Genomic DNA, 144179 nt, shown 5'->3' with positions numbered 1-144179 from the left:
AGGGAGAGTAGGCGAGCAGGCAGCTTGTCCAGCACTGGCAAGGGTACGCTTTACAAGGCTTTTGCCAGCTTTATGTCACCCCAGCAAGACACTGTCATCTGTCCCCAGTCTCGGCAGAGTAGGGCTGATCTTTACAGAAAGATGGTGAGGGAGTACGTAGCTGACCATACCATCGTCCTAAATGATCACACAGCTCCCTACAACTACTGGGTTTCAAAGCTGGACATGTGGCACGAACTGGCGCTGTACGCCTTGGAGGTTCTTGCCTGCCCTGCCGCTAGCGTCTTGTCCGAGCTGGTTTTCAGTGCAGCTGGTGGCATCATCCCCGATAAGCGTACACGCCTGTCGACTGACAGCGCTGACAGGCTGACGCTTATTAAGATGAATAAAGCCTGGATTTCTCATAATTTCCAATCTCCACCAGGTGAAGGAAGCTCAACCTGAATAATTGATCCACTCCTCCTCCTCCTCATTTTCCTCCTTCTCCTCCTCTTTGTACAGTAAAGCAGAGGAAACTGGCTATTTTTTGACAGGGCCCACTGGCTCTAGCTATAGTACTTTATGCATTTAATTTTTCTGGAGGGCCACCTACCCGGTCCTCTGTTTTAAACAATTTTTGGGAGTGCCACATACAGGCACTCAATCTATTCAATTTTTCTGGAGGGCCACCTACCCGGTCCTCTGTTTTAAACAATTTTTGGGAGTGCCACATACAGGCACTCAATCTATTCAATTTTTCTGGAGGGCCACCTACCCGCTCCTCTGGTTTGAAAACTTTTTTGGACTGCCACATACAGGCACTCAATCTATTTCATTTTTCTGGAGGGCCACCTACCCGCTCCTCTGGTTTGAAAACTTTTTTGGACTGCCACATACAGGCACTCAATCTATTTCATTTTTCTGGAGGGCCACCTACCTGCTCCTCTGGTTTGAAAACTTTTCTGGACTGCCACATACAGGCACTATTCAAATTAAATTGTCTCCATAGCAGCCTCCACACGTTGTCTCCATTGCTACCTCCAAAAGTCGTCCATATAGCTGCCTCCATACATCGTCCCCTTATCAAACGAGGTGTGTCAGGCAGAAATTTGGGTTGTTTTCATGGATTCCACATCAAAGTTGTTAACTTTGTCGCCACCCTGCTGTGTTATCCACAAAATATACTGGCAAACTTTTATCATTTACCAATATTATTTCAGCGCTTCTTGCGCATCTGTTTACATTCCCCTCACCCGGCATATCCTAAACTTATAAGAACGCTACTACACTTGATCTTATACAAAAGGTTCTTAGAAGTGCTGTTTGGGGAGTAGCCTAGAGACAGGGGCTTGGATTGGCGAAAGCTCGCCTGGCAGCGGAGCGCCAGCTCCATGCGCATCATGCGCTTCTTGCGCATCTGTTTACATTCCCCTCACCCGCCATATCCCAAACTTATAAGAACGCTACTACACTTAACTTGGTGCAGGCTGGGACCGAGTCTGACCCTGGGGCTGGTCATATACTGCCGACGCAGAGAATTGCGGGGCCTACCTCGGTCCAGGTCTCAAAGGTCTAGTATACCTCCTCCTCCTCCCACCCCTCCTCCACCTCCTCCTCCTCCGAATTACCATCCGTGGCCATGGCGCCATCAGTCGGTAGCTCTAGGCACAGCAGCAGTGCCGTCGCTAAGCGACAGCAGGCGGTGCTCAAACTGCTGAGCCTAGGCGATGAAAGGCACACCACCCAAGAGCTATTACAGGGCATTCCACATCAAACTTGTTAACTTTGTCGCCACCCTGCTGTGTAATCCACAAAATATACTTGCAAACTTTTATCATTTACCGATATTATTTCAGCGCTTCTTGCGCATCTGTTTACATTCCCCTCACCCGCCATATCCTAAACTTATAAGAACGCTACTACACTTGATCTTATACAAAAGGTTCTTAGAAGTGCTGTTTGGGGAGTAGCCTAGAGACAGGGGCTTGGATTGGCGAAAGCTCACCTGGCAGCGGAGCGCCAGCTCCATGCGCATCATGCGCTTCTTGCGCATCTGTTTACATTCCCCTCACCCGCCATATCCCAAACTTATAAGAACGCTACTACACTTGATCTTATACAAAAGGTTCTTAGAAGTGCTGTTTGGGGAGTAGCCTAGAGACAGGGGCTTGGATTGGCGAAAGCTCGCCTGGCAGCGGAGCGCCAGCTCCATGCCAAGATCCAACTAACATAGTTTTAACTGCAGCACCTTTAATCTACTACTAGTTCACTGCCTCCATACATGGTCCCCTTATCAAACGAGCTGTGTCAGGCAGAATTTTGGGTTGTTTTCATGGCTTCCATGTTAACTTTGTCGCCACCCTGCTGTGTAATCCACAAAATATACTGGCAAACTTTTATCATGTACCGATATTATTTGAGCGCTTCTTGCTCACCTCCTTTGGTTCCTCTCTGCCACCCATTGGTTTGAAGCCTGAGTCCATTTAGGGTATGTCGCCATGACACTCTCTAGCCTGCTGCCGCTGCCTCTGCATGCCGTCCCCTATAGTGTCAGGGTCAATTATTGGATGTTTTACATGCTATCTAGCTTCATTCTGTCACTCTGTCATGGCCATGCTGTTGCCCATAATTTTGGCATAATGGTGCGATTAAGCAGCCTCAGAGGCATCCATGCATGCTGCCCCTGCTGTTTCCTGTCCATTTCCGTGGTGTTTCCATCCTTTTCTGAGGTTCCCAGGTGTTTGGCCAAGCTTCCCTGTGCAGAGCCTTGGTCCTCTTGAAAAATGCTCGAGTCTCCCATTGACTTCAATGGGGCTCGTTATTCGAGACGAGCACTCGAGCATCGGGAAAAGTTCGTCTCGAATAACGAGTACCCGAGCATTTTAGTGCTCGCTCATCTCTAATTAAAACCTTATTAAAAACCATACACAGAAATAAAAAAAAAAACGTAGGCCTCTTACTTAAGAGCGAGTGTGATGCATCCAAACTGCATTACAATCACAATGGGGCAGATTTACTTACCCGTTCCATGCGCGATCCAGCGGCGCGTTCTCTGCGCTGGATTCGGGTCCGGCCGGGATTCATTAAGGTAGCTCCTCCGCCGTCCACCAGGTGGCGCTGCTGCGCTGAAAAGCATCGGAACGCGCTGGAGTTCACCGGCTCGGGCTGAGTGAAGGTAAGTGCAAGCTCCGCGACAGATTTTTTGTTTTAAATGCAGCGTTTTTTCCGAATCCGTCGGGTTTTCTTTCGGCCACGCCCCCCGATTTCCGTCGCGTGCATGCCAGCGCCGATGCGCCACAATCCGATCGCGTGCGCCAAAATCCCGGGGCAATTCAGGGAGAATCAGCGCAAATCGGAAATATTCGGGTAACACGCCGGGAAAACGTGAATCGGGCCCTTACTAAATGACCCCCAATGTGTCCTTTCCTGGTACGTCCGGCTTGAAGTCTGAACAACCAAAACTGAACTCAGCATGTCGGTTCAGTTCCGGTTGTCAGCACTTGGGCCGGACGTTCTAGCACAGTGGTGGCGAACCTATGGCACGGGTGCCAGAGACGGCACTCGGGGCTCTTTCTGTGGGCACCCGGGCCATCGCCCCAGCACACCAGACAGGACTCAAAGAATTTTCCTGTAGTTCCAAGCAACTTAAAATATGCTTCTTTTAGCGATATTTTAAAGTGATACTTACTTGGCTACTTGGGACTGTAGGAAGAGGGAGAATGAGTAGACAGGGCCGAATAATCTCTGAAGGACCTCCTGCTGGCCCCACGATTCTCTGTGTACAGAGGGGCACTGGACAGAAGCTACAATGATGCAAATTTTCCCTCCTTTTTTCTACTGTGTTGCTGTTCTCAGGAGGCCAGTATGATTGAACGTTGTTGAAGAACAGGGAGCAATAAGATACTGCTCTAATTTTTGGTTGGCACCTCGCAATGGATTTGGGTTTGCAGTTTGGGCTTTCGGTCGCTAAAGGGTTCGCCATCACTGTTCTAGCGGATGGTGCGAGTTTCCGCATCACACACGCTCCTGTGTATTACCCGTGTATTGTGACATAACTGTGTGTAGTATCCCTGTACTGTGACATTACTGTGTGTATTATCCCTGTACTGTGACATCACTGTGTGTATTATCCATGTACTGTGACATCACTGTGTATTATCCCTGTACTGTGACATCACTGTGTGTATTATCCCTGTACTGTAATGTCAAAATGTGTATTATCCTTGTACTGTGACATCACTGTGTGTAATATCCCTGTAATGTGCCATCACTGTGTGTATTGTCCCTGTACTGTGATATCTCTGTGTGTATTGTCATCACTGTACTTTGACATCACTGTGTGTAATATCCCTGTAATGTGACATCACTGTGTGTATTATCCCTGTACTGTGACATCACTGTGTGTATTATCCCTGTACTTTGACATCACTGTGTGTAATATCCCTGTAATGTGACATCACTGTGTGTATTATCCCTGTACTGTGACATCACTGTTTATATTATCCCTGTACTGTGACATCTCTGTGTGTATTATCCCTGTACTGTGACATCACTGTGTGTATTATCCCTGTACTGTGACATCTCTCTGTGTTTTATCCCTGTACTGTGACATCACTGTGTGTATTATCCCTATACTGTAATGTCAATATGTGTATTATCCTTGTACTGTAACATTACTGTGTGTATTATCCCTGTACTGTAACATTACTTTGTGTAATATCCCTGTACTGTGACATCACTGTGTGTAATATCCCTGTAATGTGCCATCACTGTGTGTATTATCCCTGTACTGTGACATCACTGTGTGTATTATACCTGTACTGTGACATCACTGAGTGTATTATCCCTGTACTGTGACATCACTGTGTGTATAATCCCTGTACTGTGACATCACTATGTGTAATATCCCTGTAATGTGACATCACTGTGTGTATTATCCCTGTACTGTGACATCACTGTGTGTAATATCCCTGTAATGTGACATCACTGTGTGTATTATCCCTGTACTGTGACATCACTGTGTGTATTATCCCTGTACTGTGACATCACTGTGTGTAATATCCCTGTAATGTTACATCACTGTGTGTATTATCCCTGTACTGTGACATCACTGTGTGTATTATCCCTGTACTGTGACATCACTGTGTGTATTATACCTGTGCTGTGACATCACTGTGTGTATTATACCTGTGCTGTGACATCACTGTGTGTATTATACCTGTGCTGTGACATCACTGCGTGTATTATCCTGTACTGTGACATCACTGTGTGTAGTATCCCTGTACTGTGACATCACTGTTTATATTATCCCTGTACTGTGACATAACTCTGTGTATAATCCCTGCACATTTTTGGCGAGTTGTTCGGGTTTTTTTTTTACGGCATTCATCGAGCGGGTCCAATAATGTTTCTGACAGATTGTTACGGACGCGGCTATACCAAATATGTGGGTTTTTTTGGCGATTTTGTGGGTTTTTTACTTTATTACATGCGTATAGTGAATGTTTGTGTTTAGGGGACTTTAACTTTATTTAATTAATTCTTTTTATTAAAATGTGTTTTTATTTAATGTTTTTAACTTTTTTTTTTACTTTTACAGGTTGGCTTGAGCAAGCGATCCACTGATCGCTTGTTCAAGCTCGTCTTCACCTTACATAGTGTAATACAGATGTATTACACTGTGTAATGTAACACACTGAGCATGCTGTGCTGCCCTGGGGCTGCGATCGGAACAGCGGACCCCCCTGGTAAGCGGCTCGGGGGGAGTCCGATTCACGTTAAATGCCCCTTACACGCCGTGGTCAGCGCGACTGCAGTGTGTTTTGGGTTAACACCCGCGATCGGAGAAATCTCCGATCGCGGGTGTTAGAGGTGGATGTCGGCTATAATATACAGCTGACACCCGCAGCTTCTGGCACCGGCACCTCCTGCCATGCAGTACTATTACGTCAAATGTCGGTAAGGGGTTAAGATAAGGTACTGGGTTAATCAGAAAAAAATATATGCACAGTGATGTCACAGTACAGAGATATAACACAGAGTGATATTACAGGACAGGTATGTGGTGATAGGGAAATGTATAAAGGTGGAAAGCTAGGGCAACATCAAAATTATGAGGGGACGTAGGGACCCCCTCCCTTGTAATTCCTCTACTTGTCTGTAAACCAGGCCAGGATGCTTTTGTCATAAACCAGCATCCACAGGAACCAGACACGATTCTAAAACCAATGGTCCGGTGGGGGGATTCTATCCACATCCATTACAGAGGTGACCAATGGGGATGTCCTGTATAGAGGTCACATCTAGAAATCTCCATCTTGCTAAAAAAAAATGAAAGAAATATGTGGAACAATTCTTATTTCGGCCAAAAGTTTCTCCCTAAAAACTCCATCAAAGTCTATGCTGTTACTGTATGAAAGGTAAATAAATGCCACCTCATCAGCAGGAAGCAATGAAGTAATTCCCAGATTATTACTACTGTTAGTAATACTACTGTGGGTATATGTGTGTGTGACATAATGAGGGAAAAGATGAGTGTAAGACTACATTCACACTGCCGTTGCCCGCCCATACCGTACCGTAGCGGGCAACGGCAGTGCACGAGGAGAGGAGGAGGAGGTGAGCGCAGCTCACCCCCGCCCCTCTCCATAGGAAGTAATGGCGCACGGCTCCGTACTACGGAGGAAGATAGGACAGGTCCTATCTTTTTCCCGGGTGCGGAGCGGTACGGTGCCGTGCGTGTGCCGTACCATACCGCTCCCGTAGGGCGCTGTTCGCCCATTGCCGTCTATGGAGGACGTATATCGGCCATATATACGTCGGCCGTATATACGTCCTCCATACGTTAGTGTGAATGTAGCCTAAGACCAAGTTTTTAGAACGCCCACATGCCAAGAAATACCTCATTATATACAGAGGCATAATGGTGTAATAAAAGACTTGGTCGTAAAAAACCATTAACATACACCTTCATGTCATCACAGGCAGGGGGGATAGGGGTGGATTTTGGAATTCTCCTTAAGTTCCCAATAGAAAATGGTCATTCTTTGTGGATACCCACGGATAGATTGATCGCTTATTTCTCCTTCCCAGACTTTTGACTTCACATAATCTATAAGGTTCTGCTTTTTATCCCTTTTATTTTATGAAACCGTTTAGTTTGCATTGTATGTATATGTCTGTTCATTTTGTGTTACCTTTTTGTATGATAACCCTGTCCTTTTTGATATGAAACCTTTTTGTGCTCTAACAATTCCATGAACTCAGGAGAGACATTGGGGGTCATTTACTAAGGGCCCGATTCGCGTTTTCCCGACGTGTTACCCGAATATTTCCGATTTGTGCCGATTGTACCTGAATTGCCCCGGGATTGTGGCGCACGCGATGGGATTGTGGCGCATCGGCGCCGGCATGCGCGCGACGGAAATCGGGGGGCGTGGCCGAACAAAAACCCGACGGATTCGGAAAAGCCGCCACATTTAAAAACCGAAAAAGTGTCGCTTGGGGAGCGCTTACCTTCACCTGGTCCGAGGTGGTGCATTCCGGCGCGATGAGATGACTTTCAGCGCAGCAGCGCCACCTGGTGGACGGCGGAGGAACTGCCTTCATAAATCCCGGACGGACCCGAATCCAGAGCAGAGAACGCGCCGCTGGATCGCGAATGGGCCGGGTAAGTAAATCTGCCCCAATATCTAAATTGATTGCTTAAAGGAAAACTACCACCAGGATCAAGGATTGTAAACCAAGCACACTTACATGTGGGTGTGTGCCCACCCTAGCATGCTCTGCTCTTTTTTAGCTTCTAATACACTAGTTTTGACTAAAACAGGTTTTCAAAATCATGCAAAGGAGCCTGAGGGGCTCCAGGCTCAATTTACAGCTAGCAGAGCCCCTCAGGCTCATCTGCATAACTTTTAAAGCCTTTTTGGCAAAAACAAGGGCACAAAAAGCTAAAGGAAGAACAGATCCTGCCAGGGGCACACACCAGTATGTCAGTGCTTGGTTTGCAATCCTTCATCCTGGTGGTAGATTTCCTTTACCTAGCTGATATAGTGTATTTGGGCATTGTCTAATGTAAGGTGTCTTGCCAGCCTCATGTGACAAGTAGTGGTAGCTAGAATCAATTAGGTTTTGGATGGCGGAGAGCTGTCAGAGCAAGGTCCAGTGTGACCCGGCAGGCTCGCTTCCTGAACCTAAGTCCATGATCCTGACAGAATTGGGGGTCAGCAGTGGGATAGGTTTATTTCTCTTTATAACATTAAGTGTTTGGTGTAATACATTTTTCCTCACACTAAGGCTACACTAAGGCTACATTCACACTACTGTGAATTCACCATAGACAGCAATGGGCGCACTGCGCCCTACGGGAGTGGTACGGTGCAGCACACGTGCGGCACCGTACCGCTCTGTACCCGGGAAAAAGATAGGACCTGTCCTATCTTTTACCGTAATACAGCGCCGTGCGCCATGTATCTCTATGGAGAGGGGCAGGGGTGAGCTGCGCTCACCTCCTCCTCCTCTCTCCGTGCACTGCCGTTGCCCGCTACGGGCAACGGCAGTGTGAATATAGCCTAAGGGTCAGGTGCTCTTTTAGAAGAGTATCTCAGTCTACAGGAAGGCTTTCAGCGCAGATAATTGGTTATCCAGACATATACGAGGCGGTTTAATAAGTACCTGTGTTTGACGACAGAGGGCGTTCCTGAGGGAAGTTAGTGTTATAATCGTGTGCTGCCATCTATCAAACAACGGCAAAACAAATTGCAGACAGATTGATAGGTTAGTTTGGATTTGGCAGCCATTTGAGTAAGACGTGTTTCATGATTTTCGCTAAGATGGAAAAAAAGCATTATTTTTCGGTTATTCGCTTTTTGTTTTTGGATGGGAAAAAATGTGAGGAGATAAAAGCAGAGCTGGATGCTGTTTATGGGGACACTTTGCCATCTATGACCACAGTTAGATATTGGTTCAACGATTTTAAACGTGGTCGAACATCCGTTTTTGATGAGGAGCGACCAAGACGCCCAGCAGGCATTGTTACCGAAGAAATCACTCAAAAAGTCCACGACATGATTGGCTAACGAAAGTGCGCGAAGTAGCAGATGGCGTAGGTTTGTCGAACGGAACGGAAAATAATATTTTACATTATAAGTTGCCGATGAAAAAATTGTCGGCCTGATGGGTGCCGCGATTGCTCACAGTGGACAACAAGCGGATGCGGCTGATAACTTCAAAGCAGTGTTTGGACCATTTTCAGCGAGATCCGAAGGAGTTTTTGCGTCGAGTTGTCACCGTTGATGAAACCTGGATTCATCATTACACACCAGAAACTAAGCAACAATCAAAACAATGGATTTCTCCTGGTGAATCTGCTCCAAAGAAGGCAAAGGCGGTTCCATCGGCCCGAAAGGTCATGGCAATGATTTTTTGGGATACGAACAGCGTCATCCTCATGGATGGATTTTTAGAAAAATGAAGAACGATCACTGGACAATACTACAGTGAGTTATTGGACCACTTCGACAAATAATTGAAGGAGACATGGCCCCATTTGGCAAAAATAAGGTACTGCACGATAACGCACCAGCAACTTGTGAGTTTCCATTTAGCCCTACGCGCACCAGGACATACTATAAGGTGCTGCGGGAGGTGTATGGAGAGAGCTCACGGGCTGAGCTAGCACATACAGCAAAAAATGACATCTTACATGCGTACACCAAAGTGTGAAAACGTTATTGTCCCCAGAATTTGGCAAAATGCTAAATATTTTTTGGGTACAAAAGATTTACATTTTTTAAAATCTACTAAAACCTAATAAAACCAAATATTACCAAAAATATCAATTTGGTATCTCTGTGATCGTAGCGACCCAAAGAATAAAGAGAAAGTGTTATTTGGAGCGCAGAATAAAACCCGTAAACACAGAGTCCACAAAAAAATGCAGCAAATGTGTTTTTTTGTCAATTTCACTGCACTTGGAATTATCCAGTTGCATGGAATTGATTCCTGTAGGGTTTCGACACCCGTGTAGAAAAACGTATTAAAAAATTACAATAGAAAAGTTTTTCTGAGTGAGAATTTGCTCAGCGACAGGCTGATAGAGAGTGTGCAAAGCAAAATTCAGAGGGGCAGAATGACAGAGAGTACCAGCAGGAGATGGCACAAATCCAGATGTCCAGTTCCTTAACTCCCCCCCCCCCACTTCCCCATCCGGCTATACACGGAAGTATGCGGCAATAATCATAATTCGGACACATGCTTATCCCTAACACGCCTATGCTCTTTGTGTACCAAAGCAAATAAATGGAAGCCCTGCAATTGGGATGAATAAAATAATTCAAAAATTATTACTACTGTTAGCATTATGTTTAGTACGTTGTTGTGCGGGAATGTTTCACGGCGTTAGCAGGTTGAGAATAAATGGAGCTGCTCATCCGAGCAAAGACGATGACGAAGCATCATGTAATGTTTCTGCGTGTGACCCATTCTTTAGACAAACGTCACATGATGTGTTTGTCATCATCTCTGCTCAGATGAGCCGCTCCATTGGTTTATTCTCAACCCGCTAATTTCCTGAGACGGATGGGCTATAAATTTGAGAAGACCACACATTAATGGGTGAATATGCTCTATAATAAGTGCTTGACATGTGCACTGCCATAGTGCTGAAGAATACAAAATATTTTTGCATCAAGAGGTCTGTGTGAATAGCGTCTGTTTTCTGGGATACTGGGTTGGGTTGGCCATACATATAGGTGAGTTGTTGTATGAATGCCTGCGCCGCTAAAAGGTCCCCTGAAACTTCAAAGATATGGATACCGATGGATAGGTAAGAAATATTAAAATCCCAGCATACCCCTTTAATCACTACTGTCCTATAGGGTGTCCATTACTGTTCTATGGCTCATCCATTACCTTTAAATGGGTTCTCCAGCCCCAGACTATTACTGACCTGTCCATTGACTGGGAAATAAACAGGTGATGAGTTTGGGCTTCTCCTGGCCTTCAGTTATATCACACTACAGACAGAACATCTTTGTCAAGTCCCTCACCAATTTCTTCTTTAGATGCAGTGCCTACAGTGAGCTAGGGCAGAAGACTATACTATTTTTTTGGCCATAGTCTTCATCAGTTGATTGGTAATGGTGTTGACTACCGTAACTCCTCTCATCACCTATTTATGACTTATATTATGTACTGGGCCGCAAAATACATGTTATTCTAGTTTATCTTAATGCCATGCTAAAAAAAAGAAGGAAAAGAAACCCTAAATATATGGAATATTAATAATAGGAGAGACCACTCGAAGCAGCAGCAGCCACTTAACCGCAGGTAGAATTAGGCTGAGATGCTGCTATACCTTTAAGTATATAGGAAGGAGGATACGCGGTGCGTTAATTACATTACGAAATGATGGTTGTTACTAAGAATTCTCTCCGAAATAACCACCTCCTAGTAAAACACGTACCCGGTGAGTGATTACATCTGACTTTGTACAAGCATTTATTCCGTGTAAGAGACCAAGTAAAATTGTTTTTGTTCTATTGTATTTGCCCTACTAATTACCCAGGGGGAAATTAACGTACGGTTACCCAGAGCCTGCGGTGCATTTATTTCTGAAAAATTATAAGGTGTTTAATTCAGCTCTGTGTGTTTACATTGTGCCCGGCGCTTAGGAAGCCATTGTTTATTAGCATCTAAACAGGATCTTTGTGTATTAATATAACCTTTTCACATAAACACACTTCACTAAACAAATACAACATTAAAATTGATGAAGCAAATCTTAATGAAGGAAGAAAATTCTGTTCTGCATCAGGAGTCATCAATAAATCCAGCTTGGTGTTTTCATGTTTTCTGTTCATTTGGCCCCCCTCCACTACCCTATAGCTGCCCCAAGCCATTTATCCACCGTTAATTCTTCCCCCACACTCCTTATAGTCTGGTTACACCACTGGTTCCCACTTTGTTGCGTTCAGTACCTTCTCATGGTTTGCAATATATACTGTCAAGAATTGTAGTTTGAACTCAAAGGGGTTTAGCTATTAAAGAAAGCTCTCAAATTTTAACCCCCTATTTATTTTTACACAAGATAAATATTACTTACTTTACAGTTTTATTGCTGTTTTAGCTCCTATCACTCAGTGATGGTCAGTGTAAGATTCCAGAGTGTGAGTGTGGACTCTCTAAGCAGACACTTCATGATCCCTTTGTGCTATGAGATGCTGTGGGCTGGCAATGTACTTGGATTATCAGAATACAGGGTTCATATGCAGTTTTATTTAGCTTCTGAACATTGTACTAGTATCTGACACATAGAAAATAGAGATACGACAGATCCGAGATGATGAGATCCGTAAGATGGATATACAAAACAATGACACTCTCAGCCCTGCTAACTCACCTATAACACACACAGTCAGTGCTGCTATGCACCTGCCTCCCGGATAAAGACCTAATCTGTCTGTAGCTTGTAGAATAAGTCTCTTCACACTGCTGCTTGCTGGCAGCAAGTGCCTGTGCCTGAGCTGGTCTTGTATCTATGAAGAGATGAAAGAATGGCACTCACCATAGGCACAGCTTCACATAGTTTGCCTTATTCCAGCTTACTGAACAATACAGGGTGATGGAGTGATTCACCACTACATCACTTCCTTACCCAAGTTTCTGTTCAGTAAGCTGGAATAAAGCCTTGTGCTTTATTATGTGAAGCTGTGCCTACGGTGAGTGCCATTCTTGTATCTCTTCATACGTGTTTGATGTATTGGAAGTCTTTTTGTTGAATAGAGCACCCCCATAGCAGCCTGTATATGAAGTATATCTTCTGCATAGCTTAAAGAAGTTGGCTTTCCCTAGTATCATATTAAGGACTAACAGCAGTTACCATCTCACTACCATTTTCTGAGCTGGTCTTGTGATGCAGGGGGAGGGGCAGGAGGCAGAGAGCACCGCAGTGTGCAGACAAGAGAAGCTATTCATGAGAAGAATCCGACCATAGTCAGAAGGGCAACCTAAATTGTAAACATTAGGAGATAGGTTGGAATTATATCTGTGAAATGCTGTATTTTTGTTAATAATGATGAATTAAAGAATGTGTTATTTTGTTATTCTTAGTATATTTAAAAATGTTGTCTTCGTCGGAATACCCCTTTAAAGGGCAATTCCCTCATGATCCATGTCTAAGGTATGGACTTGCCTAAATTTCCTTTCAACCATCCAGTCAGTGATGATTGTGTAAAGAATTATTTGGGTACTGTTTAGTATTGTAATATGGATGCACGAATGCGCTAATGATTTGTACAAAGTTTGTTATTGAGCGTTAATGGCTCTATCATTCGACACTGTGTGGCAGTATTATTTTACTTGTAGGCAGTTATTTTGCTACCAGTCCCACACATATGTGCACCAATGGCAGATTACCGCAATCATAGGCCCTAAACTGTTAAGAACTTGGCCCCATATATTATGCTATGTGCTTTTTCTATAAACTGCCTGGACCAGCATTAGGTAAGATGTGCAAAGTGGAAAGTAATAATGTGTAATCCAATATATGTAGTAATACACGTCACTCCATTGTACTTGCCGTGCACAAGTAGGATACCACTCCCTTACATTCAGTGTTCTTCAGGAATAGTTTATTGCAACGAGTTTAACAATCTACAATAGTCAGAGACATTTCAGTTCACACAGATGCGGATTGTGACGGCCGTTGTAGCAGCGCAGCAATAAAGGAAGGCAGCTGAGTGTCCCACTGTAGTGAAAAGCCGCTTTTTCATTATGACAAATATCCTTAGGGTCAGACTGGCCCACCAGTGGACCTGTGAAAACACTGGTGGGCCCCAACACCTTTTGACTCCGCCCCTCTCCTGTATAGGGACTTCTACTCCTCCAGACACAGATAGAGTTGAATGAGTGTATTATCACTCTTCCTAGGCTGCAGCATGTAGAGGCCGACTGGCCTGATATATGGCCTCAGAATGTACAATAGGTAATATTTTCATGTGGTATACTGGTGGGGCCTGAGACTACAAGTCCAACACTGTCTGTGATTGGACCATGCTTAGTCACAAGCTACATTATATGGTTAACCATTTTATTAAAATCTTTATGCGTGGCAATTCCTACGTTTCTGAGTTTCTTTGTTTTAGCGTTCACCGTGTGAGATAATTAGTTCAATATATTCAATATTTGAAAAAGAAAATATGATATGGGTTTTTTTTTTATATATACATGTATTTTAAGGAAGAGGGTGTTATTTTCTTTTTAGGGGGTATCTGATATGACTTTGTGAATATACTCCTTCACTACTCCTTGCCTCAGCTGTATATATGATTTTCTATATATAAATCAGGGAGGGCACTCATTCATGGGGGCCGTATCTAAACTTATGTGGGGCACTGTATCTAAATCTCCGAGGAGGCACTGTATCTTAATTCATACTATGACCCCTTGATTTCTATGTACACCCCTGAATTAAAGGTATTTTATTTTCTTAGGACAGGTCAACCTGATCAGATTTAAATATTTTTTAATAGGAAAGGATTTTACTTCTCATAGTTTGCCCTAGTTCCTGTGTTATCCTCTACCACAGGTTAAATTACAAGCCTTGTTTGGCATCCATTTTAGAGTGGGGAACCTTTTTGGCATCCATTATAACTGGGCAAGGTGTTTGGGGTCCATTTAAGAGTGGGTGAGGTGTTTGGCATCTGTTGCAGAGATGGCTATAATGTTTAGTATCCATTGCAGCGATGGTCGAGGTGTTTGGCATCTGTTTCATACATGGGCGATGTGTTTGGCATCTGTTTCAGACATGGGTGATGTGTTTGCCGCACGTTGCAGAGTGGACAAGATGTTTGGCATCCATTTCAACTGGGGGTGGTGTTTGGCATCCATTTTAGAGTGGGCGAGTTGTTTGGCGTCTGTTGCAGAGATAGGTGAAATGTTTAGTAACCATTGCAGAGATGGGCGAGTTGTTTGGCAAGCATTTTGGCACGAGCTGTTTGGTGCCCATTTCAGAATAGTTTGGGTGTTTGGCATCTGTTGCAGAGATCGGTTCGATGTTTAGCATCCGTTGCAGAGATGGGCGATGTGTTTAGCATCCATTTCAAGCAGGTGTGGTGTTTGGCATCTGTTTATAGTGGGCGGGGTGTTTGGTGTTTGTTGTAGAGATGGGCGAGGTGTTTGGTGTCTGTTGCAGAGATGGGTGAGGTATTTGGCATCTGTTGTAGAGATGGGCGAGGTGTTTGGCGTCTGTTGTAGAGATGGGCGAGGTTTTTGGCGTCTGTTGTAGAGATGGACAAGGTGTTTGGTGTCTGTTGTAGAGATGGGCGAGGTGTTTGGTGTCTGTTGTAGAGATGGGCAAGGTTCTTGGCGTCTGTTGTAGAGATGGCCGAGGTGCTTGGCGTCTGTTGAGAGATGGTTGAGGTGTTTGGTGTCTGTTGTAGAGATGGGCGAGGTGCTTGGCGTCTGTTGTAGAGATGGGCGAGTTGTTTGGCGTCTGTTGTAGAGATGGGCGAGGTGCTTGGCATCTGTTGTAGAGATGGGCGAGGTGTTTGGCGTCTGTTGTAGAGATGGGCGAGGTTTTTGGCGTCTGTTGTAGAGATGGACAAGGTGTTTGGTGTCTGTTGTAGAGATGGCCGAGGTGTTTGGTGTCTGTTGTAGAGATGGGCAAGGTTCTTGGCGTCTGTTGTAGAGATGGCCGAGGTGCTTGGCGTCTGTTGAGAGATGGTTGAGGTGTTTGGTGTCTGTTGTAGAGATGGGCGAGGTGCTTGGCGTCTGTTGTAGAGATGGGCGAGGTGTTTGGCGTCTGTTGTAGAGATGGGCGAGGTGCTTGGCGTCTGTTGTAGAGATGGGCAAGGTGTTTGGCGTCTGTTGTAGAGATGGGCAAGGTGTTTGGTATCTGCTGTAGAGATGGGCGAGGTGTTTGGCGTCTGTTGTAGAGATGGGCGAGTTGTTTGGCGACCATTTCAGAGTGGGTGAAGTGTTTGATGTCGGATACAAAGATTTGTTTTATGTATTTAAATAAAACAATATTTTATCCCGTTTTACTGGTGTGATCTGTGCTATGTGCCCTCCCAATGTTATTAAGTAATGAACACTGGATTCCCTGGATATCTTCTATTCCCTCCTACAAAAGTGTGGAAAGACGTAATGGAGGATATCTCTATTTATTGACTGTTATTGACATTGTAAGAAATGAGAGATAACATTTGAACAAGTTTTCAGGATCAGCAGCGGAGGTCAGTTTCCTGTTTTCTATATTTTGCCAGATGTAGGTGAAATGTATGATGCTCTTTAGAGAACGTAAATAAATGGACATCATTGATTTCCAGGAATATGTAATGGATGTTTCTTTCATATTGAATCCGTTAAAATTTGCTGAGTGGATGTAAATTTATTTTCCATTTTTGTCTATTTCTAGGTTAGTTATTGCTTACATCAGAAGGAAGTATTAGACATTTATTTCGAAACTTTAACTAAAATCACATCTTACTATGAATTAAACTTCTTTGGAGCTGAAATCCTCTGATTATCTGGGAAAAACAAAAAAATTAGCAAACAGAAGGAATGCAATCAAATACAAGGGGCACATTTACTTACCCCTCCACTCAAGTTACCCGAAAGTGTATTGTCTGACGATAATGCACTCTGCCGCGATTTCCGATATAGTGCATGTGTCACTTCCCTGCTCAGGTCCTCTGGAGTTCACCTTCTTCTTCATGGTGCATGTAAGTGCATTGTCTTGAGACACAATTTGAAAGTTAAGTCCTGCGCTCAGTCCGAATCAGTTGGATCATCCAACTGCATGCCCCATGCTGCGCAAAACCTGAAAATGGCGCACAGTTCATGTCACTTGGCCACAGGGGGCAATTCTTATCCTTCACAAACAAATATTGTTGTTAGGAACTTCAATGATGCAACTTTGGGTGTCTCTGTTCGAATGGTATCCCTGGTGTGACTACTAGAGTGAACAAATCCTCCAAAAGATGCCTCAACAAATTTTTATAAAGATTTGGTTAAGGTCCAAATCTATCCTTTCTGAACTGGTGCTCCAATTGTCCTGAAATCGGTATATAAGCACTTCTGTCTCCTAAAACAAAATTTTCATGTAAAGCTCCTATGTCCTATGTTTCCTTAATATTTTCTTTTCCCTTCCCTAAGATCTGGGATTAATGATAGCAGTAACTCTTATAGTAAAAAAAAAGCAATTTAGATATTTTTGCTAATTTATTAAACAAGAAAAACTGAAATATCACATGGTCATAAGTATTCAGACCCCACGCTCTGATATTTAACTCACACAATGTCCATTTCCTTCTGATCCTCCTTGAGATGGTTCTATTCTTTCATTGGAGTCTGTCTGTGTTGAATTAAACTGATTAGAGCTGATAAGGAAAGGCACACACCTGTTTGTATAAGACCTCACAGCTCACAGTGCATGTCAGAGCACATGAGAATCATGGAAAGGAATTGCCCAAGAGGCTGGGGCATTGTGGCAAGGCATAGATCTGGCCAGAGTTGCAAAAAAAAATTTCTGCAGCATTCATGGTTCCTAAGTGTACAGTGGCCACCTCTTCCAGAGTGCTCTGGACCTCAGACGGGGCCAAACGTTCACCTTATTGCATCATTCCCAAAAAGCCTCCTGGCTTTACTAGCTCCAAAGCTGCTTCTACTCAATACTGAACAAAATTGCTGAATACTTATGACTGTGTAATTTTAGTTTTTCGTGTTAAATAGCCAAAATATCTACATAACTGTTTTTCTGTCAAGAAGTGGTGCACAGTGTACATTAATGAACACAAAAGAGAACTTTTTTGATCTTACCGATTGGCAGCAATGAAACAAAGAGTAAAACATTTTAAGGGTTCTGACTACTTTCTGTACCCTCTGTATGTATACTATCAAGACCTGCATGACATCCCCCATATAGCCATTGATGTGATTGCTGAGCATTAGAAGCAGAAACTGGAGATTTGCATACGAGCCACATCACTGCAATTGTAAGGGAGGAAGAGTTGGGTCATTATTTTACCACACTCCCTTCGAAAACTATCCTCACAAATATACAGCTGATTGATAGTTGTGACAGCCAGCCTACTGTAGCCATCACCATGATCTTAGATATTTCTTATCTAAGATGGTTAACCCCCATATCCATCAATTACTGACCATGACATCTTAGTGATCAAACTTCTCTTGATATCTTGTAAGGTCCATGACAAAAACAGTGAACCCTAATCTGAGCCCCCCACACTATCACCTGCCTACTTACTGGGTCTACCCAAAGTGAGGGCCGATTGCTGAGCATCGTTCCCTTCCTGCACCACGGTGTCAACATGTAAAAAGACAAACAAACACAAAGAGGTGATCAACCATCAGAGTCACAACTTGATGACAAGTAAAGTACAGAATTGAATAGAAGGGAGAATAGTCAAGGATGTAGCCAATATCAAAATAACCAGAATAGCACAGAATAGGAAGACCACTGGATGGAAGCTAGAGGACTGGCTGTTTGACCAGGAAGGAAAGATGGGGCACATGAAACAAACATAAGAGTGTTTCAGATGAGAGCGGCAGACCTCTGAAAGTGTTTGGGCCTTAACTGGTCCACAGCAAGGGTTGCAAATTTACAGCAGCCCAGACATAGAGTGCTGTGGCAGAAAACCAAGACACAGATGTAAAAGTCCATTGTTTAAAGTTAGTTCTAGAAGTTCCCGCTCATTTCGGATCCTAGACTTATAATTTGGCAATTGCCAAAAAGTGGTTCCCATTCGGGTAGTTAAGTTTCTCATTATAGTAACTTTAAGATGTTTTGAAGACTCATCTTTTTGCCTTATTTGTAGACTTTCTTGGGGAAATGCGGTTATCGGCTTCTGCTTATCGAGATGGGGGGGTCGAAAGCAAAGACATCCATAGTAGATGACAAAGATTGCCGCCATCCTTTCATCCTGTCCTGATTCATTACGGCTAAGAGTATGTAGCGTAGGTGCAGTCAGTTTCAATTACATGACGGGGAATAATTGGCAATTAGAAGGTGCGGCTATTTACAAATCATGTAAAATATTAACGGCAATGGTTGATACATTGAATAATTTACACATCAGCAGTAAACAGGGGAAGCAGAGGTGCGTGCGTCATTCTAATTATAGTCATACACTCGGGTCTCTTGGTGACTTTTAAGATGCTCGGCCTCGGAGATTTACGCCAGAAATTGGGCCTTGGCGGGTTCGTTTCTGAACATGTATGGCCTGGGGAGAAAAAACTGCTGTTTGAAGACTGGCAAAGGCAACTACTGTACTCTCCGTCAAAGCTTTGAATGTGGATGTGAGATTTAATGGAACAGATGTTGTGTCTTAGAGCTCCAGAGTTGCCTTAGACTTTGTCTGGTGTCAGCTTTTCACGGAGTGAGGATTTTTTTTTTTTTTTTCCCCTATAATGAATTCAGTCATTAATAAAAGCAATTAAACCTAACGGTTTCTCTGTGGCTTTACAGCGCAGCCATCCTGTTCTCTTCCTAGGGATGGCAGAAAAAGCTTTTTGTGTATCTTTTTTCTTTTTTTTTACAAAGCTAATCATTTTCTTTTGAAAAATGTAGAATTAAAAAAAAAAGCTCCGCGCGGAGAGATGGAAGTCAATATCCTCGTCTTGTTGTCAGATGTACGATTTTAATCGGCGTAGTCTCTTTGCAGATGGTAGATATTTACGAGATACAATCCTGGAGGAGTTTTACATCCTGATAATTAATAATTATTCTAGGCGGAAAATGGAAATGAAAGGTTCAACGGAGTCATCTGTAATTGTTGGAATACTGAGCGGGATCCATTGTGTTGAATGGCGTGAAGAATAGACTCATAGCATGATACATGTTGAGAACTGACACGTGTAGACGCCATATAATTAGAATATTTCTATGTTATTTGTTTACGGCTCATGCATGTGTCTGTAAATCGTGCAGAGACCTTATATGGATGGCTAAGAATTTTAAAAGCTGCATTCAAAAAATTCCATACAAATAAAAAAAGCTGCAGATGTTTTACTCCAGCAACGAGAAGAGCGACTTAATTCATTGGTTCGCAGATTCGAGTGAATCTTCTATTTTTCAGGCACTGAATTCAATTCAAAATTGTATGATTCATTTCGGATAAATTTTTCAAAGCGTGGCATTTATTCATCCTATTGCTAAGTGAGGCGGGAAGGGTGAGGGGAAAATGAAAGTAAATTGGTAAAAGAATCCTAAAAAGTGAATGAGTTTTTTATTTTTTTAAAAAATCTGTGCTTTAGAGCAGCAGTCCCTATCCTTCAACGCTGGTCAGTGGAACACCCGGAATTACAAACCTGATATTTACCTCTTCCAGGGCCCCCGAAACAGCAGCAATCTTCTCTCTGGAGTGGCTGTACGCTGGGCTGAAACCAGCAGACGTGATGATGTCATCACAACGCGCCTGCCTGCTACAGAGCCACGTACAGCCTGTAGAGAGGAGAGAAGACTGATGCTGCTTTAGGGCACAGGGGAAGTTGTGTGTGTGTGTTTGGGTGACTGGGTAGGGGTGTGGCTAGAGAAAATTGGGTATTATACTGCAACCTTTTCTGGTCCCTTAAAAGACAAACCACAGAAAAGGGGAACATTCTAAGAAAGGGGATCAAAGAAAAGGGGACATTCTATGGAGGAGGACAAAGAAAAGGGGGCATTTTTAGTAGGAGGCAAAAGAAAAGGGAGCATTCTAAAGAGTGGACCACAGGAAAGGAGGTATTCTAAGGAAGGAGGCAAAGAAAAGGGGGCAGTATAAGGCAGGCATCAAAGAAAAGGGGACATTTTAAAGAGTGGACCTCAGGAAAGGGGACATTATAAGAAAGGGGATCAAAGAAAAGGGGGCATTCTAAGCAGGAGGAAAAGAAAAGGGGGCATTCTAAGGAGGAGGTCAAAGAAAATGGGTCATTCTAAGGAGGAGGCAAAAGAAAAGGGGACATTCTAAAGAGTGGACCACAGGAAAGGGGACACTCTAGTGAGTGGACCACAGGAAAGAGGAACATACTAAGAAAGGGGATCAAAGAAAAAAGGGCATTCTAAGCAGGAGGAAAAGAAAAGGGGGCATTCTAAGGAGGAGGCCAAAGAAAATGGGGCATTCTAGGGAGGAGGCAAAAGAAAAGGGGGCATTTTGAGGACTAGGCAAAAGAAAAGGGGACATTCTAAAGAGTAGACAACAGGATAGGGGGCATTCTAAGGAAGGAGACAAAGAAAAGTTGGCAGTATAAGGCGAGCATCAAAGAAAAGGAGACATTCTAAAGAGGGGTAAAAGAAAAGGGGACATTCTAAAGAGGGGCAAAAGAAAAGGGGACATTCTAAGGAGATGGTCAAAGAAAAGGGGGCATGCAAAGTAGGTGATCAAAAAAGGGGGCTTTCTAAGGAAGTGGACCACAGAAAAAGGGGCATCCTAAAAAGGGGGCAAGGAAAAGGGGGTATTTTGAGGAAGGGGGCTGCAGACATGGGAACACTGTTAGGGACCACTGCTTTATAGGATTAGTGAGCATTACATACCAATTTCCACGACAAGTGGAGCAGCGTCGGTTTAGAGCAATTAGATTCAGACCGAAATTGAATCTTTTAAAAAATGAATTGAAACTTCAGCAAAGCAAAGTTTGCAAAATGTGTTCATCTATAATCCAGAACATGCTCTATATGTTTTCCAAATGAGTACATTTTCATCTTGGATGTTATTTGTCCATCTTATCCAATTTTTAGGCCTCTTTCACATGAACGTATGAAAATGGCCTTATACTAGCCATACTATAACATTTTCATTTTTGGGTAGCACACGGCCACATTCATTTCAATGGGCAATACAGCCATCCGTTTACAGGGCGTATTCTCCACTGTATCTTGAGGGAATTTTTAAAAAATATAAAGCATGTTTTATTTTCTCCAAATATTTCCGATCCGTATGCCCCATAGAAGTGCTGAATAAAGTTGTGTGCTGCCGTACATATGTGCAGTATCCAGGGAGACCAGGACCAGTGGGAGGGGCATTCTATGAGCCAGCCAATAGTCAGCCAGCCATCATTTGCCAGCCCACTGTGTTTCATCCGAATACAGTACGGATACAGTGACATACGTGCACATGCAGATAAAAAATATCACATATATTTATTTGTCAAGTCCTGAATTTCTGTGACGCATGAATCCGTATATATACGTGACATTTCTCATCCATATGTGCGTGTTTGTTGCTGTATCCGCACCATATCCGTATGAAACCCAGTGGGCTGGCAAATGATGACTGACTGACTATTGGCTGACTGACAGAATGCCCCTCCCACTGGTTCTGGTCTCTCTGGATACTGCACATATATACAGCAGCATACGGTGCACAACCGTATGCAACCCGAATTTTATACCTGCCCATAGACTTCTATGGCACAAATGGAATGGCAATAATGGAGAAAATAGGACATCCTCCATATTTTTTTACGTCTTACTCACGGTACGGTACTTGTAAACTGATGGCTGTATTTCCATTGTAATGAATGGGGCCGTGTGCTTCACGTAAATACGTTTGTGTACTTGAGCCCTAATACTGATAACTAATTCTCAATTAAGCTTCCTCTTGAATGACAGCAAGCAGAGATCTAGAAACCATGAGGCGTAAAGTATATCAGAAAATTGTCGAAATTTTCATTACACAAACAATTTCAATCATTTGCTGATAGTGGACAACCCCTTTAACTTCCTCCAGTCCTTACACATTATTACATCCGGTAGCGGAAATAAGTTGAAATAAACGAATAAATATCAGTAGATGCCCCCAACATCCAGAATAACACAAATCAATGCCATTATTATATGTAACGTGAGACACAATACAAAGCTTTATTTGGGGGGGGGGTGAATATTTTATTTTCACATCCGCCTCTGATTTCCTAATCCATATTGCTTCATAAGAGACATATGGTAATTACACGAAAAAACACAAATGGCTTTGAGAATCATTGCGGCGATGTGCGGAGATCTTTTGTAGGCCGTATCCCACTGAGGGCAGCTCCGTAATTTTTTTTTTTTTGTTATTTATGTCTCATTTTCGATGTTTTGTTAGCGCACATTTGCCATACTAGTAACCATATGGACGTGCAAACATTAATGTGGTAATTTTCTGATGATAACCAAATTATTTATTGAGCTAAAACGAGGATATACAGAGGGAGACGGGAACAACATAAGGTGTATCCTTCTGGACAACTAATTGTGAATCTGAGCACATTTGCGCGGCCTCCCGGGAGAGGCTTGTGTCAGGATATGTACAAATCACAAATATTTGCTTGGGGGCATATTATGAACAAAACACGGGACAAAGACAAAACATACACCTAAATAGCCGTCCTCCCAAGGCAGCTCCGCAATTACAAAGCGCGGTCCTCCACGCTCCAGCCCTCTGCTAACGCCATTGTTTCCCCGCACGCTGCAAGGGGGGTTTTTTAGCTTTTCTTCTCTGGAAGAATTTAATGAAATAAGAATTATGGGAAATTACATCAAGCTGAGCACAAAGAAGAAGAGAGTATCACGGTTCACATCTTATTCTAGTCATTTATAATGTGTATCAGGCAAATTATTTTGTTTATCGTTTTTAAGCAATTCAATATAATATAATGCTTTGGGTTTTAGATTTGAGATAAGATTTGAGATTTTTTTTTTTTTTTTTACTTTTCTTTAACTTTATGGTTTCTAAATGGTATTTAGGATTCTATATATGATTAACATACTATATAAAATCTTTCCCTCAACTTTTAGCCTGCAAGATAGACAATGGGGGTACTTTACTAATTCCGGTCAGCGGAGTTCACAGAAAGTACATTGGGGGTCATTTACTAAGGGCCCGATTCGTGTTTTCCCGAAGTGTTACCCGAAGATTTGCGACGATTTCCCCTGAATTGCCCCGGGATTTTGCTGCACGCGATCGGATTGTGGCGCATCGGCGCTGGCATGCACGCAACGGAAACCGAACAAAAACCTGATGGAAAAAAAAAATGTGTCGCGGAGCTTGCACTTACCTTCACTCAGCCCGGCTCGGTGTATTATAGTGCGTTCCGGGGAACTTCAGCGTGGGAGGAACTGCCTTAATAAATCCCGGCCGGACCCGAATCCAGCGCAGAGAACGCGCCGCTGGATCGCGAATGGACCGGGTAAGTAAATCTGCCCCATTGTCTTTCATTAATGCACTGTGCCACGATTCAGATAGATCGTGCGCCCGATATCCTGCATGTGTCGCTTCCCCGGTCAGGTCCGACAGAGTTTACCATCTTTTTAGTGGTGCATGTAAGGCCCCTTCCACACTTGCGTTGCAGATCACGTCAGAGTCTGATCAGGGGGCGATCAGGGTTTGGTCAGTGAAAAACAGACATTTTGCATCAGAGTGCAATCAGTTTTCAGTCAGTGTTTGTTCAGTGTCTCAGTTTTTCACACGCGTTTTCAAAGCAATTTCAATGCGTTTTTCATGTGCAGGTAATGCGCGTGAAAAGGACTCAGGACTGAGCTCTATCTTTTCTATGGCAATTGATGCGTGAAAAACGCATTGGATTGGACTTGCATGTGTCTCAGAGTGCAATGCGTTTTTGATGCATCTCCATAGACTTGTATGGTGCGTTTTTCACACGCGTGACTTGCAAAAGTAGAGCATGCTGAGATTTAAACACGCATTTAAAAAAATGCACGTCTGAAAAAGCCCATTGATTACAATGGGTCAGAGTGCAATGCAAGTTCTGCACGTCAAAAGCAAGTGTAGAAGGGGCCTTAGGGTTGCTGAATGAAGGTATATGTGTATGTGCCTTTGGTTTGGAGGAAGAAGGAAAGGATATAAGGTTCACTAGATGAGCATGAACCCCAAAACTACACCTGCAGTATATGATAAATGTGTTAATAATAAAGTACAGGAGGTCATAGTAAGACTTCTATAGTAACTACAGATTGTAACAACTCATGAAATGCTTCATACAAAACTGACATAAAAAGTCAAGTTGTAAGAAAATATTTAGATTCTACGATCCTTCTAAAAGAAAGAGGCGCAAGAGCGACATCTTCTGGCAATAAGTATGTACTACACTGAGCATCTACTATTGTCATGTTTGTTGCCTTTTTTATTCTTTTCTATGAAGTATACGCTGCAGGAATAGAACCTGTGCAGGGCTGAATCACAAGTTTTATTTATGATTACTGACAAGATTATCATTATTTAACTTGTTCAAAGGTAAGGCATCCGACCCGATGTAGCAGGCCAGAATAACTCCGGACCAGTTTATACTCAGGTATAGTTTGCCCTAGGCCAATGTACACCCCAGGGTATAAAGTAGCCTAGGCTAGAGTACACCCCGGGTATAAAGTAGCCTAGGCCAGAGTACACCCTGGGGTATAAAGTAGCCTAGGCCAGTGTACACCCCAGGGTATAAAGTAGCCTAGGCCAGTGTACACCCTGGGGTATAAAGTAGCCTAGGCCAGAGTACACCCTGGGGTATAAAGTAGCCTAGGCCAGTGTACACCCTGAGGTATAAAGTAGCCTAGGCCAGAGTACACCCTGGGGTATAAAGTAGCCTAGGTCAGAGTACACCCTGGGGTATAAAGTAGCCTAGGCCAGTGTACACCCTGGGGTATAAAGTAGCCTAGGCCAGAGTACACCCTGGGGTATAAAGTAGCCTAGGTCAGAGTACACCCCGGGGTATAAAGTAGCCTAGGCCAGTGTACACCCTGGGGTATAAAGTAGCCTAGGCCAGAGTACACCCCGGGGTATAAAGTAGCCTAGGCCAGTGTACACCCTGGGGTATAAAGTAGCCTAGGCCAGAGTACACCCCGGGGTATAAAGTAGCCTAGGTCAGAGTACACCCTGGGGTATAAAGTAGCCTAGGCCAGTGTACACCCTGGGGTATAAAGTAGCCTAGGCCAGAGTACACCCTGGGGTATAGAGTAGCCTAGGCCAGAGTACTCCCCGGGGTATAAAGTAGCCTAGGCCAGAGTACACCCTGGGGTATAAAGTAGCCTAGGCCAGAGTACACCCTGGGGTATAAAGTAGCCTAGGCCAGAGTACTCCCCGGGGTATAAAGTAGCCTAGGCCAGTGTACACCCTGGGGTATAAAGTAGCCTAGGCCAGAGTACACCCCGGGGTATAAAGTAGCCTAGGTCAGAGTACACCCTGGGGTATAAAGTAGCCTAGGCCAGAGTACACCCCGGGGTATAGAGTAGCCTAGGCCAGAGTACACCCCGGGGTATAAAGTAGCCTAGGCCAGAGTACACCCTGGGGTATAAAGTAGCCTAGGCCAGTGTACACCCTGGGATATAAAGTAGCCTAGGCCAGAGTACACCCTGGGGTATAAAGTAGCCTAGGCCAGAGTACACCCTGGGGTATAAAGTAGCCTAGGCCAGAGTACACCCTGGGGTATAAAGTAGCCTAGGTCAGAGTACACCCCGGGGTATAAAGTAGCCTAGGCCAGAGTACACCCTGGGGTATAAAGTAGCCTAGGCCAGAGTACACCCTGGGGTATAAAGTAGCCTAGGCCAGAGTACTCCCCGGGGTATAAAGTAGCCTAGGCCAGTGTACACCCTGGGGTATAAAGTAGCCTAGGCCAGAGTACACCCCGGGGTATAAAGTAGCCTAGGTCAGAGTACACCCTGGGGTATAAAGTAGCCTAGGCCAGAGTACACCCCGGGGTATAGAGTAGCCTAGGCCAGAGTACACCCCGGGGTATAAAGTAGCCTAGGCCAGAGTACACCCTGGGGTATAAAGTAGCCTAGGCCAGTGTACACCCTGGGATATAAAGTAGCCTAGGCCAGAGTACACCCTGGGGTATAAAGTAGCCTAGGCCAGAGTACACCCTGGGGTATAAAGTAGCCTAGGCCAGAGTACACCCTGGGGTATAAAGTAGCCTAGGTCAGAGTACACCCCGGGGTATAAAGTAGCCTAGGCCAGTGTACACCCCGGGGTATAAAGTAGCCTAGGCCAGTGTACACCCCGGGGTATAAAGTAGCCTAGGCCAGAGTACACCCCGGGGTATAAAGTAGCCTAGGCCAGTGTACACCCCGAGGTATAAAGTAGCCTAGGCCAGAGTACACCCTGGGGTATAAAGTAACCTAGGCCAGTGTACACCCCAGGGTATAAAGTAGCCTAGGCCAGAGTACACCCTGGGGTATAAAGTAGCCTAGGCCAGAGTATACCCCGGGGTATAAAGTAGCCTAGGCCAGAGTACACCCTGGGGTATAAAGTAGCCTAGGCCAGAGTACACCCTGGGTTATAAAGTAGCCTAGGCCAGAGTACACCCTGGGGTATAAAGTAGCCTAGGCCAGAGTACACCCCGGGGTATAAAGTAGCCTAGGCCAGTGTACACCCCGGGGTATAAAGTAGCCTAGGCCAGAGTACACCCTGGGGTATAAAGTAGCCTAGGCCAGTGTACACCCCGGGGTATAAAGTAGCCTAGGCCAGAGTACACCCTCCTGATAAATTGCGCTGCGAAAATGTAGCGGCGGGGCGCACAAGCGCGGCATATGATAAATATCCCCCATAGAGAGGGCACTTAAAATCCAAAATGCAAACCATAGAAAGGTCAGAACCAGATGGTGATACAATAATTGGGAAGCAAGGAATGTCAGGAAACCTACTACAGGTCAAGCAAATCCAGATCCGGCAGTATAAATAAACTTGTGTCGGTTAATACAATCACTGGCAGAGAAATCCAGCCCAAAAGAAAAGCTTTTTAGCTGGCTAATGAGATCATTGCGAGGCAGCTGAGAAAACAACTCAAAATTTTCAACCTCCTCTACCTGTGAGACCTGCAATGCAAACTGGAAATAATAATACCATTAGAAGAATGTACTCTATACTTAAATATAGAACAACTCTTCTTATGCTAATTTTTTTCTTTTCTTTTTTGACACTTCTTATACACATTATTATAGGTACAAGTCCTGTGCTTGGTGTCTTGACTGGTATCCACCACCAGGATGATAAACTGTATGCATTTTAGCCTGAGGGGCTCCAGGCTCCATTAACACCTATGGAGCCTGGAGCCCCTCAGGCTCATTTACATACAATCCTTCATCCTGGTGGTAGATACCATTTAACAAGTGTAAACAGTCAAGACATATGTGGTTCTTGCCTTTAAATTATTAGTCATCTACTTATATCATCACATTTTATTGTCTCTTTAAACATACCAGAATTGAGGCCTGAATAATCTGGGAGGTACCTGAAAGCTATTCAGCAGCATGCCCTGCATAACCCTGCAGAGATGGAGCTACCCTAATCAGCTGTATGTGCAATGTCCACCCTCCTTGGGACCGCGGTGGGGGCAGCTGGATCCCCTGGGATCTGAGTGGCCTAGCGCTAGAGTTATCACTGGTGTCTTGGACCAATAGAACAGGCCTCGCCCTCGCCCCCACCAGGGCCAGAAGGGAGATGCAAGAAGAAGGGGAGACTGCAGTATAGTGAAGGGATTCCCCCTGGGACACTCCCGGTGTGTGTGGTATTACATCCCTGGGCAGATGGTGAAGTTGCGGCAGCCGGGGATCCCACTTGAACATGTATAATATAAACATCACATACATTATCCCTCTAGTGCACAGGCAAAGGATCTTGTAGGCGTAATACCAATTGGTGACATTAGATGGCAGCAATGAATAGCAGAAACGGGGCATTTCCAGTATAAATAGCTAAAACATCTCGGAGTAACACAATAGAGATGGACACACTCCATTAGCCAACCTGAACTCATTTATTAGTAACCTGTCCAGCAAAGCATTATACATTATTATACATTATACAGTCTCCATGAATGCCCCTGCTGTTTGTTTTTTCTTGTTTTAATCCTCTTTCCTTCCGGGTTGTAAGGATTAAGCAATGGGACATGGGGTTGTCAGGTTGAATTTAGGAACTCGTGTTTGTAGTGGCTGGGGACTCCGAGGTGGAGGTGGTAAATGAGAGAGATCCACTTGCTTAAGATTTCGGTCCAGTTGGAAGAGCAGGCACTTTGGCAGTGGGACTACTTTTCTTGTAAAAAGTGCAACACCGACTCTTCTTAAGACAGAAGAGAAGATTTCCAGAGGATTTTGTTCCTTTTTAATGCCTTGAAGTTCACTACTAGATTCCCCTGGTAACTGTCTAGGCAACATATTTGGAGACCCGGATGCTTGGATCTTCTGCCAGGCCTGCTGCTTCATCTACTCCGTTACGTTTGGGGCACAGCAGCAGAAGAGGAATCTTAGGAACCTGCAGGACACAAGAGACTGCTGAGTCCTATACTAAATCTTATAGGGTAGAAGGAAAGAGGATTTTAAAAAGCCATGTACTTACCTTGAGGGTCTTCTGTCACCTCCAGAGTTTCTGCTGCAGAAAGATAAAAATTATAATATTAATGTCACTAATCCAAAATTAAAGGGGGATCCCCGAGCCAAGAACATCTCAAGAAGAGCCTTGAAATACAAGAGGAAGCTGCATATATATATTTTCAAAATTTTGGCATAAGGATGTGGATAACTCCTTTGAATGAGCGCCCCCTAGTGACCGCTACGGATAGGCAGAAGGTAAATTGTCGCTCACCTCCTGTGATTGCTGCCCCGGCTTAGACACTTGGGTCTCCACCATCTGCGTCTTGGCCTACAAGAAAAATTTAGATAAATGATCTTCATGTGGAGGAGGCTTCCTAGGATCAGTCTATAAGGTTCTATACATTATGATGGTTACGGGTAGGGGCAGAGGTCAGTGCGGAAGAGTGTGTGACCCCCATTGTGGACTTCAGTAATGGAAATTCAGTCCTATTTATTCCTCATACTTACTGTAGAGACTCCTCGCTCGCCCAGGCCTCAATGACATCCAGTCCTGAAGGTCTACAATACAAAACACTGAGATCAATATAAAAACTAAAAATCTATGATGATGACTGTATATATTCATAATGTCTGGGCAGGGCCGGATTAAGGTTGGTGGGGGCCCCTGGGCGCAAAATCTGGTGGAGGCCCCCACTGAGTGTAGCGTACACATACGTCCTCCTGCTTCCTTTCCACTATCCAAAGAGTAACACCACTACATACAGCCGCCTCGCCCCCAGTAACACAGCTACATACAGCCACCTCGCCCCCAGTAACACAGCTACATACAGCCGCCTCGCACCCAGTAACACAGCTACATACAGCCGCCTCACCCCCAGTAACACAGCTACATAAAGCCGCCTCGCCCCCAGTAACACAGCTACATACAGCCACCTCGCCCCCAGTAACACAGCTACATACAGCCGCCTCGCAGCCGCCTCATCCCCAGTAACACAGCTACATACAGCCGCCTCATCCCCAGTAACACAGCTACATACAGCCGCCTCACCCCAGTAACACAGCTACATACAGCCGCCTCGCCCCCAGTAACACAGCTACATACAGCCGCCTCACCCCAGTAACACAGCTACATACAGCCTCCTCGCCCCCAGTAACACAGCTACATACAGCCGCCTCACCCCCAGTAACACAGATACATACAGCCGCTTCATCCCCAGTAACACAGCTACATACAGCCGCCTCATCCCCAGTAACACAGCTACATACAGCCGCCTCAACCCAGTAACACAGCTACATACAGCCGCCTCGCCCCCAGTAACACAGCTACATACAGCCGCCTCACCCCAGTAACACAGCTACATACAGCCTCCTCGCCCCCAGTAACACAGCTACATACAGCCGTCTCACCCCAGTAACACAGCTACATACAGCCCCCTCGCCCCCAGTAACACAGCTACATACAGCCTCCTCGCCCCCAGTAACACAGCTACATACAGCCGCCTCACCCCCAGTAACACAGATACATACAGCCGCCTCATCCCCAGTAACACAGCTACATACAGCCGCCTCATCCCCAGTAACACAGCTACATATAGCCACCTCATCCCCAGTAACACAGCTACATACAGCCGTCTAACCCCAGTAACACAGCTACATACAGCCGCCTCACCCCAGTAACACAGCTACTTACAGCCCCCTCGCCCCCAGTAACACAGCTACATACAGCCTCCTCGCCCCCAGTAACACAGCTACATACAGCCGCCTCACCCCCAGTAACACAGCTACATACAGCTGCCTCATCCCCAGTAACACAGCTACATACAGCCTCCTCGCCCCCAGTAATACAGCTACATAAAGCCGCCTCATCCCCAGTAACACAGCTACATACAGCCGCCTCATCCCCAGTAACACAGCTACATAAAGCCGCCTCATCCCCAGTAACACAGCTACATACAGCCGCCTCATCCCCAGTAACACAGCTACATACAGCCGCCTCGCCCCCAGTAACACAGCTACATACAGCCGCCTCATCCCCAGTAACACAGCTACATACAGCCGCCTCGCCCCCAGTAACACAGCTACATACAGCCGCCTCATCCCCAGTAACACAGCTACATACAGCCACCTCGCCCCCAGTAACACAGCTACATACAGCCGCCTCATCCCCAGTAACACAGCTACATACAGCCGCCTCACACCCAGTAACACAGCTACATACAGCCGCCTCACACCCAGTAACACAGCTACATACAGCCGCCTCACCCCCAGTAACACAGCTACATACAGCCGCCTCACCCCCAGTCAAACATCTTTACATCCTTCACCCGTACCAGATATACAGTCCCACATAACATACACCTAAGCCCACACAGCCATGCAGTCCCAAGCAGTGGTGTAAATAGGAGAGATTGGGCCCCATAGCAGATTTCTGCATGGGGCCCCCCTTCCCCTTAAAAAAATATAAACATATGTCGGCTGCATTCACATAAACGTGTGGTGGCCAGACTATCGCCTGGCAGGCACATGTTGGGCGTTGTGGAGAGGAGGAGAGGTGATCGCGGCTCACCCCTCCCCTCTCCATAGAGAATAGAGCTGCATGGTCGTTCTTACGGCCATAGATAGAGCACGCTCTCTCTCTTTTGCGGCCACAGCACGAAACAGTGAGTACTCGTTGTGCTCACCGTACCAGGCCCATGCGCTATAGATGCCTATGAGGGAAGTATATCCGGTAGCAAATTTGCGGCCAGATATACGCCCCCCATACATGTTCTTATACTGACATGTTTATACAATTACACACTGATATATACACACCTTTATGTACTTATATACACACAAATAAAGTTCTACACTCGTATACTTGCACCCATATATATACACACAAGTATACACTTACACACATTCAGTATATAGAGCTTATAAATACATACCATATACACAGTATATACAAAAACCACATCATTCATATATATAAATGTGCACATATATATGCTTATGTAAATATATGCGTGTATAAATACAGTAGATGCATATACACACAGTATTTACATATATACTCATATACACAGTAGATACATATATACACAAGATACATATATACACATATACACAGTGGATGCCTATATACACAGTATATACATATATACACATATACACAGTAGATGCCTATATACACAGTATATACATATATACACATATACACAGTATATAGATATATACACATATACACAGTAGATGCCTGTATACACAGTATATACATATATACACATATACACAGTAGATGCCTATATACACAGTATATACACATATACACAGTAGATGCCTATATACACAGTATATACATATATACACATATACACAGTAGATGCCTATATACACAGTATATACATATATACACATATACACAGTAGATGCCTATATACACAGTATATACACATATACACAGTAGATGCCTATATACACAGTATATACACATAAACACAGTAGATGCCTATATACACAGTATATACACATATACACAGTAGATGCCTATATACACAGTATATACATATATACACATATACACAGTAGATGCCTATATACACAGTATATACATATATACACATATACACAGTAGATGCCTATATACACAGTATATACATATATACACATATACACAGTAGATGCCTATATACACAGTATATACATATATACACATATACACAGTAGATGCCTATATACACAGTATATACACATATACACAGTAGATGTCTATATACACAGTATATACATATATACACATATACACAGTAGATGCCTATATACACAGTATATACATATATACACATATACACAGTAGATGCCTATATACACAGTATATACATATATACACATATACACAGTGGATGCCTATATATACTGTATATACTGTATATACATATATACACATATACACAGTAGATGCCTATATACACAGTATATACATATATACACATATACACAGTAGATGCCTGTATACACAGTATATAGATATATACACATATACACAGTAGATGCCTATATACACAGTATATACATATATACACATATACATAGTGGATGCCTATATACACAGTATATAGATATATACACATATACACAGTAGATGCCTGTATACACAGTATATACATATATACACATATACACAGTAGATGCCTGTATACACAGTATATAGATATATACACATATACACAGTAGATGCCTATATACACAGTATATACATATATACACATATACACAGTGGATGCCTATATACACAGTATATAGATATATACACATATACACAGTAGATGCCTGTATACACAGTATATACATATATACACATATACACAGTAGATGCCTATTTACACAGTATATACACATATACACAGTAGAAGCCTATATACACAGTATATACATATATACACATATACACAGTAGATGCCTATATACACAGTATATACATATATACACATATACACAGTAGATGCCTATATACACAGTATATACATATATACACATATACACAGTAGATGCCTATATACACAGTATATACATATATACACATATACACAGTAGATGCCTATATACACAGTATATACATATACACACACATACACAGTAGATGCCTATATATACTGTATATACACATATACACTCATATACATATATATATATATATATATACACACAGACAAATACATGTATATACTTACCCCCGGTGACCGGCCGTGGCGTCAGGCTGGCGTTCGGGCGGGTGCTTCTTCGGGCGGGGGTGTCGGTCGGTTGCTTGTTCGGTCGGGGAGGGGTTGCTTCCTCGGCCGGGGAGTAGGGGTGGCGGGTGCTTGTTCAATCGGAGCGGGGCCGCGCGGGAGCGGGGGGCGGGGCCGCGCGGGAGCGGGGGGCGGGGCCGGGTCGGTTCGAGCGGAGTTGCTTGCGCGGGGTGAGCCGGTGGGGGGGGGCGGAGTCACCTGTGCCGTGCGGGGCGGGCGGCTCCGCCATGCTGTGGTTTGTAATGCCGGGGAGGCCAGGGGTATGGGCGAGCTGGGAAACAGTTACCTGTGGCGGGGAGAGCGCGCTTGCGGAGGCGGAGTCACCTGCGCCGTGCGGGGTGGGCGGCGATGGGCGGGCAGCGGGCGGCTCCGCCATGAAGCATTATGGACGGGCGGGGAGGCCATGCAGGGGGATGGGCGAGCTGGGAGGCGGTCACCTATGCAGAAAGATGGGCGGGGAGGCGGTCACCTATGTCTAGGGGCGGCGGGCGGCTCAAGAGAGTGTGCGCGGGAGGAGCGGGGGTGCGGTCTGGTGGGGGCCCCTAGGGGGGGCAAGATGGTGGGGGCCCCGGGGCTCTAGCCCCGCGAGCCCCGCCTATAATCCGGCCCTGTGTCTGGGTATAATCAGCTGATTGGTTTTTGACACTACATTTACCTTCTCGGAGCCTCCGTGATGTTCTCATCCACTAATATTTCCTCCACATCCTCAATCTCCTCCTCCTGCTCTTCCAGATGTTCCACCTCATCCTCCTCCACTTTCTGATGGTCTACCTCCTCCTCTTCATCCTCCTCCACTTCCAGATCTTTCCTCTCCACCTCCTCCGCCACCACATCTTCCTTCTCCTCCACTTCCAGATCTTTCCTCTCCACCTCCTCCGCCACCTCATCCTCCTTCTCCTCCACTTCCAGATCTTTCCTCTCCACATCATCCTCTCCTTTCTGATGGTCCACCTCCTCCTCCACCTCATCCTCCTCCACTTCCAGCACTTTCCCCTCAGCATCTTCCTCTGCTTTCTGATGGTCCACCTCCTCCTCCTCCTCATCCTCCAACACTTTCAGCTCTTCCCATTCCTCGTCCTCCTCTTCTTCAGGTTCCTCTCCCTCCTCGCTGTATGACACAGAATAGAAATGAAATCTCTATGATAAATCAGTGTTATATCCTGGGAGCAGATAATATGGAGACTGGTGGGAAGGGATTGTAGGACACTTGTTCTAGATTATTCTATAACTTAATGGGATAAAGGAAATGTTCAATACAGTTTCTATACTCACATGTCATCAAATAGGTGAAAAAGTCTTAGTTGTCTTATTGTTGTTATACTAAAAGAGAAGCACAGCGCTGGTTACTGGAACTGCCCCACACATTCCCCCCATATACCCCTAATGTCCTTCATATACCCCTTATGCCACCAATATACCCCTCAGGTTCTCCATATACCCCTCAGGTCTCCCATATACCCCTTATGCCCCCCATATACCCCTAATGTCCTTCATATACCCCTTATGCCACCAATATACTCCTCAGGCCCTCCATATACCCCTCAGGTCTCCTATATACCCCTTATGCCCCCCAATATACCCCTCAGGTCTCCTATATACCCCTTATGCCCCCCCCCATATACCCCTCAGGTCCTCCATATACCCCTCAGGTTTCCCATATACCCCTCATGTCATCTATATACCCCTCAGGTCCTCCATATACCCCTCATGTCATCTATATACCCCTCATGTCCTCTATATACCCCTCATTTTCTCCATATACACCTCCCCCATACATCCCTTATGCCCACCAAATACTGCTTATGCCACCCATCTACCCCTCAGGTCCTCATATACCCCACATGTCTTCTATATACCCCTTATACCCTTCTATGTATCTCTGATGCCCCCCATTTACTTACCCCTCTGCATTACCCCCTGGTTATAAGGTCATAGCAGTATATAGAATAATAGTATCGTATAATTACCATATTGGGATGCCTGATGCCCGGACACTCCGCCACCACTGCCTGTTAGTAGAAAATGATGGGACACATGATATATACAGGTCAGGATATTTATAGACATGATACAATGTGATAGCATTATACATGACCAATCAGATCCCTTATGTATAAGATCACTGGTCCTCCATGTCCTCGGCCTCCCCATTTCTCTTCACAATGAGCAGATTGATCAAAGCTACAGGAAAGATGGAGTCCACCATTAGTAGCATCAATAGGATATATTAGGATATATGATTGGCAATCCCCTGAGCATTTCCTCGGGTCTCCACACCCTGAATCCAACTTCATATGCAAATAAACTCTCCGCACCCTGGTGTTGTGTGGCGTGTGCAGTATTCTCTATAGTCCATCTACTCCAGTGTGAACTTTGGGGATGCGGGCTGAGAAGCGCGTCATGTGACGTTTTGGGGCGAGGCCCCTTCTTCAAACATCAGACGCCCCGAAACGTCACATGACGCACCTCTCAGCCCACATCCCCAAAGTTCACACTGGAGTAGATGGACTATAGAGAATACACCAGGGTGCGGAGAGTTTATTTACATATGAAGTTGGAGTCCACCATTAGTCTAAAGCCAACTAGAAAATGTAACATGTCATATGATTGGTTGCTCCGGGAAACTGCTTCATTTCTTTATTTTTTTATATTGTAGGTAAATCAGTAAAATAAAGGGGAGGTTATCAGAAAGTGTGGGCCAGTTTTCTTGTGTACAAGCCCTGAAATAATCACAATTGTTAGCAGACCCCAAAAATATTTCCCCCTCTCAATTACTCAGGATTATTTTCCCCACTTGAGTTTATGATAAATCCCCCCCAATGACTTGTCCCATCATATACTGTAACCTGTGCACTGAAAACTTACCTCATCTCTATATTGTCGTCCTCCTCCTCCTCCATCACCTCCTCCGTCTTCTTCTTGTTTTTTTCCCTTATTTTCTCCATCACCTCCTCCATCAAATCTTCCACCCAGATGTTAAAATCCATCTCCTTCCTCTTCTCCATCTCTTCTTCCTCCTCCATCCTATAAGTAAATAAGACAGTGAGTGTCCAGGACATTCTCTATGATTTCTACATATGATAGACATCAGACATTAGCAGACAAGAGACAAGGAAAAGTCTCTGTTTCTAAACCTTTGTAACCATTTTTGGATCTCATCTTCGGATCTGAAGACTTTAAGATTCCCTCTCCAATACTTCTCTCACTATCCCTCCCATACCTGTACTAGATCTCAATCTATAGCAATCTCTGTGGACCTCCATAGATCCCAAGACCCTCCGGTGTAACTCAGTGGTACCAATACCCCACATGTAAGTGTCCCCCAGGTCTATTATACTAGTTCCCAGTGTACAGGTTCCCAGTATAAGAGTCCCCGTTCTGTTATACAAGGCCCAGTCACATCCCAACCAGAAGCCGCCATCTATAGCTTATTCCTATAATGTCTGCCCCCCACTGTCTCACAGGTTATGGGAATCCTATAGACATTGGTGTCCCCATCTACACTATGGCAACTCTTCCTGGAAAACCATATGATGTGCAGGATTACTGCAAAATAGTCATATTACAGAGAAGGGAGGAAGCCCCCACCAGAGACAACAATGGGGCCCTATAATACAATTTATAATGGGGCCACATTACATTTCCCAGGAAATTACAGAAAATATGGACTTACCGAAATCACAATCTCTCAACAAATCTCTAGCGCCAAATCTGTAACAGAGGAGAAGTAATAAAGTGGCCGTTACTTTACAGGTAAGAAGAGAATGAAGGACACAACAGGAGCTGAGGACACAGGGGACTTACCTCAATCTCCTACAACAAACCCTCAGAGGCTTCTAAGTTCCGCAGCTCCTTATATCCCCGCGTGATGTCATAATGTGGGGGGAAGAACCAGGAGCCCAACATTCCGAAACATTCTATTTTCAATAAACTTTATTTATTTTGTGTTTGTTAGTCACAACAAGGAATTAATAACTCCAACTGCTGAGCTATTGGTCATAATAACAGAAGAGAGGATTCTGAGGGGTTTTTTGCAAAAGTCTATGATTAAAGGGAGGAGTCAGAGAATTTTATACGGTTTATCTTTTTCCTACTGATACTTAAAAAAATGAATTAAAAACCGTATGAATAAACTGCTGATTCAAAAGATACAGACATAAAGTGTAGGTTAGTCACAGATGCATAGAAAAGTCTTCAGTAACATAACAAACATTAACTTTCAGTTACTGTCACTTACATCTCCTCCATCTGTACTTAAAGGGATGGTACATAAAGGGGCAGAAGGATAAAACAGTCATTAGGTATAATATTATATATACCGGCAGCCTACCCCTCCAAATCACAATATTCATGAATCTAGGCCAGTGTACACCCTGGGGTATAAAGTACCCTAGGCCAGAGTATACCCTGGGGTATAAAGGAATATTCCTGGGTATAGTTTGGCATAAACAAGAGTATACCCAGGGTATAAAGTACCCTAGGCCAGAGTATTCCCCCAGACTAGAGTATACTCCAGTGTATAAAGTACCCTAGGCCAGAGTATACCCCCAGACTAGAGTATACCCCAGGGTATAAAGTACCCTAGGCCAGAGTATACCCCCAGACTAGAGTATACCCCAGGGTATAAAGTACCCTAGGCCAGAGTATACCCCCAGACTAGTGTATACCCCAGGGTATAAAGTACCCTAGGCCAGAGTATACCCCCAGACTAGAGTATACCCCAGGGTATACAGTACCCTAGGCCAGAGTATACCCCCAGACTAAAGTATACCCAGGGTATAAAGTACCCTAGGCCAGAGTATACACCCCAGACTAGTGTATACCCCAGTGTATAAAGTACTCTAGGCCAGAGTATACCCCCAGACTAGTGTATACCCCAGTGTATAAAGTACCCTAGGCCAGAGTATACCCCCAGACTAGAGTATACCCCAGGATATAAAGTACCCTAGGCCAGAGTATACCCCCAGACTAGTGTATACCCCAGGGTATAAAGTACCCTAGGCCAGAGTATACCCCCAGACTAGAGTATACCCCAGGGTATACAGTACCCTAGGCCAGAGTATACCCCCAGACTAAAGTATACCCAGGGTATAAAGTACCCTAGGCCAGAGTATACACCCCAGACTAGTGTATAACCCAGGGTATAAAGTACTCTAGGCCAGAGTATACCCCCAGACTAGAGTATTCCCAGGGTATAAAGTTGCCTAGGCCAGAGTATACCCCCAGACTAGAGTATACCCGGGGTATAAAGTGCCCTAGACCAGAGTATACCCCCAGACTAGTGTATACCCCAGGGTATAAAGTACCCTAGGCCATAGTATACCCCCAGACTAGAGTATACCCTAGGGTATAAAGTAGCCTAGGCCAGAGTATACCCTCAGACTAGAATATACCTTTCTCACACAGGGCACGGTATAGTCTGGACCAGGCCACAGTACAACCTGGTAGATAAACTCTATGGCCACATTTATTAAAGTGTTGGAAATTTGAAAGAGAAAGAAGTGTGCTATCACGGACCAAAAATATTGTATAATATAATCTTTATTGGTACATCAACTTACAACTACACAAGAGTTAAAATCAATTAAAAGTACATAAGTACACAAAAAACACACTGGATGGATAAAGCGCAATAGCTCCAATCCATCCACCACCCCTAACCATAAGTGTTGAAGCAAGTGCAAAATGCCAGGAATGAATGCCCAATTGTAAACCAGTATTGTTCACCTCGATACACAATAAATATAATTTCATGTACCCACAAGATATAAATACCTGTCTGCCAAAAGACCCCCACAGCTGCCAACAAAACAACAACCAACAAAGTGCAAGTGCAAAAAAAGTTGCTGGTTATCAATAGAGCATCTCAGGCAAGCTGGGCTAAGCCCCCACAAGGCCTAGCACCCAGGTAAACAGCAGTCAAACAATGGCAAGAATACCCAATTTGTTTGCGCCAGTTTTCTGCCTGACTTTGCACTGAAAAGAACATGCAAACTTTTTTCACATGTATTTATGATGTGTTTGCCACAGTTTAGGTGCAGAATTTTGTGGCACAGCAGACACTTGCAGCCGGGCCACATAATTCTGCACCTAAATGGGGTTTTTGGGTTCAGAGTCCAGAGACAGAGACCATGCACCACATTTATTACTGCACCTCATCAGTATTGTGTCACACATTCTATGTTCAAGGCCGAATAAAGGTTGGTGCACTCTTCCCGAGCAGTGCGGGGGGCGCCAGATATAGGAAGACCGGGCACCGGTTATGATTAATCTGCCGCACTCTGCTCACTCCAGAGGTAAACTGCACTTTTTGATAAATGTGGCCCCTGCTCCCTATGAAGGTGGGAGGGGTGAGGAGCGCTCTCCTCTTTCCATCTTAACCACGACAGAAATTTCCCCTGGTCATGTGAAAAGATATCTAAAGCGTGTTTACGTAAAAGCCATGTGAATTCGATGTTGGGTTGCTTTCACACATTGCGCTTCCATTGCATTAACATTGAGTTGATTTAAACAATGTATGTTATGTAATCGCATGTCATTTTATACCGCATTTGCATGTCGATGCAGTAATATTATGCACTCACACACTTTTCATTTACACTGCATTCACATGAATGGACTTTGTATTGATTGAAACCACCTTTATGTAAAGCTTGAACACAATGGGGCACATTTACTTACCCGGTCCAGAGGAGATCCCGAAAGTCCGACAACAATGCACTGTGCCATGATTCACTTACATCGTGCGCCCGACTTGCTGAATGAGTCGCTTCCCCGCTCACGTCCGCCGGAGTTCACCATCTTCCTCCCGGTGCATGTAAGTGCTTGGCTTGCAACACAATTTTAAATTAAATCCCGCATGTAACACAATGCCCTTTTAAATGCTGCGCAAATCTGAAAGTATCCGATGTTTGTGCGATCCGCGGACCCTTAGTAAATGAGCCCAATGGAGATAGAAGAGGAGCTGCCCGGGCCGGCAGAAAGGTGAGTATGGAGTTTATTTTTTTTACGGGCTGGCTACATACTACAGGGGGATGGTGACTATATACTACTGGGGCTGGCAGGCTATATACTACTGGGGCTGGGAGGCTATATACTACTGGGGCTGGGAGGCTATATACTACTGGGGCTGGGAGGCTATATACTACAGGGGGCTGTCAGGCTATTTACTACAGGGTCTAAAGTCCATAGACGGGGCTCCTCACCCGCCCTATGGAGGTTCTACAGGGATACTGAACACTTACCTCCAGGGATCATCTCGGAGCAACACTTTTTTTAGAATGTACAGTATTAACAATTAGGGTTTGGCCGCGGAGGAGCGCCCCTTTAATCCGTCTGGACAATTTCTCCCTTTTCCAGCAAACAAAGAGATATCAAACTTTATGACTCAACGATCAATGTGTTTTATATAAGAAGATGAATGCACAACGATCAATCTTATATCTCACATTTATCTTTATTTTATATAAAACAAGGATCTTAGATATTGTATAACTTATGTGCAAAATCACTTCACAAGTAAGACCAGACAGATGTAGGGTCCAGAGCATGCTGGGAGTTGTAGTTTCTGTAACAGTATAAGTTCTCCTCTTCCTATTTGCAGCATTAAAATATACAATGTAGGACCGAGTCACATTGGAAGCTATACTGCATGGGGGAACGGAGACTAACAGGTTCATTCCAAGAGGGTTTACGGTTAAAGTTTCACTAAACGTTTAAACAAACTGCAGAGTAGTGCAGGTTATAATAGTAAACTTTGTACTATAGTTTATTAAAGGACATCTACATCTACCACCAGGATGAAGGATTGTAAACCAAGCACTGACCTACTGGTGTGTCCCCCTCTGGCAGGATCTGCTCTTCTTTAAGCTTTTATTTTTTTAAAATAAAGTTATTAAACATTATTCAAATGAGCCTGAGGGGCTCCAAGCTCCATTAACACAGGCTCATTTGCATAATTTCAAAAAGCTTTTTTTGTAAAAACAAGATAATAAGAAGTTAAGAGAAGAACAGAACCTGTCAGAGGGGGCACACACTACTATGTCAGTGTGCTTGGTTTACAATCCTTCATCCTGGTAGTATATGTCCTTCAAAGTAAAAAAAGATGAATCACCTTTCTGTCCAGTTCTCCACATAAAGCTGAGAGATAAAGGGACCTGATAAAGTACCTTAGCTCTTAACAGACAGTTCCTGAATAGTCTTATCTCCATAGAGATCGGAATCTTGTAGTAAAAGTTTGGAAAGAGATGATCTTTTTACTGTCTTGATATTGATGTATGTGAATGTGGGAGCAAACATTGCAGTGTTTGGTGTTGTGAAGTCATAAACTAATAACGTGAGGTCAATAAACTTCTACATTAGTGCGGCAATTGTTATGACCAATACCAGCGTATTCTTAAAGGGGAAGTAGGAGAACTGTAAGACACATGGCCAGACATGGGACTTCTTGTTTGTGACTTCACCTGCCTATCTTTCACTACACGGAAATAAATGTCGGTCAGGACAGGTCTGTAGGACTAGATGTTCTTGGTGTTGGCTGGACTTCAGGAGGTCAAAGGTTCATCCAATTATTGATCCTGTAATGTAGAATAATTGGTGTCCATCCTGTAGGTTGAATAAGTTAGACTTGATGGACTTGGAAGATGACTTTGTATAAAAATTTGGAAAGTAATAATGAAAACACTGTCCTCCATTTTATCCATTGGCACAAAATAAATAGTGTCCTTCGCCATCTAGTCCTATGCATCAGATGAGTCGAGAACTTCCAGACTGGATCCACTGCACTAAAAAAATGTCAAAAAGAAACAAGTTATAACATTTACCTCATTCCTGGAAATCATCTATCCTGCTGGAGACTACAGTGAGGTGTAATAGTGTATTCTCCTCCATCACCATTAGATGGCACTTTACTCCACCATAACCAGTGGACACAACCATCATTTATTCTACAGTTAGGGCTCATCCACACGAACATGTGCTCACCTGGCCGGAGAGAAGGAGAGATAAGAGCTACTCACTTTCCCTCTCCATAACACGACAAAATATAGGACAATGTCTGCGACATAGGCGTCAATGGTGCGGACAGAGATCGGTCCCTAATACGTTCATGTGAATGTACTCTTAAACGGATGATCTGTCACTATAGAAAGTGTAATATGCCAAATTATTAGTAAAGAGTTTCTTATTACCAGATAGAACGGAGTAAGAGTTACTCTTCTCTGTACAGGCAGATTCACTCTGTCGCTGTCAGTCGTGAACCACAGACCATGCAGAGTCCTCCGGCAAAGACCAACATCACTACTGGGGGCCGGAGTCCTTACATGACAGCTGTTTAGTTATGTTAGCAGCAGATTATTCAGATCATTCTCCAGTAGTGGAATAGTAAAAAGGAACTTTATTTATGAACAGAACTCAGAGAATTTCTCAGCATACAGTGTAACATGTCTGTACTGCTATCAGTCCATCTGCAGCAAGCATGGAAAGATGTCTGTGCTGTCTCTTCCTGTCTCAGAGAGTTTTTTTTTTTTTTATTTCTTTGACAGCCTAACTTTATTAACATTGACAATATCCCTAGACAAAGGCTCATACATGTAATACATACAAAAGTAGTTGTTGCATACAGTATTATTATTCCAACACCCCCACTCAACAATTACTTATCCAGTCAGTCCCATCATGTTCCTGAAATCTTCAAACTTGGTTCTTGGCAATGGCTTTGTCATGGCATCCGCTATCATCTTGTCAGTTTCGCAGTAGACAAAGTCAATGATACCTCGTTCCACTAAATCACGCAGGTGGTGATGTCTTACATCAATGTGCTTGGTCCTGGCATTGATCCTTTCACTGCTGGCAAGTTTAATACATCCTTTGTTGTCTTCATAAATCGTAACAGGTTGAGTTGGAGTTTCACCAAGATCCTCTAATAGTTGGTTCAACCAAATTACTTCTTGACTGGCATGAGCTGCCCAAATGTATTCTGCCTCTGTAGATGATAACGCAACCGACACCTGCTTTCTGCTTGACCAAGAAATTGGACTCTCCCAATTTGAACAAGTAACCACTTGTTGACTTTCGATCACTTAAGTCTCCAGCCCAGTCTGCGTCCACATAGGCTGTGAGCTTTAGATCACCATTTGCAGATATCCTTAGATTCATGTCTTGAGTCTGCTTTAGATATTGGAGGACTCTTTTAACAGCATTCCAGTCTCTTTGACGTGGCTTACTTACACATCTGCACAAAATGCCTATTGTCGCTGTAATATCAGGGCGAGTAGTAGTGGCTATGTAGAGTAGTGCCCCCACTACTTTTCTGTAGCTTTCGTTATTAGGTAGTAAATCATCTTCTCCTTCCAACTTTAGGTAAGATGGATCCATTGGTGTTGAAGCGCCTTTGGCTTCTGACATCCCAAACTGGTTGAGAACTGAGACAATTTTAGATTTCTGGTTGAGAAGGAAACTTCCATCATCTTCTCTCTGAATCTGGATTCCTAGATAATGTGACACATTTCCAAGATCCTTTGTTTCAAAATGTTGGTTCAAAATTGTTCCTACCTTTGTAATTTCAGCTTCTTCTTGATGAGCTATGATAACATCATCAACATACAGAAGAACGTACATCCACTTATCTGCTATACATTTTGTGTATAAACATGGATCAGCTTGACTTCTTGTAAACCCTTCTTTCAGTAGAACATCATTCAGTTTAGTGTTCCACGCTCTTGCCGATTGTTTTAGACCATAAAGAGATTTTTGCAGTTTACACACAAGGTGTTCTTCTCCTTTCTTAATATAACCTTCTGGTTGAGACATATAAACCTCTTCTTCTATGTCACCATTTAGAAAAGCCGTCTTAATGTCCAAATGTCTTACTTTCATGTTTTGCACAGCTGCTACAGACATTAATACTCTAAATGTTGTTTGTTTAGCAACTGGAGAAAATGTAGCATCATAATCTTCTCCATACCTTTGTAAGTAACCTTTTGCAACTAATCTTGCCTTAAATCTATGCACTTTACCATCAGAGTCATACTTGGTTTTGAAAACCCACTTACATCCGATTGCTTTCTTACCCTGTGGTAGCTTGGTAATCTTCCATGTCTGAAGCTGTTGAAGGGATTCCATCTCTTCATTTGCAGCTTTGATCCATTTCTGCTTTTCATGGAGTGGCAGTTGTTGCATCTCATCCCATGACTGAGGCTCTGATTCACAAAGTGTCTTCACTATGTAGGACAGTCGTTTAGCTGGAATACCTTTGTTTGATCTGTTGGATCTCCTGACTGAGGGTTCAGCTGGTATTACAGTCTCCTCTTCAGTGGCTTGAGAGCCGATCCACACTTCAGTGTCTTCTTCATTGTTTTCTTGAATTTGTGACTGTGGCTCAAGTGGAATGATTGGAGTAACTTCATGAAATTTGAGTGATACAGAGTTCTCATCTATCACTATAGCTCTGCTGATTATCACCTTGTTGGTCTCTGGGTGCAGGATTCTGTATCCTTTTTGAGTTTCACTGTAGCCTACCAGGATTCCTTCCTTTGCATGAGCTTCCCACTTTGTACGCTTTTCCTTAGGAACATGCACAAATGCTTTACTTCCAAATATTCTTATGTGCTTTAGTTCTGGCTTCCTATTATTCCATAGCTCATATGGAGTTTTCTTTGTAGCTTTCCCTGGTAATCTGTTTTGAAGATAGCAAGCGGTCATTATTGCTTCTCCCCAATATGTTGTTGGTAGCTCAGCATCAAACAGCATACTTCTTCCACTTTCACAAAGAGTTCGGTTCTTTCTCTCTGCTATACCATTCTGTTCTGGGTGGTATGGTATGGTGGTCTGGAACACGATTCCATTTCTTTTTAGTATAGCTTGTGTCTTACCACTTGTGTATTCAGTTCCATTGTCAGCTCGTAGTATCTTTGGCATTCTTCCAAATTTGTTGGATACTTCAGCTATGTATTCTTCTAGTTTCTCTGCAACTTCATCTTTGCTGTGAAGCAAATAGACAATTGTATATCTTGAATAATCATCAATAAATGTCAGAAAATATCTCTTCTTTCCAGGTGTTTGAGTACTCATTGGCCCACACACATCTGTATGAATCAAGTCCAGTGGCTGTGCTGATGTAATGGTACTGTGTTTAGGAAATGATTTTCTTGTCATTTTACCTTTAAGACAGCTAGTACATTTCATCTTTTGACTGCATTGGTCAATTGTTACACCCTTAGCAAGCTCTTCCTGAACTAGCTTTCTTATTGCTTCTGGGTCTCTGTGCCCAAGATGCCCGTGCCACACATGGATGCAATTCTCATGTTGTTCTTGTTTGACAGTATAAACAGCCTCTTGGTGTTGTAACTGGTACAGTTCATCTTTGATTTTTCCTTCTGCTAGAGTATGACCCTCTCTTGTGATTATGCAGTTGTCATCCTTAAAAATAACTACATTCCCTTCTCTTGTGAGTTTCTTCACTGATAACAAGTTGCTTTCAAGACTTGGAACATAAAGAACATCCTTTACTTGGATCTTTCTGGTTTCTGTTGGAGAGACTTGGCAGTGGAGGTAGCCATCTCCTATTCCTTCTGAAGTTATATACTGACCATTGGCTAAGATTACTTTTTCTGATCTGCTTTGGTTTAGCTTAGAAAAGAAACTTCTGTTATTTGTCATATGACTTGTAGCACCAGAGTCTATACACCATACATGCCTTGCTGATCTGCCTATACTTGTATTAAATGCTGATTCAACACACACAGTGTCCTTTTCTTCTTTAATAGCACTTCTGGCCTTCTGATTATTCCCTTTTCCTTTAAGCTGATTCATTTTTGCTTTCCAGACTCTGCAGTTTGCCTTTAAGTGACCGGGTTTCTTGCATACAAAACATTCACGTGTTTCCTTTATATGACTCTTATGTGTTGTATAGTCCTGCGTCTGTAATGCAGATTCTGCGGTGGATACATCTCTTCTGCTTGCACTCTCTGTTTTTCTCTTGTACTCATCCACAAGTTTACCTTTAACATACTCTAATGTGAGCTCATCATCTGGCCGTGCATCCAGTGCGGTGACAAGCGTGTCATAGCTTTCTGGAAGACCGCTGAGTAACAGTGCAGCAACATGGAAGTCTTTTATGTCTTCTCCTATACCGCGCAGACGCTCCACTATTTCTAGGGTGTCTCTGATGTAGTCCTGCATATTCTGGCCCTTGCTTAACTTAGACTGATACAGTTTCCTCATTAGATAAAGCTTATTGCTGAGATTTGTTCTTTCATGCACTTTCTGTAGCTCCTCCCACATGTCCTTTGCAGTGTTACATTTGCATATGTGTACAATCTGGTCATCATCTATACTGAGGGAGATAGTGCTCTGTGCTTTCTGATCCTTCTCTATCCATTCATCTGATGGAGGATCAGGCTTGGGCTCCTGTGTATATTTCCACGTACCTTCTCTTATTAGAAGCATCTTCACCTTGAATTTCCAGGATTGGTAGTTCTGGTTTGTCAGGCTTGGCACTGAGAACTTCACAGGATTGCTGCTGGCTGCCATATTAGCTTTCTCTTTTATCTTCTTACTGTTCACACTTTACTATTGTACTGTGATACTGGAATACTTGGATACTGGGCCCATAACCTGTTAGCAGCAGATTATTCAGATCATTCTCCAGTAGTGGAATAGTAAAAAGGAACTTTATTTATGAACAGAACTCAGAGAATTTCTCAGCATACAGTGTAACATGTCTGTACTGCTATCAGTCCATCTGCAGCAAGCATGGAAAGATGTCTGTGCTGTCTCTTCCTGTCTCAGAGAGTTTTGTTTTTTTTTTATTTCTTTGACAGCCTAACTTTATTAACATTGACAATATCCCTAGACAAAGGCTCATACATGTAATACATACAAAAGTAGTTGTTGCATACAGTATTATTATTCCAACAAGTTAAAAAACAGAAGAACTTGTTACATCCTAGATCGATATCATGTAAGGAGTTCCGTCCCCAGCAATGACCTATGGTTCATGGACCGACAGTGGCAGTGTGAATATGCCCTATGTTGGAGGAATTCTCACATCAGAGAAAATGAAGACAATGAAAAAAAGCGGCACAGTCCAAAAAGTGAAAACAGAGGGAGGCTGTTGGACATTTCAATAATAAGGGGGGCTGCTGGACAATTTATTACTAAGGTTGGCTGCTGGACATTTCATTTATGAGGGGGGTGCTGGATATTTTAATAATAAGGTTGGCTGCTGGACATTTCATGAATGAAGGGTGCTCCTGAACAGTATATTTATAAGGGGGGCTGTTATTGAACAATAAATATATAGGGGGATGCTGCAGCACAGTATATTAATAAGGGGGGCTACTGGATAGTATTTTAATGAGGAGAGGCTATTGTTGAACAGTATAAAAGTTAGGGAAGCTGTTGGACAGTGTATATTTGGTATGATGCTGTGTGTATATGTTGGTATAGCATACATCTGGAAAGAGTTTGTATGTTCTCTCAGTGTTTGCGTGGACTTCCTCCAGGCCCTACAGTTTCCTCCCACACTCCAAAACATACTGGTAGGTTGATTAGATTGTGAGCCTCATTGCGGACAGGGTTCGATTTGGTAAAGCTCTGTGCAGCGCTGCGTAATCTGTGTGTGCTATATAAATAAAGAATTATTAATTATTATTATATGTGTATTCTCAAGTGGAATGTGCGGGATGGGGTTGGCAATGAGAGTTTAGCTGTATGGGGCCCCGATCCAAAGTTTATACTGGGGCCCACTGCTGTCTTGTCAAATTACTGGACAGAAAATTAAAATAGATTAAAAAAGGCTCTGTGTGAGCCGAAATTCAATTTCTCATGGAATAAAAGTCCACAGTATTTTTTCCCTTAACCTATTGTCTCCTGGAGGGCTGCTTTTTCTTATGTTAAGAAAGATAGATAGATAAACGGACAGATAGATAGATAGATAGATAGATAGATAGACGGACAGATAGATAGATAGATAGATAGACGGACAGATAGATAGATAGATAGATAGATAGATAGATAGATAGATAGATAGATAGATAGATATGAGATAGATAGATAAACGGACAGATAGATAGATAAAAGAATATTTTAAGACATTTTTACCCTTTTGGATTTCATAGCATCCAGTATTGTATTGAAGAAATTCTCCTGCTTTGGGCCGTTGTCGGAGCCACAGAACATCAGGGCCTTTACCAGTGACACTACGAGCCAAATACATCCATTATTATCCCAGAATACAGAATGCAGATCTGTTCTTAATATAAAGGACATCACTTACCGCTACAGCCTGAGAATAACACCTCAATATCATATTCTCTCAGATCCTGGGAAATCTGCAAAGACATAGACATTCTCATATAGATAACAAGGTAAAAGATCATCTTCATGATGTCAACTCCAGATGGATGGAAAGACTATTTGGTTCTATCCCAAATTATTGCAATCCCAGAAAGTTGAAAGATATTCATTCCAAATATAAATAAATAGATAGATACAGAAGTCAGATATGAGATAGTAGTACTGTCCTGCGCCCATATATACAGAATAAGAGTAGTCACACTTTGCTGTGCCCCTATATACAGTATTAGGCTACACTCACATCTCTACTGAACAGTACAAGCCATTTTCTGTGATATATATCCTGCTTCCTCCTGCTGAGCGGCGCATAGACATGGAGCCTATGGGGGACGGATGCAACCTATTGCTTCCATCCGCAGCCTCTGCTGAGCCTATGCTATGGGAGGTTCCCAGTGATGTAACTGTCCATGTAAGGGCAGTGACATCACTGGGGGAAACACCCTGAATATCAGCTGCAGCCAGAGCTTGGTGATTTCACACCTCCTGTAGTCACACTGAGCTGTGCCCATATACAGGCAGTCCCCGGGTTACATACAGGATATGTTCTGCAGATTTATTCTAAAGTTGAATTTGTGAATTTGGAAACACTTAGGTTTTTCACTTAACCTATCAGAACTGAATCCCCGATAAAATGTTGAAAAATTAAGTAATTCTTGTATATATCACACTGTTACTGATGGGGTATATTCAGGGCTGTAGAGGTATGTTTTGTGTTCTTTGTCTTACATGTTTGCACTTTTGCATAGGGATGGACCACCTTCTAGTTGCCCTGTACCATTAAGATACAATAGGCAAGTAGGAAGTAGGATTCACAATCCTATTTGTCTCCCCTGAACCTAGTCCCTACATTACAGTGAAGCAGAACTATTGATAGATGTGTAATGGTAAATAACCAAATGAATCCCCCCCACACTTACATAAGTAACGTGCTCAACCCCTTTAATGATATTATTTAGTAGTGTGGGTTTATCACTGATTCTCAATGAGTTCCATATTGATTAGATACCTGCCTACAATGTAACATCCCCACCACCACCTAAGGCTCATCTGGTGAGATACTGTTGATCCATTGTTACTTGTTATCCCGGTCTCAAGGTTTTTAAAAATTGAACAGCATGATAAGGAGGACTGTTTAAACATAAATTCTATTTAAACCAGAACAGCAAGAAGTTCAAAAAGTAATTTCATTGAAAAGTTACAGATGTGCAGGCAGGTTTAGAGACGGTCATATTAAGTTAGAGCATTTTCGATTCATTCCAAATATTCCTCACTTTTTCTGAGCAGTGTATCCCATATAACATATTAATGGGCTGTGTGAAGTAGGTCCATACCCTGTCCTCTCCTGAAAGCAAAGAACAGTAAATGGAGCAGTGTTTCCTGTGCACCAGATGCTGCCTCTGATAAGAAACTTTCATGAAATGCAAAGTCTGATCATGTTCCCAGCTTTATTTCTAAGAAATCGCATGTAGTTAATGTTTCCTAAGAATACCTGAAGGAGGGTAATAACTCCCGTGTAGTCCAGGAACGGAAGACCACTGCAGTCCATGATCAAGGTCATGCTGGAGCTTGAGTCCTCCAGGAATTTTCCTAAAACATAAATGATGATTTGTTCTGAGGCCACCAGAGTGTTTACTACATCTTGTATTGCGGACTGTGGTAAAGGAACGCACATAATATAGCAAGTATTATCTCATTCCTCCTTATAAAGCCTAGTCGGAGGTCAGCATTGCCTTCATTTAACCTGTTTGCACAGACCCCGTGTAGATAGCATGTGTATAGACATCATGGCAGTGCCGCACCTCAAACAGTCATATCTTCAGAGCCCTAGGACACAGTTCTGGTGTCATGTTAAAGAGAAGAACCTCCCCTTTCAATATCACACCAGGATTGTGTTTCTAGGTGCCACAGAATCAGAAATATCCACTGTTAAATATGTAATAAAAAGTACAATTTTTATATATTGTTTGTCAATATCTTTAACTTTAACAGTGGAAATCTCCATGTTATTATGATACCAAATTGTCCTTCTAGGTGTCACAGTTATGAAAAAATTTATAAATTTTAATAAGCAGAAACTGCCTTTGATAGAATGATAAACCTTACATCAGTGGACTGGGCATATTTCCACGCTCAAAAGGATGTCACAGAACCAATAAAGACCCTGAAGGTCCTATGCCAAGAAAGGTGGGTACAGGAGGTTGTGAGGGTAGATAGACAGAGTAGGGGATCAGGAGCTACAAGTGCCCTAATATGTAATCTGGCAATGTCATTATTAATATAAGTATCAGTCAGTCTGGACATTGTTCACAGAGCAGTTCCCATCTTATCTTTTCTGCTATGTCAGTGCCTGTGGCTTTCATGTATTACACAGTCCATTAATTTTAATAATATGAACACACGTACTTACCACTATGGACTCCTTGGGGCATTGACATCAGTAAAGCTCCATTTTTATGCTAAAATATAGATGAATTTATTACATGTTATGAGGATAGCTACATATATATAGATTCCGCTGACAATAGATGATGACATATTCTCTTTTCTCCCCCTCCCTGTACAATGACCTCTATATAAATAACACTGACCCATTATTACATCACTACTGACAATAGATGATGTCACAGCTTATCTCCTCCTCCTCCCTGTACAATGACCTCTATATAAATAACACTGACCCATCATTACATCACTACTGACAATAGATGATGTCACAGCTTATCTCCTCCCCCTCCCTGTACAATGACCTCTATATAGATAACACTGACCCATCATTACATCACTACTGACAATAGATGATGTCACAGCTTATCACCTCCCCATCCTTGTACAATGACCTCTATATAGATAACACTGACCCATCATTACATCACTACTGACAATAGATGATGTCACAGCTTATCTCCTCCCCTGTACAATGACCTCTATATAGATAACACTGACCCATCATTACATCACTACTGACAATAGATGATGTCACAGCTTATCTCCTCCCCCTCCCTGTACAATGACCTCTATATAGATAACACTGACCCATCATTACATCACTACTGACAATAGATGATGTCACAGCTTATCTCCTCCCCCTCCCTGTACAATGACCTCTATATAGATTACACTGACCCATCATTACATCACTACTGACAATAGATGATGTCACAGCTTATCTCCTCCTCCTCTCTGTACAATTACCTCTATATAGATAACACTGACCCATCATTACATCACTACTGACAATAGATGATGTCACAGCTTATCTCCTCCCCCTCCCTGTACAATGACCTCTATATAGATAACACTGACTCACCATTACATCACTACTGACAATAGATGATGTCACAGCTTATCTCCTCCCTTCCATATATAATGATTTCTATATAGATAACACTGACCCATCATTACATCACTACTGACAATAGATGATGTCACAGCTTATCTCCTCCTCCTCTCTGTACAATTACCTCTATATAGATAACACTGACCCATCATTACATCACTACTGACAATAGATGATGTCACAGCTTATCTCCTCCCCCTCCCTGTACAATGACCTCTATATAGATAACACTGACCCATCATTACATCACTACTGACAATAGATGATGTCACAGCTTATCTCCTCCCCCTCCCTGTACAATGACCTCTATATAGATAACACTGACCCATCATTACATCACTACTGACAATAGATGATGTCACAGCTTATCTCCTCCCTTCCATATATAATGATTTCTATATAGATAACACTGACCCATCATTACATCACTACTGACAATAGATGATGTCACAGCTTATCTCCTCCCCCTCCCTGTACAATGACCTCTATATAGATCACACTGACCCATCATTACCTCACTACTGACAATAGATAATGTCACAGCTTATCTCCTCCTCCTCTCTGTACAATGACCTCTATATAGATCACACTGACCCATCAATACATCAATACTGACAATATGTGATGTCACAGCTTATCTCCTCCCCCTCCCTGTACAATGACCTCTATATAGATAACACTGACCCATCATTACATCACTACTGACAATAGATGATGTCACAGCTTATCTCCTCCCTTCCATATATAATGATTTCTATATAGATAACACTGACCCATCATTACATCACTACTGACAATAGATGATGTCACAGCTTATCTCCTCCCCCCTCCCTGTACAATGACCTCTATATAGATCACACTGACCCATCAATACCTCACTACTGACAATAGATGATGTCACAGCTTATCTCCCCCCCTCCTGTACAATGACCTCTATATAGATAACACTGACCCATCATTACATCACTACTGACAATAGATGATGTCACAGCTTATCTCCTCCCCCTCCCTGTACAATGACCTCTATATAGATAACACTGACCCATCATTACATCACTACTGACAATAGATGATGTCACAGCTTATCTCCTCCCCCTCCCTGTACAATGACCTCTATATAGATAACACTGACCCATCATTACATCACTACTGACAATAGATGATGTCACAGCTTATCTCCTCCCCTCCCTGTACAATGACCTCTATATAGATAACACTGACCCATCATTACATCACTACTGACAATAGATGATGTCACAGCTTATCTCCTCCCCCTCCCTGTACAATTACCTCTATATAGATAACACTGACCCATCATTACATCACAGCTGACAATGGATGATATCACAGCTTATATCTCCAATTTGGACAGTCTAATAAATGCTCCATAGACCTTAATGAGTTAGCTTCAGACTACTGCTGTCTATGATCATGAGGCTATGATCTTACTAAATGATCTTAAATGATCTTAAATGATCTATGATCTTACTAAATGCTGAAACTAGAATTCAGACAAGATGGCAGCCCCATAACAATGCAAATCTACAATCAGAAAATAAAAACAGATTTTATTATCTTATTCTAAAAAGTAAAATAGAAAACAAAAGGGCACATAGCAAAGATAAACCTGGAATACAGGTAATAACACAATTTCTCACCATACAGGAACCGCTCCTTGTCACAAATTTACGAGCCATTTCCAAAATATGTTTGTGAAATCTTTTGGCATTGAGAAAGAAAAGTGGTGTCCCAATGGAGATGATTTTTATTTCCTGGGAGAAAGACATGAAGAGGTTTTGATTTCTGGGATCTTCATTGAGTGTAACCGGCATAGTGGTGCCCTCCCCACCAATTTAAATGGGGTTCCGGTTTTAGATATTGATCCGTTTCGGATACCCAGAAACACAACCAGTCAGCTATCATATTGCCAGTTGGGTTGCCACAATCTACAAAGTACAGGCAGTCCCCGGGTTACATACAAGATAGGGTCTGTAGGTTTGTTCTTAAGTTGAATTTGTATGTAAGTCGGAACTGTATATTTTATCATTGTAATCCCAGCCAGAACTTTTGTGGTCTCTGTGACAATATGATTTTAAAAATGTTGGGTTGTCATAAGAACCAGGATTAACACTAAAGCTTCATTACAGACGCCTGTGATATCTGTTACAGCTGATTATTGTGCCTGGGACTAAAGTAAAGTACAGTAAATTACCAATATCCAGAGGTCCGTTTGTAACTAGGGGTCGTATGTAAGTTGAGTGTTCTTAAGTATGGGACCGCCTGTACACACAAATGGAAACATATAGCTCCATTCACTGTGTAGTGGCTATGCCAGGGTACTGCAGCTCAGTAGAGCCATTTGCTGACAGGATCCACAGTACCATAACAGTCCAAGCTAAGAGATAAAAAGCACTTAATGGAATCTTAGGAACTTTAAAGGGAACCTGTCACCAGGAATGTGATTTTTATCTGGTGGCAGGTTCCAATGGATCAAGAAAATGCCTTCTAAATCATGTCAGTAGTTTATATACATTTAATTCATATTACCGCGTTGCCTGTCAGAAGCGTGTGGTGAGTCCCCGGGGAGGCGCAGCTGCAGCCTGTGTCTCAGTCTCCTCTCCTCCACACTCATCCAGCTCCCTCCCCACTTCCTGTCATGTGTATTGAGCAGGCAGGGGAAAGAGAGGGAGGGTGTGGGAAAGAGGATGAAAACATGAGGAGACACAGGCACACACAGACTGCGGCTGCCCCTCCCTGGGGGCTCACCATGTGCAGCTGCCAGGTAATGTAAAAAGAACTGTTATAAACTACTGAATTGATTCAGAATGCTGACAAAGGCAATTTGGCATTTTGCATAGACTTTTGGTACCTGTCACCAGATAAAAATTCCACTCTCTACATTTGTTTTAAAATAGGTGTCTGATAATATTTGTAACTATCTATACAATGTTGCCAAAAGAATGGATTTTATCAATGGGCACAATGTATCCTAATCTAACATTAGTGCTATATCCTGCAGGGCCAGAAGCCTAGGGACTGATGTTTACACCCACACAACCACCATATGTATGTACAGTAGTTAAGTATTTATAAAATCCTTACTGGAAAATTGTCTTCAGTCACTGCGCTCAGTTCTTCATGCATATATGTTACATGCATTATCTTTGCTCTGTTGAGTTAAGGAGATTTTATTAATCCACTGGTGACTTTAAGTGTGCATTGATTTGTTCTACAGAACATTGTGGTTAAACCTCCATTTGGACAACCAGGATCAGTTATGGGATAATGTAAGGGAACAATAATACCATCAGTTATGGAACCTTAGGACTGTAACTTTAAAGGAAATCCACCACTAGCTTCTAGACATATTAAACTACAAATACTTACCTATGCTCCTCTTGATGTTGATCCCCGCGGTGTCCTTCTCTAAGCTTGACATGCCTCTCACGCCTCCCTCTCTCATGTTGTGCATAATTAGCAGCCCAAGTGCCGGACATATCATCCAAATGCTCCAGGCTGCTAATTCTAAGTTTCTTTTTTATGTGAAAAACAGTGCCAGGATCAACAAGGAGGGTAGGTAAGTATTTGTAGTTTAGTATGTCTACCAGCTAATGGTAGATTTACTGTAAGCAAACATTTCTTAATGTAGAACTGAGATACTATAGAGCAGTGGTTCTCAACCTTTCTAATGCTGTGACCCCGCAATACAGTTCCTCATGCTGTGGTGACCCCAAACCATGCAACTCGCAATAAAAACACAATAAATTTTTGGCTCCGATGGCTTTAGGCAACCCCCGGTTTTGGTCGTTCGACCCCCGCTGGGGTCCCGACCCACAGGTTGAGAACCACTGCTATAGAGTAACACAAATATAAAACATATGCAGAGATCTATAGTGCACATGATAATAAACTTTGTAATGTGCATTAATGGAAAAAATGGAAAATGGAAACAAATGTCTTTGTGTTTTTTTCCTCCTTTCCTCCTTTTTTAGCAGTGTGTATAAATCAGATTTTGCTATTGCACACTGGTAGCAGATATATAAGGAGAAGCAGATAAGGTTATTTAACTCTTTACAGACATATGATTTAACTTCTCCCAGAGCTGAATTAGCAAATAAAATATTCTCTAGGTATGTAGGGAATAATTCATTAAATTTATGTATTTATTTTTCTACGGTGTACAGACTTGAAATGAAAATGAAAGCTTTTTGGGGCCTGGGCTCTGTGGGTTGGGGGACAGAGTTAATAGGGGGGACAAAAATAATAAAATATACTTAAAGGAAATCTACCATTAGGATGAAGGATTGTAAACCAAGCACACTGACATACTGTTGTGTTTCCCATCTGGTAGGATCTGCTCTTCTTTTAGCTTCTTTTATGCTCTTGTTTTTACCAAAAAAGTTACTTTTAAAATTATCCAAATAAGCATGAGGGGCTCCAGGCTCCATATGTGTTAATAGAGCCTGGAGCCCCTCAGTCACATTTGCATAATTTTTAATGCCCTTTATTCTTACAAACAAGTGCACAAGCAGCTTAAAGAATAGCAGATCCTACCACAGGCGGCACACACGTGTATACGTGTGCTTGGTTTACAATCCTTCATCCTGGTGGTAGCTGTAAAAGGGCTCCTGATGACAGGTTCCCTTTAATGACACACAGTTTACTATTATTACCTGCACATTTTTTTTCTGCAATACAAGAAATGCTTATAAGATTTAATAATGTTTTTAAATAATTTTTTACACATTTCAATGTATGATGAAAGGGTTGCCCCACAAAAGCATTTGTTATGATGAGGATGAGGGACTTTTGAGTGTAGTTGTGCAGGGGAAATCAATGCCCAATACAAGTCAATGGGGGCCTGGCGTACAAGCCTTGATAAAGTTGCAATTCCTGGGAAATGACTTTTCCCCCCCTTACGGCTCTTGGCATGGAGGGGTGATTAGAAAGCTTCGCTGGGCCGAAGAGTGGTCTGGGTGGCGGTGTACTAGCTATAGCCAGGAACCTGCCATAGAATTTTCCAGGTCAGGTGCCAGATATATCAATAGGGTGGGACCTCTTGATATATGTAGTAGAACCCCCTCCCCCCCCCCCCCCCAATGAATGTTGGTCACACATGCACAGTTAGCTCTATACACACAGCAAATAGGGGTCGCTGGGTTACGACTATTGGCACTCCGATGATCTGTCTTGATTTCAGAGTATATTGTGAAGCAGTTTAAAGCTTCTACTAGAATCTGTAGGAAGCATCTGGTGAATATCTTATTCCTAGATATTTGAGATTATCATAATTATCATAAAAGTTAATGGAAATAAATGCACAAAGTCTACATATACATTAAAATGTACCTATTAAAATATTGCAAATGTGCCAAAAATCTATGTATTAAACATCCAACTTATAGTGTGATATATAGAATGGCAAAATGAAACATATACAAATGGTTCGCACCTGGTTAATCTGAGAAGTGCCACTGCAATACTAAACAAAACTCCAAATAAGAGACCCATATTCGCAGCAAAGCTGATTGTAACCACGTAAGTGCAGATCCAGATCACCTACATATAAGAGAGTTCAGAAAGGCAGTAATAAAAGTAACATCACAATGTACAAGCTCTGTCTAAATGCAAGATGCTAATTGGTGAGTGAGGAAGCCCCTTCATTTGAAACCTCTTAGATGCTGTGGTCAGTAGATGACACTATCATCTGGGGTGAAACATCCAGAATCAAAGACCTTCTAACTTTTCTGAAGCACCACAATAATAAGACAAGGCAAGAAAAAAGTTACCACAAGAGCCTTTATGTGGGTAGTTAATGGATTAACAGCACCACTCACGTGGTTTTGCCATTTATAAGGTTCTGTAGAGTTCTGTAGAATTGTTCTTAAGTTGAATTTGTATGTAAGTCGGAATAGGTATATTTATACACTAGACACTGGGTAAGATCAATTAAAATGGCTGTGCCCTACTTTGCCCTAAAAAGAATGTCTGTGGAGCTAGCACATGTTTTTAAAGGGAACTTGTCACCACATTTTTCACAAATACAGCTAGTGGCAGCTTCCCATAGAGCACTAGTAACTAATTGACACCTTTCTTTTAGCTAAAAATTGTTTCCCTCATAGATTCAACTTCATAATTTTACCTGGTATCCAAGGAAAGTGTGGCTTCCTCAGGCAGAATCCAGCAACTCCTCCCCGTGTTTTCTAAGCATGCAGAAGAAATGTCATGTGACCAATGTGACATAATTACAGGTCCTTTGGCCTCCTAATATTACCAAACTGTACACTATGCACATATCTGACCACATGAAATCACAGAATGTCATATCACATGAAATCACAGCATGCCTGCATGAAGAGGAGTAGACGTCCATGCTGTGATTTTATGTGGTCAAATATGTGAATGGTGTACCGTTTAGGAGGCTAAAGGACCTGAGATGATGTTACTCTGGTTACAAGCAAGTTTATAACTATGATTTTATGGAACTGACAGTTGGACAGTTAGTTAATAGGGCTCTATGAGAATCTGCCACTAGCTGTAATTGTGAAAAATGTGGTAACAGGTTCCCTTTAAGATGTGTTTTAAGAATCAACATTTTTGAGTCTGACAAGACAGAAAAAATGTCCATCAAATGGGGCGTTTTGGTGCTTAGTCGGAGCTTGAGACACATTTAATACAGCAACTCGCCTGAGACAGGAGGCAGGCTGGAATCTACCATCAGATCTAGTTCTACTTCTCTTGGTAGGTTTCCTTTAAATGGATTTTTAATAATAGCTCATTTGGGAACATGCATTCTTCCAGGACTTACCCAATCATATCTATCAACATTCCAATATTTCTTTAGGTCTCTGAACTGTATGAGCATGCCTTTCAGTCCCACTACAACTATACAGGCCAGGACACACTGCAATAAACATGTGAAGTTACTACATTTCAATGTCAATGCAAGGTCACTATTTTAATTCCCTTCATACAGGTTCCCTTACCATAGGCAGCCAGCAGAGGACCGGTGCTACAAAATAAATGACGATGAGGACCAAGACGCATGATATCAGACTGGCCACCTAAAAAACAATAAGTATCAGATGTTCCTGCAGTATCTATTACAATGTATATTATATCTAAAGTATTAATTACCTGACCTTAGCAGCACTGAATATGATCTAATGTAAGGGGGGGTTTCCTATGACTGAGATATTGATGGTCTACATGGTGGGATTCCAACACCTGGCACCACTCCATCACCTGTTACCCCACAGCTATTACACATCAGACTAGTAGGATGTAACAGCGCCATATATTGTGTAGTGGTCATGATGGGTTACTGCAACACAGCTCCTTTGCATGTAACACGACCTTAGCTATTCATATTAAAATACTAAAGCAGGAGTCTTACTTGGGTTTTCGATCCAATGTTGTATAATAGAAACGTTCGGACAGGGGCTCCTGAATTTGGAATGCAAAAGAAAAATGATGGAATGATGTTGCTGAGTCCATGGGCAAAGAGTTCCTGAAAAAGACATAGATGATAAGATTATCTGCTATCAGACAGCAAGGTACAGGTCATTCCACGCATGCTTTATATCATATCATAAATCAACACAAAAGACAACTGTGTGGACCTTTAGGCTTTGAGTCCTCCGCCTATAATGGACATGTTACTTAACGGGCTGCAAAGAAGCCTATCAGGTAGCTTTATGCCCCTAGCAACTAGGCATGTCTGTGATTGGCCATGTGGACACACCTGGTTAATCACAGACATGCCTAGTTGATAATTATGATTGCAGCCCATCAAGCAACCTGTCTGAGTTAGGCAGGGCTGCCGAATGGAGTGCGCCGAACCTGAAGTTTGGGTCCACTCATCTCTAATAGTAACACATGCGTTCTATAAAACATTACAGCGATTTACCTGATTTTCACATACAGGGTATTTAAACTTCTTTGATGAGTTGTAAGCAAGAAATATAGACACTGCATATCCAACCAGCGCCACGCTAAATGCTTCCACCACCACATGCCGGAGGATATCCATTGGTGGTGCCTTCGGAAAGGGAATTCTGTGAAGGTAAGATGATACAGGTTACACTACAGTAAAACACCAACTTAATCTCAGGGAAAGGGAGCCTGTCATGAGCATTTAGGTCAATAAACTGCCCACAACCTGCTACCCAGGACAGAGGCAGGATCACAATGATGCCCTGCTAAGCCTGGGAGAGGCAATATTATGCAAAAAGATCTGTGAACATAATTGGAGGTTGTGAGGATATTTCAAGGCGGGCGTACACGGCTTGAAATAGTTGCTTGGCCAGGAATTGCGTCTATTTCCTCTGTTACATAACCTCCATGTCTGGTGGGCATGGAGGGGCATGAAGGGAGCTGTCCCAGACCCACAGTGCTGCACGCCAGCCACCGGTTACAGCCAGTGCTGACTGGAACCAGGTTCATACCAAGCCTTGTGTGCATGGATCCCCTGAACCTGGCCCAAACTTCACTAGAAGTTCAGCTCAAGCCTCCATCCGTTGACACCCGTGGACATTAACTCTTTAAATGCCACTGGCAAAGTCGCCAACGGAGATACACAATCCTCTCTAAAATGACAGCCAGGTGTATGCCTAGCCCTGGGTAACTGAACCCCGCTAGCGACTTTGTCAGCAGCATTTAAACAGTTAAATACCGGTGATCTGTGCCAGCAGGACCCAGAAAACTTTTTGAAAATTTGAATGCAATTTTAATGGGCCTCACTCATCATAAGATATACTTTTATATACAAATTACCAGTAATGATTAACAGGGATGGAGAAGGGTCAAGATGGACCTAAATCTTCATAGCAGGTTCCTATTAAATAATTTCAGTCCCTGTCATTCATCAGGGCCCTAGTGTATTCTCCTTATCATTGGTGCTAAATGGGGTAAGGCCTGTGCCATGCTCAGGAGAGGCCATCAGATCTGACTGGTGATGGATTCACACTCTATAGCTATATCTGCCTGGCATAACACAAGGACTTAATACAGGTGGCTGTGTAGTGGCATTGGCTGATACTGCTCCTGTGGCTCCCATACAGTTCATTGGGAATGAGCTTCAGGTATAGGGCATGGCTGTAACACCCATCCCAGAATGTGGACTATGGGGTGACTGGCTAATAACTGAGTCCTGCCCCTGGCACAACTGAAAAAAATCGGATTGGTCTAAAAACCCCTTTATGAAGAGTTACTTGTTTTTTTAAGAATATTTTCCTTTTGGTAACTGATGAAAATTGAATAATTACCCTGTTGGAAGACGTCCAACAACATCCATTCCATGAGTTTCAGGCAAATCGGCAAAGTAACAAGCAAGAGAGGTTGAAATAATCTGTGGGAGAAACAGAAGTTACCGTATAATAATCTCCAGTATTATATGTCTGCTCTGGGGGGTCTCCCGTGTTATAAGTCTGCTCGGTATGTCTCCACTATTATACATCTGCTCTGGGGGTCTCCATTTTTATGGTCTGCTCTGTAGGCCTCGTGTATTATACAGTAGGTCTGCTTCAGGAGGTCTTCAGTATTATAGGTCTGTTCTGGGGGGGTCTCCAAGTTATATAAGTCTGCTCTGGGGTCTCCAGTATTGTATGTCTGCTCAGGGGGGTCTCCACTAATATACCAGTATTATACACCAAATCTGGAGACCAGTATTCTAAACCTACTCTGAGGGTTCCCACTATGATGTGTCTACTCCAGGGGTCTCCAGTGTTATGGTGGGCTCTGGGGATCTCTAGTACTATTGATCTGCGTTGGGGCCTTCAGTATAATAGATCTGCTCCAGGGGATCCTCTGGTTTGAGCACGGTATTTAAGGTCTGCTCTGGGGTATGAATTAGTCATTGTACAAATGCTGTTTTTGGTTATTGGGGTGGTATTTGTGCTGTACTGTGTTTTTGCTACATCTAGAATTCTGGTTACTAGTGAAGCCCCTTGAAGTTGAGCGTTGTGACTATGCAGCCCTCAGACCAATAAATGTTGTTTACCCCTACCATAGTGGGACCCCGTCTATCTCCAGAGCAAGGAGACAAGGGATGTCTCCAGGAGACAAACACTTTTGGCTCTTTCCCCTCTCTATGTTGGAGGACTCCAAGAAACTCTTTACATCGTTAAGGTTATCGAAACCTCCATTACCAGGTCTACCATAGATATAACTTCTAAGCCTCTAAAACCCGAGAGACACTCAGAAAACACAGTACAATGACAGGAGCTGTTATTATTCCGGAAAACACCATCTCTGTACAGACTCACCAGTGCAAGGTCAATGGGGATAATAAATCCGATTTTACTTTTGAACTTTTCGTTTAGCTCTTTAGTCAGGATCAGGACGATGAGGGAGAGAATGGATAAAATTAGGGCTCCTATGTGGACTAGATTGAGGTTTTTAAAAACATAAGCATAAATCTATAAAAAGAAAAGAAAGGATCCAATTTATTACTGGAAAAGAAAGTGAAATGAGATGATATACACAGCAAAAAATACATAGAATCCCCTCTCATTCCTATTATTCTGCTAGGGGAACAACAGTAACACCTATAAAACTTATACTGTATGATACTTACATAAAACATTCCTAAAGGTCCGGAGATGTAAGGCATCTTCATTCCTAGCACATACTTTACTTGTGATGTCACCACATGGGTGGCTGCGCCCGTTGTCATTGCACTGACTACCGGCTCTGATAATAGGACGGTTGTACAGCCCAAATTTAACACAAACATGGATACCTGTGAGAGAAACAACATTGTCCATTGACGTCAATTTGTTGGGGAGGGGGTTCTCGAGCTAAACATTTGGCACCTATTTTCCCCACTCATGGTGGGGGGGGGGGGGTTCTATAATTGGGGATAAGTGTATTTAAAGAAAATCGACCATCAAAATCAAGTATGATAAACCAGGGACACCTACTCAAGGGGAAGATGCAACGTTTCAGCTGCTCATTTGAGCTATTTTCAATTAATAAGAGACGTTACATCCTACTCTTTGGAGAATAAACCTTCACAACTTCTGCTCCTTCCCTGCATGTTTTTTGGAGATTGTCTATACATTCCCTTGAGTTGGGTCGGTTGAAGTCTGCGCCCAGTTTTGGACCTTGATCCCTTTACTCACTGTGCTGCTCCATAATTTGTTCTCCTGTTATTCATAGATCCAGATATTGTGAATTTTCTCATATTTGTTATCCTTTCTTCTAAAATCAACTTTTAAATCCTGAAGTGCTACCCTTGCCCTTCCGTGCTTTATCCTCACAGGCTGCTATACATCCCCCAACCCCTGGGTACTATCCCCTTCCCTCTGCCTGCCTGCTGTAATTTTACAAAGTGCTCCTGCACAGAGTAACAGCCGGTGAATCTACAGCATGTTAGGCTATGGTAACACCCCACAGAGCCCTTCAGGCTCAATAGCATGATTGTAGAAGTTGATATTAGAAGGAAGGAGGCCACGGATAACAAATATAAGAAGATTACCACAGTTACGGTGCCTGGATCTACACTCACCGGCCACTTTATTAGGTACACCTGTCCAACTGCTCGTTAACACTTAATTTCTAATCAGCCAATCACATGGCGGCAACTCAGTGCATTTAGGCATGTAGACATGGTCAAGACAATCTCCTGCAGTTCAAACCGAGCATCAGTATGGGGAAGAAAGGTGATTTGAGGCCTTTGAACGTGGCATGGTTGTTGGTGCCAGAAGGGCTGGTCTGAGTATTTCAGAAACTGCTGATCTACTGGGATTTTCACGCACAACCATCTCTAGGGTTTACAGGGAATGGTCTGAAAAAGAAAAAACATCCAGTGAGCGGCAGTTCTGTGGGTGGAAATGCCTTGTTGATGCCAGATGTCAGATGAGAATGGGCAGACTGGTTCGAGCTGATAGAAAGGCAACAGAGACTCAAATCACCACCCGTTACAACCAAGGTAGGCAGAAGAGCATCTCTGAATGCACAAAACGTCGAACTTTGAGGCAGATGGGCTACAGCAGCAGAAGACCACACCGGGTGCCACTCCTTTCAGCTAAGAACAGGAAACTGAGGCTACAATTTGCACAAGCTGATCGAAATTGGACAGTAGAAGATTGGAAAAACTTTGCCTGGTCTGATGAGTCTCGATTTCTGCTGCGACATTTGGATGGTAGGGTCAGAATTTGGCGTCAACAACATGAAAGCATGGATTCATCCTGCCTTGTATCAACGGTTCAGGCTGGTGGTGGTGGTGTCATGGTGTGGGGAATATTTTCTTGGCACTCTTTGGGCCCCTTGGTACCAATTGAGCATCGTTGCAACGCCACAGCCTACCTGAGTATTGTTGCTGACCATGTCCATCCCTTTATGACCACAATGTACACAACATCTGATGGCTACTTTCAGCAGGATAATGCGCCATGTCATAAAGCTGGAATCGTCTCAGACTGGTTTCTTGAACATGACAATGAGGTCACTGTACTCAAATGGCCTCCACAGTCACCAGATCTCAATCCAATAGAGCATCTTTGGGATGTGGTGGAACGGGAGATTCGCATCATGGATGTGCAGCCGACAAAACTGCGGCAACTGTGTGATGCCATCATGTCAATATGGACCAAAATCTCTGAGGAATGCTTCCAGCACCTTGTTGAATCTATGCCACGAAGAATTGAGGCAGTTCTGAAGGCAAAAGGGGGTCCAACCCGTTACTAGCATGGTGTACCTAATAAAGTGGCCGGTGAGTGTATGAGTAACTGTCCCTGGTTTATCATGGTGGATTTTGGTGGTAGATTTCCTTTAAAGATAAAAAGAAGTATAGTATAATTATAAATGTAGAATAGGGTAGGGGAACTAGTTAAAGAGCCTTCAGAAATGGATGTATTACTATATACCGATGATGGGAAAAAACCTGAGAACACCCATCACTAGCACTAGGTAACAGAGTAGTTCCCTTTTGGTAACAGACAAGAAACTTGATATATTTATGTATCTGAACACAAATGTATATTTGTTCTAGCAGTCACACGTATAACTGAGTGACCTTCCTGCTGTGTTCTCTCCTTTCTGCTATCTAATCGCTCTCTGTATCACCTCCCGTCTAGCCAGGTTTTAACTCTTGTTATTCTGATAGTCACAGTTCATGGATATAAAAATGTACAATTTGTTTCAAAAAATAGTGCCTAGTCACACAAATTGCGGCTCGTTCACGGCCACAAAGTGGTCTATTTTCTATGGTCACCACACTGGGACCCAGACAGGCGACTGCGATGCAAAAAATATAGCAGGTCCTATTCTTGCCGATGTTACCATTTTGTGGTGCTTGCCCCTCCCACTCGGGTAAAATGGGTCTCATACATTCCTAAGTTTCCAGCCTGTTTCTGGACATGGTCATATGCATGTTTTTGTACTCTGTATTCAGCTTATAGAGACACAACAACTCTAGAAACAGTTCATAATAAACGTATAATGTATAGAAAGATTTACAATAATGAAAAAATAAAATTCAATTAAAGGAAGATTTCAATCATTTTTAGATATGACCTGACAATTGTCAGGCTTCTGGGTAGTGAACCCCCTGGACCACCGCAGACGATGACACAAGCCGACACCTGGGACGGGAATCTAAGTGGCAACCGGTCTTCACCAGAGCCCACCGCAAAGCGGGCTAGACTTGTCCACAGGTGCAGCCAAGGTCGAGGTACAAAATCGGCAGACAATCTCGTGGGGGTCAGGCTGGAGGTCAAGATAGGCGGCAAAGGTTCGGGGTCAGAGACGGAGGAGGAGGTCAGGGCTGGCAGCAGAGGAGCGAAGTCGGGAACAGGTCCAGAGTCACAACGGGAGGTCAATACACAGGTCACAGATAATAGCTTTCTCAAAGGCATAAAGCACAAAGATCCGGCAGGGTGTGTGGGGAGAGGCAGGATTAAAAAGAATTTTGGGTAAGGCCACCGCGCTGGCCCTTTAAATCTTGTGAAGCCGGCACGTGCACGCCCTAGGACACGGGGACGCACGTGCACGGCTAAGGACCCGGAAGCAGGAGCGAGGACGGGTATGTTGTAGTGCCACGACTGGGGGCACACGGAGGGGCACAGGTGAGCCCGCGACCCAAGACATGGGTTGCGGGATGACCCGTTACAGGTAAATTGTAGTGCCGCCGAACGGAGGCACACGGAGGGGCACGGGTGCGCCCGCGATCCGAGACATGGGTCGCAGGACCACCCGTGACAACAATGAATTTTGTGTTAGTTTTTTTAACCATCCCTCCAGCCATTCACAATTTATGGCCCCCTTAAAGTTTGTATGTGAAGTACTAGCTAGTAATGTTTTATTTCCACACCACCAAAGTAAAAGGTTACCACTCCCCCTTCTTCAGTGGACAGTAGCACATAATTCCCAAATAAGTAACAGGAGCCATATTTTATGAACAGCACAGTGGCAAAAAAAATATCTCTGCCATTAAGGACTATAACACTACAATACTGCACTAGGTAAGGAATATGCAAATAAGCTTTCCAGGGTGGGAAATTCCTTATCCAGATCCATTAGCAGAAAAGTAAATCTCCATAAGGAAAATGAATTCTTCTTAATCCACAAATACTACACTATCACTATAAGTACAGTGTAACCAACACAAATAATTTCTGAACAAATATAAGATTGTACTTGAATGACCCCTCCGAGGAACGTCACAGCGGCAGCTACTCCGATTCTTTGCATTTCAAAGTCAGAGAAACCCAGATCATCCAGCGAGGTATTGGTGGCATTGTTGCTGTTCAGTGTAACAAGACGCTCAACGGCTGCACAAGATATGAGCGATGTGATAGCGAAGGTTCCTGCAATACAGAACACAGAACATGCACAGACCCATAAATGTGCTTTATTATTATAGGACAAAAGCAGATTTTTTTTGTAGTTTTGTGTTAAGGGAACTATGGTACCTTGTAAGGGCACATTAAAGGGGCCGCCAGGAACGTTGGGTCTTGGCAGACGCCCATAACAACCTAATGGGGATCCGCCATTGGTATCATGGTATGTATAATACTGTCCCCATATCTTGTAAACATATGTGACTAAGTCATTTCAGAAATGATTATATCACGTAATAATAGTAAACCTTGTAATATACTTCATTATGTTAAGCCTTGTTTCTACTTCTTTGTCCTGCAGTGAGCAATGTATCTAAAAGTTCACCTTAATAAAGGGGTTGTCTGAGAAAATTGTGAGGTGGCTGGGGAGGGGCTGCATAAAAATAAACATGTTCTTACCTTCTAGGTCCTTCGCGGTGTCCTGTGCTGTGGTCCCTCTGTGCCGCATCCCTGTTTGTTTACATGGGCACGGAAGCTCCGCTCAGACTGCTTCCGTGTGGCCTGGTACGCCCACCCGTTACAAAATCCCAGTGCCTAAGGCAGCGCTAGGACTGGGGTCGGAAGGGCATCTGAACAGAGCTTCTGTGCCCCTGTGAGAAAACAGGGGCGCTGCATATAGGGACACAAAACACCATAAGACCAGACCAGGTAAGTAAAAGTTTATTTTTTTATGCAGCCCCCACCCCGGTCCACATTGCTATTTTTTCTAATTGCCGGACAACCCCTTTCAGAGGGCACGCCTTAATTTTGACTAATGTATATAATGAAATACTGTACAATTACAGCATCTCTAAAACTTTAAAGCCATTTTTTTTATGAAATAGAGCGGGGGATAATAGAAAACTTTGGAATGAACTTCATTGGGCAGCTTCTCTGTGTCTTTTTCTGCTCATTCTTTCTCCTGTAGAGAGCAAAGTATCTGAAGTCCAGTACACAGCATAGAGATAAGGAGGGAGATTTATCATAAGAGTCTGAGGTAAAACTGTTCGAGTTGCCCATAGAAACCAATCAGAGCTCAGCTTTGATTTTATAAACAATTGTGGAAAAATGAAAGCTGAATTCTGATTGGTTGCCATGGGCATCTAGAACACTTGAGATAAATCTCCCCCAAGGAGAGCAGGCTAAGATTAACTCTTTCCACACACATATAATATTTCCCTTGATGATCCATATCTCTGAGGAGATTAGACTATCCAGGGACTGACTGTAAAGAGTGAAGTCATTGGATACTTTATCAGGTTCCTTTATCTCTCAGCTGTCAGGGCAGGAAGCTGATTTACACACCGCTTAAAGGACATCTATCACCAGGATGAAGGATTGTAAACCAAGAACACTTACATACTGGTGTGTGCCCCCTCTGGCAGGATCCACTCTTCCGTAATCTTCCTATGCCATTGTTTTTAAGACAAAAAGGCTTTAGAATTATGCAAATGAGCCTGAGGGTCTCATTTGCATAATTTTAAAAGCTTTATAACCAAAAAAACAGGACATAAGAAGCTAAAAGAAGAGCAGATCCTACCAGAGGGGGCACACACCAGTATGCCAGTGTTCTTGGTTTACAACCATTTATCCTGGTGGTAGATGTCCTTTAATTAAAGAAGAAAAAGAATGACACAGGAACAGATTTCTTTAAAAAGTATACTACAAAATTTTTTATTATCATCTTTAATTTTGACTGTAACTTTGTAAAACATTTAGTTACACTTAACAAACTCTGTAGACTACATTAGTTTGTAGTTGACCTGTCATCCTTCCGACATTTAGAGCAGTGTTCGGTAGTGACAAAATGAGTAAAATATGTTTGGTTGTTTGTCTTTTCCTCACCTGTTATTACATGACGACTCATTCCAAATAACGCATATATTAAGGGGGCAAAGAAAGAGCCGTACAACCCAAACACTGGATGAACTGATGACATCACTGCAAAGGCAAGTCCTGCAAGAAATGACATGCATCCTGAATACCATTATTACTATCTCTAGACAAAGGCAATGGATGAAATTACACAGAGGACTAAATCCCTAGCTTAAGGTGGCTTGGAACTGATAGAATAGTGGTCTATAGAAGCTGTATACATTTGAATGTAGTGAGTGCCCTCTAGTGGTGGCCATGGATTGTATGAATTTTAATTTAGTAGCTTTTATGTCTTGGAATAGATATGTGATATGTGTCATTAAGTCCAGGGTCAAGCATAGAAGGTGTTGGTGACATGTTATGCACTGTGTCTAGGAATGAGGAGCTGGGAAGACAGGTATAACCAGCCTTAAAACTTTATCTGTGTTTTTATATACACAGAAATAAGAAACAATATATAATAAATGCTGTCACAAAAGAATGGGAAAACTTTGATCATTTTTGAATGCTCTACAGAAGGGAAACATCAAAACCTACCAACATTTTCAAGATGATCCTCAGGAGTTCACATGTCAAGGTTCTATCTATGGCAACTCCAATGTGTAGGCCATAAAACGATTGATGGCAGTAATCTGAGACTTACAGCCAGGGTTAATGCAGGCATGTGGTAAGCAGGAGAAGCCTGTTTTGGCTACTTTTTGCCTAGCTAGCATAGACAACTTTGCAAAGTACTAGACCTGCTTATTATGGAGTAGAGGTTGGTTGCCATAGGGAACTAAAACAGTTTTACCTCAGAAATTTGATGATAAATCTACGCCATCATGCGGCCAGAACCTAAGATGGCCGCTAGCAAGGAGAAAGTTGGCCTGTAACCATAGTTATCTTAACCCCTTAATGACCGCCCTATCGGGATTCTACGGCGGTCATTAAGGGTACTTCTTCTGACGCGACGCCTTTCTACGGCGCCGCGTCAGAAGAAGATTTCGGGACATCGGGTCAGTTTAGTGCCGGTGTCGGGCTGTGATATCACAGCCCAGACCCGGCACTAACACCCGGGATCGGAAAAACTCCGATCCCGGGTGTTTAACCCCTTAGACGCCGCGGTCAAGCATGACCGCGGCGTGCAAGTGTGTCCCCCGTGGATCGGACCCCCCCGGTGTGCTTACCGGGGGATCCGATCCCTCCTGCCGCTGCCCCGGGTCCCGACGAGTGACCCGAGGCTGTCGGCTCCTCTTCTCGCCGGGTCCTGCCTTCCTGGCAGGACCCGGCTGTAAGTAACTGAGCATGCGCAGCATGCTCAGTTACTTACACTATACACTGCAATACAAGTGTATTGCAGTGTAAAGGCTTGAATAAGTGATCGGATGATCGCTTATTCAAGCCAAAATGTGGAAAATGTAAAAAAGTTAAAAAAAAAAAATTAAAACTTTTTATAATATAATTAAATAAATAAATAAAATAAAAGTCCCATAATCTCCCCAGTAACACATAAAATGCATATAGAGTAAATAAAACACAAAAACATACATATTTGGTATCACCGCGTCCGTATTAATCTGTACAATAAATCTAAATCAATATTGAACCCGCTCGGTGAACTACGTAAAAAAAAAACTCGGAAAACTTCCCATAATATACAATTTTTCATCAAACACCATCACAAAAAATGTTCTAAAAAGTGATCAAAAAAAGTTACGTTCCCTAATATGATACGACTGAAAAGAACAACTGTTTTCGCAAAAAATAAGCCCTCAACCAGATCTGACAACAGAAAAATACAGAAGTTATGGCCCTGAAAAGTTGTCAATAGTAAAAACAATGCGATTTTCTCCAATATTGGTTTTGCTCAGGAAAATTAAGCAAAAATAAGAAAAACTATATAAATGAGGTATCACCGCAATCGTAGTGAACCAGAGAATAAAGATAAAATATTATTTTTACATTACGGTGAGCGGGGGAAAAAAATGCTAACAATCCAAAATAAAAATTGATGATTTTGTTTGTGTCCCCCTTGAAATAGTTAATAAAATCTCAAGAATAAGCTTTAGACTCCCAAAATAAATTATCTATACATTGTATCTCATCCCGTACATAATAAGCCCTCATATGTTTGTATTACCAAAAAAAATAAAAATTTATAGGTCGTACAATGTGACAATACAAATCTGCTGTGAATGGCGCCTCCATTCATTCTATACTCGGCCGTGCGCCTGTACAGAAGTTTACCACCACATATGGGGTATCAGTACACTCGGGAGGAATTGGGCATCAAGCGTTGCAGTGCGTTTCATCATTTAATTTATTCTGAAATTTTCAGTTTTGGCCTAAATGAATGTATTTTCCAAAAAAATTCAATAGTTTCTAAATCGCAGGTCCATATTTTTTAACCCATGTGAAACACTTAAATGGTTAATAGACTTAATAGAAGTTGTTTTGCATACGTTGAGGGGTGAAGTTTCTATAGTGAGGTAATTTATGGGGTTTTACTATTATTTAGGCCTCTCAAAGTCACTTGAAAGCTGAGTTGTCCCTCAAAATGTGAGTTTTGGCAATTTTCATGAAAATAAGAAAAATCGCACCTAAAGTTCTGCGCCTCATAACATCCTAGAAAAATGACCGGAAGCATAAATTATCATCCCAACATAAAGCAGATATTCTGTAAATGTTAATTATCAAACTTTTTGGGTAGTTTTACATCTTGTCTGGAAACCAGAACATTTCAAACTTGGAAAATGAAGAATTTTTACAAACTTTTGCCAAATTTTCACTTTTTTTCAGAACGAAACGCAAAACTTATCACTTAAATTTTATAACTAACATGAAGTACAATGTGTCACGAGAAAACATTCTCAAAATCACCGGGATATGTTAAAGCGTTCCGAAGTTATAACCAATTATCGTGAGACATGTCAGATTTGAAAAATCGAGTCTGGTCATTGAGCTGAAAACTAGTGTCGGTGATAAGGGGTTAATTACAATGATTTCTGACATGCAAATCCACAACCGAATGTGAGGCTACTGTCATTTATAGACAATTATCTTGATTATCTCATTCATAAAGTTGAATTCAGCTTATTAGCAAATGCTAAGTGAGAGCCATTCGGAACAATAAGAAATGATCTTGGTTCATCTTTTCCAAAGACCAGAGACCAGCAACATCCAATAATCACACTTGTCTCAAGGTCCATCAGTTCTGACTCGGTATACATGGCAGTAGTGGTGGCTCGTATATTTTGTAATAATGAGATGACAAAAGTCCATGCGAGCACTGTGCACATCACAGAGGTCTGGAATGGAGACTCAAACAAGTGTGAAGAAACCTCAACTTGAGGCTTGAGTACAAAAATGACAAATGGTTGATTTGGTGATTAAGATGAAAGTCTCTGATGGATACATATGGATCTAAAAGCATTGAAGGGAAAAAGTGTCTAACAAAATTTCTTCCAATTGAAGAAATTTATATAGATGGCAGATGAAGTAAATTTGTACCCATTTAATAGTTGAAAGTTCAATGTCAAGATGATTGTCTATAATTGGATAGTAGATTCACATCCAATGCTGTAGTGGATAATGAGTTATGGAGCCTTAGTTTAAAACATAGTCATCTTAGCTTATTAGTGTATCTTTTACAGTGATAGATATCTTTTAGAAGGAAAACCTGCACTCGACTACTGTCTGATATATCTATACACATCTGTGTGCACACTATGCTGTATTGCCTGATCATTACAATAGGCAGGACCGGTGTTAGGGGGCATAAACTACCGTAGGTATTTGCCCAGGGGCCCATGGCCTAAAAGGGCCCCCTGCATGTGGACTTTTGTGGGCAGAGGATGTATTGCTCCTTTAATACCCGGGTGAAGATGCTTTTTATCTATCTCCTGTCTATGTATCTATCATCTATTCGTCTAGTTATCCATCTCCTATGATGTATCTATTTCCTTTCTATAGATCTGTATATCTAACCACTTATCTATCAATCAATCTTCTATCTCTCTTCTACTGTATCTATCTCTCATATCTATCTTCTATCATCTATCTCGCTATCTATATATAATCTACTTTATATTTCTGCATCTATAGATCTACCATCTATCTAAATTACCTTTCATATCTATCATCTATCTATGGATCTATCATATTTCATCTTTATCATCAATCTCCCTATCACCTGTCTATCTCCTATATAATCCTCCTACAGTCCCATAATACAGATACTTACCTACTACTGTGTGTGACTACTAAGTGTTATTATTGTGCAGGGCTATTGGAGCCTCTTACTGACTGGGACTGCTCATAAAATAGTTTTATTTTGGGGCCCCACTTTTAGTTTTGCCCAGGGCCCCAATTTGTCTAAAACCGTCCCTGCCAATAGGAATAAAGCACAGAATACTCAGTTGAGTCATTAGTATTACCTTGTGCCACCTGCTGGACGGTCAGCATCAACCCTCCGATAAAGTCTGGAATAAAGTATTCCCGCAGTTTATAGTTGGGAGCCCAGTCCAGTATAGGGATTCTTCTCAGCCACCAGCGCCTGACTTGTGCCATGCTGATGGTAGATAGTCGCTCACATAGTAAGCACAGGTAGCCTTCCCTGCGTGGCTTCTTGCTTGTCATCTCTTTCCGTAATTCTTGTAGATGCACATGAATGCAGCTGCACTGAGCAGTGATCCTGCTCTCTAGTGCTCCGACACTCTCAGCACCTGACAGCTGGAACGGCTGACGTACTGGCTGACACATTGTGATTTGCATGGCTTCCCGCCCATGTCCAAGTATTCTCCATGTTATGTAATATCTGTAACAGAGCCCAGGGAGAAGACTGACTTTACATACCTTGTACTTAGGTGGATATTATATTACTGATGATTAGATATATGTAAAGACGGATTTCGTGTGTAATGGGGTTATAGATTTGTTGATGTAGCAGCAGAATATTATCATTCCTACATAGGAGGTTGAAAAAATATTTATATCCTTTCAACTTTTCCTTATTTTAAAAAGTTTAGCTACAAATTTCAATGCATTTTACTGATATTTTATGTGATAGAGTATGTAGTATTCTGGAATGTAAAGAAACTGAAAAGTATGGCATGCAAATGTATTCAGCCCCCGGGTCAACACTCTGTGGGACCACCTTTAGCTTAGGGCTAGATTTTGACTGGGTCATTACAACCAATGAATATGCTTTGATATAGACCATCCTAATATAGATGTGGATGTAGGCTGAGGGTTTTGTCCTGCTAGAAGGTGAACCTATTCTCCAGGTCTTTCTCCAAGATTGTCCTGTATTTAGCTCTATCCATCTTCCCGTCCACCCTGACCAGCTTCCCAATCCCTCCTGAAGCAAGGATCTCCACCACATGATGCTGCCACCACCTGCTTCAGAGAAATGGTGTGTTCAAGGTGTGTCAGGGGTGCACCAGCCATGAGGTGAGTTGAGCCTCAGGCAGCACCAACAGCAGCGAAATGGGGGGCGGCATTAGAGGTTCTGACAAAATAGTTATACTGACAACCGAAAAATCTTTAACTGCAGGAATAAATCACTAATCAAATATCTCCGCTCAAAAGAGTAGGAAGGCCCCAGAAACATCAAAATAACCCCTATCAAGCTTCCATAGAAGAGCACAAATATGCCTCAATCGATAAATAAATCAGAATCTTTATTATAATTTAATATTAATATTGTACAATGTATTAACACACATTCAAACATATGTCACAAACATATGTATTAACCAGTACCCACCAGACGCCATGACAGCCCTACCAGTACACAGTGTCCGACACCCCAACGCACTTTTCACACCCTGACAAAGCAGTTTGTGACATATGTTTGAATGTGTGTTAATACATTGCACAATATTACTTTTCTGAATTGGGCATGTCGCAATAGCAGTACCTGTCATATATAATGTTACATTGGCCTGGATAGTGTTGGGCCAACACCAGCGTTGTATATACATGTAATAGTGTACCCCTCCAGTTTTCCCACACTGTCCGTATTTGCGTTTGTTTTTAATGTCCTTTTTTTAATGGGTTAATTTTAGTATTTATGTATTTGCTGTAAAATAGTTATACTGCAAGCGGTGGAGTGGGGCGCTTTTCTATATCTCCGCTCAGAAAATAGAGTTCAGGTTCACCCCTGGGTGATGTAAAGTTGGCTTTCCTCCACACATAACATGCATTTAGACCAAATATTTTAGCCTCATCTGACCAGAGCACCTTCAAAACATAACGGGCACATTTACTAAGGGTCGGCACACCACATTTCTGTCGGGTTTTCCAACTATTTCCGATTTGCCCCCATTTAACAGGGTTTTTTGGCGCACGCAATCGTATTTTGGCGCAATCACGCCGTCTTTCATGTGGCACAAATCGGGGGGCGTGGCCGCCGGACAACCCGACTGATTTTGACAACGCGTGGGATTTAAAATTCAAATTGTGTCGCAAGACATGCACTAACATACACCGGGAAGAAGGTGAACTCCGGCGGACCTGAGCGGGGAAGTGACACATGCAGGATCTCGGGTGCACAATCTTAGTGAATCTCGCCGGACTTCATCCTCGTCGGACAGTCCGAAACAGGGATCACGACAGGATCGGGTAAGTAAATGTGCCCCAACATCTTACTGGCTACTTTCATAAATTGCTCTCTTCTTGTCATTCTTCCATAAAGATCAGATTTTTAGAGCACATGACTAACAGTTGTCCTGTGGAAAGATTCCCCCCCCCTTAACTGCTCCTCCAGAGCGACTCCTGGCTGCTTCTTCATGTTTTGGCAAGTAGCTTTTGCGCCGCACTCCTTACGTTCAAGGAACATTGCTCAGTGAGATCTTCAGAGCTTGGGCTTTATTTTTTTTTAATAGTTTCTTGATTCTTGGCTCTAATTGTACACTAATGTCCTCTAACAAACCACTAAGGGTGTCACAAAACAGCCATAGTCATTCCAAATTACATACAGATGTTCTCTACTAATAAGGTGACTTCTTAAGGAAACTTGACACACTACGGCTGGGTTCACACCTTGTTTTTATGCATATGTTGTAAGGAGACGTCAGGAGATGTGGGATACATCACCTGGGGTACCTCAGTCGCCCTGAATGTGTGGGTGTACTTCAGGTAGCACCCGGCGATTGGCTGCTGCTGATGAACGGCAAGAATGGGCAGTGTCTCCGCCTGCCGCTATTTGTCAGAATTTCTTGTTGTTGTTGTCCCGCAGCTATAATAATTTAACTTTAGTGTCAGAGGTATGAGAAGTTGCGGATATTTAGGTCCTATTAGCATATACATATGTAAATGAAGGGTTTAATTTCTATTGACTTTAATAATAGGTTACAAGCAAAGGCAAAAACAAATGTCCCATTTTATTTATATCATTTACTGATCGCTATAAATAGAAGGGCAGGGCAAATTTATAAAAACTCTCCTAAAGGGAACCTTTCAGCAGTGATTGACCTAATAAACCACTACCAGTATGTTGGCAAACAGGTTTACACCTTCAGATCATGTGTCTTTCATGAGTTTCGTGACATCATCATGAAAATTTTATTTGAAATGAGGTGTAAATTGGTTGTATCATTTATTGGAGGTGGAGAGTTTGGCACTAACGTCAAGCTCTTCTCTCCTCTGAGTGCCCCCTTCACTTTAATTGATGTTCTTGCATCCAGACACATTACTAACCAGATCCAGCATGTGATGTCAATCACAGCAGAGGGGATATTCTGAGTTGGGGAGAGCTTGACTTCAGCACTAAACTCTCCACCCCTTGACTTTATACAACCAATTTACATCTCACTTCAAAATTGATTCTCCGTATGATGTCACCACACCAGGGTATGAAATAAACACGATCTGGAAAGAAATAATATGCTTCACTAGATACTGGTAGTGGTATATTGGGGCAGATTTACATACCCGGCCCATTCGCGATCCAGCGGCGCGTTCTCTGCACAGGATTCGGGTCCAGACGAGATTGATGAAGGTAGTTCCTCCGCCGTCCACCAGGTGGCGCTGCTGCGCTGAAAATCATCTGAACGCGCCGGAATACACCGAGCTGGACCAGGTGAAGGTAAGCGCTTCCCAAGCGACACATTTTTGGTTTATAAATGCGGCGGGTTATTGTTCGGCCACGCCCCCCCATTTCCGTCGCGCGCATGCCGGCGCCGATGCGCCACAATCCGATTGCTTGCGCCAAAATCCCGGGTCAATTCAGGTACAATCGGCGCAAATCGGAAATATTCGGGTAACACGTCGGGAAAACGCGAATCGGGCCCTTAGTAAATGACCCCCATTGTGTTTATATATGCTGACAGGTTCCCTTTAAAGTTAGACAGTAAAGTTTCTCATGCTGCATGATAAATCTAGTGCAGTTTTTATACTGTCTATTGTAATTGTATCAGTTGACTTAACAGAAGAAAAATATTAGATTTTGGTGCATGTTTGAACACTGGTTTGAAACATTTTAGGTTCTTTGGTTGTCAAGGTATAATTGGCTGTGGTAAAATGTGATTTAAAGGGGTTTTCCCACAAATTCAATTTTGTCCTATCCACAGGATAGAATCAATCATAAATATTCAGCACTCCGCTTTTGCTAAATGGAAAAATATACGGCCAATATTTGCCCCCCATACATTGCAATGGCCTCACGACACCCAACTGGAGCGGTACTGTGCTACACATGTGCGGCACCGTACCGCTCCGTACCCCGTAGAAAGATAGGACATATATTCCTATGAAGAGGGGCGGGGGTGAGCGGCGCTCTCCCCTTCCTTCTCTCCCCTGGCACTGCCGTGTACCCACCGGCAACGGCAGTGTGAATGTAGCCTTATAGTGTATATAACGTTTCGATCCGTAGTAGGATCTTCCTCAGGCAATGTAACATGGAGGGTAAATAAAGTTTTGTTACAACAGCATATAATCTCATTTACATAAGTAATAAAACAAAGAACACGAAAAAAAATCAACAATCAGTGACAAGTATGGAAGGACTATGATGCATATTAGAATCTGGAGGTATGAAGTAGATAATGAATCGTGTGCCATTTAATACTGTATGAAGCGGAAATCGCAATCTAAGCGTCACTTCCGGTATCGGCTACAGAAAAGGTGTAGCAATATGGCGGGCTTGTGTGAAACGAAGAGCTGGGGGAGCAACATGGCTGCCGTGTCTAGCAGGAGAGGCAAGATGGCTGCCGCATTAAGTAGTGCGCATGCGTGGAGGACACCAGCTGGCTAGGATCGAATGCAAAGAGCTATACAGTATAGGAAAAAAAAGGGGGGATGAATTAGTAAATGGGGTATAAACACACGTGGAGATCCCCTGCCACGTTGAGCTGATTCCTTTTTTTTCTAAATTTATTTACAGACAGAGCTGACAGTTTGCAGAAGGACATGCACCCTCGGCATCTTTAGCTAAACCTGGGGAAGGGTAATTAATTGAAGGTATTCTGGAAAAGATTTATTGCATTTTTTTTTATTAAAGGAAATCTACCATTTGTTTTCATGCATTATGAACCAAACATACCTTGAGAATGCTGTAGCTACACTGATGCAGAAACATATCTTGTTTAATCCCTGAATTAAGTGGAATTGCGGAAAAAACAAGTATAAAATTATGATAATGAGGCTCTGTCGCTCCTGTGGCTGCCCCGGCGCTTCTCCACTTACCCTAATTGTACACTGCTGCAGAGAATGATGTAATGATAAATCTTATAATACCAATAAATAATAATTCCTTTATTTATATAGCTGCACAGAGCTTGCCAAATCGGTCCCTGTCCCCAATGGGGCTCACAGTCTAATTAACCTACCAGTATGTTTTTGGAGTGTGGCAGGAAACCCACGCAAACACACAGAGAACATACAAACTCTTTGCAGATGTTGAACCGGATGGGACATGAACCCAGGACCCCAGCGCTGCATGGCTGTAGTGCTAACCACTGAGCCACCACACATCACTGTGTTGTTCATCACAGGCAGAAGTTATCAATCACTACACCATACCCCAGCTGCTGTGTATGAGTCATCCAGCTCAGGTTGATAAGTCCTGTCTGGACAGTTCAGGAAGCCATGTTTAGTGTTTGTGTAGGCAACCTGCATGCAACCAAGCTTTCCCAAGTTTTTTTGCGCAAAACCACTCAATAATAATAAAACTGTGCTTTCAAGTTAAAGTATGACATGTCATGAAAAAAACAAGTAAAAAAAAAGTAAAGCTGTCCCAAAGGTATCGTCATTTATGCAAGAATTGCAGAACAGAACTACAAAAGCCTTGCTCCTGAACGGGTTAAAAATATTTTTTTTTAAAAAATCTAGAGTTGGCTTTAAAATCCAGCATGATAAACCAGCGACACTTAGGCTATATACACATGACCGTACAGGGGGCGCATATACAGCCGACATATATACGTCCACCATAGATGGCAATGGACGAACCGCTCCGTACAGGAGCAGTACTGTCCCGTAGCCAGGAGAATGATAAGACATGTCCTGTCTTTCTCTGGAATACGGCGCCGTGTGCCATACATCGCTATGGAGAGGGGCGGGGGTGAGCAGCCCTCCTCCTCTCCCCGGTGCTGACATGTGCCTGCCATGCTATGGTACGGTGGGCACACGTCGTGTGAATGTAGCCTTACTCATAGATCCAAGGCCCCCATTCTTCTAAAATCAACTAAAATTATACTAATGATCCTGAAGGGCTCTGGAGGTGTCACCAGAGCCCCACCATGTTCTTGCTTCACAGACTGTTACACAGGCAGCGGAAGGGGGGTAGTACTGAGGGAGCAGTGTAACAGATATAATGCATATAAGAAGATAGGTCCAGGTACCAGGACTGTGGTTATCTGTAAGTGCCCCTGGATTATCACGCTGGATTTTGATGGTAGAAACATTTGTATACAATTTGCAGTATAAATTATACTGTATAAATAATTAGTACTAATACCATTGACCCAGACCTCTATATAAACAACATATTTATTACAAAATATTGTACATTATACAAAATATTATAACAATATACTTTCTGCCGGTCACTGCACTGCTACTCCGAAGATATCACTTTGTCTCTTGTTGAAACACTGGTATGAACATAGTAAGATCTTCACCGGTAAGAGATGTAGATTGTGCGAGGTCTTCATTCTCTGTTGATATGGGGAAATAAGATTACACTGAACAGGAGACATTTACTTATCAATAAATCTTTACACAGAGGTGACAGCAGTGTGAAGGTCACACGGAGCTGTAGTATTACCTGTTGTGACGCTTCTAGCTATGGATTCTACACAGTAGACAATGTATCACAATAACAGAAGAAACTAGACTCTTATCTAAGATGGAAAGTTATGTGAAGATTCTTAGATAGATCATAAACCAACACTACCACCTATTCCAAGGACTGCTGTGACTCCCTATACTGCAGCGTGCAGAGCATTGACTCTAAGGAATCACCAAGCTCTCCATCTATGTGTAATTATACTGACTGAATATTCGGTCACATTTGTTTGACTCAAAAACACAATATACAATATTAAAAAAAAAGAAAATTGTAAATTGGAGAAAAATGCTTCTTTCTCCTCTAATCTGGCTCCATAGCTTTTCCCTCCTTCCTCAACTGGAAGAATCTCTGAGGAATTATATGTTACATAAGAGACCACGGCTGTCTGCCCATAATCATTGGCTCAGTTCACACTGAGAGCGTTCCGTTCACTTTCCGATCCCAATGACATGAAGGTACGGAACGTTTCCGTTATTAATAGAGGGGGAAAAAAAGGTGTAGGCTTCTGCAATATTTTTTCCGCTATTTGATCACAGAATGGGGAATGGAACTGAACACAGGTGTGAACTTTGCCTAAGTATGAAATTTAAAGGGGTTGTCCACTTTCAGCAAATAATTGATATAGTTTGTGTAAGGAAAATTCCTCACAGTTTTCTACATCTCTGCTTGCTGTCCTTCTATAGAAAGCTCCTATGTTTATTTCCAGTGGATAAAGATCTGTCCATGGTCATGTGATGTCACACAGGTGCATAAGCCGTTATTATCGCACAGCTCTGATAACTGTCTATGATAATAATGCACCTGTGTGACATCACATGACTATGGACAGATCTTTATCCACTGGAAATAAACATAGCAGATTTCTATAGCAGGACAGTAAGTAGAGATCTAAAAATAACCATGAGGAATTGATACAGAAAGTATACTGGACAATTGTATAACTTTTGACTATACAAACAATATCAATTATTTGCTGACAGTGGACAACCCCTTTAAGCTCAGAAGTCTAACTGCAACAAAAGAGTGTAAAAGCTTAAAAAGTAACAGTGATTTATTTTTGCTAATTTTGAAGGATCAGGATATTGATGGCCTAGTCATGGTAAACCTTTTAGAGACCGAGTGCCCAAATTCCACCCCAGTAACCCCATTGCCCAAATTGCCACCACAGCAATTTAAGCAGTAACCTATTGTTCCTGCTCTGCTACAGCTTTTAACTCTATCAGCAACCTAAGAAAACCAATACAATTGAAAGAAGGAAGGGAAATCCAGATTATCATTGTATGGGATGTGGGGATTGGATCAGGAGCTTCCATGGTAGTCTGAGCTTCTCCGCACCTTCTCACTCTTCCTGTTGTCCTGGACAGACCAGGATGTGCTGAGTTCAGCGTTATTGTAAAGTAACACGTCCTTGTCTGCCTGGAGCTAAAGGAGTAGGCCCTGAGTCCTGTCTGGTGAATGCTATACTAGGGGAAGAGCATGTGTGCCCACAGAGAGGGCTCTGAGGGACACCTTCGGCACCCGTGCCATAGGTCCCATTGGTAATGGTCCATTGGATAGAGGTCCTACTGGAAAACATTCAGCTATTGCTGTCAGTCTTTAGAGATCCATTAAACAGTTACACATTTGTGTGAGCAATGCTCCATCTAACTCCTTTTTCTTTATTTTTTGTGCTGCTGGGTGTTTTCTATTAGAAATACAGGGCATGTTTGTCAAAATCTCTTATGGAAAACACCAACATTGGATTTTGACATGTAACTTCTCTATGTGAACTCTGGATGAGACCGTTCCCATTACCTGCACTATCATGTACCACCTCATGCCTAGGACGCCCCACACATCGTTACAGGGTTTATTACCTTTTTCACATCCACAAACCTCACACACTCCAGCCACATATCCAGGAACCACGTTCCGCACAAGGCGCATGCGTTCCTATTGCCGAGCAGTCTTCTAGCCTCCGGATGAGATTTGATTTGATCGTGTAATAAGGAGCTTCCATTGTGGAGATGACTTAAAATATTTCTTGCTGCGATTTCCTGAAGGATAATGATAATCCAGGCGGTAAAGTCATTACAGTGCAATAATACAAGAGGAAATGGAAATGGCGAAAGATTCTAACAATGTGTGGTAAAGATGGAGAGGTTTGGTAATAAAAGATGAACGCCTCATGCTTTTATGTTCTTCTGTTACATAAAATTTCTCTTTTTATGAGGCACTTTACAGCATAGAGTAAAGTTCATAACTACAAGTCCATAGAAACGCTAAAGCAACTCTGCCCCAGTGTATCCTCAAGACGCCTCAGGCTCTGCACTTGATAAGGTACAGTGGGTATGTTACGGGCAGACAGGAGACAGAAAGACGGACACACTGTGACTCATAAAGCTGAACCCTCCAAACAGTCCCTGCCTACTTGCTCTTAACCACCCTAGGCGGTGGCCAGTAACTGGGCGACAGTCCCTGCTTGCTCTTAGTGATAAAAACAGACATGGACAAGAGAAACAAATAAGAAAAGTCACCAGAGCAGAGTCAAAAATGAAGATGACAACAAAGTGGCAAATTGCTAGACAAAAGGGATTACCAGGAAGAAAGGCCAAGGGGTCATAAGATTCCAGATATAAGCAGACAGAAGACACACAAGCTTAGTCAAGCGTGAACTATAGCAAGCACTGAGGAGCAATGCCCAGGACCTTCTATGTAATTTCCGAAATCTGGTTCCAAAGCTGATGGGATAAAGATTCTGTCCATCACAGAATATTAACTGCTAGTGAACCAGAAGAAGCCTTCTGGGTGTGATGCATGATTAGTCAATACTGCTAAGAAGAGACAGAACTGGTAAATCAATGCATCCCCAAGCCACACTTTGTTTACAGAGAATGATGCCGGCACTGATATTACAGTTTATGGCAAAAATGTGTCTTTTTTTTTTTCAAGGGGTTGGCCACTATCACAAAACTTTAACAGGGTAAGTACAAGACCTTAATAGGGTCACACATATGGTGCTTATACCGGTAACGTTTCTGTAGAGGCGCCAAGAAAGCCAGCAGGACACCTGACATCACAGGGTTTCCTGCTGCAGAAGGATCACAAGACCCGTTGGTCTTGGCGGCTTTACATAAACTTTATCAATGTTAGTACTATACTAACCTTGGAAAAGTACTGTGATTTGTTTTTTCATCCTCAATGCAGAATTTATTGCAACTGATAAATGTGATGGATACTTACCTAATACAAAGCTGGATCTCCATACCAGGACGACAAGTGTACAACTAGCACTGGTCCCTAAATCTTCACTATACCTACATCCAAGACATAAAAATATGTATTCCCCAGTATAAAGCCTCCACAGGTCCAGCATGTGTGTGCTGCATTCTAATCAGTGTTAAAGGGGTTTTCCCGTGAAAGAAAGTTCTCAAATTTCAATCCCCTAGTGATGTTTACACAATAAAGATCATTTTAACCCCTTTACTCAGTTTTATTACTATTTTAGCTCCTATCACTCAGTGATGGTCAGTGTAAGATTCCAGAGTGTGGGCGGGGACTCTCTAAGCAGACACTTAATGATCCCTCTGTGCTATGAGATGCTGTGTGCTGACAATGTGCTTAAATCATGAGGGTACAAGGTTTATCTACACTTTCATTTAGCTTCTGAACTAATCAATGGCTACATCATCACCAGCTTCTCCCTAGCTTACCAGTTGTGCCTTTACCTTGTACGCCCCCTGCCAGGGAAAGTGGGCACAGTACACCTTGCTGTATTACACAGGCCCATGGTGTACAAGGAAACTGTGTCCCAAATAATTGCAATGGAGGGCAAAGCCTGTAATGGCAGCTGTGAAGAGGGAAGTGCATGACTTTTTGGGATGTCTCTATAGTGATGATGCCCCTCAATAACATGTTGTGCTCATTTACAGTATATACATCCTACAAATAAACAGGATTTGGGGATTCTGATTGTCTTCTTTATTTGTCTGCTGAGACTGTGGCTACATTCCTACCTTTAGGGACAATACTTCTTCATCCTGAATGGCGGACACAGGTTCCTTTAGGAGCAGGGGGTTTTCTTCGCAGTACAGTTCTTGTAAAGGGATTTCATGAAGCTGTAAAAACCCACAAACATAAAGAGACTAAGGTACAGCAGATTATAATGCACCCAAGGCCAAAATCCTAAAGCGCCCATTGTGTCACAGTATAAAATGTGTACTGCTCTATAACAAACAGGTCCTCAGTGACGTCATACAGCACAATGGCTGATTGTGTGGATCTCTAAAAGGGATGTTTTCATACCTTGATTGGCTATTATTTCTGGGTGAACTGGTATCTGAACTGGGTCTGACTGGAGAATACCAGCAAGTGCTACAATTGTTATTTCATTGGTAAGTCAATGGTAAGTGAATAGCTGCATTCATGTAAGATCTTCGTAGGATATTTCCCTACACAGCACGCCTAATTGTCATACACCCCCACACCATTCATTGCAATGCTGCAGTACTAGAGCACAGCACATGGAGGGAGGGTGTAAGGGGACAGTGAAGACCCTTCAATCAAGACCCCTTAATACTTACTCTGGATGGAAAAGCTTGTATTTGATTTCCAGCAACATCCAGAATCTTCAGGTTTCCCAACCTGCAAAGCCCCTAATGTATGAAAACATAGATATTAGAGTATAAAGGAATCCCTGAGTGAGAAAAACATCTTATATTAGACCTACATCCACATACATACTCAGCTAGGCCGAGTGTACATGTGATCTCAATTTGGAATGACTTTTTTTCCATGAACACAAAGGATCTGGTATGTTAAAGTAAAAATGTCCAGCTCTCTCTTAAAGGGGATTTCCATGATCACCACCTTTATCCTCATAGACTGTAAGCTCTTGTGAGCAGAGTCCTCATCCTCATAGACTGTAAGCTCTTGTGTCACCCCCTCATCCTCATAGACTGTAAGCTCCTGTGTCACCCCCCTCCTCCTCATAGACTGTAAGCTCTTGTGTCACCCACTCATCCTCATAGACTGTAAGCTCTTGTGTCACCCCCTCATCCTCATAAACTGTAATCTCTTGTGTCACCCCCTCATCCTCATAGACTGTAAGCTTTTGTGTCACACCCTCATCCTCATAGACTGTAAGCTCTGGTGTCAGCCCCTCATCCTCATAGACTGTAAGCTCTTGTGTCACCCCCTCATCCTCATAGCCTGTAAGCTCTTGTGTCACCCCCTCATCCTCATAGAATGTAAGCTCTTGTGTCACCCCTCATCCTCATAGACTGTAAGCTCTTGTGTTATCCTCTCATCCTCATAGACTGTAAGCTCTTGTGTCACCCCCTCATCCTCATAGACTGTAAGCTCTTGTGTCACACCCTCATCCTCATAGACTGTAAGCTCTTGTATCACCCCCTCATCCTCATAGACTGTAAGCTCTTGTGTCACCCCCTCATCCTCATAGACTGTAAGTTCTTGTGTCCCCCCTCATCCTCATAGACTGTAAGCTCTTGTGTCACCCCCTCATCCTCGTAGACTGAAAGCTCTTGTGTCACCCCTCATCCTCATAGACTGTAAGATCTTGTGTCACCCCTCATCCTCACAGACTGTAAGCTCTTGTGTAACCCCCTCATTCTCATAGACTGTAAGCTCTTGTGTCACCCCCTCATCCTCGTAGACTGTAAGCTCTTGTGTCACCCCCTCATCAGCATAGACTGTAAGCTCTTGTGTCACCATCATCCTCATAGACTGTAAGCTCTTGTGTCACCCCCTCATCCTCATAGACTGTGAGCTCTTGTGTCCCCCCTTCATCCTCATAGACTGTGAGCTCTTGTGTCACCCCCTCAGCCTCATAGACTGTAAGCTCTTGTGTCACCCCCTCAGCCTCATAGACTGTAAGCTCTTGTGTCACCCCCTCATCCTCATAGACTGTAAGCTCTTGTGTCACCCCCTCATCCTCATAGACTGTAAGCTCTTGTTTCCCCCCCTTCATCCTCATAGACTGTGAGCTCTTGTGTCACCCCCTCAGCCTCATAGACTGTAAGCTCTTGTGTCACCCCCTCAGCCTCATAGACTGTAAGCTCTTGTGTCAACCCCTCATCCTCATAGACTGTAAGCTCTTGTGAGCAGGGCCCTCACTCCTATTATTCCATATGACTGCTTGTACTCTAATGTAATATTATATTTGTATATGTTCCCTATGAGATGTAAAGCGCTACGGAATATGATGGCGCTGTATAAATAAAGATTATTGTTATGAAAATGGAAAAGCCCTGGCGGCTGCTCGAGGTCCTGTTTATTCTGTATCAGGCCAGCGCTCTCCTGGAAGTTCTGGGGTTCATAGGACCAACTTCATTGAGTGGCCTCCTAAGGCATGGGATATCTCTACCAGAAGCAGCGCAGGAATCTTGTCTAGTCTTGGTCCTTTTTTTTTTATTTTCAACCCCAGTCCTAGGATGGGGTTTTGATATACATGCTGAGGAGAGTCAGTGCACCCCTCGGAAAATGCACCCCATGACTACTACTTACACCCAGCAAGCAGATCCTACAACACTCAGACAGCCATCCCATTGTGGAACCATCACAGAGAATGGAGTCAGGACAACAGCTCTGTACAAGTGAATGGAAGCTTATATGTAGTAACACGGCTCATCCACTGCACAGAAAACACAGCTGTTCTTCCAGCCCTGCTCTCTCCACTAATTCCACTAAAGTGGAATATCCCTTTAAAGGGCTTTTTCCACAAACAACATTTATTCTCTATCTACTGAATAAATGTCTGATCTTCTGGTACCAACAACAATTTGCAGAATGGGGAACCACAAGTCCCTATTTGTTGCCCCTGTTATGCCACCCCATAGCAGTCCTGTGCTCCAAGGACCTGAATGGGACTTCTGCATGGCTCATAGAATGAGTTTCATGGAGCAGCTAAGGGGGACTTGCGTTCCCCATTTCTGCTGGTCATGGGGAGTCAGACATTCAGGATTTTTCTCTTATTCTATGGACAATGGATAAATGTTAGGAGAAACCCCTTTAAGCACCATCCCTTTTCCACCAAGACACACACAAGGGGAACAGTATTGCAACATCTCCCACCAGGGCCTAGCCTTTTCTTGTGGTCCTGGAGGCAGCCGGAGCCTAGAATACCGGAGTCGCTGGTGATTGCGGCTTTGGGCACAATGCGGTCACAGTGCTTGGTATGGGGACCAGAGGGCCAGAAAAAAGGAGGGAGAAGCTGATGCAATGGTTTCTTCCTGGGGCAAACCCTGAGGAGTCTGTAGTTCCTGGGTGATGGATTCGAAAGCCTGTGGTGGTAACAGCCTTTTCCAGGGATCAGATGGAGGCACTGGTGTACAAATCAACTTACAGTTCTTTATTGAACAGAAGGTGACAGCCATTCCAGATGGGGACCTCTGCTCTGGGGTTTAAGTCTCCTGACTTGTCCTGAGTTATCAGGCAGCGGCCTGAAATACCTCTTCTTCCTGGTAGTGGGTCTGGAGAGCAGCTCTGCAGCTCTCACCCAGCAGGGGTTTATATACTCCCTTGGTCAGGTGGTAGCACCTCTCTAATCAGGTACTAGATTGCCTCAAAGTATCACAAGAAACATCATTGGACAATAACATCTGGCATTATTAACTGTTGCCTTACCAGGCAGTGGCTACAGCTGCAATTACAAAGTTCTCCAGTACTTAGAGACGTCCCAGAGAGGTGATCAGTCTCCCTAACAGCTCCTGACATGGAGAGGGTGCTATTTGCAACTGTTGCCTATGCGTTGGCAGGGGTGTTGCAGTATGCTCACTCAATAGTTTTCAATAATTCCCGGTACGTTCCTCACCTCTGGAAGGCCAATCAGATTGTTCCGATACACGCGCAGCTCCTTCAGGTTCCTCAGTAGGAAGATCGGCTCCGGCAGCGCCTCCAGCTGGTTATTTCCAAGGTGCAGCTCACAAAGATTTTGCAGGACACACAACTCCTTGGGGATGTCTCGGAGGCAGTTGTGGTTGAGACTGAGCTTTTCAAGACACTGGAGCCTGCAGGAATCACATTGATGGTCAGAGCTGCTGGTTATTACTACATAAGATATAACATGACCTCCAAATACATGCAAAACATGAAAAGTGCATGCTCCATGGCTGCCACATACACAAGATAACATAACAGGGGGCAACACTGATGCAGATAAGAGGGACTCTATCAGCTCCATGGTCACTGGGGGAACACAACTTCATAGGTGCTTGATGGTGAAAGGTGCACTGGACTTTGTGGCCACACCCATTGTGCACCAGAATATTAATTTCCATATACAAAAAGTTTTCTCTTATACACAGATCAGCTACAGTACAGGGCCATAAGTTTAGTTTATATGTGACCCAGGAGTTGATAGACCGGGCCACACCATTTCCTTCATTATTCAGTCAAGGCACGACCTCCTATACAAGTACAAATGGCCAATTTGGTAGCTTAACGTGTATAATTTGTATAGGCATATCATCAAATGTGCGCTTGAAATTTGGAAGACTGCCCAAAGGCGGAAACCTATACCAAATCAGAAAACATGCACACTTGGCCAAACCCAGCTTGCATGTGAATGGGATAGTATGGAGGATTTACTGTTGGCCTGGCAGTTATTGCAAGTGTATGGCCACCTTGACCTTAAAGGGGGTTGTACCAAGTTTTAATGTTATCCCCGATCTAAGTGGATAACAATCTAATTGTTGGGGGTCGACTGTTGGATTAAATACTATGGGAATGTCAAATATTTCCAAGCACAGCGCTCAGATATCTGTTACACCCATGCAGTGTCTATGAGAGTGCTGGAGATACCTGAGCACTATTCTCTGCACTTTCTGGTGCTCCTATAGTATTGAATAGAGAGGTCCGACTGTTGGATTAAATACTATGGGAATGTCAAAAATTTCCAAGCACAGTGCTCAGAAATCTCTTGTACACCCATTCACTGTCTATGGGAGTGCTGGAGATACCTGAGCACTACTCTCAGCAATTTCTGGTGCTCCCATAGTATTGAATAGAGAAGCAGGACACATGTTCCACCTCCCACCCCATCAACTAGTGAAACAGGACCCTGTTCTCGTGATCGTGGGGGTCCCCACATTCGCACGCCCTTTGTTATAGCTTGGTACAACCCCTTTAATGAATTCATTGTAGAAGAAGATCATAATAATCACAATGCATACATTACCTTGTAGATTACAGGGATTAGCCTGAGTCACAAAAATAGAAAAAACAACATTTCTGTGCCAATGTCTATACATGATGTACAAAAATAGTAGTACACAAAGTGACATAATCAAGACAAAAATACAATGGATGCCATTTGAGGACATCTCCAGGACAATGCATAGGAGGTATTAGGGTTAATGTCTGCTGAACATCTGGGTGTACATGTGTTATTATATAAGGGCTGCGCCTAGAGGTTACACTGCTGCTACCTGTCCCGGTCATCTAGGTGTGTCATTTATGTTACAACCACTTTAACTAAGGCAAAGTTCACAGTGAAATAAATAGCTTTTTTCTTCCAGAAACTGCAACACATCTATTTATAGCTCAGAATAACCTACGCTTCTATAAAACTGTGCTTTTTTTTGGTCATTTTTCTGATGTGGAGACTGCACTTTCTAGTAGTCTCTGTCTGTGAATTTGCATTCCTCTCCATACAGATGTATGGAGACCTAGCTGCTGTGACTCACTGCTCCCCCTCCCTTCTCCATAGAACCTGTAATCTGACACCTCACTGGATTTCTACCATCAAAATCCATCCTGATAAACCAGGGACTCTTACTCATAGAACCAGGCACCGGGACTGTGGTAATCATCTTTGTTATGTTTATTATCCATGACCAACTTTCTAAAATAAACATCTAAAATTTTGCTAATGAGATATAAGGGCTATGGTAACATCCCCTATAGCCCTTCTGTCTCATTAGCATAATTTTAAAACTTGATTTTAAAAGGAAGGAGGCCATGGATAAAAAAAACTATAAGAAGATCGCCAGAGTCACAGTGCAGTGCCTTCACAGGCTGTTACACTGTGCAAGAGCATGTCTCACCTTGCTCCCTCAGCACTTCTCCCCGATCTCTGCCTGCTGTAATCTCACACAGTAGGAAGGGAAAGTGCTACTACACAGTGTAACAGCCTATGAAGCTACAGCATGGAGGGGCTCTGGTAACATCAGGGTAGATTTCCTTGATAATAGAATACTATAGGGGCATGTATCACAGTTTTTGGAAGGAAATATTTATTTTTTCCTCATCATGGAAAAATAAACTTGAGTTACTTGGATTCTATGAGGGAAAGGGCTCTACACAGTGTGATAACGTCCTTGTTGATGTATTCCAGGTAACCCCTCTAGCTATTGTAAGGCTAATCACATTCTATGCATCACTTATGCACCATATTACGCCGGCAGCTCTACTATGGGCTCTGCACATTCTATTAATTCTGCAAAACCTTTATACTTAAAATAACATTCAGAGATCAAGTGCAATGATCCCTGCACTAGAGCAAAACATTCAGGCAGCGGGTCAGCGATAAGAACGTATGCTGCATACAGCGGCAAGGTCACACTGTTCTCTTCCGAAAACTTATTTACTCAGGTAGTGCCCTGTTTTGAATAAGAGTGTATGCGGACACTAGAAACGCATAGGCGAAGCCAGGTTACCACCATCTGTCATAGCTCGCTGATGACTTAAGATACAGGCGGTTCCGTGCATTTTAAGCTGTATTGCTACACGCATTATTCCAATAAAAGAAGAAGTTTTAACTACTCACCTGGGTCAAGCGCTGGATTCATTTCCTGTTTCACAAGTGCCCTGTTATAGCTATAGTACTTACATGTGAGCAGGGGGACATCCATTGCCCACCTGTAAAACTGCACATACAGCATATACAAATTACACTGTATAATGGTTATACAGCTATTCTTATGTGTTATAGAGCAGGAGGAGCTGAGCAGATTGTACATAGTGTCCTATCTGCACGCAGCATGTTATAGAGCAGAAGAAGCTCAGCAGATTGTACATAGTGTCCTATCTGCAGGCAGCATGTTATAGAACAGAAGAAGCTGAGCAGATTGTACATAGTGTCCTATCTGCACGCAGCATGTTATAGAGCAGAAGAAGCTCAGCAGATTGTACATAGTGTCCTATCTGCAGGCTGCATGTTATAGAGCAGAAGAAGCTCAGCAGATTGTACATAGTGTCCTATCTGCAGGCAGCATGTTATAGAGCAGGATGAGCCGAGAAGATTGTACATAGTGTCCTATCTGCAGGCAGCATGTCATAGAGCAGGAAGAACTCAGCACATTGAACATAGTGTCCTATCTGCAAGCAGCATGTTATACAGCCAAAGGGGAATATTCATCAGGTGCCTCTGAGCCATGTCAGAAGTGTAGAAGCACTGAAATAATCGCAAGAGGCCAGAGCATCTTGATTTATCGCGCTACAAAAATGCAGCAGCGGGGCTCTCATATGCCGACGCACGAGCGTCAGTGTATGAAGAATATCCCCCAAGGAGTCTGAACAGATTGTCCATAATGTCAGTAGGCAGCATGTAATAGAGCAGGAGAAGCTGTTCAGATTGTACACAGTGACAGTTTTGTTGGAAAACATTTCAGTACAACTTGTATTTTATTAATTCATCTCTGCTTAAAAATATAAAACAAAAGAACCTACTGAATTAACTGCATCTTCCATGTACCACACTTCCTTTCATATAACGTAGGTAAATATTAAGTAAAGGAGGTTTTCCCACCATATACACTTATCCTCTCTTCCACACGTTAACAGCTAATCGATGAGGGTCAGTGAAGTTCTGGAAGATGTGGTTCCGCATTCTTCTTGAAACCCCAACTATTATGGGGATGAGTGTATATAGAGGACAGCTCCTCTGTCAACCATTCACTTACTTACTTTTCAATTTCCCCAGGAATTTTCTCAATTAGATTGTTGTTCAGATTTAATGATTTCAGATTTTTCAATCCGTCTAGGAAACAAAAAACAAATTGTGAATGATCCCTTTATTAAATCAATTTTTATTTTCTACAGATTTAGGGAATTTAAATTTCTTATTTGTTTCAGCACTTTCTATAACTTTATTTCGCATTACCTAGCTCCCTGCCAGCAGTGTGTGTTGAGTCCCGGGAAAAAGGCAGCTGCAGTTGCCTGTGTGTGTGTGCCCATGTCTCCTCACATATATTCTTCCTCTCCTCCTCTGCCTGCTCAATGCACATAGCAAGAGGAGAGAGGGAACTGGATGAGTATGGAGGAGAGGAGACCAAGGTTCAGGTACACAGGCTCCCCTGAGACCACCACATGCTGCTGACAAGAAGTTCCTTTAAGGCTGATTTACCATATCAATAAAAATCCTAATACCAGGCAGTTTCCGGGTTACGTACAAGATAGGTTCCATAGGTTTGTTGTTAAGTTGAATTTGTATATTTTATAATTCTAGTTCCAGAAAAAAAAATTCTGCCCCAGTGACATTTTGGAGTTTAAAATTTTTTTGCTGTAATTGAACCAAGGATTATCAATAAAGCTTCATTACAGACACCTTACAGCTGATCATTGCAGTCTGGGACTATAGTAACATCCAGATACTTCACCAGAGGTCACAAGGGGCAGAGGGGGCCTGTCTTTAAAGGAAACCTACCACTTCTGAAGGTAGGTATGAGATGTAAACACCGAGCACCAGCTCAGGGTGAGCTGGTGCCGGTGCTTAGTTTCGTTAGTGTTAAAACCGCGGTATCGCGGTTTTAACACTTTTTAAACTTTATAGCATAAACTGCTTCGGCGCTGCGTGCGCACGATCGTGCGCGCGCCTACATAGGAAATGCCGCAGGCGTCTGCTATAAAGTTTAAAAAGTGTTAAAACCGCGATACCGCGGTTTTAACACTAACGAAACTAAACACCGGCACCAGCTCACCCTGAGTTGGTGCTCGGTGTTTACAGCTTACACCTACCATTTGAAATGGTAGGTTTCCTTTAACTAGGGGTCGTCGGGTCCTCAAGTAGGGGACCGCCTGTAGACCTGACACAATAAATACCTTCAGGATTCTGTCACAGGATAATCTCCTACCGCTTGGATGAACTGGTTAATCCCGTTTACAGTTTGGCATCATCACAAACCCTTGTGCCAGACACTTATATAAAGTTCTTATTCCCAATTTACGTCTCTCCTCGCCTGCGGTAAGAGACATAATCTCATTGCCTCATTTAACCCATAAGATCCACTCATCAGGCCCTGCAGTCAGTATCCTGAAGATCCCATGAAGTAGTAATAGAGAACCAGAGCCGCCACGTTCCACCAGTGATGAGGAACCGTACAGCCACGGCTGAGGGCACCAACTCCTGAGGAGGACTCTCAGCCCCGGCTACTTATGTGACATAACGTCAAAGAATCTGTTCCGATTTCTGCAGATTCTGCTCATAGATATAAAGTTACTTCTATATGTTTGTTTTAATTTCCATTAATGTAAGAATTAACTTAAATTAGACAAGCGATGGCTACAAGTTGTGAAAATGATCTTTTATGTCATTTGTCATTTGTAAAAGAGCCCCAAGGGATGTAAAGTTTCTATGAAATGTCAAGCTCTCCATGCCTTCCCCAATCTTCTATGATGCCTCTCTTTACCCCTTGCTCAGTGAAGCCCCTTCTTGACATCAGAGTAATTGTGAACCACGAATGTCATTTTTAGCTGGTGACAGGTTCAAATAGCCTATGTTATCCTGATTTTAAAAATACCTTTGTCAGCATGCTGAATACTGCCCCTACTTTATAAAACTTTATTTGACATTACCTGGCTCCATGTCATGAGTCGCAAGGGGGGAGGAGGCAGCTGAAGCATGTGCAGCCTGTGCCTCTGTCCTTCCTCTTTCCCCTCTTCCTGTCATGTGCATTGAGCAGGCAAGGTAGGGGGGGGATGGTGCGGAAGAGAGGAAGAAAGCATGGAGAGACACAGGTGGAGCTGCCTCCCAGGACTCACCACATGCTGCTGGCAGGGAGCCACGTAATGTGAAATACCATTTGGACCCATTGGAAGGGATGCATGATTAGGAAGGTTTCTTTCAACAGGTTTTTGTCTTAGAAGCTTTTTGTACATCAGATTAATCATAGAGGCTTAGGGGAAGATTTCTCATATGGCAGCGTATGCGTATCTCCACCACCCCGGCACCACTGGATACACCAAGAGTTTCTGGCTTTCTGATGTATGTGGCAGTTGATGTGTGCGGCAGTTGATGCGTGCGGCAGTTGATGCGTGCGGCAGTTGATGCGTGCGGCAGTTGATGCGTGCGGCAGTTGATGCAGGTGATGCGTGCGGCAGGTGATGCGTGCGGCAGGTGGCACCTATGCCATGCCATGTCTAATGTAGAATTGTGTTGTAGCCTGCAAATTTTCAGTCAAGAATGCCCCACGCGACCCACTTCGGACTGCGATGCCTCACTTCTGCCCGCGCCCCCCTTGGTGTGGACTTATAAAAAGGGGGTTTTAATCGCAATGCCTGTTGGTTTGCAGGGCATCGTAACTATCTCACGCCAGAAAAGTTCACTAAGAGGGATCTGGAGCAAATTCTTGCCTAGGCTTAGGTAGGTTAAAGTGGAAAGTGGAGTAGGATGGAAAGTGGAGTAGGATGGCAAATGTTGCAAATTTTTGCCCAGATTGGCAGAATATTTTGTGAGACATTTGTACGTCAGAAAACTGACGTTACTACAATGATAAATTCTCTTAGACTTCTTCTGTACAAGCAAGACTAGGACATGCTCTACCCATAATGGAGCAAACACATGGCCCATTAAAAAAACAGACATGTGAATTGATCCGTAATGCATTTAGTGCTGTCCGTTGAAAAAACTGATTACACTTTTTACTATCCTAGGTACAAGTCCTAAGGCTGGCGGTACATGGTCTGTGAAAAACGGAACGTGTGCTGACCGGATTTCACAGACCGAGTAGTGCGGACAGCAGAGGAGGGGACTCTGAGCATCATAGGCAGTTTATTGGGAAGAGGGACTCCTTGTATCATATATCACTATGATGCTTGGATTCCCGTCTACTGCACTGTGCTCAGTGCGTGACATCCGGTCCTGCCTGACACTTTATATACAAGTCCCACCCTCCAAAGATATACGGGGGGATCAGTTAGTGAAGTCATACGATATCTGTCCCAATACTTACCACATACACAAGATGGGATCTCAGTTATCCTATTACCAAACATGTGCAATACCTCCAAGGAGTGTAGATGCTTCAGCTCTTCTGGAACCTCTGCAAACTGGTTGTTTCCTAAGTGTAAAACTGTGAGCTGTAAAATAGAGAATATTGTTAATAATAAATAAGGTTAAAAAAAAAATGTAAAATTGTAAGAACCAAAATTATTTAGGATTTATTTCAGGATCGGAATATAAGATCCGTGGGGGGCCATGGCCAGGTGTTTGGAGGGACTGTAGCACTGTTGTGCCCCATCCACCTATACTTGTAGTAATAGCCACGTTGTGTACCGCAGCTCAGTATAATGTAAGTACAGACAGGACACCAGCTAAGGTACAAAGTGAAAAGTGTGTGGTAAGCCTTTCTGCCTTCTCTGGGCATTTGCATTACAATATAATTGTGTGTTATAACTTACATTGCACCCTGACAGAATCATCTGTGTAGTCCCAGTGGTTGGGTTTTGATTTGGATACATTTAAAAAAACAAGTGGCTTATCTGTGCTGCAGACTCCTCAGCCTCCACCTTTGTGCTCCTTTACAGCTCCTCCCTCCCCCACTGATGTCAGCTCACCAGACTGTGAGATAGTGATGGGAAGTCCGGCTCTTCTTTGTAAGTTAGCTCATTAGGCTCCGCTCACTAAGAAGACCCGGCTCTTCTGGCTCCTGAACGGATCCCTATTAAATATATAATAGCGAGCCACAAGCCAGTCAGTCACCAGGCCAGTCAGTTTAGTGAGCTGGTTCTTTGTGCCGGCTCATTTCCGAACGACCCATCACTACTGTGAAATCTGTTCCTGTGAAGGAGCAGAAAGGTGGGAGCTGAATGCTGAGGAGTCTGCAGCACGGACAAGTCACATGTTGTTTTTTGAAATGCATCCAAACCAAAAATCATCCATAGAACTAAACAGAGTCAGGGTGTAAGGTAAGTTATAACACACAATTATATTGTAATGCAAATACTGCAGGTGTGATTGGTTTCTACAACCTGTCCTTAGTGAAAATGAGGTCCCTGGTGACAGGTTCCCATTAAGGACATCCGAGAGGTCCGGACAGGCGGAACTCTCTACCCACTGTGAACTTCGGATAATTCACTTTAGTCCCAGGCTGCGATGATGGTGTCTGTAATTAAGTTTTATTGATAATTCTTGTTCCCATGACAGCACAACATTTTGAAAATCCAATTGTCACTGGGACAACAAAAAATTTCCTCTGCTGTTACAGTTATACAATACTGAGACAGGCGTACACCACCAATATGTAAATAGAAATTGTATAAGGGAAACATTTTTAAAGAGTTTTCAAGTGGAGTATTAATTACACTCACACCTTTCCCTCTTCCCCTGATCCTCTTATACAATTACACAATGTACCAGTTACAGTTAGAACTTACATACAAATTCAACTTAAGACAAACCTAGAGAAGCTGGGGACTGCTTATATATATCCTAAAGGGCTCTGTGATCCCATTCCCAGCCAAAGGGGACGTATATACCACGTATATACGTCGGCTGTATATACATCCCCCAGCGTCGATGTGAATGTAGCGGCTGTGTTCAGGAGGCTGCGAGGTGGATTCTACCATACATGATGATACATGTGGTTCTGCATGGAGCTCTGGGGTAGTCACCTGCTACCAGTGACACCTGCATCTATTATTTAGCTCCCCCTTATAGAATGGCCGGTGTCTCACATTGCACAGCGCCGTCACGTCTCCCGGCAGCTGGCTCAGCGCGTTATTCCTCAGGTGCAGGGCAGTCAGCTGGGTGAGGCTGCCCACCGCCCCCGGTACCCGCTGCAGTCTTCTGCCATTCAGGTTCAGGCTCCTGGCTCTGCCCCGGATCGCCCGCAGCACCAGCACGTCTGCCATGAGCGCGGCGCCCGGGAATCAAACAGTTAAGATGAAGAAAGACGCGGTACAGTTACCATGACAGCGACGTTGACGTAGAAACAAAGCGGCCATCTTAAGTACTGGCAAAACCTTCTCTGGCTCAATGTAATGGGATACCCGAGGCCCCGCCCCCTCCTCTGTAATTTCAACACGCCCTGTGAGCGAGCCGCACACTGATTGGACGAGCTGCAGGAGTATAGGACTCCTAATTGGTTGCTCTAACGCCCGGCGCTGATTGGTAATGCTTTGACTGTGACTCCGCCCTTTCCGTTTGGTCGCATTGACAGGGAAGATGGCGGCGCCCTTGGCTCGGGTGTCAGTGTGGCCGGTGACCGGGAGGACGCTCAGTACTGCGGGTAAGGAGGCAGAGGCTGAGCGGCCATGAGGGCAGGAAACATCCATCACTCGTGATACCGGTCACCACTGCTGAGAAACCAGGGACATTACTCATAGATCCAGGCACCGTGACTGTGGTAATCTTCTTATGTTTGTTATCCATCTCCTCTTTCTAAAAGCAACTTTGAAAATAATGCTTATGAGTCTGAAGGGGTTTACCATAGTCCCTCCGTGCTGTAGCTTAACAGGTTATTACACTCTCTCCCTCTCAGCACTTCCCCCTCCCTCTGCCTTTTGTAATATCAATGCAGCAGAGGAAGTTTCAGCACACAGTTGGAGGGGGGGGGGGGGGGTTGTGGTTTCCTGCACTGTGTAACAGCCTGTGAATCTGAAGCATGGAGTGACTCTGGTAACACAACCCCCCCCCCCCCCCTCCTTCTGGCTTACTAGCGTGACTTATAAAGTTGATTTTGGAAGGAAGGAGGCCCTGTATAAGAAATATAAGAAGATTACCACAGTCACGGTGACTGGATCTACGAGTAAGTGCCCCTGGTTTATCATGATGCTTTATGATAGTAGATTTTGTTTAAAATGATTGCCAGGAAATATAAAAAATTCAGGAGTAGAGCCAAGCGCACTTGATGTCTGCGATCCAGACGTAATGCTGGTTTGGTGGGCGAACATAACCACGGCTATGATTGGTCAGGAGGGGGGGGGCCGTGTGAACAAGAAACACACTGATGACAAACGGACCACAAAACAAACCTTTGTTTGTTGTCCAAGAACAGCACAGTCAGTCTTATGATGCCATTGGGGCTTCATGGTGTCATGTGACTGGAGACTGAAGACATCCAGCACCCTCAGTCACTGCTGGGTATTCTGAGTTACCAAATGTCGCCTGTCATTGGAACTCTGGGTCACATGGTCTCCCCCGCCTGATATTTAACTAATTATTGAATCCTGTAACCAAACCAGGGTGCACTGAGTTGCCAAATGATGTTGGCTCATCTTTTATCTGGCAGTTTGTGACTGAGGGGGCCGGATGTCTTCAGTAAAGAAGCATAAATCCAGCCTGCAGTCACATGATACAATAATTCAGCAACTTTCAGAAGGAGGTCGTTATCAGACGCTTATGGATAAGAGCTGTGTAGGGCTTCCTATGTTTAGTATTATACTGTGTACATGTTATAGATCTGGCATTTAGTGATGATTGTTATCTCCTCAGCTGCTCTGTGCCGACGAGCCGCTCCTTTGGGCCCCCTTCCTAATGACCAGTTTCGGGATAAGGACTTGGACTCCTTGAAGAAGTATCGCAGCTTTAACAGGTATTATAGACAAGCCGACAAGGAGAGCAAGAAGACTGGAAACTGGTGGAGGTCGTACAGACAGTTCTTGTACCCTACTAAAGGTAAAGAGTCTGCCTCTGCCCATGCACCTCGTGTACCTGGCTGGGATATAGGAACAGGCCTTAGCCTAAAAGTCATCCATGCTACAGTGATGGGAGTAGTAGTGTAATAATGGTTAGTGCTACAAGCGACGTCATATTCCATAGATCACTGGGGAATAAATACAAATAAGACATTACAGACTGATAACCTGGTCAGATGGAACGATGGGAGTGAGGATCCTGCTCACAAGAGCTTACATTCTATGAGAAGGACAAGAAGGTCCTACATGTGCAACATGGAAGTGATGAGTGATGCTGAACTCTTCTTATATGGAGGATGTTTTTCAAAAACATTTTCTAAAAACTAGTGCGATTTATAATGGAACTTCTCCAGGAACCGAGTGTCTATCAGTCGTATCCTCCTTCTTCTCTTCCTATTTTCTAAAACGTAACATGGATAAAACGAAGCTTATAATCTTTCCTCCACCTAACACATCCCTCCCACCTGACCTAACCGTCACAATTCATGGCTCCGCACTCTTCCCCGGTCCCCAAAGTCCGCTACCTTGGAGCCACCTTTTACTCTGCTTTATTCTTTAAGCCTCACATCCAGGCCCTTACTACAACCTGCCGCCTGCTTCTCAAGAACATCTCTCGCATTCGACCCTTCCTCAAGCCAGTGTCTACTAAACTACTAGTCCATGCCCTCATCATCTCCGGCTCGGACTACTGCAACATTCTTCTCGGCGGTCTCCCAGCTAACTCCCTAACATTTCCAATCTATCCTAAACTCTGCTGCCCGGCTAATCCATGTGTCTCCTCATTTCTCCTCTGCATCTTCTCTCTGCCAGAGTCTCCACTGGTTCTCCATTGCACAGCAAATTCAGTATAAAATACTAACCATATTAAGCCACATTATTCCACAAAATGTGTCAGAATGTCCCCCACCTTCCAAACCTTAAAAACCATAACCTAAACACCCATCTGTGTACCGAAGAAGACAGAAATTTTCCAGAAATGTGTTAAGTTTTCAAAGCTTTTCTTTCTCCAGCATGAAACATGTGAATACAGCTTGTGTCGCTATATGTGCTGTATTGGCATTTGAAATTATTAGAGAATAAAGCTTTGAAAATTATTAACTCTGTGCTGGATGATTTTGTCTTTCTTTTGGTAAGCAGATGGATATTCTGGAGTCAGCAGCCATCCCCGCATAGTGCCGGCGTCCCCTCCATGTGATCCATCTATTGAGGAGAGGGGTAAGCTGTAGCGGATCTTTATACTGTATGGACTACAAGTGACCACCCATGTTTTTAGGATACATCATGCAGTGACCCCACTGCTCTGCTCCTTTAAAGGAATCCTACCATTCGGAATACACAGGGGTACCTTTCTATCTACTAATCCTTTCACTTCCTAAACTTTTACCATAACTAACTAAAAGGCAGTGTCGGGATTAGTAGATACCCTGCGGTAGATACCATTCTATTCCTGATGGTAGGTTGGCATCTCCATGTCATGTATGTGAAGCACCCACTGAATGTACAGGACCATGGAATTAATGGGTCTCTATAAATAAACATTGGTAATAAATTAGAGTCATTATTTCAGCCCCCGGTCCAATCCTTATGGACAGATGTCAGTTTTCGGGTCTGTTGGATCTAGACTTTCCCCTGTACACCCTTGTGTAACATGATTGTCGGAGCGCCAGGGGTATTCACATCCAGTTAATATTCCAGTTTTTCTTCCTCTTGTAGATGAAGACGTGCAGAAGGTGGACATCGGCTTCCCCTATTTTTCCTCTTCTGTGTCCCAGAGACTTAAAGCCCAGAAGGAAGTGCTGAAAGCAAATCATAAAAATCCTGAGCTAGAAAAAGCTGCGCGGCACCGCACATGTATGACATCCGGTTTGGTGTTTTCCCTTTTGCCTTTTCTTTGTCCTAGGGCTAGGTCATTCTTGTGCTGTTTGATTTTCATTTTCACCCAAAATGTTTGACCCCATTAAAGGATTATACCAAATGAGCACGACTTGTACAGACCATCCCTCTATGATTGGTGGCGTCAAGGCTTATCAAGGGGCTCCTGGCCACCCCATTGTAGAGCTCCCTAACATAACTATTCAAGTGTAATAGGGCGGCTGCACAGGTGGATAGAAACTTATTTGGGTTGTGTATGAAACCATCTAGATGAATCTTCTTTTTTCCTGTACCCTTTTGAATGCTCTGCTATTAGCATGTATAGCTGTGTGTGTGTGTCTCTCCATGACGGTGACATATAGTGTATTGTCTCTTCCTAGTGCTAATTCCTTTGGATGAAGTCCGATCAGAATGGGAAGTGACATGGGGCCCCAATCACATACAGAGAGTAGCGGAGCACTATGGGGTGTTCAAAGATCTTTTCGGAGAAGCCATGTTTGTTCCCAGGGTGCCGTTAAGAATCCATTACAACACAGGAGAGGATGCGGTGATGCCTGTTTACTATGGGAACGTTGTTACTCCTACGGAGGTCAGCTTAAATCTCGTTCTCTAGTACCAGACTCCTATCATGGAGAAGGAGCTGACCTGTGGTTTCTCTGTTGTAGGCTGCAGCTGCCCCCATGGTCTCATTTGAGGCAGAAGAAGGTTCCCTGTGGACCCTACTACTGACAAATCCAGGTTTGTGGTACTGTCATATATACTTTTAGGATTTTGATTTTTTTTTAAAGACTTTAATGGGAATGATGACATTTCTCTAATTCATTCCCCTGTTATACATGTAGATGGCCACTTGAGGGAGACAGACTCTGAATATGTGCACTGGCTGGTGTGAGTATCCGCCTCCCCCTTGTATGTTGTCCTGGCATTGTGCACAGTTGCTTCTACTCTCTCCTTGTGTTCTGATCTCCTCTAGAGGTAACATCCCCGGTAATCAGGTATTATCCGGAGACGAGGTGTGTCACTACTTCCCAGCATTCCCTGCTAAAGGCACAGGATACCATCGATACATATACATCCTATTCAAGCAAGAGGGACGCATTGATTTCAAGGACGAGCTGCGCCCCAACCCCTGGTAAAATCTTTAGTTTTGTTTTTGGGAACTTTTATGTATTTTATCTGATGCACTGATAGTTGTTCATCTCTTACAGCCACAGCCTAAAATTAAGGACATTTAAGACGTTGGATTTCTACAGAAAGTACGAGGACAGGATCACCCCGGCCGGCCTGGCTTTCTTCCAATGCGCTTGGGATGACAGTGTCACCAGTGTCTTCCACAATGTCCTGAGTGAGTGCACATATAAAGTCACACTTCTGCCCTGCGCCACCGTAGAGTCTGATCTTTGTTTTCCCAAAATGGCCAAACTCCTACTTTAAGGCCACCTGCAGATTAACATGTTCTACCCTTGGTAATGGACCCGTGTGCTGGTTTGATCCCACAGACTGAACACTTTGCACAGGACGGGCGTCTTTGCATCATACAAAAATACTCCATATGCTGACTGGTGTCGGTGCTGTGGTTCTGCCAGAAGAGACTCCTTGCATCATATCTCTTTATGATGCAAAGACTCCTGAGTACTGCACTGTAGGATGTGGCCAGCATTGGGGTCTGTTTCCAAAGGTTGATCAGAAGGCCAGGACTGGGGAAAACATAGTCATGAGAGACCACAGCATGATCAAAGAGGGGGCTCAGAGGCACTTTTTCTGATGTTATGATTGGGGTCTATAGAGGCGCCCTGTGCATTAAAGTAAAAAAGGAACTGATTCTCATGAATGGTGAGGGCCACGCACAAGCCCTGTGGTTGGGTGATTAGTTGCTGTCTTAGAAAAATTGCAGAATTTTCTCTTCTCCTAGATATGAAGGAACCCATCTTTGAACACCAGTTCCCCCCAGTTTATCATCCACCACAAAAGAAATTTCCTCATCTTCAGCCTTTAAGATATTTGGACAGATACCGGGACTCTGATGAGCTGACCTATGGCATTTACTAACACAAGGAGACAGAGCAAAGGTGGTTTTACCTTCATGCAACCAGAGATGGGACCTGAATGATGGACGCCCTGAGCTCAGGTCACCCTGGGCCACCATCATGCATCGTATGCAGCTGTAATGTCTTCTCATAGAATGAAGATGTATAAGGACATGTACTGGTCACTCACCATGAAGCAAGGAAATCGTCTGCCATGGGATTAATCGGATGGTTTTGTAATAAAAAAAGTAAAAGTTTGCCTTCCTCAGTTGTGTGTTATTTGTCACTGTATAGGAGAATACAACATTATATTGAACAGTAAACTTCAGATTTTCTGACTAGAAAATAACTGATTTTAATAAGACAAATTGGTTAAAGGATTATTTCCGGATTATCCACCTCTCGCCACGATTTTCCGCCCTGAAATAACTACTATAATCAGTAGGACTCTGCCCATACGTTATTATTTTCTAGATGCTCCTTCCTTGCCAAAAGTGAAGTTTAGAAAATATGCAAATTAGGCTGAAGTGCTTTGGGGGAGGTGTTAGTAGTGCACCTTATGGTTCAGGCTCCACAGTAGTAACAATGCCCTGCACTTCCACTGTCCAGCGTCTTCTCTCATCTTATCCCCCTTCAGCTGCGTCTCCCCTGGGACCAGCAAAATGTAATTCCGGGGCCCTGAGGTGCTCAGCTAACGCCCCCGAAGCCTTCACCCTCATTCGCATGTTTCTAAAGGGAAGTTTTTGTTAAATAGGAGCAGCTGGAGATGTGTCTTCTCCCCCTATTTTTTTGGCGACTATTTAGCGCTTGGACTATGAACTCAGTCACGATTTAAAATGCATGAACAGGCCGACTGTGGCATAGAGCAAAGTACCAGCCATGGCTCTCTTACAAAACATCACAGTGGAAGTCACTGAGGAGCTGAATTGGGTATGTCCCAAAAATACAATTTCTAGAGAAGGAGTCACGGGTATAATTGGGGAAAATAAAATATAACTTTTAATAAACACATGTTAAAAAACTCTCCAATGTGTGCATCAGTGTGTACTAAGATAAAGATGATGACAACGTGACACACTGTTACATCTGATAATAAAAGAGGACTGTTTTGGCTCAGAGAGTGCACTCTGCATAAATTGTTAGCAGATGCAAGTTTTCTCAGTGGCCATTAAGCAGGTAGGTATGTAGCGTATTCAAGATATACTCGTTGCCTTATATTCAATTTGTACCCAGTAAGGCAATAACGGAAATTATTCCCTGCTCGTGGAACAGTCCTTTGTGCTACAATCACTTATGCCCTAACTTCTCATCTCTCCACCTCTACGCGTTTCACCCCTGATGGTGGGGCTCGTCAGGAGAACCGTAGGGGATGAGGTTATTTAGAATGGATTCTTATATCCTACATTCATTCAGGACACAAAAATAAGAATCCATTCTAAATAACCTCATCCTCTACGGTTCTCCTGACGAGGGACATTTACAGGCTGTTACCTGCTGCTTTGTACTGGGTGCCATTAAAGTGGCTGAGTTTTAGATTTCTGTTTCCATGTGTAATCCCTGGCTTCTGCCACTAACACCACAGGCTTCCCCTTTACCATCTGCCCAGGGGGAATCCCCTAACAATACTACTGCAGCCTCCCCCTGCTGACGGGCGAGGATGAGGCCTGTTCTATTGGTCCAAGCCACCTCTGATAGCTCTAGGCCACACCTCAAGCCTGCCACTCAGGACTGAGGGAACTCAGCTGCCCCCACCGCGGTCCCAAGGTGGGTGGACGTTGCACATTCAGCTCATTAGGGTAGCCTCATCTCTGCAGGGTTATGCAGGGCATGCTGCTGAATAGCATTCAGGATATGTCCCAGATTATTCAGGCCTCAATTTCTGGTCTTTTAAAAGAGACAATAAAATATGATAATATAAGTAAAGACTTCTGCAAATAATTTAAAGGGCATCTACCACCAGGATGAAGGACTGTATGCAAATGAGCCTGAGGGGCTCCAGGCTTTGCATACAGTCAGGCTGTCATCCTGGTGGTAGATGCCCCTTAACAAGTCAAGGCAAAACTTATGTGGTTTGTGCCACCGAGGACAGTGTTTGTACCTCCCCCACTGAACTTTAACCTATAATAATGTGTATAAGAAGTGTCATGCAAATAAAACAAAATTAAAACATCACATAAATCCAAAGAAAAGTAACATTTATTCAAGTCACAAATTCCTATATCACATGCGAAGACCGAAGAAAATGACGCCCCAAGCAGGGGACCGCTGGACTGTCATAGTGTCATCAGTGTTGTGGCCCCATTAACCAACACTGGCAGAGAGCAGAAGACATTGCACATTCTAAGGCTCCATTTGTTATGGGATAATTTTCGTTAATTTGAGCATCCCCATAATCCTCAGGTCTGAGGCCACATGCGATATCCGGGAGGCAGCACTGCACTGAACATGAGGAACGTCCATTGTACAATCACTGTAGAATTTGTGTGAAATTCTATGAAATACTAAGGAAAAGACAATTCTATGTCACTGATCTTCATAGGGAACTGGAAACTTCAGTGATGGGTCCAAGGACAGCAATAGCTTCAATCTCTACTCTTCCTCCCTTAAAAAAAAAAAAGAAAAAAAATTACATACAGAACAACGCTTCTTATGCAAGTATAGAGTATTATATATAAATATATTCTTCTAACAGTATTATCACATTTGCATTTTGCAGTGCAGGTCTGACAGGTAGAAAAGGTTGAAAATTTTGAGTTGTTTTCTCAGCGGCCTCTCGGTTATCTCATTAGCCAGGTACAAAGCTTTTCTTTTGGGCTGGATTTCTCTGCCAGTGATTGTGTTAACCGACACAAGTTCATTTATACTGTCAGATCTGGATTTTATTTGCCTGACCTGTAGTAGGTTTCCTGACATCCCTTGCTTCCCAATTCTGTACTGCATCGCCATCTGGTTCTCGCCTTTCTATAGTTTGCATTTTTGTTATTAAGTGCCCTTTCTTTTATGGTAATCTTTATTCATATAGCACCATCAAACTCAGCAGCTTTACACATCATAGGGGACAAATACAAATATAATATTACATTACACAGAACAAACAGTCATATGGAATAATCGGAGTGAGAGCCCTGATCACAAGAGCTTACAGTCTATAAGGATGAGGGGGGGGGGGGGGTGACACAGGAGCTTACAGTCTATGAGGAGGAGGGGGTGACACAAGAGCTTACAGTCTATGAGGAGGAGGGGGTGACACAAGAGCTTACAGTCTATGAGGACGAGGGGGTGACACAAGAGCTTACAGTCTATGAGGACGAGGGGGTGACACAAGAGCTTACAGTCTATGAGGACGAGGGGGTGACACAAGAGCTTACAGTCTATGAGGATGAGGGGGTGACACAAGAGCTTACAGTCTATGAGGATGAGGGGTGACACAAGAGCTTACAGTCTATGAGGATGAGGGGGTGACACAAGAGCTTACAGTCTATGAGGATGAGGGGTGACACAAGAGCTTACAGTCTATGAGGATGAGGGGGTGACACAAGAGCTTACAGTCTGTGAGGATGAGGGGTGACACAAGAGCTTACAGTCTATGAGGATGAGGGGGTGACACAAGAGCTTACAGTCTATGAGGAGGAGGGGGTGACACAAGAGCTTACAGTCTATGAGGAGGTGACACAAGAGCTTACAGTCTATGAGGAGGTGACAAGAGCTTACAGTCTATGAGGAGGTGACAAGAGCTTACAGTCTATGAGGATGAGGAGGTGACACAAGAGCTTACAGTCTATGAGGATGAGGAGGTGACACAAGAGCTTACAGTCTATGAGGATGAGGAGGTGACACAAGAGCTTACAGTCTATGAGGATGAGGAGGTGACACAAGAGCTTACAGTCTATGAGGATGAGGGGGTGACACAAGAGCTTACAGTCTATGAGGATGAGGGGGTGACACAAGAGCTTACAGTCTATGAGGATGAGGGGGTGACACAAGAGCTTACAGTCTATGAGGATGAGGGGTGACACAAGAGCTTACAGTCTATGAGGATGAGGGGGTGACACAAGAGCTTACAGTCTATGAGGATGAGGGGGTGACACAAGAGCTTACAGTCTATGAGGAGGTGACACAAGAGCTTACAGTCTATGAGGAGGTGACAAGAGCTTACAGTCTATGAGGATGAGGAGGTGACACAAGAGCTTACAGTCTATGAGGATGAGGAGGTGACACAAGAGCTTACAGTCTATGAGGATGAGGAGGTGACACAAGAGCTTACAGTCTATGAGGATGAGGGGGTGACACAAGAGCTTACAGTCTATGAGGATTAAGGGGGAGATTTTTATGACTAGGATATCTGGCTACAGTGTTGTTTCCTCTCTCCATCCTAAATGTTATTCATTGAAGGCAAAATTATCACGAGGGTTGTCAAGGACAACTGGCGAGGGGGGGGGGGGGGGTGAGGGGGGGTTCTTGTAGTATCAGGGCCCATCTACCATTACACCTAGCCTGACATGTACATTATAAAACCAAGTTTTACTATGTAATTGCCCGTTTAGAACATAATTGTCCATATTGTACAATATCAGAGCTCAGCTTTCTTTTCCCCACAGCGGTTTATAAAATTGAAGCTGAGCTCTGATTAGTTTCCTTGGGCGACTAAAAAAAAAAAAAAAAGTTTTACCTCAGAAAATTGATGATAAATCTCCCCCATCTAGAACCTTACAATTATCTACATTCAGTGTCGGATTGGAGTACCTTAGGCCCACCAGAGAAAATCTTTTTTGGGGCCCACCTTTCATGTAAATAGAAAGAATACTACAGAACCCAAGACACGTTGGGGCAGATTTATCAGAAGCATTCAACATTAGACAGCGTAAACAGAGACAGACTGATTTATACTGCACCGGGTATCATCCAGCCTCGCGATGTATGAATCTGGATGATAAATATGTTGTAGTATAAGTCTTATTAGTGTAAATTTGCACCCTCTATTAGTTGGTTTAGATTACATCAAAAAATAAGCCTGATTTTTGGGCACTTTTGAAACTGGCACAGCCCCTTTAGTCATATTAGTTGCAAAACTGTCAACTGCACTGCAAAGCTCAGTACACAAATACAGAACCAGAACCATACAAAATACAACATTTGTACATTTCCTACGACAACCTTGGTCATAACAACACAGGTGACATTACTGTACTGCAAGCTCTGGTTACTTTATCCACCAACCTTTAGATGAGAGACACACCTAAGAGCGAAATCTAGAGAGTGCTAAAAAATGTCTATTATGACTAAACAGTGACTATATAGTAGTCAGATACAAGGTGTGTACAGCGGCTGTGGCTCCGGGCATTGTGGCCGTGTACAGCGGCTGTGGCTCCGGGCATTGTGGCCGTGTACAGCGGCTGTGGCTCCGGGCATTGTGGCCGTGTACAGCGGCTGTGGCTCCGGGCAATGTGGCCGTGTACAGCGGCTGTGGCTCCGGGCATTGTGGCCGTGTACAGCGGCTGTGGCTCCGGGCATTGTGGCCGTGTACAGCGGCTGTGGCTCCGGGCATTGTGGCCGTGTACAGCGGCTGTGGCTCCGGGCATTGTGGCCGTGTACAGCGGCTGTGGCTCCGGGCATTGTGGCCGTGTACAGCGGCTGTGGCTCCGGGCATTGTGGCCGTGTATCCATTACAGGGCCCCCCATCCACCTCCCTCCATAGCATCCATTACAGGGCCCCCCATCCCCCTCCGTCTATAGCATCCATTACAGGGCCCCCCGTCCCCCTCCCTCCACAGCATCCATTACAGGGCCCCCCATCCCTCTCCCTCCCTCCACAGCATCCATTACAGGGCCCCCCATCCCTCTCCCTCCCTCCATAGCATCCATTACAGGGCCCCCCATCCCCCTCCCTCCCTGCATAGCATCCATTACAGGGCCCCCCATCCCCCTCCCTCCCTCCATAGCATCCATTACAGGGCCCCCCATCCCCCTCCGTCCGTCCGTAGCATCCATTACAGGGCCCCCCATCCCCCTCTGTCTGTAGCATCCATTACAGGGCCCCCCATCCCCCTCCCTCCATAGCATCCATTACAGGGCCCCCCATCCCCCTCCGTCTATAGCATTCATTACAGGGCCCCCCCATCCCACGTCAGCATCCATTGCCGGGCCCCCCATCCCCCTCCATCTACAGCATCCATTGCCGGGCCCCCTATCCCCCCTCAGCATCCATTACACGGCCTCCCATCCCCCTCCCCCCACAGCATGCATTCTAGGGCCCCCTCCCCCACAGCATCCATTAAAGGGCCCCCCTCCCCCCACAGCATTTATTACAGGGCCCCTCTCCCCTCTTAGCATCCATTACAGGGGCCCTCGCCTCCTGCAGCTTACATTACATTAACTCCTCATCAAAGGCTGCTGACTCCCTCTCCGATGGTCCCGCCTGCCTTCCTAGCGCTTCCCATCAGTTGTGCAGCGCGCGCAATGATGCCAACAGGCGGCAGCACGCACAATGATGCCGGCAGCCGCCGCCGTGCACAGTGAAGCCGCCGGCAGTGCTCACACTGATGCCGCCACAGCTGCGGACGACCGCATGTACACTGTGACCTGGTGCTGGCAGAAACAGCTTCCGCCAGCACCTGATCACAGACACACTGTTTAAGTATGTAAGTGTCGGGACTCGGGGCCCACCGGAGCCGGTCACATCACCGTAGCCAATCACTGACAGGGACCCACTGTAACCTCCCTGTGTCAGGTGTCATTGCTACAGTGCCTACAAGTAGTATTCAACTCCCTGCAGATTTAGCAGGTTTGATAAGAAGCAAATAAGTTAGAGCCTTCAAACAAGAGCAGGATTTATTAACAGATGCATAAATCTTACAAACCAAAAACTTACCGTAGATACTCGTGTATAAGCCGAGTTTTTCAGCACAAAAAATGTGCTGAAAAACATCCCCTCGGCTTATACATGAGTCTAGAAATTAAAAAAAAAAAAAAAAAAAAATTACCCACTTAAAAAAAATAAACTTATATACTCACGCTCCAATGTCAGCGCGTCCCGTCTTCTTTCTTCTCCACGGCTCTTCTTCTTTCTTCCAGCATGGACACGGCCATGTTTTCTTCGTGGCCGCGCATACTATGACATCAGCAGCGGCCGCGTCATAGTATGCGCCTGCTAGAAGAAAACATGGCCGTGTCCGTGCCGGAAGAAAGAAGAGGAGCCGCGGAGAAGAAAGAAGACGGGACGCGCCGACATCGGTAAGCCGCACCGACATCCGAGGGTGAGTATTTAAGTTTCTTTTTTTAAGGGCCGTGGGGGCAGGCTGCTGTATACTACTAGTGGCTTGCTGTATACTACTAGGGGCTTGCTGTATTCCCACACTCGGCTTATACTCGAGTCAGTAGTTTTTCCCCAGTTTTTGGTGGTAAAATTAGGGGTCTCGGCTTATACTCGGGTCTACTTATACTCGAGTATATACGGTATGTTGCTCAGTTAAATTTTAATAAATTTTAAACATAAAAGTATGGGTCAATTATTATTCAACCCCTCTAACCACCAGAATTCTGTTTGGTTCCCCTAAAGTATTAAGAAGTAGTTCAGGCACAAAGAACAATGAGCTTCACATGTTTGGATTAATTATCTGTTTTTCCAGCCTTTTCTGACCCTCCCCAAACCTGTGAACAGCCTCATACATGGTCAACATGGGAAGGACAAAGGAGCATTCCGAGGTCATTAGAGACAAGATCGTGGAGGGTCACAAGGCTGGCAAGGGGTACAAAGCCCTTTCCAAGGAGTTGGGCCTACCTGTCTCCACTGTTGGGAGCATCATCCGGAAGTGGAAGGCTTATGGAACTACTGTTAGCCTTCCACGGCCTGGCCAGCCTTTGAAAGTTTCCTCCCGTGCTGAGGCCAGGCTTGTCCAAAGAGTCAAGGCTAACCCAAGGACAACAAGGAAGAAGCTCCGGGAAGATCTCATGGCAGTGGGGACATTGGTTTCAGTCAATACCATAAGTAACGTTCTCCACCGCAATGGTCTCCGTTCCAGACGAGCACGTAAGGTACCTTTACTTTCAAAGCGTCATGTCAAGGCTCGTTTACAGTTTGCTCATGATCACTTGGAGGACTCTGAGACAGATTGGTTCAAGGTTCTCTAGTCTGATGAGACCAAGATCAAGATCTTTGGTGCCAACCACACACGTGACGTTTGGAGACTGGATGGCACTGCATACGACCCCAAGAATACCATCCCAACAGTCAAGCACGGTGGTGGCAGCATCATGCTGTGGGGCTGCTTCTCAGCCAAGGGGCCTGGCCATCTGGTCCGCATCCATGGGAAGATGGATAGCACGGCCTACTTGGAGATTTTGGCCAAGAACCTCCGCTCCTCCATCAAGGATCTTAAGATGCGTCGTCATTTCATCTTCCAACAAGACAACGACCTAAAGCACACAGCCAAGAAAACCAAGGCCTGGTTCAAGAGGGAAAAAATCAAGGTGTTGCAGTGGCCTAGCCAGTCTCCTGACCTTAACCCAATTGAAAACTTGTGGAAGGAGCTCACGATTAAAGTCCACATGAGACACCCAAAGAACCTAGATAACTTGGAGAAGATCTGCATGGAGGAGTGGGCCAAGATAACTCCAGAGACCTGTGCCGGCCTGATCAGGTCTTATAAAAGACGATTATTAGCTTTAATTGCAACAAGGGTTATTCCACAAAATATTAAACCTAGGGGTTGAATAATAATTGACCCACAATTTTATGTTTAAGATTTATTAAAATATAACTAAGCAACATAACTTTTTGGTTTGTAAGATCTATGCATCTGTTAATAAATCCTGCTCTTGTTTGAAGGCTCTAACGTATTTGCTTCTTATCAAACCTGCTAAATCTGCAGGGGGTTGAATACTACTTGTAGACACTGTATATCAGTAAGTTAGAGTGATGGGTGATCCGTCATAGAAGTTTTGATTTTTGTTGATTTTTATGCTAAAGGCCGAAGAACAACGCAAATCTTTGCCTGGAATTAAAAAGAAATACTAAAAAAGCGACACTTACCCTTGGCAGAGCCGCCACCTGGTAAGCCGCCCGCGCCGGGAAATTATTTTGAAAAACTGTGAAAAGAAAGAAATCATAGAAATTCAGACAATTTCAGGTAGAAAGGACGATCAGCGGTCGGCGCTTTGTAAGTAACCGCCTCTAGTCGCTACTCACACTGCTTGTAGATTTCATTCACGTCATTAAAATCATTGATATCCGCCAATAACACTGTAGTCTTCACAACTAGAGCAAAAACACAGAAAATCAGAGGTCATAATTAGTGGAATATACATGAAGAAAATTACACTTTTCTTCATGGCAGGTTTAGAAAGGAACAAACATTTCCAAGTAATGAAAAGACCATAACAAAAGAAAATACCAAGTTCTATACATAATATTGTATCAGTCTCTTCTGGAAACCCAATAGAGAAGCAAGAGGTCTCTGCACAGGAAGTTTTTAAAGGAAATCTACCATCAAAATCAATCTTGATAAACCAGGGACACTTACTCATTGATCCAGGCACTGTGACTGTGGTAATCCTCTTATATTTGCTATCCATGGCCTCCTTCCTTCTAAACTCAATTTTTAAAATTATGCTAATGAAGCTGAGTCCCTCCTTGCTGCACCTTCAAAGGCTATAACACTGTCTCCCTCTCCCCCTCCCTTCGCCAGATGTATTCTCACTGCAGTAGAAGAAGTTTCAGCACACAGTGGGAGGGAGGGAAGTAACAGCCTGTGAATGTGCAGCATAGGAGGGACACTGGTAGCACCCCATTCTCATAAGCATAATTTTAAAAGTTGATTTTTAGAAGGAAGGAGGCCATGGATAACAAATATAAGATTTACCACAGTCACGGTGCTTTGATCTATGAGTAAGTGTCCCTGGTTTAATAAGGAAGCCGGGCCTAAACTTCAGGTCCGCTTATCTCTAGTCTAGACATTAAGGTGTTATCTGAGATTAACAAATAATGTAGGGCCGTATTGCGGCACACTTTTTAAAACAAATAAATGTGTACTCCATCACTGTGGATTTCCCATGTCATGGTCCGTCTGATCGGAAGCACGAAGGCTGCGCTCCCCGGAGCTTCCGGCCGGCCAGGCCACTCCCATCCGACACCTTATCCCAGCGATTACCACACTGAGAGATAGAGGGAGTGGCCGACCACCTTGGCTGTCCGGTAGCTCCCAGAGCGCAGCTTCAGTGCCCCTGTAAACAAACGGAGCATGGTTCAGATGGACCACGGCACAGGACAGCAGCGACGACAGAGGAGACGAGTACACGTTTATTTATTTATTTTTTTAAAATAGCTTGTCCCAGTCCAGCCCCAAATTATTTATTAATCTCGGATATCCCCTTTAACTTATCATCTAAAAGAGACAGTGCAGTGTACGTATATCACATACTTACCATTGTTATAGTCACATCCAGCCGCTTTAAGAATTTCTCCCATATTCACCAAGGCCTGAAAACAATGTATATAGGTTAGTGACAGATTGTAATTCTTATACAAGGAATATATAAGGATAATAAAGCACCATCCTCAGTGTAGTGGCTGAACTGAGTCACTGTATCTTAGCTCCCATTGAAATGAATGTGAGCTGATCTGCAGTAACCTGGTCTGTCCACTGCACAAAGAGCGGAGCTACTATAGAAATATTATTTTACCTGCTTTGCCTCATGTTTAACCCCACCAGGCACGAGCTGTCCACTTGCAGGGTCCATGCCAAGCTGCCCAGACACATACATGGTCTTATCCACCACCACTGCTTGACTGCAAGACAGAACATAGGGTGTTCATAATCTAAGACTTAGGGTGGATTTACACCATCAAGGATTTAAAGGGATTGGCCACTCTTTTACATAAGCTGCCGCCTTCAATTTTCATGAAGGGATTCAGCACTCCTGGTGTTTACTTTAGTGCGGTCAGTAAACTCTCGGTGGATCTTTGTTTACATGTGTAAACACTGATGAATAGGGGGAACTGCAACATTAGTTTAGGACTCATCCTGCTCCCTCTTCCTCCCTATTACCTGTGTCTGAACGAGACACCAATACCAAGATGATGTGCCAGAACTCTGTATATTTGATAATGCAATTCAGAAATTTTTGGTAGATTTTTTTACCTTTGCTCAGCAGAAGTAGAAGTACAGTAATACATTTATAGTCTTTTAATAAATAATAGAGCCACAGACCGTTAATAATTACCTCCTTATCCAAGTCCCAAATAACTGGTTAATGATTATTACAATGAAGGGAACCTGAAGATTGCCCCCAACCTGTTACCCTGGAAAGTGTAAGGTTCTCAATGAGGTTGACCTACATCCTGGAGTATTTGAAATACTACAGAGAGATGTACAAGTAAGGAGTCTCAGAAGTGGAGTCAATCAGGCTGGTAACGTCCAGTGATAGATTTTAAGAGGGGTCACGTAGTGTCACATAGCACTGGAGTGCGTCAGCCAGGCACTAGGGCAGTGGTGGCGAACCTATGGCACGGGTGCCAGAGGTGGCACTCAGAGCCATTTCTGTGGGCACTCAGACCATCACTTCAGGACAGAGTTCACCATATAGGACCAAATCCTGCAGTCCCAGGCAACTTAAGAGATAATGTTTTAAAGCGACATTTCATTGACTGTTAGTAACTGCGGGAAAAGGGAGAGGCTGTTGACAGAACTGCAATGTTCTCGGAGGTCCCCCTGCTGGACCCACCATTTTCATTCTACAGAGAGAAGCTACAATGAGAGTCTGCATATAGTCTTTCAACTGTATTGGTGGCCCCGGGGGTTGATACGATTGAAAATTGAGGAAGAACAGGTAGCAATAAATTACTCCTTAAAATGCAATGTTGGCACTTCACGGTAAATAAGTGGATTTTAGTTGTAGCTTGGGCACTCGGTCTGTAAATGGTTCGCCATCACTGCACTAGGGCAAAGAGAACCCTGCTGGGGGGGGGGGTGACAGAGGACTCCTGTCTGACTGGACAGTGCGAGGCAACTCCCTGAAGATCCTGTCTTACTTATTTACAGAGAAGGTGAAAGGTTGTCACACTGCGGGTAACATCATCAGGCAATGCTCCTGGGTCACAGCGCCGACAAAATCCTTGGAGCCACCAACACAGGCAGGAGTTTTCTACGGTCTCTACATGGATCCGTACAAAACGTATAGAGGATGTAAATGGCGATGATAAAATCGCCTCTCCTCTAGGCGTAGAGGATGCCCCCTTGTCCTGGTCACAGGCCTAGGTATAAAAAGATCTTTGGAGAGATCCTTGTACTGTCCGTTCAGGTATTTGTACATTGTAATGAGGTCTCCCCTCAGTCGTCTTTTTTTATAAACTGAATAATCCCAAGTTTAGCATCTATCCTTGTATTCCAGTCCCCCCATTCCCCTAATAATCCTGGTTGCTCTCCTCTGCACCCGTTCCAGCTCTACTATATCCTTTTTATACACTGGTGCCCAAAACTGTACACAATATTCCATGTGTGGTCTGACCAGGGATTTGTATAAGGGCAAAACTATGTCTTTATCATGAGAATCTATTCCTCTCTTGATACATCCCATTATTTTATTTGCTTTAGCAGCAGCCGCCTGGCTCTGGTCACTATAATCAAGTTTACCATCCACCAATACCACCAAGTCTTTTTCTGCTGAGGTTTTACGAAATAACTGTTTAGAACATAATGTACTTTTTGTCTCCATGACCCAATTGCATAACTTTACATTTATCTACATTAAACCTCATCGGCCATTTATCTGCCCACTCCTCCAGCTTCCACAAATCCCCCCCCCCCCCCTGCCCCCAAGTATTGAAACTCTACTGTACAAACCCTCTATGAGGTTATTAATAAAAATATTAAAAAGAAGAGGGCCTAAAAATGGCGACTCCTGTGGGATTGGGATAAAGTTGCAAGTGAATGTGCCATTAATGACGACCCTCTGTTTTCTATCACTAAGCCAATTGCTTACACAAATACACAGATGTTCCCCCAGTCTCATTTTATGTACAATTTATGTGGTACAGTATCAAATGCCTTGTTAAAAATAAATAGTAATAATTCCTTTATTTATAGAGCGCACACAGATTACGCAGTGCCGCACAAATCAGTCCCTGTCCCCAGTGGGAGAATCCAATCAAAACATCTAATGTTTTTGCGAGTGGGAGGAAACCGGAGGACCCGGAGGAAACCCACAGAAGAGAAAGGCACAATGTTTGTGTGCATGTAGACAGAAAGAAAGATGCACAGTCAATTTATAGGGCATTTTCCATGAATCCAGTTTCCCAGCATTATAGAATTTTTTAGAGAAAACTAGGTTTTACTATATTTATGCAAATGAGTTATTCAGTGGGACAGGGACATGGTCTGCCAGTTAATGTACCTACACAGCACTGTCCCGTTACATAAACATGGCCCTACTATCATTGTCCTCCTTTGGGCCTTTCCACCATCAGCCCAGACAGAAAAGTGCTCTATAAAAGCAGCTGCTTCAGTGAGTCATTACACCAGCAGTGTCCCTATGGAGGTCCTGGTCTGTCCACCAGATGGCTCCATTATTGGGGGCCCGGTGGTGGAATTAGGTTTTCTTTTTATTTCTTTTCAATGTTCACTTAAGACTTTCTAATTTGTTTGTATTATTTCTGTGGTTTTACTAAACTTCACTTTGTTCTCTATAGATCCGGGTTTTGTTCTGTTATATACATAATGCAGACTCTATATAAAGCATACATCCTTCTGCAGATAGGAAAAGCCATCCTGGATGGAAAAAGTCAATGTACATGAAATGGCTCCTTCCACCTGCTGCTCCAACATCACAAAGTAAAGCCGTATAACAAGACCGGACCTACAGGACAATGTAATATAACTGCATCGTACCCCAGCAGCCACCATGAAGACCTCTTACCTGTAGACGTCCCTCCGGACAGGGGCGGTCGGTGTGTAGATTATACGCCTTAGTGTTCCGGACATGTTCAGCGGTTGTGCGTCTGTATGGACAGGTCTCTGCTCCCAGTGAAAGTTGTAACCTTTGATTTATATTGATTCAGGCCGTCAGTCAGAGAGGATCATTGATCCTCCTACCGCTATATGAGAGGAATCTCTGAGCTCAATGCTACAGACAGGTAATATTTCATACAAACAGGAAAAGTCATTTCCTATATGCACAATAAGATATACAGTATATACAGATATACATTTAGGCCTTGCTTCCATCTCTGTACACACTTAGTCTGGAACCTGGAAGAAGTTCAGAAAAGACCCGGAATAGGGGAGGGTCAGATAGCATCAAGAGAACAGGACCCTCAGCACGTTGGAGATCGGCGGTCCTGTTCTCATTACTGGGTGTAGCATGCTGGGTTTTGAGTATTGACTGATGAAAATAGTCGCTCCCATAGACTCCAATACAACTACAACTTATCCTGCCACTGCACCTGTTAGGGAGAACAGGACCCCATTCTGCTGAAGGTCCTGTTCCAGTGATTGGTGGGGGACCCAACAGCTGATAAATGCTTGGATCTTATGTGTTCCTCCCAGCAGATGAACCCTCACCTATCTGATAGGTCAAACCTGAAAGTTTGGTAAAAGCCCTTCATGATCTGACACAGCCCCCCCCCCCCCCACCACAAAAATCTCCATACACACTTAATCAACAAATTTCGCTAACTGGAATATTTGTATGGATTGAATCTATATGAAAGGGTACCTTAAAGGGGTTTTCCCATTTGGACAAATTAATGTTATTGTTTTATCAAAAGTGATACAGAAGATATATTAGAAAATTGTATCAATTCCTAATAGTTTTCTGGATCTCTGCTTGCTGTCCTTCTATAGAAAACTTCTATGTTACTTCCAGTGGACAGAAATCTGACCATGATCTCGCAGGTGATCGGCTCGTTATATCACAGAGAGTAATCAGAGCCGTGTTATATAACGAGCCGTGCACCTGTGTGACCTGTGGTCAGATTTCTATCCACTTGTAGCAAACATAGAAGCTTTCTATAGCAGGACAGCAAGCAGAGATCTAGAAAACCGCAAGGAATTCATACAGAAAGTATATTGGAAAATTGTATAACTATTGATAAAACAAACTAACATTAATTTTCTGTAACAGGAACACCCCTTTAAATTGACAAATAACTGGCCTATTACAATTTCTCTGTGTCTTCAATCTACTCCTTTAATGAGCAGTGAAGTCCTATACATTGTTTTACGGATACGGTAAAGTGGTCACTACATCGGCGTGCACTCCACTAAATGTAAGTGGTAGATCTCCTTTAAGCTACTATGTTGCTCTTTATGTCCAAATTTATGTGCAGACTAAATTCTATTTGCAAACCACAACTGCAACTACGATGTGGAAGATCTGCTCAGCATCCAATCCAAAAGTCTACTAGTTACACAATAATAACATACAGGACAAAGGAGGCCGAACTTCACAGGATTCTGCTCTACTCTATCCCTGATCCACATTTCTGTCCCACAGACAACTACAGCATATTTTGCACCACACGTTCTGCAGAAAGAGGGATGTTTCAGTAATGCACCTGCAGATTACGGTAATATGGCCGTATACATCAGACACATCAGGATAGTGATGGCGGCTTGTAAAATGTGCTTTATTGTCTAAACTGTGCAATCACAGTACAGGAATAATAAAATAGTAATAATACAAGTATTAATAAATATTATTATTACTAGTATTACTATTTATTTTTAATGAATAATAATATGATTACTATATTGATAAACTATAGGCTACCGTAAGTAAAACTGTATCGCACGCAAAGCTCATGTTATCAGAATATATAACAAAGTCCGGGAATTGCTACTTATGCTATTGTAACCTGGAAATTAAAGAGCCTCAAAATATTGGGGCACATATACTTACCCGGTCCCTGCGCGATCCCCAATCTGGACTGTCCGAGAAGGATGAACTCTGCCGCGATTCATTAAGATCGTGCGCCCGATTTCCTGAATGTGTCGCTTCCCCGATCAGGTCCGCTGGAGTTCACCTTCTTCTTCACGGTGTATGCAAGTGCATTGGATGCGACACAATTTTTAAGTTAAATCCCACGCGTTGTCCGAATCTGTCGGATCGATGGCCCGCCCGCCAATTTGTGTTGCATGAAAGAGGACGCAATTGCGCCAAAATCCGATCACGTGCGCCAAAACCCCATTTAAATACCTGTCCCAGCAGTGCAAAACGGAAATCGTCGGGATGTCTGACAAAAAAGTGTGGTCCGCGGGGCCCGTAGTAAATGAGCCCCATTGTTTTTTAAAAAAATAACTATTCAGAGAAGACAAATGTCAAATAGTACATGAAGCCTCCAGCGATGCATAAACACTATGCAGATAACTGGATACATTGTAACGAAGCCGCCTTCCTACCTGTACACCCCCCTGAGAACAGGAGCTCTCGGAGTATAGATGACACGTCTCAGAGTGAACGACATGATGTATTCCGGAACATCTACCCGAGACAATAACATCTTAAATCCCGGTGACAGATTTAACCTTTGATTCTTATTGACTTAGGGAGTCGCCCAAGTTCTGGTCAGGGATGTTAGTGGCTGCGACCGACCAATAGAAATAACATCCCATTGAGAGGTGTTTATGATAAACACGTGTCGCTTTGCGAATACAACAGCACAATGAGCGGTTAATAGGATTAACCCTTCGCATCCCTCACAGTGACAACAGAAATTCACTACACAGCAGATCATCTGCAATTTTTGCTTGCAGGTAAAAATATATGAATACGGTAAGTATTGTAAAACCCCTCAGCAAAGTAGTACAGAAGCATGAAGTAGCTAATTAGTTGTCAGTGGAGCCATGGGGCACTCAAGCCGAAGCCTATTTTGCATATTTTTTACAAAATTATTTTCTTTGGGATTCGGAATAAGGAACATGCTAATTAGGACAGTCTACCATCACTATTCTGGTAGTAGATGTCCTTTAAATAAGGAAGAAAGGCAGAGGAAGAAGAAGGACACGGTAAAGCATATTACAAAATGTACTATTATCATCTGCACTATTCAATTATGCAATTCATTTTTTATGTAAAAGGTTTATCTACCACCAGGATGAAGGATTGTAAACAAAGCACACTGACATACTGGTGTGTACCCCTCTGGCAGGATCCGTTCTTCTTTTAGCTTCTTAGGACATTGTTTGAAAAAAAAAAAAAGGGTTTAAAATTATGCAAACGAGACTGAGGGGCTCCAGGCTCAATTAACACCTATGGAGTGTGGAGCCCCTCGGGCTCAATTGCATAGTTTTAAAAGTCTTGTTGTGTAAAACCCAGGGAATAAGAGGCTAAACAAAGAGCGGCTCCTACCAAAAGGGGCGCACATCAGTATGTCAGTGTTCTTGGTTTACAATCCTTTATCCTGCTGGTAGATGTTCTTTAAACATGCCAGAAATGGCAAAATCCCCCCAAAAAAATTTTGTACAGGAGGTTTTCATTTTTGTAAATGTATGAAAACATGACCGATTTGACTTGCTTTGTGCAGCGCTGCGTAATCGGTGTGCGCTATATAAATAAAGAATTATTATTATTTATTATAAAACCTATACAAATTTGGTATCACCGTAAACGTACTGACCCAAAGAATAAAGTAGACCTGTCATGTGAAAGCCCTTAAATCCAAGTCCACAAGAAAACGGATCAAATGTGTTTCTCATTTCACAGCATTTGTAATTATTTTCCCGCTTCCCAGTACACACCATGGAATATTAAATACCGTCACTATGAAGTGCAATTTGGGCAATGAACCTTTATTGATAATCCTTGGTCCAATTACAGCAAACATTTTTGAAACTCCAATTGTCACCGGGGCAAAAAAAATTGTCTGGATCTACAATAATAAAATATACAGCTTCGAGTCACATACAAATTCAACTTAAGAACAAACCTATGGAACCAGGGGACTTCCTGTAAAAGCATTGTGTGCCGTCCCCCCTTTTCACAAAACTGTAAATCACAATATTGAAGACGCAAATGCCCTAGATGCTGTACTACACAGGACAAAATATTTGGGGCATTTGGAACGAACTGCCTGTGTTTTAATGATTTCCTATGAGAAAACTTGCTTTAATAAACAAGCGATTTGGATTACAAGCGTGTTCTGATCCAAGGTTCTACTTTACTATATTATGATACTGTGATGAATCTAAGGACTTTAAAAAATGTGGACATCCCCTTGAAGAGTCTTCCTCATTATGCATATATGCATATCTGTAACCCCCCCCGACAATATAGGCGGGAGTCCAGAGACAGTGCCCACCCAGTCCCCTCACACAGTTACCTGTACGGGCCAATGGCAGCGGGAGCCTTGGCGCTGCAGATTATCTTCCTGACCACGGAAGCCATAGCTGACACCTGTCTGTCCCCCGCACTATGGACTTTCTACAGGGAAAACTTTCACGTGGCCTGTGCGCATGCGCAATGGGAAGCCAAGGTAAGCTTGCTGAGGAAGCGATTCTGCCTCTACTTCCACCAATCACGTTCTGAGGAAGTCGCCCCGCCTCCGAGTCCACCAATCACGTTCTCCCGCTGCAGTCCTAGAGCGAGGCTTGGAGCGCAGGGCGCCTCCTCCACGTGTTTGTGTGAAGTGTGGGCGCTGCACCGGGAAGTTAGGGGGTCTCCTGCTGAGTGACTTGCGGGGTGTTCACACTCACAGTCCTGGCTGCTGCGGTAATTCTCTTTTTTTTTATTACTTTTCTTGCGGCATGGTGCTACAGCACTCGTATATTTTACCTGCGTAGTAGTGGAGGATCCTATAGCTTTATAACTGATATTGTGATGTAGAAACATTCCCGGGCCTAAAAATTATTTAATATTTGTCTTCATGTACACCGTGTTGTAATGCAATCTATTGTCCTCTGTTATCAGCCACATAAATGTGAATGGATGCAGATGGGGAGATGTTCTGTAATCGGAGGACATCCTGGAAGTTCCTGTGATCACTGCCCTGTCACCTGTCAGTACTGTCACAATGATCTCTGGTGCTGTACTTGGTTCTGACATGTTGGTTCTTTATACATTAATGCAGAAGCTTATTCTGGGCTGGCAATTTTTGGATATTTGAGGAACTGCTGCCTTCTCCTATCTGAGCCAAGTGGTGGGGCATAGAGTGATGCTACTGCATGGTGGGAAATACAATTGTACAGCTTGTATGTGATCAGGATACTTTTTTTCACATAAGTATAAGTTTAAAACAAGCTACAAAATGTACTCGACCCATGGCTGTCCTCGCCCATTGCCTCTGTAGTCAGAGTCCAAGCGATGACATTCCATAATAAAATAATGGAATGGATAAAATTCATAATAATAAATAAAATCTTTGTTTCTATAGCCATACAGTCTACAGTCATATGGAACAATAAGAGTGAGGGCCCAGATCACAAGAGCTTACTGCCTGAAAGCATGCATCTATAGTGGTGCCAGGCTGGGTCACTGCTACACCCCCATCTACCATAAAGAAAAAAATAACAAACAGCCCTGCTCATGAACAACTCCTCACAGGAAATCAAAATCCAGCATGTAAGGGACACTTACTCATAGATCCAGGCACCGGGATTGTACATATCTTATTTTTTTACTCCATGGCCTCCTTCCTTCTAAAATCAGCTTTTAGAATTATGCTAATGAACCAGAAGGTCTCTGGTGGGTGTCATTACCAGAGCTCCTGCATGCTGCAGCTTCTCAGCCTGTTACGCTGTGCAGACCTTTCGGATTATCATTGTAGCTTCCTTCTAGGTTCCTGGGCTGCCTGGGTCCTGCCTGGGAAACTCTGGGGTGTCGGCGAAGTTGCCCATATAGAGGGGTCCGAGTGCCACCACTAGCACCCGTGCCATAAGTTTGCCACCAATGGTGTATATAGTAAATAACCTTGGTTTATCATGTTTGATTTAAAGGGTAGATTTCACTAATTTCAAAAAACATTAGTATTTTGTTCTTCTTCTTTTTTTTTTTTTTTTTTGTGTCGTACAATAATCGACTCCAGCTAATCTCAGCTCTGTGATTGTTTTGCTTCCAGCAAGCCAACCTCTGAGTGCAGTCATGTCTACAGCAAAAGAAAAGAAATATGCAAAACGGATGCGAAATCAGCCTTCAAGTGTAAGCCTGGATCCGAATGATGGACCTACTCCACGTGGAGGACGTGGCTCCCATCAGCCGTACAGAGGTAATTCTTCTCGTGACCTAGATTGTCCTGGTTTTTCATGGATCTTGCTAGCAGTAGACAATGGTGTAAAATAATACAAATAACTAATATAGATGTCTCCAGTCCCTCATTGCTCAAGATCTGACACCCCACAAAAAACCCTACAAAGGCTACACATGTGCCCGCCGTACTAAAGCACAGCAGGTACACGTCGGTGCCAGGAAGAGCAGCATCGCTCACCCTCGCCACTCTCAATAGAGGAACATGGCGTGCCCATTGCCGGCCTATGGGGACATGCATATATATATATACCGATGTATATACGTCCTCAAACGGCCGTGTAAATGAGGCCTACGTTTTTTGTTTGGGGGTTTTTTTTGTCAACCATCTCACTATTTCACACTCAATATTTGTAATTCACTTTTTTAGGCAGTAACCCTGGCTCCTCTAACCAACAGCAGAGGGGAGGTAAAGGAGAGGAAGGATCAAGTGAGTCACAGCCAATTCCAAAATATGTAACAGGTAAGTGAATGATGGTACGCTGGAGTGTAGAAGATCTTATGGCTTTGTATCTCCTAATAATAATTTGTCCTGTATTCATAAGATTTGTTGTTTCTTCACCAGCCACGGTGTTTGCAGGGGCCCGGGCTGCAGAAATCAAGGCCATGCTGAAGGCCGTCTCCCAGAAATCCTCCAACACTTTGGTGTTTCAGTCATTGCCGAGGCACATGCGAAGAAGAGCCATGGGGCACACCATCAAGCGTCTGCCTAGGAGGTTGCGTGAAATGGCTAAAAAAGAGGTATGTTTAATACATTTTTCTCCTTAAGGGTAAGTGTTTGAATGGAGGGAGTCTTTAGACCTCAAGCAATCATGAATATGCTGAGAGATGTTTCCAGTTTTAATGCAGGTGCCGTAACAGTATTGCACCTCTGCTCTATTTAAAGCGAACTTGTCACCAGTAATGTCATTTGTTACTGATTACAGGTTCCAATAGCCTATGCTATTCTGATTTTAAAATTGCCTTAGTCAGCATTCTGAATCATTTCAGTGTTTTATAAAACTTTATTTCACAAAACATGGTGAGTCCCAAGGGGTGGGGGGTACAGCTGCAGCCTCTGTACCTGTGTCCTTCGTCTCCTCTCTTCCACACTCTTCCAGCTCCCTCTCCCACTTCCTTTTTCCTCCCACGTGCATTAAGCAGGCAGAGGAGCGAGAGGATGGTGTGGAGGAGAGGCAGAATGCATAAGGAAACTGAGACGCAGGCTGCTGCAGCTGTCCAGACTCCATTTGTGTTGCTTATGCACAGGGTTCCTTTTTTGCCCTGCATACTTGCATCTTCTTATGACTACCTACTTTTCCTGGATCACAAGACCCTCCATTTACATGTTTGTCCGGTCTGAAGAAGATTCTTTGAAAACTTGTTAAGGCTAGATCTATCAAGGGAGAGGTGAGGGTGGGCACAGTGTTGCTCCAGAGGTCAGAACTATGCCATGGTGCTCATTCTAATAAAGAATATAATTTTTACTCAGCTGAAAAATGTAAAACACAAGTTTGTCTGAGCTGTCACAATGTGTCAGTAGCTCTATGAGCTCAGATGTGGTGGTTGACTACTTAAAGGGCATCTACCACCAGGATGAAGGACTGTATGCAAATGAGCCTGACGGGCTCCAGGCTCCATAGGTGTTAATGGAGCCTGGAGCCCCTCCGGCTCATTTACATAAGTCTTTCATCCTGGTGGTAGATGTCCTTTAAAGTAGCTCTTGGCCACCTGCTCTCGGACATCTCGGCACTCATATTTGATTTTACAATAATTTTTAATTTTTTTACTTTTGCTTCATTTTATACCTGTATATATTTAGATGGAGAAAACAGTGCACCAGAAGAAGGAACAATCAAAAAGCAAATGCCGTAAGGCACGGAGACGCCACGGGAACCTTCAGCTAGAGTTTAACAGAAGACAGAAAAAAACCATCTGGCTGGAGACGCACATATGGCACACCAAGCGCTACCACATGCTGAAGAAGTGGGGGTACAACTTGGCTGACCGGCCTACAATGAAGAGTTATAGAGCGTGTTACCGTGCCATGTCCAATCACTGTCTACTCCAGGTAATCTGGGGTGGACCCGGCTGCTCTTTTGGTTACTTGTGACCCCTAGTGTTTCCTCCATATTACCACTAGTTTAATATCGCTGATTCATAGTATGAATTAGTGGCCACAATTTCTTCCCACCTAATTTTGATCAAAAGGGAAATGGAATCTAAAGAACTGATCTCTGTATTGTGTACAACCTATTGAATGTTATGTGACTGTGTGCTTCTAGGATCTGTCTTACTACTGCTGTGTGGAGCTATTGGGCAAAGAGGAAGATCTCTTGAAGGCTCTGGCAAGACTTTGCAATGTGGATACAGGTATTCATTTAACCTTAAAGGAAACCTACCACTTGAAGTGGCAGGTTTCAGATGGAAATACCGAGCACCAGCTCAGGGTGAGCTGGTGCCGGAGTTTATTTATGTTAGTGTTTTAAACCGCTGTATTGCGGTTTAAAACACTTTTTAAACTTTATAGCCGGCGCAGGGAGGTACGCGCTCGGCGCTTACCATGCGCGCGGCTCTCCTTCACTTCCTATGTAGCCACGCGCACGGTCGCGCGCATGGTAAGCGCCGAGCGCGTACCTCTCTGCGCCGGCTATAAAGTTTAAAAAGTGTTTTAAACTGCAATACAGCGGTTTAAAACACTAACAAAAATAAGCTCCGGCACCAGCTCACCCTGAGCTGGTGCTCGGTGTTTCCATCTGAAACCTGCCACTTCAAGTGGTAGGTTTCCTTTAAATCAGTCCAGTTCTGCAATTTTGTTATTATACGTTGAAAGTTCTAAAATTTTCCAATATACTTTCTGTATCAATTCCTCACAGTTTTCTAGATCTCTGCTTGCTGTCCTTCTATAGGAAGCTTCTTTGTTTGTGGATAGAAATCCGTCCCAGGTGATGCTCGGCTCGTTGTATCACACAGCTATGATTTACTGTAACGAGCCGTGCACCCGTGTGACATCACATGACCAGGTACCGATTTCTATCCACAGGAAGTACACAATAAAGCTTCCTATAGAAGGACAGCAATAGATCTAGAAAATCTAGAGGGATTGATACAGAAAGTACGTTGAGAAATTGTTGCTTTTTTTCATTTTAAAAACTATCAATTATTTGGTGATTCTGGACAACCCCTTTTAATCCATCCATTTGTCTTCTGATTATCTAAACACTTTTGGGTGTATGTCTATGTATGTATGGCTTGGTTATTCAATATGTAACAATATGCTCAGGAGCTTGGCTTTATTAATATAGTAGGATGAAATCATATGGCTTTCTTATTATTGCTGTTCAGTTTCATATATCTGTCCAAAAATTCCGCCAAATAATCTCAACACATTTATAACCTGATATTTTGCATGTACTTATTGTTGTTGTATTCAGGTCCGACCTTTATGGCAGCACCGTGTATATCCGGGAAGCGTCAGGGTTCCCTGGTCCTCTACAGAGCTGATAAATACCCAGGGGAGGCTCTAGGACATGTCACCTTTATCTGGAAGCCCAGGAGTGTTTTGGAAACGGCAGATGATAAAAGGCAGCTCTGGATGTGGATGCACCCTGCTCTCAAAGAGGTAAAATAATTCAGACCTATGATGGACTATAGCTATATACACAATAGGCAATATGGATAAATTTTAACTTCAGGGCTCAGCGCACACTCTAATTTTATGAGATATTGAAGGGACACTGTAGCAAGATTTTACAGACTAGCTGCCCCCTCCGGTAGTGTATGAAATGACTTTTCTAGAATTGCCTCCAAAAAAAAAAATACTTGCTCGAAAGTCATGTGAAGGCAAGCAGAGAAGAGTCGTATTACCTCAGATGAGTCGGGTGTGTCGCTTCATACGCCCCTATCTTTTGATTTTATGTCCCCAAAACTTGTGCATTTGTTGTCTTGTTATAGATGAGAATATCACCTTTCTGTTGGCATCAGACTTGTGGTTCTGTGATGCAGAGAACCAGAGACGGATCTTTGTCTGTGCTCACTTTACCAGCTATTACTTTAAATTTCATTTTTAGCTGGTGACAGGTTCCAATGGCCTCCGCTACACTGATTTGTAAAAAGGGCCTTTGTCAGCATTTTGAATCATTTCAGTACTTTCTATGAGTTTATTTCGCATTACCTCGCTGCCTGCCGGCAGTGTGTGGTAAATCCAGGCAGACGGCTGCAGCCTGTGTCTCCTCTTGCATTTTTCCAGCCCACCACACCATCCTCCTCCCTCCTCTGCCTGCTCACTGCACATGACAGGAAGTGGGAAGGGAGATGGGTGAGTGTGGAGGAGCAGAGTCACAGGCTGCAACTGCCCCTCCCTGGGGCTCCCCAAATGCTGCTGGCAGGGAGCCAGGTTATGTGAAATAAACTTTTGTAAACTACTGAAATGATTCAAAATGCCGCCAAAGGCATAGGCTGATGGAACCTGTCACCAGCCAACAATGCCAACCTGACAGTGTCGGGTTCGCTTTAACTTCCTGTATCTCCAGTTCTGTAAATCACAGAACCACAAGCCTGATGTCCTAATGTCACCTAAAGTATAATGGCACTAAAGAACCAAAGATCTCTTCTCGCCTCTTTTGCACATGACTTTAAGTGTTTTTTTAATTGGTAAACCGGTGCAATTTCACATCAACCAGGAAATTAGAAATTTCATACCCAACCTAAGGGGGCTGGTAGTTTAATGGCATAAAATCTGGTGATGCGCTGATGATATCAAAATTTGTATAATCCCCAAACTTCTCAAATCGTCCACCACTTACCGAACTTTGGGATCACAGTTTTCCATACTCGGCAATTCTCTAGGGCCCGTGCATGTGACCCAGTAGCGTAGGAGGAAATTGAGTAACTTTGGTGAACATTTATGCTGCGTTGTCCTGCATGCTGTTTCTTCAAATCCTGGTTTTTACCCCATTAGGGTGTCTTAAAGGAGCTGAGACTTGTATGTGAATGTGAAGACAAACCTGACAACTTTGTATGCGTTCCGGAGCCAGCACCCACACCTCCAAAGGAAGAGCCGCCGGCAAGTGTGATTGTTACCGGAAGGAAAAGGAAATGGCGGAGTAAAGGAGAAAAAACTGTTCCTGTCAAGAAGATAATTGGAGATGGAACCAGGCCCATCCCTGACCCTTATTATTGGACCTCAACACAAACTGGCATTACCATTCGGTAAGTGCAGACGATTATCTGTTTTGGTAAATTTTGTACGTAGTCTCTCTCCATCCAGAGAGTCTTTGAAGTGAATTCTGCCTTATACATTGACTGATTCAGTCTCTCTAGACACGGATGGTTCTGGTGTGTGATTGAAGTAGCAGCTATAGCAATAAAGGGGTTCTCCAGGTATTTGATATATTAATGGATTGACTGTTATAGGTGATCAGTATCTGATTGCAGGTGCTCTGACAGGGTCATCTGATCATGGGTGCCCCCAATGTAGAGAAGTTCTGTGTAGTGACTGCTAGGCTACTGAAGATCCCCTTATATTCTCTTGAAATTATTCCGCTTTGTTAAAGACATGCAAAACTAATAGCACAAATTAATATAAAGAGTTTAAAGGGGTTGACCACACTCAAGTAGATCTCTTTCATTAGACATGTCTGTGCAAGTATATGTACCTGTGTCTTTGCCTCCTTTAGAGAGAGCTTCACCCTTTCCCTGTTCTCGGAATGCTGCTCTCTCTATATACACAGCTGCCTTCCTTTTCACTGCTCTAGGCAGTCTTTTATGGCGTCTCCCGCTGTATCATTCTCCTCATTATCCTTCCTTGGAGGGGGAGGCATAATTCTCCTGCTACGGCTCCTCCTATTCAGCTGAGCTCAGACGTGTAAACGAAGGAGCATGGAGTGTCTGCACACAGTACAAAAGTAAGCAGGTTAGCAGCAGGCACAAGGCAGAAACGGCACATCAGCAATTTATGTAAAGGAGCCAAAGAGAGCCAATGAGCAGGAACTGAGATCGGAAGAGAGACTGAGGCATAGTCAGAGGCTGTTGGAACTTTTGAAATAAAAACTTCTGTCTCATTCTAAAATATGTTTTTTAAATGGTGTACAAAAGATTGCAATCTTAAAATTCCCACATGACATTGGCCTATATGTTTAGCGTTTTCGATTTGCTATTTTTAAAGGGCTTGTACCAACTATTTTGGTTATCCCCTGTCCACAAGATGGGGATAAAAAGCTGATCAGTAAAGGTCCTATGTCCCCTAGCAATCCAAAGAACTTAGATCCTGTAATTACTAATGGGTGGAGCGACGGGTCCAGCATGTGTCCTACTGTACAATTGTGTGATCGTTTTGGACAATCATTTCTCACACTCCTATACTACTGAATAGGACACATGATGTTCCTGCAGCTCCCCCCATTAGTTAGAATGGGATATCCTTTCTCAAAATTGCAGGGTATCCCAGTGTCTTGATTGTAGAGTTCCCAGAAGTTGGACCATCATCGATCAGCTTAGGGCAGTGATGGCGAACCTTTAAGAGACCGAGTGCCCAAACTAAAACGCAAAATGTACCTACTTAACACAAAGTGCCAATAAGGCAATTCACACTCAGGGCCAGTACCTGATCAGTAGTAACTCCTCTCTAGTGCTTCTAAATTGAATTGCGTTTTAAAATGCAAACTGCCCAATAATGCCAACATAGATAACTAGAAAATCTGCAGCAGTCCTAGGTTAGTAATTAATAAAAAAAATAGATCACTACATACATAGGAAGCCACTGGGTTTAACAGTGCAGTGTTAAGTTTACACAGGACTGCTGGGATACCAGATCGCATATATTACACAGGACTGCTGGGATACCAGATCGCATATATTACACAGGACTTCTGGGATACCAGATCGCATATATTACACAGGACTTCTGGGATACCAGATCGCATATATTACACAGGACTGCTGGGATACCAGATCGCATATATTACACAGGACTGCTGGGATACCAGATCGCATATATTACACAGGACTGCTGGGATACCAGATCGCATATATTACACAGGACTGCTGGGATACCAGATCGCATATATTACACAGGACTGCTGGGATACCAGATCGCATATATTACACAGGACTGCTGGGATACCAGATCGCATATATTACACAGGACTGCTGGGATACCAGATCGCATATATTACACAGGACTGCTGGGATACCAGATCGCAAATATTACTCAGGACTGCTGCAGTCTGCCAACTTTCTTTTCTTGCATAGGACTGCTACCATATAAATCACTGTTTTACATGAAGGAAGAGGCAGCAGTCCTATGTAATGAATGAAAACTGTCTAGCTACAGAAGTCCTATGTAACTTATGGAGCAATAAAATGCAGCAGTCTGTTACTCAAATTGGCTTTTGTACCACACAGGACTGCTGCAGCCTAATGTTCCATAGTTTACTTAGGACTGCTGTATTTCCCTCAATGTGACACAAAAAGTACAGGGTAAAACCTTTTACAGGGCTGCCTGAGGGAGGGTGAGGCAGCAGTCCTATGCATGTAACTTACATAGGACTGCTGCTTTTCCCTCCATGTAAAGGAGACAGTCCTGTGTAAGTACAATAGTGCTGTTCCATACACAGGAGTGTCTGATAGGGATTGGGATCCTGCAGTCCTATGTACAGTGAGTGAATAACCATCAGGGCTGTTTGTGGGGTCGGGTGACAAAGGAGGATAAATGCAAGTGGAATGAGCATAACTGAGAGCTCACCCAGCAGCTATCACCCAGCAGCCTTCTCACAGCCTGGACTCCTGTGCTGCATCTGTAGCTTATCCTCAGTTCTTCCTGATGACAGGCGGGAGGAGAGCATGGGCTGAGGCAGGAGACGCTGTGTGAGTGTCCAGCGTCTGTGACTCCGCCCACATGCGACCTCTGACCTCTGTGGTCAGCTCCGTGCTGCTGCATGCTGAAGCATGTGTAAGCTGTGATCAGACAGCAGCGCTGGCACACAGGAAACTCCACAGAGACCTGACACCTTCACAGCATGAAGATCGGCTGAGCAGGGTCAGTTCCAGTGAGCCTCCGGCAGTGGTTCAGGCATAGGTGCGCGTGCCCACAGAGAGGGCTCTGCGTGCCCTCTCTGGCACGCGTGCCATAGGTTCGCCACCACTGGCTTAGGGGATAACTTTAATAGTGTAACCCCTGTATGCCTACTGTAAGTGCATTGTACAATGGAGAGGTAAAACCTAAAGAATTAACTTTTCTGTGATGTTTCAGAGATCTGACCATGGAGATTGTGCGGTACAGACTTGTTGGTCCCATGTCTAACTGTGTACTTAGCGATGCGCTGCATGTGGCTCCTCTCCATAAGGTAAGGACTTGTAGGTCAGAGAAGGGGCGTCCTGGTACCGTATAGATGGAGAACATATATACTCCATTCAGATGTGACCCACAGTATCCTAGTGCAACAAGGCAGCCAAGCTAACCACTGACTAGTATGGAACTCAGTCTCCTTGTAAATTAGTCCATTGTAATTGACTTCATGCAATAGTTTTTGCCTTCTTAATTAACCCCTTTCACGACCGATCCATGTAAATATACGGCAGCTCTCAGTGTGTAGTGTATTTGTAGAGCTGCCATATATTTATGGTCTTCTTTTTTTCTCCTGCTTGTGGGAATCCTGCTCTATGACTGTAACTAACAACCTCTGGTCCAAACGTTTGGAAAGAATTAGTAAAGTCGTTTGTGATACACTCCTGTATTGCCGGAACATCGGGATAGCATGCACTCGGCAGCACAGAAGTGTAATCTACAATGCTGGCCAGTAACCTCCGCACCTCAAATCTTTAGGTCAAGATGAGGACACTGTCAAGGTACATTACAAAAAGTGACTAAAATTGAACAAAATGAAATGGCTGTTAAAGCACAAATAAATAGCTCTTTGGATGTAGAGCATCTTTTACTATTACCCCCATTACCTATATCCAGCAGTTTATTTGCTATCATCTTCAGTTTAGCCTGGTTCTTACCATAGGCTCACGCTTGGCATTTTTGGTCTCTTATCAACCGTACATTTGTAAACAAGATGCAGAGTATAAGAGGGGAGGGGCTGCCGCTCACAGAGGAGGAAGGAGGTCATCTGACAGTGTTCTCTTTGTGTATGTAGCAGAGCTCACTGTGTTCAGTGTTCAGGAGCAGCTGTCTTCTGCACAGAATAGTGAGGTACAAGATCTCCCCTGTTCCCTAACAGCTTTTCCATCACATGGGACTGGACTTGTCTCTTCCATCCAGTTTGCATTACCTTGCAATTTTAGAGCCTAAAATACAGGCACTTATTGTACCTTAGAAACATTAATAATATGGGGAGTAATATTCCTCCTACACAGGAAACTGAAGACCCGGGGCCACACAGCTGGTGGGCAGATTATTGTAGGGATCCGGATAATGTTCTCCGCCATGGAAATCAGGAATCCTTGTTTAAATTGCTTAAAGGTAAGTGCTTCCTGTATAACATGTAGATATTACACTAAGATTTGTCTACTCTATCTCTCATACTATTCTGTATTTCCAGGCCTAGATACTCCAGCAATGATCCCGTCTGGAACTGTTTTGGGCCTCACTGTTGGAGATCCAAGACTAAACCTCCCCAATAAGAGGACAAAATCTTATCCAAATCCAGAAAGCTACGAAGGTGAATCCCAAAACTCTCTGCAGTCATATCTGAAATCTTCTACGTTGCCCTATTTATTTCTCTACTGGCCTTGTGCTCGGCGGGAGCCTCTGTCTTTCCATACAGATGATCCAGGTTCAAATCCTGGCAAGGCCAACGAGAATGTGCTCCTCCAGACTTGGTGATTTTGTTGCTGATTTGTATGTGTTGTATCTGTGGCTCCTGTTGATGGGATTTATCCTGTGGTAAATGATGGAGTCTGGAGCCTGTTGGATAGATTGTGTCCTCTGTTTTCTGATCCTGTAGATAGAGACAAAGTCAAGTCCATCACACAGACCGGAGTTCCTATGGAGTGCACGCAGAGCCTGATCTGGTCTTCTCAAGTTCGGTCTCATGTGACTGATAAGAAAGTGTCAGAGCAGGTAAAGGATGATGTGTAGTGTATCCTGGGGTCTTGTCTGACTGCTGAGTCTCATCATTGATATGATCTCATGGTCTGAAACATTCGGGTGCTTTCACATGACACAGGCTTTGCTGTACGTTTAAAGGAGCAGTTACCTGTGTAGTGTGCAGGGGGCGCCAGATTCAGAAATTGTGTTGCACGTTCTGCATGAATCTTCCCCCCCCCCCGCGCTGCTCCGACAGTGCACCAACTTTTTTTTTTTTTTTTTTTTTTGTGCACTTTCAATATGCAGGCAACACAATTCTGCCTGACTCTAAAATTGGTGTAGAAGCCCTGAAATAATTGCAATACCTGGAAGTATCTCCTTTACACCTGCTCCATGCCAAGGTGGCTCCAAGGGGCATGAAAGAGGGCGCGGCTGGTGGTAGAGTGGACAGCTTTCAGTTGTTTGAAGCCCTCAATACAGTATAAAGAAGTCGGAGAAAATCGAACGATCATTGTAACTTCCCTCATGGTCACCAGAACAGCCCATGGCTCCACTGCTATTCCAGCTTTGTTCTCACCTCCTCCCCTGTGGTCACGGCTGGCAAAGGATACGATGCTTTACAATGGCTCTGATCGTGAGCTTCCTCCAACTCGGGAGGAGGCCTTGAGTCCTGTCTGGGACACTCTGTGCTGGGGCTAGGGGCTGGGTGCCCACAGACCGGGCTCTGAGTGGCCCCTTGCCATAAAGACACCACTGCCCTTTATGATCCTCCTGAGGGAAAAATATGAAGCAGATTCCCCATCAATACAGCTAGTATCCAACTACCAGCTCTGGGACAACCAGATCTGAGCGTACAAAGGGCAAAACTGCTAAAATAGTGTATGCAGGGTACAAGTCCTAATGTGGCCAGAAATGGTGAAAAGTCTCATGTACACACAATGTAATCTTCTTTTACAGGAAATCAATAAGCTAAAAAGTGAGCTGCTTGTTCCAGGGTCAAAGCTGGAGCTTGGCAATAAAGAATCTAAGATCCCGATCCTGCTAATCCAGCAACCTGGTAAAATCACTGGGAATGGTCGGATAGGCTGGGGAAGCGGATGGGATATCTGCCTGCCAAAAGGATGGGGAATGGCTTTCTGGATTCCTCTTGTAAGTCTATTAAGTTTGTGTACTGAACATATAGACATGTATGTAGTAATTAGACATTTTATTATGTATTTTATGATAATGTAATATGGATTGTATAATTGTATTTCTCAGATTTATAGAGGTGTCCGTGTTGGGGGTCTGCAGCAAGGGCTACAACACTACCAGTATATGGGGGCTCCATATGTTCCTGGGGACTTCCCTGACACCCCAGCAGGAGTCCAGTCTGCTCTGGAGGCCAAGGCAAATTTGCTTGAAAAATACACCAGGTACGGCTTCAAATGGTGAAGTTTTTATTATTTTAGCAAAAAAATGCCAATATTCAGCTATACAGTCTCCTTTCCCCTTCCCACCTCTGTGAGACTGAAGAGAATTCCTGAGTATGGGGTGAGGAGCAGGAGAGAGAGACAGTAGGTTTGTGTGGCTCTGCTCTGCTACATCATTAACCACTCCCTCAGGAAGGAATTGGTGAGAATGACACTGGATGTGGGAAATTAACCTTCCTCCTCACCTCTCCCTCTGGAATTCTCTTTTGCCAGGTTAGCTGTGTCAGTGCGGAGGGAGGGGTAGCTTGGCTGTATACTACAGCCCCCACCTTTATGACTGGAATGGAGGACATAATGAAGTCTTTTTTTGGAGAATGGTGGCTCTAATCCCACAGATTGAGGCAGTGGTATGTGTGTATAAGGACATCTGTAAAGGTACTGTGTGTGTGTGGGGGGGGTGCTTGGTGACCGGTTACAGGACCCACACTGAGTTTTGTGGCTCATACAAGGGCAGTGGATACAATGGCCCTAAAGAAATACACAGAACCTTGTAGGGAGCCTCGGGTACTATGGCAACGTTTATTGGACCCAACGGAAACCTCTGAACTATTATTAGAGAATATTAAATTGTGACTATTTTTTTTTTTTTCCTCCATTTACATTTAGACGACCACCTGCAAAGCGAACAAACTTCATCAAGCACGGAGTGTTATCTCCTTTTCATTGCCCCTGGGATCAGCTGACAAGGGAATGGGAAATGCTGGAGGCTATTGGGAAGGAGCCTCCTAAAGATGAGCCGCAGAGAGAGAAAACTGGTGAGAATCCACCTGATGAAGAAATGAAAAAGGAGCCGTCTTCTGCTGCGGAGAAGACCCTAGAAGAGGAAAACGCTGCTGGTGAAAGAGACTTCTCTGTGCTGAGGTTAGTGAAATATTCAGCTGCATCCAGCTACATAATGGTTGATCTGTGTCTATGGACATCACTAATGACACTAATGGACATCCTCCATTCAACAGACCTGCCCAAGGCCTTATTCACATGCCAATGTGGTCGCTCAGACCCTATCCCGGGTATAGCACATGGCTGGGTGGAGAAGGGTGGGGGAAGTGCGCGCCTTCACCCCTCCCCTCTCCATTGACAGCTGAGTATGTGAATAAGGCCTAACCCAGACATGTTGCTGGATGGGCAGCAGAGCAGCCAATCGGGCAGGTTTACAACCCCCTAGCAAATAGGAATATCTGTGCTTGGACAGTTGTGACCACCATCCATGCCTGATTGGCTGCTCTGCAGCCCAGGAAGCACGTGTCTGGGATAAGCGGATCGGCCGAACAGAAGATGCCAAACCCAAATTTTGGGTCCTCTCATCTCTAGACATTGCTTTAATCCATACAATACTTTTTTAATGGATCAGTGCGCAAGTCCATTACTATGGATCACACATCTATTCCATTCCACTATAGCATGCTCTAGTCTAAACAGTTTTAGTATTTACAAATTTCATTTCTACTAGGAGTAAGAAGATCCTGAAGATACTTTCTGCTGCTGTTTCTCCAGTCCCTCAAAGAAGTAGAAAACCAAGTCAGCCCCATCCTGAAGAGTTGTCTCATATCCTTGGCTCGGTTCTGAGAGATTTCCCAAGGTCATTGGCTTGGGTCCGACTGTCCATGATGACAAAGGGGAGCCCTGAGCTCCACTCCATGATCTGTATACCCTCCGAAGAAGACTATCTTCAGCTGCAAAAAGACAAGTCATTCCAGGGTCCTGTGGAGACCAAACATGGGGATCATTTCAAGAATAAAGTATTGAAACAGAAGAAGGAGAGAAAGAAAGAAAAAAAGAATAGGAAGACCAAGCCGAATGGAGATAAAAATGATAAAGTAGAAGAAGCCTCTGGTAGTGATGACCTGACACTGGGGGTCTGGCCTAGTCCTCTGCCTGAGGTCACTAGTCATTGCAGCAGAAAGCTTCTAGGATATGTAACCCATGGAGACTTCTCCTTGGCTGTGGGTTTCGGTGAGGCTTTAGGCTTTGTTAGTGTTACAGGACTAGCACACATGTTACTTGGTCAGCCTCCGGACAAGACTGGACTAGTACTTATCAGGAACCCAACATCCTTCCAGTACCGATTTGCCAAATTGACAATTGAGGTATAACTGTCCACTTAAGGGGTATCTTCCAGTCGCCCAATAAGTGAAACCGGCATTGTGATGGCTAGTTTAATAAACTTTTCAGATCTACACTTTCTGTTTCTCAGCAATCTATCAATATAGAGAAAATTCATTAAAGGGGTATTCCCACGAAGTTGAGATTCTTACATCTAATCAGGATAACAAAATAACACATTCTTGACGTTTATTAATATAAATACAGCATTTCACAGATATAAGTCCAACCTGTCTCTATCAGTCCTGGTGTATACATTTTCAAAACCCCCAGGATCCGACCTGAAATTTTCTGACTTTGGGTCGGGCAGGATAGATTCTTCTCATGAATATCTTCTGCAGTCAGCCCCTGCCCAATCCATTAGAAGACAAGCTCTCACACAGACACTGTGATCTTTATAGCAGGGGAAAGGGATACAGCAGAGCTGACAGTGTTTGTTCTAGCACAGGTATAGCAGAGATGAAGTGTGTCATTGTGTATTATATCCATCTCGTGGAGCTCATCACCACTGATCTATCTCATCTCTGTGTAAGATACTAGTAGAATGTTCAGAAGGTAAATAAAAGTGTAGATAAACCCTGTACCCTGATAATCTAAGCACATTGTCAGCACAGAGAATCCCCGCTTAAAGAGTCCCCGCCCACACTCTGGAACCTTACGCTGACCATCTGTGATGGGAGTTAAAACGGCAATAAAACTGAGTAAAATTGTAAAGTAAGGGGTTAAAATGATCTTCATTGTGTAAATGTCACTAGGGGATTATGATTTGAGCACTTTCATTGGAAAACCCTTTTAAGTTTCCTTTATGCAAATGAGCTTCTAAGTGCATGGAGGATGTGGCCATTTCCTTCTATTTTTTTTTTTCTTTTAAACTTCAGAGGAATTTTCCCATTTAATTGAATGTATCTGCCATATAAATGCAGTTCATCTTTTTGTTATTTTAAAAAATATACCTCCGTGACTATAATTTCCCACAAATGTATTCCCACAAGGATATTAGCCATCCTTGGATACAACCAACGCTGCACAAAGAAACAGTTTTTACTTGTGAAGTAACCAGGAGGTACTCCTCAATAGTGCATGCATGGCCACCTCTGCCAGAGAGCAGGGTGGTCCTATACAAGGACAGCAACCTTTTTTTCCAAGGGGTAACATGTATTTATGTAGCACATGCATTTAAAGGGGTTTTCCCACGAAGAAAAGTTAGGCCCTATCCACTGGATTGGGCCTAACTTGCTGATCAGTGGGGTCTCAGTGCTGAGACCTCCACAGATCGCCAAAACGAGGGGTCCGTTGGTTAATGGAGCAGATGGCCGCACATGACCGTTCTGCTCCATTAATCCCTATGGAGTTGACGGAATTTGCCGAGCGCTGCACTCAACGAACTCCATTAGCTCCATAGAGTTTAATGGAGCAGAAAGGTCATGTGCAACCGCCTGCTCCATTGGTCTGACTGAGCACAAGGCGTCTGACGGAGGTACACGGGAACCCATCGGACCCCACGTTTTCGTGATCTGTGTGGGTCTCGGCACGGAGACCCCAACTGATCAGCAAGTTGGGTCCTCTCCCGTGAATAGAGCTTCACTTTTCTTTGTGGGAAAACCCCTTTAATTAAATGTGTATGAGAATACAACTTAAGAAGGACAGGGTAACCCCAACAAACATGGCCACAGCCTTGGTGCACCTAGAAGCTCATTTGCATATAGTTAGAACATTTGATTTGGGAGCCAACTGACCTCCTTTAATATTATAACATGTTTACGGTGTGTTTGCTCACCACAGATGCAATAATAATCTGTCATTATAGTTCTTGACTCATCTCATGTGAAAGTGAGGTGAGAAGAGTCATATTTGCCTGACTTTGAAGAAAATATTTTATAGGTAAATGGGTGAGATTTCACATAAAAAAGGAGAATTCTAGGAAGTACATTTTATTCCCTACCTAAGGGGGCTGATACTTTAATAGGGAAAAACCTAAAAAATGACAGGTTCTCTTTAAACATGCAACAGAACTTTATGCTCACCCGTGCAAGATATTGCCATGTGCACGAGTCTGAACACAAAAGGTGTGAACTTTTATTTCAGATTTTTGAGTTTATAACAGGAATGAAATGTTAATTTGTCTATCATTATTATGTTGTGACGCAGACAGCAGTATGTTTCTGTTAGTAGCGGCCAGTCCATCAAGGTGTTTGTATGAGCGGAGCGCGGATCATTTCAGTTTTGCCATCTGTATATAAAACTTGTGTGTGTATATAACCTTATATTATCAGTGTCATTACTTTCTGCTCATAATGAAAATGTCTTGGTTAATAACTTCAGAAGAGAAGGGGTTTTGGTCGGGGGAACACTCCTTGCTTTAGAGGGGTTTTGCCACAAAACAAGTTAGACCCAACTTGCTGATCGGTGGCGGTTTGAGTGATGAGACTCCTCCTAGATCACAAGAACAGGGGTCTGATGTACCCCCGTCGGACCCCTCTTCACTCTCCGAGATGAGTGAAGCAGCTAGTCGTGCCAGTCTCCTTGGAGCTGACATACATTTCCAAATGCCGTTCTTAGACTGCCCCTTTCTTCTGACCATTGGGGGCCTGTCCTAACTTGTTTCATGGGAAAACCCCCTTTAATAAAGGTTGCAGTGCGGTGCGCTGTTTTTGCAGCCCAAACCATGTATCATTTTATAGAGCCCAATTTTTTGAAACTTCCAGGCAGGAGAAGGTACTGCTCACCCCATGGCTGTCTCTCTCCTCCTGAATCACTGCCTCATTCCTCCCCATCCAAGTCTAGGCCCAGTATTGTCAAGGGATGGGTTAAAAATGGGACAGAAAGCAAGTGTCAGGGTGCGTTCACCTGTTACGTTTTGATTGTTTTTGAAACGCATTACAACGGCTGCAGGAGAGATGATTTGCCTAATTACGTTAATATTTACGTTTGTTAACGCAGTGTTACCACATGCGTTAACAAAATGCATGCGTTAATGCGTTGTTAATGCGTGCGTTAATATCACGTTTACGATGCGTGTTGTAAACGGAAATGTTAACAGTAATGTAATTAGGCATTAGGCTGTAATGCCTTTCAATCGCAATGAAAACACAGGCCAAAACGCAATGTGTGAACGCGCCCTCAGCCCCTTGCATACAGACATCAAGTATAGCACCGCTCTTGTCAACATTCCCTCCAGCCTGGGTGTAACTGCACAGATCACATGACTGCAGCCAATGATTCCAGTGTAACCTGTAATTATCTGGGAGTAGCGACCATCCCCCGTCCTGTCCTGTCAGATAATGTCATAGTAGGTGACCCTGTGATGCTACATATCCATGGACTGTGGTAAAGAAACTTTCAAGCAGAAAATTGAATTTAAATGAATAAGTTGCTTGATAATGTTTTGGGCTCCGTTTCTTGTCGTTCTTCTCCACCGGATTTGGTTACAGCTGTGCATTGTCTTGGCATCCACTTACACTGTGCTGGATTTGTGGGTACTGATCGATACATGTAGGTGGTGGTCACAACAACTACACCTGCCTCTACGCCCTATAAGCATTGGTGGGGAGACCGGGTGCCCAAATACAACCAAAACCTACTTATTTATTGTAGCAATTTAAGCCATAACTTATTGTTAACTGCTTATGCACAGCTTCTAATTGTTTTTAGCATCCTGCTCATGTCTGTGTGGAATGTATAGTAAAGCATTGCTAGTGATTGTGTGAGAGACATCAAATACACAAGTAGTGTATAGTAGTAACAGCAGCTCAGGCTGTTACAACTGGTACAGCATGCACCAAAGTGCATAGTGGTATCTCATACACACACAGGCTGCAGGGGGTGCCAGCACCAGGAAGCACATAGAAGAGCCAGCACCAGGAGTGTCACATCATTATACAGGCTGTCAGTCATCTGTATAGAAGTATCTCATACACACACAGCCTGCAGAGGGCGCAAGCACCAGGAGTGTCACATCATTATACAGGCTGTCAGTCATCTGTATAGTAGTATCTAGAGATGAGCGAACATACTCGTCCGAGCTTGATGCTCGATCGAGCATTAGCGTACTCGTAACTGCTCGTTGCTCGGACGAGTATTTCGCCCGCTCGAGAAAATGGCAGCTCCCGCCGTTTTGCTTTTTGGCGGCCAGAAACAGAGCCAATCACAAGCCAGGAGACTCTGCACTCCACCCAGCATGATGTGGTACCCTTACACGTCGATAGCAGTGGTTGGCTGGCCAGATCAGGTGACCCTGGGATAGACTAGCCGCTGCCCGCGCTGCTCCGATCATTCTCTGTCTGGATGCCGCTAGGGAGAGAGCTGCTGCTGGTCAGGGAAAGTGTTAGGCTGTTCTATTAGAATAGTGTTAGGCAGGAGTGATTCTACAACAACCCAACAGCCCTTTTTAGGGCTACAATAACGTTATACTTTTTTTTTTTTATTTGCTTGTGGCTGGGCTTGCTGGCACTAGTAGTGCAGCTAGTACCATATTGTGAGGAATTTGCAGGGGGACTTGCTACCGTTGTGTTTAGCTCTTAGTGACACACATATCCACCTCAAACACCAAAGTGGGAAAATTTATTAGGGGTTTGATTTCAATTAGGCACAGTCTTCCAGTTTCTTTTTATTTTACGTTTATTTTGTTTAATAACTCAGTGTCATCTCATCTGGCATAGTAGTGTGCTTTCATACTTGGCTAGAAAATAGCCAAAGGAGAATCCAAACGGCTTACTTACGCCTACAGTAGCGTTATATATATTTGATTTCTGGTTGATCTGCTGGTGGCTGTAGTTGCTGCAGTGCATCTACTAGCAAATTGTGAGCAATTTGGAGTGAGACTTGCGACCACTGTGTTTTGCGCTTAGTGACGCACATATCCATCGCAAAGACCGAAGTGGGAAAATTTATTAGGGCCCGGGGTTGGATTTCAATTAGGCACAGTCTGCCATTTCCTTTTTTATTTTACGTTTATTTTTTTCATAACTCAGCGTCATCTCATCTGGCATAGTAGTGTGCTTTAATACTTGGCTAGAAAATAGCCATAGGAGAATCCAAACGGCTTACTTACGCCTACAGTAGCGTTATATATATTTGATTTCTGGTTGATCTGCTGGTGGCTGTAGTTGCTGCAGTGCATCTACTAGCAAATTGTGAGCAATTTGGAGTGAGACTTGCGACCACTGTGTTTTGCGCTTAGTGACGCACATATCCATCGCAAAGACCGAAGTGGGAAAATTTATTAGGGCCCGGGGTTGGATTTCAATTAGGCACAGTCTGCCATTTCCTTTTTTATTTTACGTTTATTTTTTTCATAACTCAGCGTCATCTCATCTGGCATAGTAGTGTGCTTTAATACTTGGCTAGAAAATAGCCATAGGAGAATCCAAACGGCTTACTTACGCCTACAGTAGCGTTATATATATTTGATTTCTGGTTGATCTGCTGGTGGCTGTAGTTGCTGCAGTGCATCTACTAGCAAATTGTGAGCAATTTGGAGTGAGACTTGCGACCACTGTGTTTTGCGCTTAGTGACGCACATATCCATCGCAAAGACCGAAGTGGGAAAATTTATTAGGGCCCGGGGTTGGATTTCAATTAGGCACAGTCTGCCATTTCCTTTTTTATTTTACGTTTATTTTTTTAATAACTCAGTGTCATCTCATCTGGCATAGTAGTGTGCTTTCATACTTGGCTAGAAAATAGCCATAGCAATAGGATAGCATCGTTTGGTTTTAAAAACTAAAAAACACACAAAAAAAAAAAAAAGTAAAAAAAAAAATTAAAGTTATAACTCTCATTTTCAAAATGTTTAACCCGAGGGCTAGGGGTAGAGGACGAGGGCGGGGACGTGGGCGTCCAACTACTGCAGGGGTCAGAGGCCGTGGTCCTGGGCGGGGTGAGACACCACCTGCTTATGAGGGAGCAGGGGAACGCCGCAGAGCTACACTCCCTAGGTTCATGTCTGAAGTTACTGGGACTCGTGGTAGAGCACTGTTGAGGCCAGAACAGTGCGAACAGGTGATGTCGTGGATTGCCGACAATGCTTCGAGCAATTTGTCCACCAGTCAGTCTTCCACGCAGTCCACCCATGTCACCGAAATCGGCACTCCTCCAGCTCCTGCACCTCAGCCTCCTCCCCCCCAGTCTGCCCCCTCCCAGCAAAATTTGCCATTTGAACCGGCATACTCTGAGGAACTGTTTTCTGGACCCTTCCCACAGTCACAAACCACTTGTCCGGTTGCTGATGAGCAATTTTCCGATGCCCAGGTTTTCCACCAGTCGCAGTCTGTGGTTGATGATGACCTTGTTGACGTACTGGAAGAAGTGTGTAAAGAGGTGTCCGACGATGAGGAGACACGGTTGGCAGACAGTGGGGAAGTTGTTGTCAGGGCAGGAAGTCCGAGGGGGGAGCAGACTGAGGGATCGGAGGATGATGAGGTGACAGACCCAAGCTGGGTTGAGAGGCCGGGTGAACACAGTGCTTCTGAGACGGAGGAGAGTCCTCGACCAGAACAGGTTGGAAGAGGCAGTGGTGGGGCCAGACGGAGAGGCAGGGCCAGAGCTGGTGCATCAGCGCCAAATGTGTCAACTAGTGAAGCTCCCGTGGCGAGGGCTCCTGCGGCGAGGGCTAGATTTTCAGAAGTCTGGAGGTTCTTTAAGGAAACACCGGATGACCGACGGACTGTGGTGTGCCACATTTGCCAAACCAGGATCAGCAGGGGTTCCACCACTAATAGCTTAACTACCACCAGTATGCGCAGGCATATGAATGCTAAACACCCCACTCAGTGGCAACAAGCGCGTTCACCTCCGGCCGTGCACACCACTGCTCCTTCCCCTGTGTCAGCTGATAGTCAGCCCCCTGCCCAGGACCCTGCCACAAAAACCCCATCGTCGCCTCCACGATCCTCCACAGCATCCACCAGCGT

At 43.6% G+C, this 144179-nt stretch overlaps 6 protein-coding genes across 11 annotated transcripts; 2 read left to right on the top strand and 4 right to left on the bottom strand.

The window, feature by feature from the left end:
- Window positions 1-28697: 28697 nt before the first annotated feature.
- On the bottom strand, window positions 28698-38091 carry LOC140133967 (uncharacterized). The gene is made up of 10 exons (XM_072154643.1): window positions 37843-38091; window positions 37712-37749; window positions 36904-37062; window positions 36006-36047; window positions 35311-35358; window positions 34694-35146; window positions 29777-29827; window positions 29541-29597; window positions 29295-29327; window positions 28698-29210 (listed from the first exon to the last, which is right to left on the bottom strand). Exons 3-10 carry the CDS (start codon window positions 37059-37061, stop codon window positions 29162-29164), a joined length of 891 nt encoding a protein of 296 aa, XP_072010744.1. The 5' UTR covers window position 37062; window positions 37712-37749; window positions 37843-38091; the 3' UTR covers window positions 28698-29161.
- Window positions 38092-41487: 3396 nt separating this feature from the next.
- SLC26A7 (solute carrier family 26 member 7) lies at window positions 41488-74120 on the bottom strand. Of its 4 annotated transcripts, none has more exons than XM_072151517.1 (18): window positions 73845-74120; window positions 69400-69510; window positions 67373-67542; window positions 63309-63473; window positions 62998-63150; window positions 61999-62081; window positions 60642-60789; window positions 60129-60242; window positions 59719-59796; window positions 59541-59636; window positions 58185-58291; window positions 55835-55901; window positions 54391-54504; window positions 51803-51851; window positions 50885-50982; window positions 49316-49370; window positions 49141-49238; window positions 41488-42821 (listed from the first exon to the last, which is right to left on the bottom strand). In XM_072151517.1, exons 1-18 carry the CDS (start codon window positions 74044-74046, stop codon window positions 42777-42779), a joined length of 1953 nt encoding a protein of 650 aa, XP_072007618.1. In that variant the 5' UTR covers window positions 74047-74120; the 3' UTR covers window positions 41488-42776. The 4 variants fall into 4 exon arrangements, 3 of the variants coding, with proteins under 3 accessions (XP_072007618.1, XP_072007619.1, XP_072007621.1); XM_072151518.1 differs by having other exon boundaries at window positions 41488-42816; XM_072151520.1 differs by lacking the exon at window positions 73845-74120 and adding an exon at window positions 69967-70177.
- A 6262-nt stretch (window positions 74121-80382) lies between these two features.
- On the bottom strand, window positions 80383-97838 carry LRRC69 (leucine rich repeat containing 69). 2 transcript variants are annotated; one of them, XM_072151516.1, is made up of 8 exons: window positions 97592-97838; window positions 95869-95995; window positions 92606-92678; window positions 88512-88707; window positions 85264-85335; window positions 84697-84798; window positions 82577-82737; window positions 80383-80567 (listed from the first exon to the last, which is right to left on the bottom strand). In XM_072151516.1, exons 1-8 carry the CDS (start codon window positions 97766-97768, stop codon window positions 80561-80563), a joined length of 915 nt encoding a protein of 304 aa, XP_072007617.1. In that variant the 5' UTR covers window positions 97769-97838; the 3' UTR covers window positions 80383-80560. The 2 variants fall into 2 exon arrangements, with proteins under 2 accessions (XP_072007617.1, XP_072007616.1); XM_072151515.1 differs by having other exon boundaries at window positions 82558-82737; window positions 97592-97837.
- Window positions 97839-97993: 155 nt separating this feature from the next.
- On the top strand, window positions 97994-103720 carry MRPL38 (mitochondrial ribosomal protein L38). Its single transcript, XM_072151514.1, has 9 exons — window positions 97994-98145; window positions 99351-99533; window positions 101267-101404; window positions 101806-102014; window positions 102091-102163; window positions 102268-102313; window positions 102399-102557; window positions 102634-102770; window positions 103338-103720. Exons 1-9 carry the CDS (start codon window positions 98082-98084, stop codon window positions 103472-103474), a joined length of 1146 nt encoding a protein of 381 aa, XP_072007615.1. The 5' UTR covers window positions 97994-98081; the 3' UTR covers window positions 103475-103720.
- Window positions 103721-105626: 1906 nt separating this feature from the next.
- RIDA (reactive intermediate imine deaminase A) lies at window positions 105627-121922 on the bottom strand. Of its 2 annotated transcripts, none has more exons than XM_072151513.1 (6): window positions 121763-121922; window positions 114130-114235; window positions 113872-113926; window positions 112637-112705; window positions 112481-112536; window positions 105627-106054 (listed from the first exon to the last, which is right to left on the bottom strand). In XM_072151513.1, the coding sequence occupies exons 1-6, from the start codon at window positions 121825-121827 to the stop codon at window positions 105986-105988; spliced, it is 420 nt and encodes a 139-aa protein (XP_072007614.1). In that variant the 5' UTR covers window positions 121828-121922; the 3' UTR covers window positions 105627-105985. The 2 variants fall into 2 exon arrangements, with proteins under 2 accessions (XP_072007614.1, XP_072007613.1); XM_072151512.1 differs by lacking the exon at window positions 121763-121922 and adding an exon at window positions 119844-119974.
- Window positions 121923-121994: 72 nt separating this feature from the next.
- POP1 (POP1 homolog, ribonuclease P/MRP subunit) lies at window positions 121995-137344 on the top strand. Its single transcript, XM_072151511.1, has 16 exons — window positions 121995-122151; window positions 123497-123643; window positions 124052-124144; window positions 124247-124422; window positions 125483-125731; window positions 125946-126033; window positions 127095-127282; window positions 128621-128871; window positions 131912-132005; window positions 133021-133126; window positions 133206-133325; window positions 133611-133726; window positions 134651-134842; window positions 134954-135108; window positions 135772-136026; window positions 136616-137344. Exons 2-16 carry the CDS (start codon window positions 123520-123522, stop codon window positions 137256-137258), a joined length of 2850 nt encoding a protein of 949 aa, XP_072007612.1. The 5' UTR covers window positions 121995-122151; window positions 123497-123519; the 3' UTR covers window positions 137259-137344.
- Window positions 137345-144179: the final 6835 nt, after the last annotated feature.

The sequence above is a fragment of the Engystomops pustulosus genome, chromosome 5, assembly GCF_040894005.1.
Source record: "Engystomops pustulosus chromosome 5, aEngPut4.maternal, whole genome shotgun sequence".
NCBI classification, from domain to species: Eukaryota; Metazoa; Chordata; class Amphibia; order Anura; family Leptodactylidae; genus Engystomops; species Engystomops pustulosus.
The sequence above is the reverse complement of the archived record's forward strand: the minus strand, read 5'-3'. Positions and strand labels throughout refer to the sequence as shown.

Excerpts from the sequence above, each read along its gene's own strand:
- LOC140133967 (XM_072154643.1), bottom strand. The coding sequence starts at position 37,061 with ATGGAGGAGGAAGAAGAGATGGAGAAGAGGAAGGAGATGGATTTTAAC. Across the intron at positions 36,048-36,903 it reads GACGACAATATAGAGATGAG|GCAGTGGTGGCGGAGTGTCC; the intron begins GTAAGTTTTCAG and ends TTCTACTAACAG. Across the intron at positions 35,359-36,005 it reads GCATCAGGCATCCCAATATG|TATAACAACAATAAGACAAC; the intron begins GTAATTATACGA and ends CTTCTCTTTTAG.
- SLC26A7 (XM_072151517.1), bottom strand. The coding sequence starts at position 74,046 with ATGACAAGCAAGAAGCCACGCAGGGAAGGCTACCTGTGCTTACTATGT. Across the intron at positions 63,474-67,372 it reads TCCTCGGAGGGGTCATTCAA|GTATCCATGTTTGTGTTAAA; the intron begins GTACAATCTTAT and ends TTTCTCTCACAG. Across the intron at positions 60,790-61,998 it reads GTTGGACGTCTTCCAACAGG|AATTCCCTTTCCGAAGGCAC; the intron begins GTAATTATTCAA and ends TTACCTTCACAG.
- LRRC69 (XM_072151515.1), bottom strand. The coding sequence starts at position 97,768 with ATGGCAGACGTGCTGGTGCTGCGGGCGATCCGGGGCAGAGCCAGGAGC. Across the intron at positions 95,996-97,591 it reads ACGTGACGGCGCTGTGCAAT|CTCACAGTTTTACACTTAGG; the intron begins GTGAGACACCGG and ends TCTATTTTACAG. Across the intron at positions 88,708-92,605 it reads ATTCCTGGGGAAATTGAAAA|GCTCCAGTGTCTTGAAAAGC; the intron begins GTAAGTAAGTGA and ends TGATTCCTGCAG.
- MRPL38 (XM_072151514.1), top strand. The coding sequence starts at position 98,082 with ATGGCGGCGCCCTTGGCTCGGGTGTCAGTGTGGCCGGTGACCGGGAGG. Across the intron at positions 102,015-102,090 it reads ACGTTGTTACTCCTACGGAG|GCTGCAGCTGCCCCCATGGT; the intron begins GTCAGCTTAAAT and ends TCTCTGTTGTAG. Across the intron at positions 102,164-102,267 it reads CCTACTACTGACAAATCCAG|ATGGCCACTTGAGGGAGACA; the intron begins GTTTGTGGTACT and ends TTATACATGTAG.
- RIDA (XM_072151512.1), bottom strand. The coding sequence starts at position 119,944 with ATGTTATTGTCTCGGGTAGATGTTCCGGAATACATCATGTCGTTCACT. Across the intron at positions 113,927-114,129 it reads TTAAACATGAGGCAAAGCAG|GCCTTGGTGAATATGGGAGA; the intron begins GTAAAATAATAT and ends CATTGTTTTCAG. Across the intron at positions 112,706-113,871 it reads TGGATGTGACTATAACAATG|TTGTGAAGACTACAGTGTTA; the intron begins GTAAGTATGTGA and ends TTTTTGCTCTAG.
- POP1 (XM_072151511.1), top strand. The coding sequence starts at position 123,520 with ATGTCTACAGCAAAAGAAAAGAAATATGCAAAACGGATGCGAAATCAG. Across the intron at positions 124,145-124,246 it reads AATTCCAAAATATGTAACAG|CCACGGTGTTTGCAGGGGCC; the intron begins GTAAGTGAATGA and ends TTTCTTCACCAG. Across the intron at positions 133,326-133,610 it reads AAATCCAGAAAGCTACGAAG|ATAGAGACAAAGTCAAGTCC; the intron begins GTGAATCCCAAA and ends CTGATCCTGTAG.